The sequence below is a fragment of the Mesoplodon bidens genome (genome assembly GCF_964165515.1).
Source record: "Mesoplodon bidens genome assembly, chromosome: 18".
Classification (NCBI taxonomy): domain Eukaryota; kingdom Metazoa; phylum Chordata; class Mammalia; order Artiodactyla; family Ziphiidae; genus Mesoplodon; species Mesoplodon bidens.
In genome coordinates, this window is record NC_138175.1 from 45,136,456 (window position 1) to 45,258,351 (window position 121,896).

General features: G+C 52.1%; 12 protein-coding genes and 1 long non-coding RNA gene across 34 annotated transcripts; 9 read left to right on the plus strand and 4 right to left on the minus strand.

Moving 5' to 3' along the window:
- Positions 1-525: 525 nt before the first annotated feature.
- RBM42 (RNA binding motif protein 42) lies at positions 526-8,315 on the plus strand. Of its 5 annotated transcripts, none has more exons than XM_081215601.1 (10): positions 526-769; positions 1,005-1,149; positions 2,456-2,540; positions 2,636-2,710; positions 4,209-4,274; positions 4,373-4,527; positions 5,022-5,357; positions 5,676-5,793; positions 7,780-7,974; positions 8,066-8,315. In XM_081215601.1, exons 1-10 carry the CDS (start codon positions 642-644, stop codon positions 8,176-8,178), a joined length of 1,416 nt encoding a protein of 471 aa, XP_081071727.1. In that variant the 5' UTR covers positions 526-641; the 3' UTR covers positions 8,179-8,315. The 5 variants fall into 5 exon arrangements, with proteins under 5 accessions (XP_081071727.1, XP_081071728.1, XP_081071726.1 ...); XM_081215602.1 differs by having other exon boundaries at positions 4,376-4,527; XM_081215600.1 differs by having other exon boundaries at positions 527-769; positions 4,352-4,527.
- Positions 8,316-11,959: 3,644 nt separating this feature from the next.
- ETV2 (ETS variant transcription factor 2) lies at positions 11,960-14,291 on the plus strand (the record flags this gene model as incomplete). Of its 2 annotated transcripts, XM_081215627.1 has the most annotated exons (6): positions 11,960-12,029; positions 12,121-12,234; positions 12,506-12,565; positions 12,825-13,283; positions 13,728-13,840; positions 14,087-14,291. In XM_081215627.1, the coding sequence occupies 6 exons, from the start codon at positions 11,960-11,962 to the stop codon at positions 14,285-14,287; spliced, it is 1,017 nt and encodes a 338-aa protein (XP_081071753.1). In that variant the 3' UTR covers positions 14,288-14,291. The 2 variants fall into 2 exon arrangements, with proteins under 2 accessions (XP_081071753.1, XP_081071754.1); XM_081215628.1 differs by lacking the exons at positions 12,506-12,565; positions 12,825-13,283 and having other exon boundaries at positions 12,121-12,198.
- A 2,004-nt stretch (positions 14,292-16,295) lies between these two features.
- COX6B1 (cytochrome c oxidase subunit 6B1) lies at positions 16,296-24,677 on the plus strand. The gene is made up of 4 exons (XM_081215645.1): positions 16,296-16,418; positions 18,193-18,309; positions 19,472-19,572; positions 24,486-24,677. The coding sequence occupies exons 2-4, from the start codon at positions 18,204-18,206 to the stop codon at positions 24,537-24,539; spliced, it is 261 nt and encodes an 86-aa protein (XP_081071771.1). The 5' UTR covers positions 16,296-16,418; positions 18,193-18,203; the 3' UTR covers positions 24,540-24,677.
- An 11,366-nt stretch (positions 24,678-36,043) lies between these two features.
- Positions 36,044-46,210, plus strand: UPK1A (uroplakin 1A). The gene is made up of 9 exons (XM_081215630.1): positions 36,044-36,107; positions 36,193-36,293; positions 36,699-36,790; positions 38,304-38,504; positions 41,820-41,894; positions 42,028-42,135; positions 43,805-43,984; positions 45,292-45,375; positions 45,455-46,210. The coding sequence occupies exons 1-9, from the start codon at positions 36,073-36,075 to the stop codon at positions 45,497-45,499; spliced, it is 921 nt and encodes a 306-aa protein (XP_081071756.1). The 5' UTR covers positions 36,044-36,072; the 3' UTR covers positions 45,500-46,210.
- Positions 46,211-59,246: 13,036 nt separating this feature from the next.
- LOC308605532 lies at positions 59,247-73,285 on the minus strand. Its single transcript, XR_014013704.1, has 3 exons — positions 73,095-73,285; positions 61,531-61,680; positions 59,247-61,443 (listed from the first exon to the last, which is right to left on the minus strand). It is a non-coding gene; the product is annotated as an uncharacterized lncRNA (long non-coding RNA).
- Positions 70,208-72,942, plus strand: ZBTB32 (zinc finger and BTB domain containing 32). 2 transcript variants are annotated; one of them, XM_081215648.1, is made up of 5 exons: positions 70,208-71,109; positions 71,304-71,440; positions 71,558-71,626; positions 71,750-71,914; positions 72,101-72,942. In XM_081215648.1, exons 1-5 carry the CDS (start codon positions 70,223-70,225, stop codon positions 72,379-72,381), a joined length of 1,539 nt encoding a protein of 512 aa, XP_081071774.1. In that variant the 5' UTR covers positions 70,208-70,222; the 3' UTR covers positions 72,382-72,942. The 2 variants fall into 2 exon arrangements, with proteins under 2 accessions (XP_081071774.1, XP_081071773.1); XM_081215647.1 differs by having other exon boundaries at positions 71,367-71,440.
- A 327-nt stretch (positions 73,286-73,612) lies between the features above and the next one.
- KMT2B (lysine methyltransferase 2B) lies at positions 73,613-94,242 on the plus strand. 2 transcript variants are annotated; one of them, XM_081215589.1, is made up of 37 exons: positions 73,613-73,996; positions 75,526-75,598; positions 75,838-77,858; positions 78,092-78,205; positions 78,300-78,450; positions 78,735-79,014; positions 79,176-79,231; positions 79,462-79,740; positions 80,041-80,135; positions 80,414-80,512; positions 80,657-80,770; positions 80,892-81,038; positions 81,138-81,233; positions 81,712-81,829; positions 82,326-82,439; positions 82,612-82,796; positions 82,871-82,960; positions 83,046-83,150; positions 83,284-83,357; positions 83,961-84,076; positions 84,172-84,263; positions 84,344-84,481; positions 85,213-85,371; positions 85,617-85,737; positions 85,815-85,893; positions 85,995-86,155; positions 87,233-87,460; positions 87,544-88,840; positions 88,927-89,016; positions 89,096-89,205; positions 92,154-92,291; positions 92,376-92,450; positions 92,555-92,732; positions 93,037-93,144; positions 93,262-93,345; positions 93,465-93,594; positions 93,685-94,242. In XM_081215589.1, the coding sequence occupies exons 1-37, from the start codon at positions 73,628-73,630 to the stop codon at positions 93,958-93,960; spliced, it is 8,160 nt and encodes a 2,719-aa protein (XP_081071715.1). In that variant the 5' UTR covers positions 73,613-73,627; the 3' UTR covers positions 93,961-94,242. The 2 variants fall into 2 exon arrangements, with proteins under 2 accessions (XP_081071715.1, XP_081071716.1); XM_081215590.1 differs by lacking the exon at positions 73,613-73,996 and having other exon boundaries at positions 75,350-75,598; positions 75,838-76,032; positions 76,177-77,858.
- A 394-nt stretch (positions 94,243-94,636) lies between these two features.
- IGFLR1 (IGF like family receptor 1) lies at positions 94,637-96,605 on the minus strand. The gene is given in 7 exon segments (XM_081215606.1): positions 94,637-94,739; positions 94,742-94,903; positions 94,906-95,010; positions 95,096-95,327; positions 95,330-95,476; positions 95,778-95,960; positions 96,441-96,605. Coding segments are annotated over 7 exon segments (1,038 nt in total). The 5' UTR covers positions 96,597-96,605; the 3' UTR covers positions 94,637-94,686.
- A 138-nt stretch (positions 96,606-96,743) lies between these two features.
- On the minus strand, positions 96,744-99,710 carry U2AF1L4 (U2 small nuclear RNA auxiliary factor 1 like 4; the record flags this gene model as incomplete). Of its 11 annotated transcripts, XR_014013702.1 has the most annotated exons (10): positions 99,524-99,700; positions 99,292-99,379; positions 99,103-99,153; positions 98,830-98,896; positions 98,697-98,746; positions 98,524-98,622; positions 98,217-98,350; positions 98,011-98,106; positions 97,803-97,901; positions 97,543-97,663 (listed from the first exon to the last, which is right to left on the minus strand). XR_014013702.1 is itself a non-coding variant. In XM_081215635.1 (9 exons), exons 1-9 carry the CDS (start codon positions 99,565-99,567, stop codon positions 97,503-97,505), a joined length of 717 nt encoding a protein of 238 aa, XP_081071761.1. In that variant the 5' UTR covers positions 99,568-99,702. The 11 variants fall into 11 exon arrangements, 8 of the variants coding, with proteins under 8 accessions (XP_081071759.1, XP_081071760.1, XP_081071761.1 ...); XR_014013701.1 differs by lacking the exon at positions 97,543-97,663 and adding an exon at positions 96,762-96,886 and having other exon boundaries at positions 97,803-98,106; positions 99,524-99,699; XM_081215635.1 differs by lacking the exon at positions 97,803-97,901 and having other exon boundaries at positions 97,394-97,663; positions 98,597-98,622; positions 99,524-99,702.
- A 52-nt stretch (positions 99,711-99,762) lies between these two features.
- PSENEN (presenilin enhancer, gamma-secretase subunit) lies at positions 99,763-101,138 on the plus strand. 3 transcript variants are annotated; one of them, XM_081215643.1, is made up of 4 exons: positions 99,763-99,863; positions 100,035-100,152; positions 100,579-100,683; positions 100,941-101,138. In XM_081215643.1, the coding sequence occupies exons 2-4, from the start codon at positions 100,092-100,094 to the stop codon at positions 101,027-101,029; spliced, it is 255 nt and encodes an 84-aa protein (XP_081071769.1). In that variant the 5' UTR covers positions 99,763-99,863; positions 100,035-100,091; the 3' UTR covers positions 101,030-101,138. The 3 variants fall into 3 exon arrangements, with proteins under 3 accessions (XP_081071769.1, XP_081071768.1, XP_081071770.1); XM_081215642.1 differs by having other exon boundaries at positions 99,764-99,863; positions 100,870-101,138; XM_081215644.1 differs by having other exon boundaries at positions 99,780-99,863; positions 99,997-100,152; positions 100,870-101,138.
- A 1,475-nt stretch (positions 101,139-102,613) lies between these two features.
- LIN37 (lin-37 DREAM MuvB core complex component) lies at positions 102,614-107,576 on the plus strand. 2 transcript variants are annotated; one of them, XM_081215813.1, is made up of 9 exons: positions 102,614-102,847; positions 105,411-105,486; positions 105,648-105,698; positions 106,016-106,045; positions 106,127-106,212; positions 106,298-106,464; positions 107,065-107,205; positions 107,294-107,367; positions 107,454-107,576. In XM_081215813.1, exons 1-9 carry the CDS (start codon positions 102,814-102,816, stop codon positions 107,533-107,535), a joined length of 741 nt encoding a protein of 246 aa, XP_081071939.1. In that variant the 5' UTR covers positions 102,614-102,813; the 3' UTR covers positions 107,536-107,576. The 2 variants fall into 2 exon arrangements, with proteins under 2 accessions (XP_081071939.1, XP_081071940.1); XM_081215814.1 differs by lacking the exons at positions 105,648-105,698; positions 106,016-106,045.
- Positions 107,577-107,632: 56 nt separating this feature from the next.
- On the minus strand, positions 107,633-110,353 carry HSPB6 (heat shock protein family B (small) member 6). 2 transcript variants are annotated; one of them, XM_081215816.1, is made up of 3 exons: positions 109,983-110,353; positions 108,831-108,986; positions 107,633-108,752 (listed from the first exon to the last, which is right to left on the minus strand). In XM_081215816.1, the coding sequence occupies exons 1-3, from the start codon at positions 110,178-110,180 to the stop codon at positions 108,561-108,563; spliced, it is 546 nt and encodes a 181-aa protein (XP_081071942.1). In that variant the 5' UTR covers positions 110,181-110,353; the 3' UTR covers positions 107,633-108,560. The 2 variants fall into 2 exon arrangements, with proteins under 2 accessions (XP_081071942.1, XP_081071943.1); XM_081215817.1 differs by having other exon boundaries at positions 108,864-108,986; positions 109,983-110,338.
- An 877-nt stretch (positions 110,354-111,230) lies between these two features.
- On the plus strand, positions 111,231-121,264 carry PROSER3 (proline and serine rich 3). Its single transcript, XM_081217282.1, is given in 13 exon segments — positions 111,231-111,413; positions 111,810-111,912; positions 112,282-112,451; positions 112,674-112,876; positions 113,904-114,031; positions 114,138-114,238; positions 114,900-114,982; positions 115,083-115,225; positions 119,475-119,650; positions 119,766-120,741; positions 120,841-120,922; positions 121,078-121,157; positions 121,160-121,264. Coding segments are annotated over 11 exon segments (2,022 nt in total). The 5' UTR covers positions 111,231-111,413; positions 111,810-111,912; positions 112,282-112,445; the 3' UTR covers positions 121,204-121,264.
- The last annotated feature ends 632 nt before the right edge of the window (positions 121,265-121,896 follow it).

A 121,896-nucleotide genomic window follows, 5' to 3' on the forward strand; every position in this document is an offset into this window, starting at 1 on the left:
GCAGAAGTTTTCAGACGTCACCTCCTCCAGGAAGCCTGAGTCAGGCACCTCATCTGAGCTTCCCACATCATGTCCCTGGTTTTTCCGGGACTCACTGTCTGGTAGCGTGTCCGTCTACCCCAGAGTGGGCGACCACGGCCCCCAGCTATATCCAGCCTCGTCCTGCCCTGGGATGATTCGGATTTCAGTGTGTTTTAAAACTTCCGGAACGGGCCTCGCGGTAGCAAGGGCGGGACCTCCGAACTTTCCTGAGTTCTTAAAGATCAAGTTTCCACTTCAGGAACGGGGACAACTGACTTTACAGCACTTTCATTTGCCCGTGTTCCTCCAGGAAGGGGTGGCGGTCTCGCTCGGCTGCACTCTCACAGACTCAGATTCTTCCGTAAAACTCGTTCTCCGGCACTCTGATTGGCCCATATTCCTCCTTGGGGCGGGCCCTTCGGGTGTAGCCGGGTTCTCATTGGCCCTCGATCCCCGTTGGCGAGCCCCGTTGGCGCATGCTGTCATGTACCGGCGCCCGTCACTTTCTCTGAGACGTCATCCGCTGGCGCCCACCCTGACGAAGCCAGGGAGTACACAGCGGAACCGGCGGAGGCGACTGAGTTGAGGCGGTAGTAGCGGCGATAGCGACGGCAGCAGCGATGGCCGGGGCGGGGCCAGCCCCGGGACTCCCGGGTGCAGGAGGACCTGTGGTCCCGGGCCCTGGTGCTGGCATCCCGGGCAAGAGCGGCGAGGAACGCTTGAAGGAGATGGAGGCGGAGATGGCCCTGTAAGGCCCGCGACAGGGCGCGATAAGAGCCGCCCCACAGCCAGAGCCCTGGACCTTCCAGGCCACGATAGGCCCGACATATGGCTCTATCTTGGGGAAATGGGACTTTCGGGATTGTGGGGGCGGGAGTAAGAAGGAGAGCTTGGCAGGGGTGAAGGCGCTGTCGCGATATACCCAGCGTTCCAGAATTGGTGCAAGGTCCTGAGCTGTGGTGTCTGTCCTGCCCCCACCCCAGGTTTGAGCAGGAGGTTCTGGGGGCTCCGGTTACAGGAATCCCAACTGCTGTGCCTGCGGTGCCCACCGTCCCCACGGTAGAAGCAATGCAAGTCCCAGCAGCTCCTGTGATCCGCCCAATTATCGCCACCAACACATACCAGCAGGTATGGCTGAACTAACGCATATAATAGAGCACGTTGCCTCTGAACACAGTGCCTGTATACAGAGAGCTATTAACATGTTGGCTTGTTGATTAATTAGTGTGACAGATATTTCAGGTGCTGGGCACTGAAGACACAGTAGTGACTAAGACAAACAGTATTTCTGCCCTTTGGGAGCTTTTATTCTAGATGATGTTGGCCAGTAGGACTTTCTACAATGATGGAAATGTTCTGTATTTATTTAAAATTCATATTAAAGTTAAATAGTTCCTCAGTATCATTAGTCACATTCAAGAGCTCCATAGCTAAGTATATATGAGTAGTGAAGAGAGAGACTACTAAAAAGAGAGCAAGTAAATGAAACTTGTCCATTCTCTCGACAGATAATTTTCCAGTGCCTTTTCTGCACTAGGCACTATTCTAGACACTAGGCATATAGCAGAGAACAAAACAGAAAAACAATCACTACCTTTTTGGAGTTTACATTTTACTACTGAGAGACAGGTGAAAGTAGAGTAAGAAGGGCAGAGGTTTATCAGCGCAATCAGGGAAGGCCTTTCTGAGGAGGTGACATTTACGCAAAGATATCAAGGGCATGACTGAGGGAACCAGGCAGATATCTGGGGGAAGAGTATTCCCAGCAGAGAAAACTGCCAATGCAAAGGCCATGAGGTAGGTGCATAACTGACATGTTCAAGGACCAGCAGGGAGAATAGTGTGGCTGGAATGCAGTGAGCAAGGAAGAGGGTGGGAGGAGATCAGCACAGAGAGGTGATAGAGACAGATCTAGTAGGACCTTGTTGGTCATCATAAGGACCTTGGTTTTTACTGAGATGGGAAGCAGTTGGAGGGTTTTGAGCAGTGGGGTGGTGTGATCCAACTTAGATGTCTGTCACCAGGGTCGCTCTGCCTGTGTTTGGAGGACAGACTGTAAGGGGCCAGGGCAGAATCAAGGAGTCTGAGGAAGAGGCCACCATAATACTCTAGGCAAGAGATAATGGTGGCTTGGAACAGGGTGGTGGCACGGGAGAGAAGGAGGACACGCTAGACATAATTTCAGGTAGTGCTAAGTGCTTTGGGGAAGATGAAGCAGGATGATGAGAGAAGTTGCAACTGGGAGGGGCTAAGGACACCTTCGGCTAGTGTGATCCCAAAAGCCTCTCTGAAAAGTGATGTTTTAGCTGAGACCTAAAGTTGGATAGATAGCCACAGAGTGCAAAGAACGAAACCCTTGGCCTCCCAGGTGAGCCTGCCAGGGCAACTTGGGGGCACTGAATCAGGCCCCTCACCCCAGCCTCCTCTCCAACAGGTCCAACAGACTCTGGAAGCCCGAGCAGCCGCTGCAGCCACAGTGGTTCCTCCCATGGTGGGTGGCCCACCTTTTGTGGGCCCAGGTAAGTAAGGAGTGGTGGAGTGAGGGAGGCAGGGTGGTGAAAAGGGGATGCCTGGGACTTTCCTCCAACCATCCTCATCTCTCCCCTCCCAACAGTTGGCTTTGGTCCTGGTGATCGGAGTCACCTGGACAGTCCAGAGGCTCGAGAAGCCATGTTCCTGCGGCGAGCAGGTAGGTCTGGGGCCAGGAAATCCCACATTTCACCAAGCACTCTTGTTTCAACTACTTCGCCCTCTCCATTTCATCCCCATGATGTCATCGTCTTTCTAAAGCATAAACCTGATCGTGTACTTTGTCCGTTTGGCATTAGTAAGGCTTCACTTGATCACTGCAAACCACCCCCCTTACTGTCACTCCTAATCCTTACCCTTTGCTATGTTTCTTCATAGCACTTCATGCTTTAGAACAGTTGTACAATTTATTTATTACGGTTATCATCTTTTGCTTTCTTTAAAATATAAGGTCCATGCCAGCTAGTAAGTATACATGCTCTCTGTTGATGGGATGAACAAACCATCAAATAAGCACCTGTGCTCCTCACGTGGCAGTCAAGACCCTACATCACCCAGCCCCTTGCAGAGAGAGATCCACATTTCCTCCTCAGGAGCCCCAAACATTGCTGGCTCTTGTTGAGGTCCCTTCTCTCCCCTGCTCATTGTCACCCAACTTGAATCTTCCAAAACCTATCAACTAAACCCAAATCAAGCTAACCAAAATCAACTAAAATCTATCCTCTCCACAGGTCACTCACTCCTACTTTGTGTTGTTGATGACCTTTATACACACAATTTTTGTGACATTAGTATTTCCTTACGTGTATGAAAAGGATATGTGTTCTGTAAAGTTCTGGTGTGATCTCTATTAGATTGTACTTGTTAATTGTGCTACTTAAATCCTGTTACACTTTTTTATCTGATATCTGAGAAGGTTTAACACCTCCTACACTTTAGTATGGTTTTGATCAAAGTGCATATCTGACATAGTCCCCTGCCCAGCTTCCAACCCTGCTGTGGCTCCCCAGTGCCCTCCAGAGGACATACACAGTTCAGCCAACAAGACTGCTTGGATGCCTACTGACCTCTTGACCATTCTCCTATGATGCTCTCCAACTCTAACTTCCTCTATTACGATTACACTAAACTGAAAAGGGAAAAATTTTTGTTTAAAAATGTTCTCCTTGCCAGTAATATTTCCAAACTCACCCTTTGCCTGACCAACTCTTCATTATCCTTTGGGTCTCAGCTCACAGGTCCCTTTCTCCAGGAAGCCTTCTCTAGTCCCCCCGGCATAGGTCTTCTGAGCTCCCACTGCTTCCTGGGCTCCCCACTCCCAGCCTCCATCACCCTGCCTGGGCTTTCCCCCATCCCAGCCCTGATCTCTCTGGCTGTCACTCTGATGATAGGTCCGCTCTCTCCTACTCTGGACCAGGAGCTCCCTTAGAGCCCTTGGTCTTTGGTGTGTCCCTAGCATTGCACAGGACAGGGCCAGGCCCAGAGGAAATCATCAGTGGTAAGTTTTTGCTGAATGAACAAATGAAAAGAGCCCTGTATCTCCCAGAAGGCTCCCCAGGCTCTTCTCCAGATTTCTTGGTTCTGAGAGTACCCACAAGCACACACCTTGCCCCAAGTGCCCCAGTCCCCCTTGACACACACCCCCATCTCTCCCACAGCTGCGGCCCCCCAGAGGGCCCCTATTCTGCATCCAGCCTTCATCCCTCACGTGCTACAGAGAGCAGGTGAGGGGGCCAGGGTCATCATCCTGCCACGTAACTCCTCCCCAAGCCCTCCGATTTCCCCACTAACACCCTGACAGATTCTGCTCCTTCTTCCGCAGCAGGTGGCCCCCGCCCTATGGCTCTGCGGCCCCCTCACCAGGCCCTCGTGGGCCCCCCTCTGCCTGGCCCCCCTGGACCACCTATGATGCTACCACCGATGGCTCGGGCCCCGGGGCCCCCTCTGGGCTCCATGGCTGCTCTGAGGCCTCCTCTGGTGAGTGTGGACAGGGAACTGAGGGTCAGAGGTGCAGTGGGCAGGGAGACCCTCATCCTGGCCCGGTGGGCTGTGTCTACCAAGTCTGCCTTTCCCGTGGCTTCTCATGTCTCTGCCTTCTCACTCTCTCTGACTTTGTCTGTCTCTCCCCCTTTCCTTCTGTGGCCATATCTTTCTGTGTTTTTCTTTTTGTAAGGAAAGTACAGAGAGCAAACACAAGGTACAGGTGTACTTCTCTCTCTGTATCTCTGTTTTTCCTTTGATTGTCTCTGTTTTTCTGTCTTCATGTCTTTTTTTGTCCCTGTGTCTGTCTGTCTCTCTGCCTGTGTTTCTCTGTCCCTGTGTTTGTCTCTAACTAGAGACTCCTTTCCCTGTCTAGGTGTCTCTTGCCTCCTCTCTGGTGCCCAGGCCCTTGCTCTGTTGTACAGGATGGAGGTGGGAGTGAGGTCTGAGCCTGTGACCTGGCCCCCCTCACGCCCTCCTTTTGCCTACAGGAAGAGCCGGCAGCACCCCGAGAGCTGGGCCTCGGCCTGGGGTTGGGCCTGAAAGAGAAGGAGGAAGCCGTGGCGGCGGCAGCAGCGGCCGGGCTGGAGGAGGCTGGCGCCGCGGTGGCTGTGGGGGCAGGGGGCACCCCAGCTGGCCCTGCAGTCATTGGGCCCAGCCTGCCACTGGCCCTGGCCATGCCTCTGCCCGAGCCTGAGCCCCTGCCCCTGCCGCTGGAAGTTGTGCGAGGCCTACTGCCCCCGCTGCGCATTCCTGAGCTCCTGTCCCTGCGTCCAAGACCCCGGCCCCCTCGGCCTGAGCCACCCCCTGGCCTCATGGCTCTTGAGGTAGGCAGGGAACAGAGCAGTGGGGGCACAGAAAGGGTTGATGGGGCGGACAGGAGCCCCGGGGCTTCTTCACGCAGAAATACATGCCATCTTCTATCTGTGGAGGTAGGAGGGACCCAGGAAATCGGAGGGGTTGGGAGGACATGGGGAAGAGGGAGGCAGACACACACACCTGACACCCAGCAGCACATCCAGTGCCCCAGCTATGGAGGCGGGAGGACCGGGCGGGCAGAGGAAAGTGGGAGAACATGAAGAGGGCCTACGGGTCCAGCAGACTCCAGCATCAAGCCCTTTGCACCCCATCCCTTTTCTCTGCAGGTCCCAGAGCCTCTAGGTGAGGACAAGAAGAAAGGAAAGCCAGAGAAATCGAAACGCTGCATTCGCACAGCAGCTGGGAGCAGCTGGGAGGACCCCAGCCTGCTGGAGTGGGATGCAGGTAAGTGGGCTCGAGTGCAGGGTCTGTGCTCCTCCACCAAGGGAAGGCGACCCAGGCAACTGCACACCTTTCTGCAGGGCAGCACTGTTGTTAGCCCACCCCGGGGAGAGCCAGACTAGGACACCGGGGGGCAGGCCCCCGCCCGGCCACTGAACAGAACTTGGTGGAGGGGATTGGCGCCTAGGACCTTCTGGCCTCTGTTTCATTCTTGAGGGGCCTGGCTTGCTAAAAGTGAAAGAGCATTCTTTTGTCTCCTCACTTTTTTTTTTTTTTTTTTTTTGCGGTACGCGGGCCTCTCACTGTTGTGGCCTCTCCCGTTGCGGAGCACAGGCTCTGGACGCGCAGGCCCAGCGGCTATGGCTCACGGGCCCAGCCGCTCCGCGGCATGTGGGATCTTCCCAGACTGGGGCACGAACCCGTGTCCCCTGCATCGGCAGGCGGACTCTCAACCACCGCGCCACCAGGGAAGCCCTGTCTCCTAACTTTTTATGAAAAATTTTAAATACTGAACTGCACAGTTAACAACTATATATCTACCACCTAGATTCAGCGATTAACACTTTTCTGTATTCACTTTAACTCTCCATGTGTTTGTATCTTTTTTGGTTTTTGCTCAGTCATTTGAAATAAATTATAAATGAAGTTATCACTTCACTACTAAATACCTCAGTATTCATCTCCTAAGAAAAGTGGTATTTTCTTTCATATCATTACATGATTAACACATCTAAGAAAATTAACAGTAATTCTGTGGCATCTCATATTCTGTTTATATTCATATTTTTCCAATTGTCCCCAAACTATATTAGAGCTGTTTTTCCCCCGAACGAAGATGCATGCAGTTTTGTGTCACTAGATTATTTTTTAGTGAGAATTGTCTCCCTCCCACTGCTTTGTCTTATGTATAATAGTTTTTTGAAGTGTTCAGACTGGTTGGTTTGTAGAAGGTCCCACCCGCTAAGTTTGTCAGATTATTTCTGCCTGGGGTAAACTAACTTGTTCTCAGAGAGTGTCCTCAGCCACCACCAGAGCTATGGGGCAGCCACAGCGGTAGCCAAGGGGAGGGGCCTGCCTCCCATCCTAGTCCTTGACTTCTGCCTCTTTCCCTGGAACCGTCTACCCACCCCAGGCCAGAGCCATGGCAGCGCCGGCCCAGATGTGGCCAGTGCAGGCTGTAGGCCCTAGTTCTGTGACCTTGGGCAAGTCACTTAGCCCTTCAAGCTTCATTTTCCTCATCTCCAACAAGGGGATGGTAATAGTATATGCTCATGGGGGAAGGGATTCTTTGGGCTTGAGCACATTTGGTCGAGGCTCAGGCCCAGCCCAGGGGATGTGTCCAGGAATGGGAGCTGAAGTTGCCCTTGGAGAAGAATCAGGCAGTATGTTCAGGTTTCAGGGACTCAAGGGGGATTAGAGTGGGCTTTGCAGAGGAAGCAGAGCTGAGGAACAATGAAGTCCGTGGTACCGGGGTGCCATTATGGGAGCCAGTGGGTGTCAGGGGCCCAGGGAATGTCCATGGGGAGGTGTTCAGGAGACCAAAGGATACTGTGGGCTTGGAGGACAGGCCAGGGCTGGGATGACGAAGGTAGGGGCTTCATCGTGGGAATGGCTGAGCTGGCCCTGGGGTGGGGCACGGCAGGGCAGTTAGTTAAAAGTGAGGACTCTGGAGCCAGATGCCTGAGTTCTTGTCCCGGCTCTGCCGCTTCCTGATTAACTTGGGGCAGGTGACTTGACCTCTCTGTGCCTTGGTGTAAAGGGTTGTGGAGAGTGCCAGATGTGTTAAAACCTCATGGGTGCTTAGCAGAGAGCCTAGCACAGGGTAAATACTATACAGGCATTGGCTGTTATGTCCAAGAGGGCCGCAGGCAGAGACTGCTGGGCATACAGAGGAAGAGGGCTTGGTGATGTTTCCAGAGAAGGTGGGGTCATTTAAATAAGATTGAGCCAGACATCTGTATCCTCTGACCTCCTTTCTCCCAACCCCAGATGACTTCCGAATCTTCTGTGGGGATCTGGGCAATGAGGTGAATGATGACATCTTGGCACGAGCCTTCAGCCGCTTCCCATCCTTCCTTAAGGCTAAGGTGATCCGCGACAAGCGCACGGGCAAAACCAAGGGCTATGGCTTCGTCAGCTTTAAGGACCCCAGCGACTATGTGCGCGCCATGCGTGAGATGAATGGTGGGTGCAGCCTTCCCTAGGGTCAGTGGGCATGGCAGGCATCTGGCTTGAGCCTGACCCCAAGCCTGACCATGAACCCTCCCTCCCACAGGGAAGTATGTGGGCTCACGCCCCATCAAGCTGCGCAAGAGCATGTGGAAGGACCGGAACCTGGACGTGGTGCGCAAGAAGCAAAAGGAGAAGAAGAAATTGGGCCTGAGATAGGGTCTGTGGCTGGGCACCCGCTCCCACCCGGCCGGGCGCTGGCTCCTCCCCACCGTTCTTTGGAAAATCCTCAACTATCCACCCACCCACCCTCCCCAAAACCAGTTTCAATAAATTTACGTTCATTTCCATCCTTGGCTAGGCTTGGAAGCACTCTTTGGGGGGCAGGGCTTAACATCCCCCACTCTGGGAATAGTGGGGAGCCTTGAAAGTTTACTCAGACAAACATGCAGATGGGCATTTTTCGGTCCCTGCTGCATGTACCTTACATCTTCTTGAAACCTCTTAAGTGCACGTCCAGTGCAGCCTATTCCACAGAGGAGGAAGTAGAGGCTTAGGGCAAGGCCGAAGCCAAGCAGAGGCTCAAACCTGTGGTCTTCTGACTCCACCCTGTGTTCTCAGCACCAAGATAAGGGGGTCTTCTGGGTCCTGCCCTTCTGGAGCTCACAGCCTTCCAGGTTTTCATCCATTCAGCAGACTCTCATCAAGGGCCTGGACAGTGCTGGGGACACAATGGTGACTTAAACAGCCACAGGCCCTGTTCCCTCCAAGTTCATGGTCCAGTGGCAGAAGATAGGGCTGTAGCCAGACAGTCACAGCCCAGAGTGATCAGGGTTGGGATGGGAGCTATCCTGGGAGTCAGGGAGGGGCTTCCTCAAGGCACTGGCCACTTCTGAGACTGTCTCATTCTCTTCCCGTCGTTCTCCTAGTCTCTGCAGTTGTCACCCTCTAGGTCTCTGAGACTGTTTTCTAGTTTCTTCACTCTGCCAGAATCCAGCCAACTTCTGCTCTATCTCTTTGAGTGTTTCTCTGTGCCTCCTTCTCTGTTTCTTGTCTCTAAGTGTCTGTATCTCTCTGAGTCTCTCCTCTCTCTCTGCATCTGTAAGTCTCTCCCCAACTCCTGTTTCCCAGCTCCACGCCTGTCTCTGCCTGTCTGAAGAAGTGTCCATGCAGGAACTTGAATGCCACACTGGGAGCTTAGACTTTACCCTGAAAGCAGCCAGCCTTGAGAAGCTGAGACAAAGTTCAAGCAGGGGACTAGCATCACAGATTTGCACTTTAGAAAAATCTGGGGTTCTGGAAGGAGGCTGGAGCAGTGACCAGGCAAAGGAGGGAGATGGCATGGGGAGGGGATGAGGGCCTCCCTGGGACATAGCCATCAGAACCCCTAATTGGGAGAGGGCTTGGGAGGGAGGGGAGAAACAATGCCAAGGCTTCTCAGGGAAGCCAGTTACCCAGGAAAGGTGTCAAATTTCCTCAGTTCCTGTCTTCCTCCCTTACTGCCCCCTCTGACGTCACATTTTCCAGTCTGGTTAGAGGGGTGAGGGCCTCCCATCAATAGCAGGAAGTACCCTTCAGCCCCCTGCCACCTGGGCTGGACCACCCAGCTCCAGGACCCTCAAACCCCATCCCCACATCACTAGCCCTCCCTACCCCTGACCCTCTTCTATTCACTGCAGGCAAAGGAGGAGATGGAAAGAAGAATGATTCCAGAAAGGCGGGTTTTAAATGTGTGCGTTTAAGTCCTGAGGGGAGAGAGAAAAAGATCAATGGGGTTGAGAGACAGAGGGACCGAAATGGAAGGGATGTAGTGAGCGGAGACAGAGAGGTGGGGAGGGAGACAGGAAGAGATGAGAACTGGGGGTCTGAGGCAGTACAATGGGAAGGCAGTTGGGGAAAAAACCCAGGGAGGGAAAGAGATGGAAACAGATAAGGAGATAGGGAGAGAGATAGGAACACTTAAAGACAGGTGGGGAGGGACTGAGACATCAGAAGAGACTTGGGGGAATTCCCCGGGGTCCAGTGGCTAGGACTCCTTGCTTTCACCTCTGAGGGCGCAGGTTCAACCCCTGGTCAGAGAACTAAGATCCCACAAGCTGTGAGGTGTGGAAAAAAAAGAAAAGAAAGAGAAAAAAAAGTTACTGCGGTCAGGCCTGGTACAACAGAGACCCAGGGCCAGGGACGTCAACCCAGGGCAGAGATACAGGGAGAGACAGATACATACAGACAGGAGGGAGGCCAGCTTCAAGGAGAGGAGGCTCCAGGCCTGGTGGGGCACAGCAGGTGGAGACTCCTTTCAGACCCCTGGGTTAGATGGATGGAGGGACTGGTGATGCCCGAGGGCTCACCAGCGCTGGGTCCAATCCCAGGAGCCCCATGACCACCCACTGTGTGACCTAGTAAGTCGCTCTTCCTGTTGAGGCCCAGTTTCCCTCCTGTAACAAAGATGGGCAGTGCCCACACCCCCCGCTCCTCCCACCCCCAGACTGGCAAGTGGTTAGTGATTGAGCTGGGTGAATATTGGAAATGGCCCATATTAAAGAGGTTATTTTTAATGGTAAATAGTTACTTATCAATATTGCAGGATGGGTACAAGCACAGGCTCTGAAGCCAAGCTACCAGGGTTTAGGGTTGCCAGATTTAGGAAATAAAAATACAGGGCACCTAGTTAAATTTGAACTTAAGACAAACAACAAATAATTTTTTAGTATAAGTGTGTCCCAAATATTGCACGTGTGCATGTACATGTCGCAAGTATACATGGTTTGTTTTTTTGCTGAATCATTAGAAATAAGTTACAGACACAACACTTCACCCCTAAATATCTCAGTATTCCTTATAGAGATAGCTTTCATATCATAATACCATTATCACATCTAAGAAAATGACTAATTCTATATCTCCTATTCAGTTCATATTCAAATTTCCCCATTTGTCCTGAACTGTTATAGCAGGGAAGGGCATGGATTCTGGAGATGTAGAAAAGTGGGAGGAGTTCCTCCTCAATTTCCCCTTTCATAAAATCGGGATAAGACTAGTACCTACCTGGTAGGCGGATTAAACAAAGGCCCAGGGCACAGCCGGTGGCATGTAATGAGCCCCCAATAAATGTTACCTATTATTATCACTGTTGTTATTGTTCATACTGTTGTTGTTACTGTCCTGGGAAGCAGCCCCAGGACTTCCCCTCAAAGCCCTCAGAAGGGGAGAAGTGGGCCTGGTGGGGGATCCCAGGTCAACCTACCCCCACAGGCCCCCTGTGGATTGTGACGTCTGCCCGCTGGGGGTCTGGCCGGAAATCCCCCTTCCTGTTGCAGATAAGCCTGGCGCAGCCCAGCTGACCCCAGGCTCTCCTCCCCCACCACCTCCCATGTCACAGGATCAAGTCCCCAAGCCCCCCGCCCCGCCCCAGTCACCCCGGAAACACCCCTCCTCACCCCGGTCTCGCCCAGCCCGCTGTTTCCCAAGCTCCTGTTCAAGTCCAAGCCACCCCTGCGGCAGGACAGCCAAAGCTACCGTGGAGGCGGACGGCCATCTCTGGGGGCAGAGGGGAGTGGGGCGGGGGTGACACAGTTCGGCCCCGCCTCAGCCCCTGCAACTCGACCCCCGCTGCGACCCCCAGCTCTGACGTCTTGGAAAATTCTCCCCTGCCCAGGCCCCCGGGGGGAGGGGGTGCATGGTATGAAATGGGGCTGAGACCCCTGGCTGAGGGCAGAGGGACCTGCCAGAGGTGAGCTGTGAACTGGGGACTGCAAGTCTGGGTGTCTGGGGGCCTGGATTCCTGGGTCTGGGTGTCTGGGGGCCCTTAACTCCTGGTCTGAGAGAAAAGGACACTGGAGGCCAACAATCCAGGGTCCTGGGGAAGGAGGGAGCAGAGGCCTGGACTCCTCTGTCTGAGTGAAGCAAGGGATGGGGCTCAGACTCCAGGGTCCCTAAGTGTCACCAGCTCACCCTGGGCCCTTTTTTTTTTTCTGACCCAGAACATTCACAGCGAGCAGCCATGGATTTGTGGAACTGGGATGAAGCATCACCACAGGAAGTGCCCCTGGGGAACAGGCTGTCAGGGCTGGGTAGGCTGCTGGGGCTGAGACAATGTGTGTGGGGAGGGTGCTCAGGTGGGCGCTTCCACTGACCCTGACGGGGCTCTAACCTTGCGTGCAGGAGGAGCTGAACTCGACTTCTATTTCCCTGAACTGGCACTCCAAGGGGACACGCTGACAGCGGAGACATGTTGGAAAAGTGTCTGTGGGCTGGGACCCCTGAGCGCTGGGGAAGGTGAGAGGCTGGGCTTCTAAGTCTAAGGGAGGAAGGGGGCGTGCCTGGACTCCTGAGGTTGAGCGGGGAGAGGGGTGTGGGCTTGAACTCCAGAGGTTGAAGGAGGAGGGGCCCAGACAGCCTCCAGAGTCCCAGGTCTGAGTGAGTAGGGGCCGGGGGTAATAACTCTCAGTCCCTGACAAATAAAGACCACTGGGTTGAGTGGCTGAGGGGAGTCTCTAGTCATTGTGCACACCATTCCCTAAACTCTGCTACGTCCTATCCCTCGCAGGGCTCCCACAGCCGGACTGGGGCTCCGCATTACCGTACCCAGAAGCTCCATGGGGGGCGGGTGAGTGTGTGCGGAGAGGCGGGGGGAGGAGGGGACTGGGGTCCTCCACTGTGACTAGAGGTTTAGACTCCCCGATCTTTGAGGGGGAACGGGGATAGGACGGGGGACGCCTGTGTCCTTAAGGTGGCATGACCGAGATCATCCTGGAGCGTGGAGCCCCAGGCGCCAGGGCTGAGAGCTTCGACCCCTAGAACCCCCGAGGGGGCCAGGGATCGGCACACCTGGGCTCCTCTCACTTGGGGTCCGTTCGTCCTCACAGAATCCGCCCCTCAGGCTCTTCCGTGGTCGGGAGACTGGACAGACCTGCCGTGCACCGGCTCGGTCCCTTGGAGCCGCGTCTCCCAGGCCCTGGGTCCCGCCCTCTGGGCTGGCTCTGAAGGGGCAGCCGCCCAGAACTGCGCCACCTCCGCGGGAAGTGCCAACTCGTGGTCGGGCGCCCAGGTCGCTGCCAGCTCCACCAGCTGGGACTATTCTGTTGGCCCGGACGGCGCCACCTATTGGGGCAAGAGCCTCGGCGGGGAGCCGCCCGCCGACTCTACCATTTCGTGGGGCGGGCCTGCGGGATCGGACTATACAATCTCCTGGGACTCGGGGCTGCATACGGACTGCACCACCTCTTCGAAGGAGTACCAGACTTCAGATCTCACCACTTCCTCCGAACCGAGCCCGCAGTCGGACCGCGCAACCTTGGCTTGTTACCCCAAAGCTAACCACCGAGGTGAGGTCCGAGACACTTTGTTCCAAGGGAGAGAAGCCGGAGTCTAGTGAGGCGGGGCCTAGGCGCCAAAGGGGGCGAGACCGGGAAACTGGCGGGGCTCGAGAGAGGAGGGGGCGGTGGCCCTCCTCTTGGGTCCCCAGGGAGGAGAGGACTAAGACACGGGTAGTCTTCCCGGGAGCAAGGGAGGAGGACCTAGGCTCCTGCATTAGGCAAGAGGAAAGAGATGAGGATATGGATTCCTGGGTCTCCAAGATGGGGCAGCCACTCCTAAATCTCCCAGATGGGGGCCCCGATGCCTGGGTCCCCAAGGCCAACTCTTAGGTCTCTTAGACGGAGGAATCCGAACTCGGTCCCCGAGGAGGAGGGGATCCGGATTCCTGGGTCATCGAAGCGACATGATCTGGGGCCAGGAAACCTGAGTATTCACTTGCCTCCACCCCGCAGGTCCCATTCAGCTGTGGCAGTTCCTCCTGGAGCTACTCCACGACGGGGCGCGTAGCAGCTGCATCCGCTGGACGGGCAATAGCCGCGAGTTCCAACTCTGCGACCCCAAAGAGGTGGGGCAGCCTCCCAGACCCGCTTAGTCCCGCCCGGGTCTCCCTGTGTTCAGTTTGGCCCCACCAGCACTTCGCCTAGTGCTAGGCCACGCCCCCAGCCTCGCCCTCAACTCCGCCCCGTTCCGCCGGGCCTAACCCCCATGCTGACCGACCAGAACCCCGACCCCGCCCCACCCATCCCTTGTCAAGTCCCTCCCACTCTCCACCTCTCCCGCCCCCTCAGACTAAGTCCGGCCTCCGCCTTAGGTGGCGCGGCTGTGGGGCGAGCGCAAGAGGAAGCCCGGCATGAATTACGAGAAGCTGAGCCGAGGTCTGCGCTACTACTACCGCCGCGACATCGTGCGCAAGAGCGGGGGGCGCAAGTACACGTACCGCTTCGGGGGCCGCGTGCCTGGCCTAGTCTATCCCGACTGCGTGGCGAGCGGACAGGGAGGAACGACTCAATAAAAATACACGGTCAAGCATCGTTGTGCGTGCTGTTTGCACCCTTCCCACTGATACTAACTACGTCTGCTAGGGGGCCTGTATGCACCAGAACACCCACATCGCCTCCACAGCCCCGTGTGATCCTAAAACACACCGGGGGACCTACCGTGTGCTCACTGTCGTGGGACACGCAGAGGAATCAGACAGTCCCCACTGGGCCTGCCTACCATGTGCCTGCCCTGTACTGGGATTTGCACAAGAATCAGACCCAATCACTAACTTTCGAGTTTATTTACTGTCCCCACCTTGAAGAGAGGACTCAGACTCCAAAAAGGGCTTACTGTGTGACCTCCCAGTGCTAGGAACCATCAAGGAATTAGAGCTAGTGCTTACGCCCCAAAACCACCTACTCTGTTTCCCCACTCCAAGCTGGGGGCCATAGAACTCAGACCCTAAGGAGAGCCTACCCTGTTCTAGGAACTACTGAGCCTCTAAAGAGAGCCTACTGAGTGGTCCCCTTATGGGCCATGCTGGGAACTCAGCAGTGACCAAGACAACGCTGGACCTTGCCCATAGGAAGCTCACAGTCCCGTGGGGAGACAGACCCATCACCAGCCAGGGACAGCCCAGAGTGGTCAGGGCTGGGATGGGGAAACTCTAGGGGGTAGAGGGGGACCAAAAAGAGGGATCTGCCCTAGCCTGAGTTGGGGGAAGGGGGGTGGTCAGGGAAAATTTCCTGGAGAAGAGAATAGCTGATTTGAAAAGTCGGGTAGGCAAAGAATGTCCCAGTCAGAAGAAATAGAGTAATCGAAGGCCTGGAGGTAGATCTCACAGCACTGTTCAATGAACTAAAATATCAGCGTGGCTGGAGAGGGGACTATGGCTCAGTTCACAAAGCTCCAGTTGGAACTGCCTATGTGGGCCATGGTAAGGGGCCTGGACTTTGTCCTGAGGGCACAGGGGAGCCAGGGAGGGAGTTAAACAGGGGAGGGATTTGGGCTTTGGGAAGATCTCACTGAAGGGGGTGAATGCAGGCATGTAAACAGGCAGTTCCACAAATAATTACAACGCTGATGAACACAGAATGCATAAGAGGCCTCCAACCCAGTTAGGCCTGGACACTGCACCCAGCACAGTATGTGAGAAGCTTTGGAGGCCAGGCTGAGGGGAGGGGCAAAAACAGGTCTCTTTCATAGCTTCCTCTTCCAGTCCCCAGAAGCCCCCTTTATTCACACAAGAAATTCACTCATTCCACAAATATTTATAGAGTACCTATACTATGTGCCAGAAACTGTTTTAAGTGCTAGAGAAACAATGGTGAATGAGACAAAACTTGCTCCTTTATGATGCTTCTATTATATTTTGAGGGAGACAAAAAAAGATAAACAATAAAAGGAAGGATACAGTATGTCAGAAGATAAGTGCTTTGGAGAAATAAAGTAGGGAAGAAACTGACAAGATAGCAATTTTAAATATTTGGACTGAGGACTCATTGATAAGGTGACATTTTAACAAAGACCTGCAGGACATGATGGAGGGAGCCAACTGCAAGAAGAGCATTCCAGGCCAAGGGGACAGCAAGTGCAAAGGCCCTTACGGGGAAGCCAGCCTGCACGTTTAAGGAACTGCTAAGGAGGCCAGTGTGCCTGGAACCGCGGCAGTTAAGAGAAGGAGATAAGAGTATAAAAGGGGGCCAAACCGTGTAGGTCATTTGCAAGGATTTTGTCAGGGTAAGCATTCAATAAATAATTCTTGCACGAATAAGAGCATTTCCGCTAGGATATTTTTCCCATGACCACTCTCCAGCCAGTCCCAAGACCCAGACTCCTTTCTCCTGGTAAAGACAGAGAGGTGACCACGCTGCGCCCACAGCTTGGCACAGCCATAGCTCCGTGCGGTTCCAAGTGCCACGCAAGCTTACGATTGGGCGGGGATTGAGGATGAACAGGCATTCAGCCCAATAGGAAGGTCGGAGTTCGCTCGCATGGGCGTGGCCTGAACCGCTCCAGCACGGCGCTCTAGCCGTGCGGAAGACTCCCCAGTGCGCTGCCTCGTCCCGCTTCCGGCCGGTCTTCGTTCCGCTTCCGGTCCGACGCTGGCGTCATTGCTGAGGGTCACATTGAGCTTCCAGGGACTTCAGGAGCATCTTTAGGTGAGTGTGGGGGCCTCGGGGGCCCTGGAACCCCAGCCTGGGGAACTGTGGAGCCCGACCCTTGCTTCCCGGAGAACGAGATAAGGTTTCCGGTCGGCGGCGGCTGACCTCCAGGAGCCCTGGGGTCCTGTTCAGTTAGTAATCGTAACTGACGATTATTTAGTTCTTCGATGCCAGGAACATTCCAAGCGATTTATATTGCTTCATGTAATCCTCCCTCCAACCCTATGAGATAGGGCCTGCGATTATTCCTTTTTGACTGGCAGGCAACTGAGGATCAAATATTATGCAGTTTAGCCAGCGACCAGGACTGCAGTGCTCTTAGTCACCAGGCCGCAGGCGCCCCTCCCCCCACGACCCCCGACCTCCCCCCCCCCCCGGCTTGCCTAGACCGCAGCCTGGCTTCCTGGTGTCTGGCCCCTCCTGTCCCTTGGACGTTGGAGGGGCTGCAGCGTCATCCGCAGTCCACCCTCACTCCTGAAAGCGGGTGGAGATCGCTTCCAAAACAACTCTTCCGACCGCGTCTGTGTCCCAGCGGCTGGTGTTCACATCACCCCGCTCCCGGAAAGGCTCTCCTCCGGTGCCCCAGATCCTTACCGCTACCCTGGGTCGCTTGAATTTATTACTGGTCTGCTTACTTCTGTGTAACCCCACGACTCTTCGAATAATCTGATAGAGGCAGTTTCTCTCGGATTCCCTGAAGAAAACAGTGTGTCACCTCATAAGAGAGATTATAGCACAGGTTTTTAACCTTGGGTACACAGAATCTGTAGAATTCAAGGGGTGTTAGTACTTGAACGGGGGGAAATTTACATCTGTACTTCTGCTAGTTTCTAATTAAAATGTAGCATTTCCTTCAGTTAAGAATGGAGGCAATAGCCCTAGTAGTATTGGCATCATCTGTGACTTTGTCAGCAATCAAAATCATAGGTCATCTTACAGACCATTATGGTTGCAGATTTCACAGCATATCATTTCCAGGCATGATTATTTTGAAATTGTGGTAGTTAATAAATCCTCAGCTACAAGTAACTGGTTTTCTTTGTGATCCTATGCAATTTTTAAATGCATTCTTAAATTTTTATTTATTTATTTTCTTTTTGGCTGCGTCGGGTCTTAGTTGCGGCACGCGGGATCTTCGTTGAGGCGCGCAGGCTTCTCTTTAGTTGTGGCGTGCTGGCTTAGTTGCCCCCGGGGCGGGTGAGATCTTAGTTCCCCGACCAGGGATCGAACCCCCGTCCCCTGCATTGGAAGGCGGATTCTTAACCACTGGACCATCAGGGAAGTCCCCTTTAAATGCATTTAAACATATTCTGAGAAGGGGTTCATTAGACCCCTGAGGAGTTCATGGCACCAGTAGACATTAAGAACGTCTGCAGTGTAGGTTGTTAGTGATAGAGTGCAGCTCCACCACCTGTGTGCTGAATGACCTTGGGAAGTCGCTTAAACACCCTGTCTCTTGTCTGTGAAGCAGTGATAGTAATAGTTTCTGCCTTTTAGAGTGACTGTAGGAATAAAGCTTCCGTGCTTATAGTAAGCGCTCAGTGAATGTCAGCTGGTGTTATGTTGGGACAAATAAAGCCTGATTATACCAAGGAGTTGACTCCCTCAGACACCCTACTGTGACTTCCACCCTTAATGTGTTCTTGCCCTGCCTTCACCTCTGTGTGTACTGAGAGGGAGGGGCGTTGGCTTGTTGCTCACCGGGCCTGGGTGGACTGACAGCCCCTTGCCAGCTCCAGAACCCCTGCCAGCACCCATTCTCTGCCTCCAGGAGTCAGCACTATGGCAGAGGACATCAAGACCAAAATCAAGAACTACCAGACTGCTCCTTTTGACAGCCGCTTCCCCAACCAGAACCAGACGAGGAACTGCTGGCAGAACTACCTGGGTGAGCAGGACATGGTGGGGCCGGGGGCGCAGTGTTGACCTTCCCCTGGTCGCACACCTCAAGTCGCTTGCCTCTTGGCTCCTCGCAGGGGACCTATGCATCCCAGGCCTCTTCTCTTGTATTCTGATCATCTGACCTCGCAGGGCCTGTGCCCCTCATCACCACCTGTGCTTAAGATCTGGCCCAGGGTCACAAACTTTGGTTCCCACAGTGATTTTTTTCCCCCAAGACGTGTGTGTGTGTACTTATGGAATGTGACATACATACAGGAAGTACATAATAAAACATAATGTACAGCTAAATGAATAATTCTAAAGTGCATCCCCCATGAAACTATAATCTGGATAGAAAACTAGATTCTGCCAGCCCTCTGGGCTCCCATGCCTACTGCATGCCCTGTCTTGAAAACAACACTCTACTCTCCCCAAGAGAGATGTAACCCCACAGACTCAGGGCAGTCACACTTTGGTTTTATCACTGCTGTGAGGTTTGTCTCTTTGTGATCTTTATAAACACTGTATGTGTTGTCTTATGTTTGGATGTCTTCATTCAACAGTTTTGAAGATTCATCCATGCTGTGGCATGTGTTTTGCTCATATTTATTGCTGTACAGTTTTCCACATTTTATTCATGGACACTTGCATGGTTTCCAGTTTGGGGCTCTTATGAATGGTGCTGCTATAAACATGCTTATAAATGTACTTTGATGTCCATGTGAATGCTTTTCTCTCTAGGGAGTGTGCCCAGGAGTGTAATACTTGGAGTAATTTTTGAATTAATTTCCTATTATAAACCAGATTATCCCCCTCCTGTCTTCCTCTCCAGGATGCCAGCATCTTAGCATCGAGACCACCGTCCCCTTCCCCTGCCCTGGTTCTGGACTTCCATAATCCCCACACACACCTCTCAGGTTGCCTTATCATTCCTGACCCCAGAATTTTCAAGTAGAACGGTCGTTCTTTAGGGGTTGCAAAATCAGCTTAGTGACGTGTGTCTAGCCCTTTTGAGTACTACACTTGTAAGGGTATGCTTTCTTTGTGAAACTTGGGGGTAGGGGGGATTTGTGTAACTGGTTGTGAAGTAAAAACGATTTCTGTGAATTTTGATCAAAAATGTGTTCCAGCCCTTGGTCTGGGCTGACCCTGATCCCCGTTCTTCACAGACTTCCACCGCTGTGAGAAGGCAATGACTGCTAAAGGGGGTGACGTCTCCGTGTGTGAATGGTACCGGCGTGTGTACAAGTCCCTCTGCCCCATATCCTGGGTATGTGCCTCCTCCTGGGGCCCTTGGGGTGCTGGGGTGGGGGTGGGGTCCTAGCAGAGGGGCGTGTGGTGACTTCATGGGAGCTCATCTGTGAGAGGCAAAGGGAGGACAAGGCATCACACTGGCCGTGGATGTGGCCTTTTCTTCTTCCTAGAATCACCTCCCTTTCCTCCTTTCGCCGGTACTCTCAACCAGCCAGGCTCTCAGCCAAGGCAACCAGATCTGTCTCACCCAGACACTCTACAAGTAAATGCCCTGTCCCTATGGAGCTCACCATCTTTTGGAATCCTGTCCTTTTTTCATATGAGCATTTCCAAATATACATAAAAGTAGAGAGAATAATTCAGTGACCCCCCCAAATATACCCATCACCCAAACTGAATAGTTTCAGGATTTCTCCACATTTCTTCCATTTCCTTTTCTTTTTCCTCTTTCCTTTGCTGAAGTATTTTGAAGCAAATCCCAGACATGTCATTTCACCCCTACCTACTTCAGCATGCATTTCTAAAAAACAGGGATGCGATAAGGCAGTCCTTCTAGGCCTGATCTGACCAGACCCGTTGTTACTATTTAATATTCTGCCACACCCTCTTTTTTTAAATAAAATATTACTTTATTTCATCAAGTCAAAGACCCCATCGACTACAAGAAACACTGAGAGATGTTTAAATCTTTTTTTTAATGCCAGAAATGGATGTAACAAGCATGCTATTTTCAGAGATGTTAAAATGAAAAAAATCATGTCTTAAAATCAAAATATGATATTATTACAAAACTAATAGTACTCATTTAAAAAAATAAAACAGTACAGTACACTACTGAGCAGTACAATAAAATGAAAAGTAGATGTCCACTCTCGCTCCCCAGTCCCCCTCCCCTGAGGTAACTACTGTTAACCGATTCATCTTTCTCTATATACATTTATCATACATAAGCCTGTGGAACTTGCTGTGTATGCATGGGTCATACTATATAGTCTGTTCTGTGACTTGCTTTGACTTATCAATGTGTCTTGAGCCTTTTTTATGACAGTGCATATAGATCTACCTCATTCGTTTTTGTTTTTTTCTTTTCTTTTTTAAAATTTTTTGGCTGTGCTGCACAGCATGTGAGATCTTAGTTCCCCAACCAGGGATCGAACCTGCGCTCCCTGCAGTGGAAGTGCGGAGTCTCAACCAGTGGACCGCCAGGGAAGTCCTTACCTTACAAATGCTTTTATTTAACTGGCCCCCTTTGATGGAGATTGTGTTATAATTTTGATGTACATCTTTGGGGCTTGTTTCTTGAGAACAGGTTGCCTTAATGCACTCTTCCTCAGCTTGTTTGGTTTGCCTCCCACCTCTGTGGCCACACTCTGTCAAGTGTCTGAGTACGCTCTCCCCTCCCAGGATTTCTCCTTGTCCCTGCGTGATCTTGGGTATCATGACATCGTGATCCCATAATATCCATCCTCCAGCCTCAGGGCCTGCATTAGGTGAGTGCTGGACAGGGTGCTAGGAAACATGCTTCCAGTCCTGGTGCTGCCCCACACCCCAGCCTTTGGGACCTGGGCCTGCCCTTACCTGGGGAGCGTTAGATTCTGTGGTTCCTCCCCTCGGGTGCCTGCTGTCTCTGCCTTCTGAGGGCTGGATGTGAACACACGCTTTATACCCAGCAGCCCTGGCTTCTTTTCTTTCTTTCTTTCTTTTTTTTCTTTTTTTTTTTTTTTGCGGTACGTGGGCCTCTCACTGTTGTGGCCTCTCCCGTTGCGGAGCACAGGCTCCAGATGTGCAGGCTCAGTGGCCATGGCTCACGGGCCCAGCCTCTCCGCGGCACGTGGGATCTTCCCGGACCGGGGCACGAACCCGTGTCCCCTGTATCGGCAGGCGGACTCTCAACCACTGTGCCACCAGGGAAGCCCAGCCCTGGCTTCTTTATTCCAGAAATTTGGTGAAGTAAAAATAAGTGTTTTGTTATCGCTATTGTTCGTTTTTGTTTTTTGTATAAGCAATATAACCACTTCTCAGAAACTTAAGAAATAGAGGAAGGGGCAAAAAATTGTTTCTCATCCTCCTGACCTGGCTGATAATACTGTAACATCTTCCAGGTGTTTCCTGTGTATTTTTAAAACTTAGTCTCTAATCCCAGTATGTGTATTTGGGGAGGAGTAGGGCTGTGAGTCCAGCGCTTATCCTATATGAGCATTTAAAACATTTTTTCCAATCATCTTTTCTTTTCTTTTTCTTTCTTTTTTTTTTTCCCCACATCGCAAGGCTTTCAGGATCTCAGTTCCCTGACCAGGGATTGAACCTGGGCCACAGCAGTTAAAGCCCTGAATCCTAACCCCTAGGCCACCAAGGAACTCCCTTTTATTTTCCCATTTTAAAAAATCTTTAGTTTCTTCATAAAAAACACAGTAAACCTTCAAAGTGAGAGACTTTTATAATGTAAAAAGTGAAAAACTCCTCTAAGTCACCCCCTTCTGAGTCCAAAGTTAACTTCCCTTAGAAATTTGGTATAAATCTTCCACTTCCTTTTCTGTGTGCTAATGTGTGAGTAGGTGTTGGTGTATGTTTATATACTTTTTTCTTTTTAATTTATTCTATTTATTTATCTTTGGCTGTGTTGGGTCTTCGTTGCTGCACATGGGCTTTCTCTAGTTGCAGCGAGCGGGGGCTACTCTTCGTTGTGATGCACGGGCTTCTCATTGCGGTGGCTTCCCTTGTTGCGGAGCATGGGTTCTAGGCACGCAGGCTCAGTAGTTGTGGCTCACGGGCTCTAGAGCGCAGGCTCAGTAGCTGTGGCGCATGGGCTTAGTTGCCGCGCAGCATGTGAGATCTTCCCGGACCAGGGATCAAACCCGTGTGCCCTGCACTGGCAGGCGGATTCTTAACCACTGCGCCACCAGGGAAGTCCCTATATACTTTTTAGATATAGATACGGATCATACTGTAGATACTGTTTATCCTTGGCTTTTTTACTTGCATTGTTAACCTATTTTCATGTCAGTACAACCTGCTCGGTTATTGGGTAGCCATTGTCTTTAATAGTTAAAAAATAGTCCCTTCCCCTTTAGCTGGACTCGGTCTTTTTTCACTATTTTAAATGATACTGCAGTGTACAATTCCATTGAGAAAATGTTTTGCCTTCTCTTTGAATGGTTTCCTTAATTTCCTTTCCATGAAGTGGGACTATTGGAAAAAGACTAATTTGCCAAAGGATCAGACCAGCCTGACCCTTTAATTTAAAAGGGATGGGGAGTGGAAGATAGTACTAAGTATTCGTGGTTCTATAGATTGGTCCAATCACTTTTTTTTTTAATTAATTAATTTATTTATTTATTATTTATTTTTGGTTGCATTGGGTCTTTGTTGCTGTGCGCGGGCTTTCTCTAGTTGCGGCAAGCGGGGGCTACTCTTCGTTGCAGTGCATGGGCTTCTCACTGCGGTGGCTTCTCTTATTGTGGAGCACGGGCTCTAGGTGGGCGGGCTTCGGTAGCTGTGGCATGCAGGCTCAGTAGTTGTGGCTGGCGCACTCCATAGCGCAGGCTCAGTAGTTGTGGCGCACAGGCTTTGCTGCTCCGCAGCATGTGGGATCTTCCTGGACCAGGGCTCGAACCTGTATTCCCTGCATTGGCAGGCGGGTTCTTAACCACTGCGCCACCAGGGAAGCCCAGGTCCAATCACTGTTAAGGTCAATCCTGAGACAGGATCTTTCAAAATGAAAAAAATCATACTCTAGATGTGGCAGTTTCACATCTACACATCCTATAAAAATGTTTGTGTACAAGGACAGCCATTGCAGAGTTGTTTGTAATGGGGAACATTCAGAAACAAGTTATATATGATGGTATATTCATCTTAATCTATGTGACAGAATACAGAAAGAGCTCTAAGACTCATGGAAAAAGCAAGTTGCAAGACAATCTGTATAGTATGGGGGGGAAAATCTGTATAGTATGGCCCAATTTAAGTAAGGAGTATTTGTGATATCTGGTGTATGTGTGTAAATAAAACAGGCACTTGCTATGGGCAGGCTACTTTGTAAGTGCCTTATATCATATAAGGGCAAACATGCTTTAAAAAAAAAGAAAGATAGGTACTATTATCAGTATCCTCATTTTACAAAATTGGAAACTGAGGCCCTGAAAGGTTGAGTAATTTGCATGAGGAAATTACAGCTAGGAAGCGATGGAGCAGGGATGCAGATTGTCTTCCTTGTCCATGCATTTATCCATTGCCTCTAATGTATAGCATGTAAATGTGAATGTGTGTGTGTATATAAAAATAAATGTGCTCTGACTGCCTGTAGGAGGGTCCACAAGTTGCAGAGTGTTATCTCGGGGGAGTGTTAACAGTTCGATATGGGCCTGTCCATCATTTTGTATATGTATGCATACATCTGTGAGCAATAGTAGGATCACACTCTGTAGCCGGTTTGGACCTTTTTGCACTTGATTGTGCATTTGATCGTTAGAGATGCATTCCTGCTGGAGCATAGATAGCCCCATTTTTTTTTTCACAGCTGCGCAGTATTCCTTCTTTCTTCTGTTCTGACAGACATCGTTGAGGGTTGACTCTGGGGTTCCTGAAGCAGGGCCTGGTCACACTTTTGAAGGTCTTTACACACATCTCCCCACAGACAGCTCTGCAGTGAGTCTGCCTGCTATTATTCCTCCACCACCACCCCACCCCCCGCCCCACCCCTTGTCCCCTCAGTGGGTCAGTTCGTGTCAGCTCATTCAGGACAGTGATTCTTGTCCTTCTGGGTCACTACTGGTTCCCTGGCTCCTGGAACAGTTGCCAGTACTGGCACATAGCAGGTCCTGGGGTTACTTGTTGACTGAACAGGTAGGCAAAGTGGGGAACACAAAGAAGTTCACCCATCTGGTTTCCCTGTGGAGGAAGGGAGTAACACTCTCTGTCTTTCCACAGGTGTCAGCCTGGGACGACCGCCGGGCAGAAGGCACGTTTCCTGGGAAGATCTGAACTGGCTCCACCCCACCTTCTCTGTCCTCCGTCCTTCTCCCCAGGGTAGTGAAGGGAAACCTGGGTACATAGTGATCCCCACCCTGGGGTCCTGAATCATGGCTTAACTAATAATAAATACTCGTTGGAAGAGTGTAAGGCTGTGTATGTGTAAAAGAGCTGGATGATGGGGCCAGAAGCTGGGGCGGAATTAGTACCTTGACCAGTAAGAGAGACTGAATTCAGGTGTTTTTTTTTTTCTTTTATTAAATTTTTCTTTTAATAAACTTTGACCACCTCTTCTTTTTTTTTTTAATTTTTTTGGCGATATGCGGGCCTCTCACTGTTGTGGCCTTTCCCGTTGCGGAGCACAGGCTCCGGACGCGCAGGCTCAGCGGCCATGGCTCACGGGCCCAGCCGCTCCGCAGCATGTGGGATCTTCCCGGACCGGGGCACGAACCCATGTCCCCTGCATCGGCAGGCGGACGCCCAACCACTGCGCCACCAGGGAAGCCCGACCATCTCTTCTTTACCAGACAATAGAGTGAGTGATTATACAAAATAACCTCAAGTTCCTGTATGTGCTAAAATTTATCTGTATGTTCTCCTTTATTATCTGTATAATTTTTAAAAAAACTTATGTTTTGAACCACATGAAAATAGTATAATAAAAATTCCTATGTACCCATCACCTAGCTTCAACAATTATCAGCAAGTGAACACCCCGCTCCCTCTAGGTTATTTTATTTTTACTTATTTATTTATTTGGCCACGCCATGTGGCTTGTGGGATCTTAGTTCCCCAACCAGGGATTGAACCCGAGCCCTCAGCAGTGAAAGTGCTGAGTCCTAACCACTGGACCACCAAGGAATTACCCCTCTAGGTAATTTTTTTTTTTTTTTTTTTTTTTTGCGGTACGTGGGCCTCTCACTGTTGTGGCCTCTCCCGTTGCGGAGCACAGGCTCCGGATGCGCAGGCTCAGCGGCTATGGCTCACGGGCCCAGCTGCTCCGCGGCATATGGGATCCTCCCGGACCGGGGCACGAACCCGTATCCCCTGCATCGGCAGGCGGACTCTCAACCACTGCGCCACCAGGGAGGCCCCCCTCTAGGTAATTTTAAGGCAAATACTGGAGATCATATTTTATCCAGAAATAAGTAAGTATATGTATCTCTTCAAGATACAGGTTTATTTTAAACATAATCATATAATTACATCTAAAAGTTAATACATTCTTAATATCATCTAATAAGCAGTCTTCTGTGCAATGTGTAATTTCTCCCTATTTTCTAGGCCTCTTAATCATGTTGATCATGGTGACAATTGGAAGTCATTTAAGTAGGCCAAGTTAAGAAATGTTCTTTCTTGATGTCCCCAAAGGAATTGCCACACAATAACAGTACAAAATATCATCCACCGCAAACTTGTCAACAGGGAACTCCTTACACAGCGTGACCAGCTAGAGTACCATGTTGTGGCCAAATTGGCGTTTCCTCAAGACCACTCAGATGGTTGTGTAACAAACTTATCTGAAGTATGTTCAAAAGAACAGAGATGATTCTTGTATTGAGGGAAAATGGCCCTAGAGAGGGCTCTTCTGAAATGGCCCCCCATGAGGAGGGGCGCTGTAAACAGGAGCCTAGTGCATGCTTAGGGGCTTTGAGGGACTGTTGAAGCTTCTGGCATGTGTCAGGAATAGGAAAGAAACATGGTGAAAATTTCAAATGAAACAGGAAGTCCAGTGAAAAGATATAGGACTTCCTTTGACCCCAGTCACCCAGTCCTGCCCAGAGGCTGCCACCATTAGCAGTTACAGAGATAGCCTGTACATCTAGAAGCATTTATCTTGTCTATTTGATTTGATAAGGATTTGATATGGTTCTCCCATTTCCTCTTTGCTCTCCCACTGCTCTTTGCTCATGCAGTTCCTCCCACAGACCTCTTCAGTGTGACAAGAACCCTGTGAGGTAATGAGAAGGTCAACGCACCAGGCTTACTCCAGCTTCAAGGCCTGTGCAACTGCTGCTTGCTCTGTGCAGGCTTAGCCACACAGCTCACTCCCTCCTGCGTTCAGCTCTTCCCCAAATACAACTTAGTGTGCCCTTCCCTGGCTGCTCGACCTACCAATTTGACTCCACACACACACTTTGCAGCCCTCACCCCTTTGGTTTCTTAAGTATTTACACTAATATTCCTGTATTTTATTTATTCATCCTTGATAATTGTCCCCCCACCACTAGAATGTAATTTCTGTGAGGACAGGGATTTTAAACATATATATATTTTTTCCCTCTTTCATCATTATGAAAATTTTCAAGCATACAGAAAAAGTGGACAAATAGTACAATAATTGCCCTTATACCAACCACCTAGTTTTTAACAGTTGTTCTATTATGTCATATCTACTTTGTATATGTGTACATGTAATTTTTTCCTGAATCATTTAAAAGTGCTTTCCAAACATGCTGACAACTTCACTGATAAGTACTTAAGCATGTATCTTTCAAAAATGCCATGTTTCTTCAATACAGTTGTCACTCCTAAGAAAAACAAACACGAATTCCCTAACATCTCAGATTCATATTTCCCAAATCATACCCCAAAATCTTTTTACTGTTTTTTTTTTTTTTTTTTTTTTTTGCGGTTCGAGGGCCTCTCACTGTTGCGGCCTCTCCCGTTGCGGAGCACAGGCTCCGGATGCCCAGGCTCAGCGGCCACGGCTCACGGGCCCAGCCGCTCCGCGGCATGTGGGATCTGCCCGGACCAGGGCACGAACCTGTGTCCCCTGCATCGGCAGGCGGACTCTCAACCACTGCGCCACCAGGGAAGCCCCTGTTGTTGTTTTTTTGTTTATTTTTTATTTATTTTTGGCTGTGTTGGGTCTTCGTTGCTGTGCACGGGCTTTCTCTAGTTACGGTGAGCGGGGGCTACTCTTCATTGTGGTGCACGGGCTTCTCGTGGTGGCTTCCCTTGTTGTGGGCTCTAGGCGCGTGGGCTTCAGTAGTTGTGGGTCACGGGCCCTAGAGTGCAGGCTCAGTAGTTGTGGTGCACGGGCTTAGTTGCTCTGTGGCATGTGGGATCTTCCCAGACCAGGGATCAAACCCTTGTCCCCTGCGCTGGCAGGCGGATTCTTAACCACTGCGTCACCAGGGAAGTCCTGTTGTTTATTTTTTATACCAGGATCCAATCAAGGTTCACCTGCATTTGATCTTTAGGTCTAGTAGTTTTTCAATTCTAGAATAGCCCCACCCCCGCCCCACCCACTCTTGTAAGAGTGGAATTTTTTAAGAGGCCAGGCCAGCTGTCTTGTAAAATGTTCCCCATTCTGGATCTGTCTGATTGTTTCCTCATGGTGTCATTTAGCTTCTTCCACCATCTGTAGTTCTTATAAACTGGAAGTTAGCTCTAAAGGCTTGATTAGATGCAGATTAAGTATTTTTTGCAAGAATCCTTCCTGTGTGTATCTTCCTTATTGCTTCCCATCAGGAGGTACCTGATGCCAGGTTGCCCCATTAGTGGGGGCCACTAGCCGTCTTCCTCTGGAAATATCTGGCAGATGACCTGTGGGATGATACTATGGGGAATGGTTCCACCACGACAACCTTGCACATCTCCACATGAGCCACGTAAGCAGTACTTAGTTGTGGTCTGACCCGAACCACAGCAGAACTGGTGATTCCTCCTGAAACAAAAGGAGATAAGCAGTCTTGCAAAGAGCTGCCATGAGGCATTTTCTCACCCGCCTCCTCTTGCAGAGACTGCTTCAACACCATTTCTCACCCAGCTCCCTTGTTTCAGTTGAGTACAGGACTTTCCACCTCACTCCTCCTTAGGGTAGAGCTGCAGGCTGTAAAACTACTCTGAAGCTACCCCACTGGACACCTTACCTGCCTTATCGCAGATCTTCCAGCAACTCAATAAGCCATGTATGATTATGACCCCTATTTTGCAAGTGAGGAAACTGGGGCTTCTATTCCCCTGCCAGTCCATGTGGCTGTGGGTTTCCCTTTAGTGTATCTGTATAGGAGAGGGTTCAGTGCAGAAAACAGAAACCTTTCAAGGCATATTAAGTAGAAAGGGATTTAATAGGGGAAATTTGTTGCAATAAATCCATGTGATGATATGAATTTGGATATAGTATACCCTCATCGTGTTCAACTCGGCATAACCCCACATAGAAAGAACATACCTCAACATAATAAAGGCCATATATGGCAAGACCATAGTTAACGTCATACTGAACGATGAAAAGTTGAAAGCTTTTCCTCTAAGATCAGAAACAAGACAAGGGTGCTCACTCACCACTCCTATTAACATAGTACTGAAAGTCCCAGCCAAAGCAATTATGCAAGAAAAAGAAGAGTCATTCAAATCAGAAAGGAAGAAGTAAAGTGGTCTCTGTTTGAACGTGATACGATCTTATATGTAGAAAGTCCTAAAGACTCCACCAAAAAAGTGTTAGAACTGATCAACAAATTCAGTAAAGTTGCTAACTTCAAATCACTTACAAATACTATCCTTGTACACCCCCATTTTATATTTCTGATGTCACAATTAACATCTCTTTATATTGTGTGTCCATTAACAAATTATTTTATCTATTGTTAATTTTGATACTTTTGTCCTTTAATCTTCATATTAGAGTTAAGTGATTAACACACCACTGTATTATAGTATTAGAGTGTTTGAATTGGACTATATACTTACCTTTACCAGTGTGTTTTATATTTTCATCTTTTTATGTTACTAGTTAGCATCCTTTCATTTCAGCTTGTAGAACTCCTTTCAGCATTTCTTGTAAGGCAGTTCTGATGATGATAAATTCCCTCACCTTTTGTTTGTTTGAGAAGTCTTTATCTCCTTCATTTCTAAAAGACAACTTTTACAGGTAAGTATTCTTGGTTGGCAGTTTCCTCTTTCAGCACTTTGAATATATTATCTTACTCTCCCCTGGCCTATAAGGTTTCTGCTGAGAAATCCACTGATAGCCTTATGAGAGTTTCTTTGTAGGTAAGGATATTTTTTCTTGCTGCTTTTAACATCGTGCCTTTGTTTTTCATTTTAGACAGTTTTATTGTATCTTGGAGACGTTTGTGTGTGTGTGTGTGTGTGTGTGTGTGCGTGTTTTAGTTGAAATTTTGGGGGAGGGACGTCCCTGGTGGCGCAGTGATTAAGAATCTGCCTGCCGATGCAGGGGACACGGGTTCGATCCCTGGTCCTGGAAAATCCCACATGCCGCGGAGCAGCTAAGCCCGTGCACCACGACTACTGAAGCCCGCGTGCCTAGAGCCTGTGCTCTGCAACAAGAGAAGCCACCGCAATGAGAAGCCCACGCACCGCAACGAAGAGTAGCCCCCACTCACCGCAACTAGAGAAAGCCGAGCACAGCAACGAAGACCCAATGCAGCCAAAAAGATTTTAAAAATAAGCTATACTGGAATAAAATATTTTTAAAAAATTGTGGGGAAGCTTATGAGATTAGTGAATTTGAATGTCCAAATTGCTCTTCAGATTTGCGAAGTTCTCAGCCATTTTTTCTTTTAATAAGCTTTCTCCCCCTTTCTCCGTCCCTTCTCCTTCTGGGAATCCAATAATGCATAATTTATTTCTCTTAATGGTATCCGATAGTTCACACAGGCTTTCTTCACTCGTTTTCATTCATTTTTCTTTGTTCTCTTCTGTCTGGAAATTTCAATTGAACTGTCTTCTACTTCACAGATTCTTTCTTCTACTTAATCAAAGCTATGTTGATGCTTTCTACTCCATTTTTCAGTTTATTCATTGTATTCTTCAGCTCCAGAACTTCTGTTTGGTTCTCTTTTATAATTTCTATGTCTCTGTTAAACTTCTCATTTTCTGTATTGTTTTCTTGATTTCATTGAATTGTCTTTTCGTGTTTTCTTGTAGCTCAAGAAAAGCTTCCCTAAAACAATTATTTAAAATTCCATATCAGGAAAACCACAGATCTCCATTTCACTGGGGTTGGTTACTGGAAAATTATTGTGTTCCTTTGGTGGTGTCATGTTTCCTTGATTTTTCACGTTTCGTGAAGTCTTGCATTGCTTCCTTTGCTTTTGAAGAATTGGTCACCTCCTTCAGTCTTACTGACTGGCTTCAGATGAGCAATACCTTCCATCAGCCCTGGTAGGGATTCTGAGGCTTTCTCAGGACTTTTCTATGGATACATCTGCTCCATCATTTCTTGTTCCCTCTTGAGGGGGAATTCTTAAGACTGTATGCCTTCTGTCAATCCTGCAAAGCCAGACTGAATGCTGACAGCCTCCTGTTTGCTTTCCCTGGGACTGTGCTGAACGCCGAAGTTCATATGCTTTCTCCTAATCCCCCAGAGTTGGCTGACTTTCTGCATGCGCTCAGTAGCCATCTGCAGAGGCTCCCTCTCACAGCCCTCAAGGGTGTGCACAGGGAGCTGGTCATGAGGTGGGAATGTGTGTGGATGAGGCACGCAGAGCACTGGAGGTGCTGTGGGCCAGCTGTGGGGGAACCACAGGCGAGGCACGGCCAGTGGCTCATGCGCAGTCTTCCTACTGTGTGTGATGTGGTTACTAGGATCCGAGTCCCTTTGATTCTTTCTGATAGCCCTGGCTGCTATTCTCCCTGCTCCACCCACCCACCCCCAGTTATGCAAAACTCAGTATTCCTCTTCAGTGCATCGAATCTTGGATTTTTTTTCCCCCAGCAATGTGCTGGAACTTCTCTGCTGGATACCCAGACTTCTCATCTGTGAGTGATTTTCAAAATCACTTTTGGGGGACGACGGTAGAAAAAGTCCTATTTCACCATTTTGATAACATCACTCTCTCAACTTTTACAGAGGTACAAAAATATGCAGGAAAAAGCAGTCATTTCCCCACCTCCTCTAGCCACAACGAGGGGACCGCCATCGCTAGTTTCTTGTGTGTCCTTCCAAAGCTAGTTCATACATTTGCAAGCAGATCCTCCCTCTTACTTGCCTACCCACCATAGTAGCCTGCTGTTCCTGGCATTCTGAACCTTGCTTTTCTCCATTAATAATAGTATCTGGAAATCATTCCTTGTCAATCTGATATTCTTGAACTTTTTCAAATTGTGCAAGTAATGCATGAATATGTTTTCTTCTTTTTTCTTTTCTTTTTTTTTTTTTTGACCACACCATGTGGCTTGTGGGATCTTAGTTCCCCAACCAGGGACTGAACCCAGGCCCTTGGCAGTGAAAGCAAGGAGTCCTAACCACTGGACTGCCAGGGAATTCCCTGAATACGTTTTCTTGGCTTAAAAAAAAGGAAAATATTCCAGCAGAGTCAGTATCACCCAGAGAGGCTGTATGGTGTAGTGTAGTAGTTAAGGGGGTAGGCACTAGAGCCAGGCTGTCTCAGTTCAAATGCAGGCTCTACCACTTACTAACTCTGAGGCCTTGGGCAAATTACTTGACCTCTCTGTGTCATGGTTTCCTCATCTGTAAAATGAAGTTAATGACACTTTCCTCGTTGGGCTGTTGTGCAGATTAAATGGGATGCTATGTGTAAAGTGCCTAGAACAGTGCCTGATACTATATGTGAAGTGCTTAGAGCAGTGCCCTGTGTGTTGAAAATGCTCTCTAGATATGATTTGCTCCTGATACATTGGTCTCCTTTCTGGGCTGTGGACACATAAAGGAACTTTTCCTTCTCACTGTGTGTGTGTGTGTGTGTGTGTGTGTGTGTGTGTGTGTGTGTGTAGGACACTTAACATGAGATCTACTCTCTTAACAGTTTTTTTTTTTTTTTTTTTAGCTGTGCCACACGGCTTACGGGATCTTAGTGCCCCAACCAGGGACTGAACCCAGGACCTCCGCAGTGAAAGCGCGGAGTCCTAACCACTGGACTGCCAGGGAATTCCCTTAACAGATTATTTATTTCTTTTTTTTTTTAATAAATACATTTTATTTATTTCTTTATTTATTTTGGCCGCATTAGGTCTTTGTTGCTGCTCATAGGCTTTCTCTAGTTGCGGCGAGCGGGGCCTACTCTTTGTTGCAGTGTGCAGGCTTCTCATTGCGGTGGCTTCTCTTGTTGTGGAGCACGGGCTCTAGGCACACGAGCTTCAGTAGTTGTGGCATGCGAGCTCAGTAGTTGTGGCTCGCAGGCTCTAGAGCGCAGGCTCAGTCATTGTGGCTCACGGGCTTAGCTGCTCCACAGCATGTGGGATCTTCCTGGACCAGGACTTGAACCCGTGTCCCCTGCATTGGCAGGTGGATCCTTAACTGCTGTGCCACCAGGGAAGCCCCCCCTTAACAGATTTTTAAGTGTACAGTATAGTATGGTTAACTGTAAGCACAATGTTGTACAGCAGACCTTTAGAATTTATTGATCTTACATAAGTGAAACTCTATACCCATTGATTAGTAATTCCCCCATTTTCCTCCCCTCCCAGCCCCTGGCAATCACCATTCTACTCTCTGCTTTAATGAGTTTGACTATTTTTGTTACCTCTTATAACTGGGGCTACTCTTTGTTGCGGTACGCAGCCTTCTCGTTGCGGTGGCTTCTCGTTGCGGAGCACAGGCTCTAGGCGCGTGGGCTTCAGTAGTTGTGGCACACGGGCTTAGTTGCTCCGTGGCATGTGGGATCTTCCCAGACCAGGGATCAAACCGATGTCCCCTGCATTGGCAGGAGGATTCTTAACCACTGCTCCACCAGGGAAGTCCGAGTCCCAAATTTAGTAGTGAAGTTGTCTCTGGGGCGGGATCAGGTAGCTTCAAATGCCATCTGCAATGTATGCACCTTAAGAAAACAATCTGCAGTGAATACAGAAAATACTTAGATTTGACAAAGCTGGGATGTAAGGATGTAGGTGTAGGTTACATTATCCCTACGTTTTCTTGTATAGTTGAAATATTTTATAATAAAAAAGTTTGAGAAAACTTTCCTTTCACCACTGCCCATGGAAAACAAAACATCTCAAAAATAAATACAATGAAAATATGTTACTATTAAATTCTAGTGAGACACTGAGGCCTGTTGAAACCTGCTCTAAGCAAGAAAGGAGAGGTGTTTAGGACACAGTAGCATCAAATCACTGAGCCTCTCTCCATGGCACCGTCTGAAGGACTGGTTAGAAATGGCTCATCTTCTCGTCATATGAATTTTGTATCATTTCATGCCATTTCATCTGATGTCCATGGAATGCCTAAAATTATCTCATGTGCCCTCTTTCGAAAACACCACTTTTAACACATCGAATATGTTTCTTCTGAAAGGATCTACCCTCTTTAGAATAAGGCATTGGAATTAAAAAAAATACAGAAAAGTGCACTTATCGTGAGGGTACCGCGTGATGAATGTTCACAATCAATACCCCTGTGTAACCAGCACCCAAATCAAGAAAGAGAAGCCCCCTTCGTGTCCCCCTGCCCAGTCACATGCTCCCAAGGGTAACCACTCCCTGACTTTTATCATTCTAGATTGGTTTTGCCTGTTGTAGAACTTCCTATCTAGAATCATACAGTGGTAGTCTTTTGAGTGGCTTTTTTCATTTAGTGTAATGCTTTTGAGATTCATCCCAGTGGTTGCGTGTCATAGTTCGTTCCCTTTTCTTGCTGAATAGTATCCATTATATGCATGTACCATCATGGACTTATCCATCCTCCTGTTAAGGGACACTTGGGTGGTTTCCAATGTGGGGCTGCTATGAATACACTCACAGCCTTTGGTAGACGGAAGTGGGGGAATTTCCAGGGACAAATGGCTGGATCATAGCATAGGCGTACGTCATCTTTAGGAGATCTTGGCGTTGTGATTTTTATCATCAGCCTTCTGAGCATCTGAGTAATTAGCACTTCAAATTTTATTGTTTTGAAGACTAGCTTATATAACAGTAAGAAAGAATAGTGAAAATTCAAGTTTGACATCAAAACACACTGGGTTCTTGTTTCAGAACAAAATGAATCCCTTTTACGACAGGTGACATGCCTCCATTGATGAAAATTTTTTGCTTTTACCAGACATTTTATATAACTTCCAATTGCTTATAGTTATCAACTATTTGAAAATAAAAATATTTCATATTATTAGCATGGTCCTATTATTTTGCAAGTTACTTTAGCTAAAACTTATAAAATGTGTTTGACAGGTTATATACGTTATTATTTCAGTGTTCTCATTAGTCCTTAATATAGATGTAAATCAACAGAGAAAAACTATTTTAAATGTATAGTGGATTGACTAAAAATCAAATTATCCATTTTAATCGGAAAACATCTCATGAGTCTTATTACCAAGCCAGTATCTTGACGACTGAATTTTAAGTTCCATTTGTTTGCCCATTTCTCACTGGGGAAAGCCAAAGCACAGAGAGAAAACCAAGCAAATGCCCTAGCTCTCCGGGTTGAAAAGTTCTCGGGAAGGACGGGCCCAAGTCACCCTTTTCGCCTGCAGAATCAGCCTTTTGCCACTAGGGGGCGCCACCGGAGAGACCGTGGGCCGCTCCGGAGCGCTGCTGGCGAGGCGCGGCTGCCCACTATCCCCGCCCAGAGTTCCCACCGCCGCCCAGGAAAGTGGTCTGATGGTACCCATTCTGCAGATGGGCAAATGCACACGCCAGGTCGCGCGGCACGGAGTAGGCGGAACTGGGATCTGGACCAAGGTCTCTTCGATTGCGCAAACTGAAGACATTTCCACCCACGGCTCCACCTCGCCGTGACCCTGCTTTGTCCGCGCGTGCGTGTGTGGTGATGGTGGGGGGGGGCCTCCCACCAAGCCCATTCAGGGTGCCCCTCCCTTTTGCTTGCACACTCCTCTCCCCGCTTGCTTGTTGAACACTCATCTCAGAATCCCGTCACACACCCATCCCCTTCCATCCTCCCCCTCAGCGCAGAGACTGAGCACCAGCATCCCGAGCATCCCTCCCACTTGCCTCATCTCCTCCCACCTCCCTGCCTCATCCAGCTGCCCTCGCCTGCTGGGGTCCCTGCCTAGACCTCCCCTTGGGCTCCCAGGCTTGGAGAGGTGGAGCCACCAGTAGAGAATGCAGTTCTGAGATTGCGGACACGCGTGTGGGTTTTTTGTTTGTCGGGGTTTTTTTAAATTATTTATTTATTTATTTATGGCTGTTTTGGGTCTTCATTCCTGCTCCCGGGCTTCCTTTCTTCTAGTTCTGGCGAGTGGGGGGTGGGGTGGGGGGGCTACTCTTCCGTGCGGTGCGCGGGCTTCTCATTGCGGTGGTTTCTCTTGTTGCGGAGCACGGGCTCTAGGCGCATGGGCTTCAGTAGTTGTGGCTTGAGGGCTCTAGAGCACGGGCTCAGTAGTTGTGGCGCACAGGCTTAGTTGCTCCACGGCATGTGGGATCTTCCTGGACCAGGGCTCGAAACCGTGTGCCCTGCCTTGGCAGGTGGATTCTTAACCACTGTGCCACCAGGAAAGTCCCCTCACTTGTGGGTTTGACTTGGATCTCTCCCTCCTCCCGTTAAGGCCCTAGTCCTGAGGAGAGACAGCAAGTGGAGCACTCACCCTCTCCACCCCGCCCCCCTCCACCACCATGACAGACTGGGAACCAGAGGCCACTGCAGGTCACCCTGCTCATGTGGCCAGATATTAGCACAATCTGGAATTTCAGGTCTGTAAATCACTTGGCGGAGGGGTCTCATAAAAGTGTCCTCCCATACTGATCTGCCAGCTTGACCTCTTGTCCCCTCCTCCAGACACCCTCCCCCCTTCCAGGAAACTGGCCCAAGGAGGGGCCTGGGCATATATAGGGAGCCACTGTGGGAGGGCCTGGCCAGAGAGGCTTCAGGCAGAGAAGGTGAGGACGGGGCTCTAGGGGTCTGGATGGGCAGGGGGAGCTGGGGAGGTCTGAGGCTAGGGGTGAGGGGCAGCCCTGAGCTCTGGCCAGTGACTGCCCCACCCAAGGCTTCGTTTCTTCTTTTTTATTTGGCCAAGCCACTCAGCTTGTGGGATCTTGGTTCCCCAACCGGGGATTGAACCCATGTCCAGTGGGAGCGTGGCGTCCTAACCACTGGACCACCAGGGAACTCCCTCCTCCTCTGTAAAATGGCCCACTGCTGGGGTTGTGGGAGGCTGGGCACACTTGGTACTGGCTTGGGCCCATCAGAGAGCTGTCAGCAGCCCCTGGCAGCTGGGGTGTGGAATGGGGCAGGGGGTCCTCCCCCGGCCCCTGCCTGGCCTCATCCTGGCTCGTGTGTCCCAGGCAAGACTATGGCTTCTGCGGCAGCAGCAACAACAGAGAAGGGGTCTCCAGTTGTGGTGGGTCTGCTGGTCGTGGGAAACATCATTATTCTGGTGAGACATTCCCTGGGGCTGGGAGCCCAGTGGGCGGGTGAAGAGGAAGGGGGCGGTCCTGAGCCTGGGAGTGGGACAGCTGAGGGCTCAGCACTCACCTAATGGCCAGTGTCGCCTGGCTCTCAAGTCAAACAGCCCCGGTTCGAATCCCAGCTCTGCCTCTCCCCAGCTGTGTGACCTCGAGTAAGCGACTGTACTTCTCTGTGCCTGTTTCCCCATCTATAAGTTATGTCCTCACTGTGGGCATTGTTGTGTGGATTAATCCATGTATGGCCCTCAGCTTAAAAAAAGTGCTTGGCCAGTGCCAGCTATCATCATTAATATGATTATGGACATAAGGTGCCTGATTGATGCACAGGAGACCAATAGTAATGTATAATAACAATGCCTTTTAATTACGTGATACCTGTACATGGCTCTGGAGCCAGACACCCTGGGTTCAAATCCCAGCTCTGTCACTTTCTATTGTGGGACTTGGGGCCAGTGATGTAACCTCTCCGGGCCTCAGTGTTCTCATCTGTAAGATGGAGATAAAATAGGAATGCTGAGAGGATAAAATGAGTTATTGGATTTGTGCTTAGGCCAGAATTTGGCACACGTGGTTTCTATCTGTGTTGGCCATAACAGCAGTAGTGCAGGAGAGCTGGTAACAATGATGATTATCACACAGAAAGCAGTTTCAAGGACCAACGCACACAGTAAACACTCTATGAGAGTTAGTTTGACTGTTGGCAAAGGTATCCACTGAGCAGTCTTCCTCTCTCCTTGTTCCCCATCCCAACAGGTAACCAGATTTTTATTTTCTCCAATATTTCTTTAAGCAAATACAAGCAAATAAGAACCTATATACCTATTTTCTCCCCTTTCTTGCCCCAAACGTAGCTCATTCCACACCCTGCTCTGTGCCTCCCATTTCCTCCTGTGCACATTCTCTGTCCACATGAGTCCTCAGACAGCCTCCCTGCCCTTTTCCACAACTGCCCAGCCCTCCATTGTGTGGCATCCTGGCTCCTTTACCCACGGTGCTGTGGGGAATAACCTTGTGGGTGTGTGATTTTCCTGCCTGGGCAGGTGTATCTGGAGGATTGATTCCTGCAAGTGGAATTGCTGGATCAAAGGGTTGATGCTTCTGTAATAGTTCTGGCCACGGCCAAACTCCCCTCCTCAGGGAATAGCAACGCTCTTCAGGGGAGGCGGACTAACCTAGCATCTCCTCGGTGCCAGTCATGAGTGCCAGGCTTTGCATGTAGCGTCTCTTTGTATCCTTGAAGCCACTGGCAGCTGGGGTGTGGGTGGGGGAGGAGATCTGGCTGGGTCCTCCCTTCCCTCATGGCCTCCTGCCCACCTTCATCCCTGCTCATGGAAGGTGACATCTTTGCCACTCTTACTATGTGCCCACTTTACCAAGAGGGCAGTAGAGGCTCAGAATGGGGAAGGCCCTTCTCACGGAGAACCATGGAGCCGGGGCTGCTGCCCCTGTGCGCAGGCCTTGCTAACTGGCTGCCCTGTCCAGCTGTCAGGCCTGGCCCTGTTTGCTGAAACGGTATGGGTGACCGCCGACCAGTACCGCGTGTACCCACTGATGGGCGTCTCGGGCAAGGATGACGTCTTCGCCGGTGCCTGGATCGCCATCTTCTGCGGCTTCTCCTTCTTCGTGGTGGCCAGCTTTGGTGTGGGCGCAGTGCTGTGCCGCCACCGGTCCATGATGCTCACGGTGAGGCCCCAGGAGGAAGGGATGGGGTTGGCTGGGCACAAAAGTCATCCTCACAGAGTCGTAATAACAACCACACCGCAGCTACTAGTGTGTGTTCCACGTGGCACCACACTTGGGCCTCGTGGCAGTCAGGTCATTTAATCTGCCCATAACCTAATAACCTAGGCTCAGCTGTTACCCCCATTTTGCAAAGAAAACCGGGGCACAGGGGAGGCAGGGAAGGAAGCTCTGCCTGGGAGGATGGCTCTTAAGTAGCAGGACTGGGATTTGAACCTCAGCTGGTTGGTCTCCAGGGTCTGTGCTCGGGAGCTCTGTTGATAACAGTGACAATAATAATAGCACAGCAACCATTTAATGAGCGCTCACTACATTCTACGTGCTTTACATAGATTAGCTCATGTGTTCCTCTCAACCCACTGTGAGGTACCATCGTCATCTTCATCATCATCATCATCTTCATGGCCCATTTGACAGAGTTGAAGCTGAGGCCCAGAGAAGTGAATCCACTTATCCAGGGTGGCACAGCAAGTGAGTGACAGAGCCAGGATTTAAACCTGAGCACTTCAGTGCTTGAGCCTAGGCTCCTAATCTCTGCCCACAGCAATAACCCACACTCCCCAAGTACCTCTCATGTTCTGACACTAGGCTGAGCAGTTTAGAAAATGAGCTCCTTCAATCCTTCCAGAATCCATCTGAAGTTAGTGCTTCTCTGCCCATTTACCAGATGAGGAAACTGAGGTTCAAAGAGACCCACAGGGAGACCAGGGATTCCAATCCTGGCCCCACTGACACAGAGCCAACACTGGGTTTTCCCCAGCTGAGGGCTTTTTGGATTCCCAGGAGCAGCTACTTATCCAATCCACAAATGTTTATACAGCAAGAACCATGTGCCAAACCCTGCACTAGGCACTAGGCTATTTTGTGAGCAAACCATAAAAGCCCTTGCCGTGGGGGAGGATACTCTCATGAGGGAGACAGTGACCAGGCAAGGGAGAGCTGGAGCTGGGGATGGGAAAGGGAAGATCTTGCAGGCAGAGAAAGTGAAGACGGGGTTGTGGTGGGGGCCGGGGGGGCGGGGCGGGGGATTGGTAAGGGAGTGAGCCCCATGAGTATCTGCAGAAAGAGCATTCCAGGTGGAGGGAACTGCAAGAGCAAAGGCTCTGAAGCCAGAGGGGACAGGAGTTCAGTGTGGCTGGAGCCAAGTGGGGGTGAGTGAGTGAGTGAGAGGAACTGAGGACAGACAGGGGAGGAGAACAGCAGTGGGGGGAGGTTTGCTGGCCTTGAGGGGAGAGAGGGGAGAGAGCGGAGGTGGGCCTATCAGGTGGACCTGCAGGCCTTGGTAAGGACTTCGGCTTCTCTATGAGTCACGTGGAGCCATGGAAAGGCTCTTTTCCTTTCCTTTTCTTCTTTTTTTTTTTTTTTTCTTTCTTTCCTGCATTTAGTTCTCTGGCAGAACAATTTAACCAAGGTCCTAAAAGTTCACCCAACTAGTAAAAGAAAAAAGGTCTGTGTCTGTCTCTCCTGTTAGTTTGTCATTAACTAAGACAGATTTTTTTTTTAATTGTTATGGGAAATTTCAAACAGCCTAGAGTGAACGGCACGATGCACCCTGTGTACCTATCACCTGGTTTCCACAATATCACCCACACATCGTCCCCTCTACCCCCACCCTCTGCCTGCCCACATTTTCCTTTCCTGGGGTATTTTGAAGCACATTCCAGACACCAAGTCACTTCCCTGTAAATACTTGTGTGCACATTTCTCTGAGTGATAAGGACGTGGTTTTAAAGCAGCCAGGCATGCGTGGCCACATCATCGCGTCTGGGCAGAGGAGCTGGCACAACCACACCCCATGCCCTGTTGCTTTAAGGGTGAGGGGAGGGGACAGCTGAGGATCAGAAAAATAATTTTCATTAAACACCAATTAAAGAGCTTTTTCAGGTTTGGGTGGGGTTGTTTTTTGATTTTTTTGTTTATTTTTTTTTTTTTATTTATTTTTTTTTTTGCGGTACGCGGGCCTCTCACTGTTGTGGCCTCTCCCGTTGCGGAGCACAGGCTCCGGACGCACAGGCTCGGCGACCATAGCTCACGGGCCCAGCCGCTCCACGGCATGTGGGATCTTCCCGGACTGGGGCACGAACTCATGTCCCCTGCATCGGCAGGCGGACTCCCAACCACTGCGCCACCAGGGAAGCCCTTCTGTTTTGTTTTGTTTTCCCCAATCACCGTACTGCGGGCACATCGTGCAAAATTCACCCCAGTCCCTTCCTATTTATCTTCCAATACCCAATCTGTGTTCAGATGTCCCTGGTTGTCTCAGGAATGTCTTTATTTTTTTCTTTTCTCCAGTAGGCATTCATTTTACTGCATCCAAGCCAACAGTTAACAGTTCAGGGAATACCTTACATATTTTTGGTGATTGCATTGTCCTGTAACATTTTATTTTTAAAAATTTCAAACATACAGAAAAGGTAAAGACTTGCACGGTGAACACCTGTATATCCCCCACGTAGATGTTTCCATTCACATCATCCTATACTTTTTTTTTAACATCTTTATTGGAGTATAATTGCTTTACAATGGTGTGTTAGTTTCTGCTTTATAACAAAGTGATTCAGCTATACATACACATATATCCCCATATCCCCTCCCTCTTGCGTCTCCCTCCCACCCCCCCTATCCCACCCCTCTAGGTGGTCACAAAGCACCGAGCTGATCTCCCTGTGCTATGCGGCTGCTTCCCACTAGCTATCTATTTTACGTTTGGTAGTGTATATATGTCCATGCCACTCTCTCACTTTGTCCCAGCTTACCCTTCCCCCTCCCCATATCCGCAAGTCCATTCTCTAGTAGGTCTGCATCTTTATTCCCATCTTGCCCCTAGGTTCTTCATGACCTTTTTTTTTTTAGATTCTATATATATGCGTTAGCATACAGTATTTGTTTTTTTCTTTCTGACTTACTTCACTCTGTATGACAGTCTCTAGGTCCATCCACCTCACTACAAATAACTCAGTTTCGTTTCTTTTTATGGCTGAGTAATATTCCATTGTATATATGTGCCACATCTTCTTTATCCATGTCCTATACTTTTTTTAAAAATTGTGTTTCTGGGAATTCCCTGGCGGTCCAGTGGTTAGGACTCGGTGCTTTTGCCACCAGGACCAGGTTCCATCCCTGGTCGGGGCATGGCCAAAAAAAAAAAAAAAAAAAAAAATTGCATTTCTATCATGGATCCATCCCTTGAGGGGTGTGACTTCACAGGCTTTGCCCTGACAGGGCTGTCCCTGTGACCCTCCCTCTGTCTCTCCACAGTACCTGGTGCTCATGCTCACCGTCTACATCTTTGAGTGCGCCTCCTGCATCACGTCCTACACCCACCGAGACTACGTGAGTCGGGGGGAGGACAGGGGAGGGGCATGACTTCCAGGGGGAGTTTGGTGAGGGTCTCGGGCCGGCAGTGGAGGTCGATCTCTCTCCCCACCCAGCCCCGCTGGACCCTGTTCTTCCCGGCCCACTGCAGATGGTGTCCAGCCCATCCCTGATCACCAAGCAGATGCTGACCTTCTACGGCGCAGACTCGGACCAGGGCCGGGAACTCACCCGCCTCTGGGATCGAATCATGATTGAGGTGGGCAAGTGTAGGCAGGATGGGTGGGGAGGGCTGGAAGAGCTGAGGCTCTGACCCGATCTCCCGTTATGGCCCCCATTAGGGCTCCCATTATGCCCACCGGTAGATGATATCCACTCATGCGGTTCTTATGAGGGAGAGGCTCTGGTCCTTGCCATTTTCGGGATGAAAACAGGCCCAAAAGAGGGAAAATCACTTGCCTAGGGTCATATGGTTGGTAAGGGGCAGAGCTGGGATCCAAACCTAGATCCAGAGCCCCTGCTTTCTCTAGTTGCGGCGAGCAGGGGCTACTCTTCATTGTGGTGCGCAGGCTTCTCATTGCGGTGGCTTCTCTTGTTGAGGAGCATGGGCTCTAGGCACATGGGCTTCAGTAGTTGTGGCACGTGGGCTCAGTAGTTGTAGCTCACAGGCTCTAGAGCGCAGAATCAGTAGTTGTGGCACACGGGCTTAGTTGCTCCGCAGCATGTGGGATCTTCCCGGACCAAGGCTCAAACCCATGTCCCCTTCATGGGCAGGCGGTTTCTTAACCACTGGGCCACCAGGGAAGTCCACACCTGCTGTCTTAATAGTAACAATAGTAATAATAATAACAGATGGTGGTCCAGTGGTTAGGACTCCGTGCTTCCACCACAGGGGACACGGGTTTGATCCCTAGCTGGGAAACTAAGATCTGCATAGCGGCGAGGCAGTGGCCAAAAAAGAATTGTTCAATTAAAAAAACAACAACAACAAACATTAAAGAGCACTATCTTTTGTTTAGCGCCATTCAAAGCACTTTCAAGCTTATTTAATCCTTACAACCAGTCCATAAAGAAGATCAGCTCTTTAGCGGTGAGGAAGCCAAGGCAGGAAGCTGAGGGTTTGCACGAGGTCACGCAGCTGGTAGGTCACAGAACGTAAAGGACTCAAACCCAGGACGCCAGCTTCCAGAAGCCACATTATTAATTAAACTCAACCTGATACGGCAGCACAAGAGGAGAATATTGAGGACCCAAGGGAAATTAAGGTACCCATTTGGTTCGTCATGCAGCTAGCCTGGACTGGGACCCAGGTTTGAAGGAGCCTATGTTTTCATCATTTGAGAGTCACAGATTAAACACCCATGGGGGTCAGGAGAAGCCAGAAATCTGCCTCTTGGTGTCATTTACCTCAGGTTCTTTTGTTTGTTTGTTTGTTTTTTCGGCACGCGGGCCTCTCACTGTTGTGGCCTCTCCCGTTGTGGAGCACAGGCTCCGGACGCGCAGGCTCAGCGGCCATGGCTCACGGGCCCAGCCGCTCCGCGGCACGTGGGATCTTCCCGGACCGGGGCACGAACCCGCGTCCCCTGCATCGGCAGGCGGACACTCAACCACTGCACCACCAGGGAAGCCCCTACCTCAGGTTTTGTTGACAGCTAATTAAAAAAAACCTTTTTTTTTCCAATGAATTTTTTTTTTCAAAAAAATTTTAAAATAAATCATGAGTGTGGGTTTGAGCCAAATCCCCCGTCAGCCTCTGGGACAAGTATCTTCTGCTCCTTTGCTCACACACAGACACTGCTGCCCCTCTTCGAGGAGGCCCAGGATGGGAGGAAGTGCAGGCCAACCTTATCCTTCCTCGCCGTGTGACCTCAGGGGAGCGGCTGCCTTCTCTGAGCCAGAGTCCTCCTGACCCCTGCCTCTCTCTCCAGCAAGAGTGCTGTGGCACGTCAGGTCCCATGGATTGGGTGAACTTCACATCAGCCTTCCGGGCCACCACCCCAGAGGTGGTGTTCCCCTGGCCCCCGCTGTGCTGTCGACGGACTGGCAACTTCATCCCCCTCAGTGAAGAAGGCTGCCGCCTGGGCCACTTGGACTACCTGTTCACCAAGGTGTGTCTCCTCCCCCGTGCTGTGTCTGTCGGTCTCTCTGGCCCTCTCTGGTTCTTCTGTCTCTTTCTCCCTCCCACTGTCTGTCTGTCTGCTCCTCCCTCCCATCTGGCTTTCTCTTTCTCTCCCCTCCCTCTGACTCTCTCAACTCTCCATCTGTCCCTCCCTCCCTCTGCAAGTCAGCGGGATGAACCCCGGTTCCGGTTTGATCTGATCCAGACCTGGCGGCGCCCGAAACTTTTCTCAGGTTGTCTGGGGATAAGAGCAACAATAACAGTGTCAGCAGCACAACACCAATAACAACCGACATTTATTGAGCTTTTACTTTGTACCAGGCCTCCTTGTAGGTGCTTTAAGTTTTTACCTTATTTAATTCTCACCACAGCCTTATGAGGTAAAGGTTATAATTATCTCATTTTACAGATGATGAGCCTCACTAGTGACGGATGGAGTTGGGATGTGATTTCAGGCAGTCAGGCCCCAACCAGGTGCTTTAACTCCTGCAAAGGGAATGCAAAGACAGAGAGAGAAACCAGAGGAGGAGAACCGGTCCCCTTGGCTGCCTGGGGGCCTTCACCATCACGCCTTAGATCAGGTGTCACAGAGAGGGGAGCCTGCATGCCAGAGTCAGACAGCCCTTCCTTGAGCCCCGGCTGTCTGCAGAGTGCTTACATGCATCATCTCACAGAATCACCACAACTGCCTTCGGAGGGCAGTGCTGTCAAAGATCGCCATTTCACAGATAGCAAAACTGAGGCTCAGAGGGTCAGAATCATAGCTAGGCCCCATAGCCAACAAGCGGCAGAGCTGGCCCCCAGCTCCGTCCTGCCTGACTCCAGGGCACACACCCTGAACCTTTGTTCTTGGCAGCTTCCAAGTTGGGCCAAGCAGGGGTCTACATGAAGGCGACAGGTGTGGGGCTCTGGGTCCACTCAGCCTTACCTCCAAATGAGGAGGTGTCAGAACTGGACTGATCCTAAAGGCGTATTTCAAACCCTTGGAACTTGGGGGCAGCATGGAAAGCCAGCCCAAAACAAAATCACCCTCAGACTGTCATAGGCACCATCGGGGCAGCACCTGCTTGTGCAGGGCCTGGGTTAACATCACTTCCCTGGCTCCCTGAAACCACCCTGAGAGGGAGACACTGCCATGATCCCCAGGGTGAGAAACCCACTTCCTCATGGTCCCACAGGTAAGAAAACCAAGGCTCAAGGCAGGAAGTGACTTTCCCAAGGGTGCCCAGTGACTCTTGCTTTCAGCAGCCAGCCTCCCCAGGCATTTTCTCAGACCCCCGTGTTCCCCCTGCCCAGGGCTGCTTCGAACACATTGGCCACGCCATCGACAGCTACACGTGGGGCATCTCATGGTTTGGGTTCGCCATCCTGATGTGGACGGTGAGAGGCGGGAGCCTGTGGGCTGGGTGGGATGCGGCTATGAGGCTGGGGCGCCCCTCACCTGCCTCCTCCCCTCCAGCTTCCTGTGATGCTGATGGCCATGCGTTTCTACAGCACGTTGTGAGGAAGAGAAGGGAAGCCCACGTGCACACTCAGCTCCCCTGCCCCTGCTTCCTCCAGCTGAGACGCCGCCCCGCCTCTCCCTTCCCCACCTCCTCCACCCTTCCCTCCCTCCAATCCAAAGATTTTTTTTTTTTTTTTTTTTTGCGGTACGCGGGCCTCTCACTGCTGCGGCCTCTCCCGTTGCGGAGCACAGGCTCCCGACACGCAGGCTCAGCGGCCATGGCTCACGGGCCCAGCCGCTCCGCGGCATGTGGGATCTTCTGGACCGGGGCACGAACCCGTGTCCCCTGCATCGGCAGGTGGACTCTCAACCACTGCGCCACCAGGGAAGCCCCTCCAAAGATGTTTTACCAGGTTTCTGAGCCCTGCTGGGAGTTGGGGTGCCCTGAAACCCCTGGACATGTGTGCACGGACCCTTAGACCTTAACCCCATCTCACTTGGCTGATTCCTGGCCCATCTTTCAGTGTCAACTTGAAGTCCTGTCCTGGGAGGGGGGGTGGGACCCTTCCCTGATCTTAGCACACACACACCCCCCGCGGACGCCTCTCTTGTAGCTCCCTGAGCTCCTCCTTCATGGTGGATGCCATCATCATCACTGAATAGTTTGTGATTGTCTATTTAAGCTCTGGTAGACTGGGACTGCCATGAGGGGAGGGACAAGTTCTGTTATGGTTACTTTAATATCCCCAGTATTGCGCGGCACAGGACTGAGCATGGATATTCAATAAATACTGCTTGAATGAGTTAATTTGTTTTCTTTGGAGGTCAAGGCGAATGAACCAGAACTCTTCCAATGGAAGTGGCAGAAACCCAACTGGCACTGACTGAAACACAAAGTAGAAAGTATTGGCTCATGTAACTGAGTCAGTAAATCAGGCTTCAGGCATGTCTTGATCCAGGGGTTCAGTCTATGTTTCCAGGAAACCTGCTTCATTCTCAGTCAGGATTTCTCTGGCGACACCAGACTTACATCTTTATAGCTAAGCAACAGAGCAGCGAGAAACGTCCTCTTTCCCAATAACTTTTGCCAAGGTCAGTGATTAAATCTCACTGACTTGGTTTAGGTTCTAGACCCACTCTTTGGTTGGGGAAGGGCAGGCACTATGGATTAACATTCCTGCTAAGGATGCATCCAGGGGTGGTGTTAGAAAAGGGGGTTGTTTACCAAAGGAAAATCAGAGTGCAGGGATGCTGGGCCAGTACAGGTGACAGACATCCTCCTACTAGGGACTAAAGCTTCCAGCAGGTTCTCTAAGGGGTGCATGAGAGCAAACAGTTTAAGAATCTCATCACTGCTCTTTTGTCCTCTCTGAAGCAGGCTCATGCTCTGGCCATTTTACAGCAATTAGGCCCTGTGAGGAGAGTTTGTCTTCCTTCCCCATCAAATGAGGTTTCTCAGGGTCCTCATTTACTCTAGTGGTCTGCAGATGGTCTGCAAATGCTGAATTCAGATATCAGCTTTTGAAAATATACTTTTAAAAAAAATCTGTATTGGTCAAATCTATTAGGGTGAAAAATTAGAAACAACCTAACCTCCATCAGCAGGGGATGGGATGTACAACTCGTGTTATATCCTTGGACTGGAATTCTCTGTGGCCGTTAAAAAGAAGATAGATCTATGTGAACTGATATAAAAAGATGTTATAATGGTATAAATAATTAGAAAGCAGATGTAAGGATGTTCATTACAGTAACCTAAATGAACATAAGTAGGGGACTGGTTAAATTAGCTATGCTATGTCTATTCTCTAGAATACCACACACAGTACTAAAAAATAATGTTTTAACATGAAAAAAATCTCCAAGAAATGCAAGTAGAAACACTTGCAAACCACATACAGTACTTTTATCCCTGTAGATACATATGAAGGATAGGTCTTGTCTTTTAAAATAAATGGGTCACGGTTTTTAAAATAAATTTTAGAAGAACTAGGGAAAATACTTTTTAAAATCAAAAATCATTTATAACTCTTCCGCTTAAAAGATAATAAAAATTTACAAATGGAAGTGTCCCATGTTCCGCTCCCCAGTAAACTCCCGACCAAATCTGTAGATAACTGCTATTAATACATGATAAATGTCCTTTTTGGCTTTTCAAAAGTTTATATCGACATATCTATATATACTTATATGGGCACACACATACACACACATTTAATAGAACAATGCTTTAATATTGCTTTGCAACTTGTTTCCTTCACTTAACTGTATATTTTGGCCATCTTTCCATGTCAGTATATATGAATTCACCTGTTTTTATTTTTTTTGAATGTTGCAGTGTATTCCAGAGTATAGCTGTGTCATCGATCATCATGCTCTGTTGTAAGTAAATAAGGCAAGGAGCAGAATAAGCACAAGTGATTTCACTTTTATAAAAATTCTATATACATATTTCTCATGAAGGATTCCGTTGAGAAGGGGTATGGGGTGGAGGGCCCAGAGGAAGAATTTTCACACCATATATCTTTATAATGTTTGAAAAAGATGTTCGTAAAGATAATCTATTACTTTCCAGAAACAAAAACTAGTAAAGCGGTTTCTAAGATACTAAACAATGTACAGCTTTGCTTTTCAAGCCAGAATTTTTTTACATGCCGTGTAGTTGTTACACGTACCATATTTTAACACACAAGAGTCCCTCCGGGTTAACTTGCCTAACAGGCTTTTCTGCAGGCCCTGGAATGAAACCTCTCCCCCATCCCTGAGCACATATTTGACCACGTTGTAAACATGTCAAGGAAAGGGGGGATTTCTTCCCAATCTACTTTTAAATTCAGGTGTGCCCTCAGGAGCAAGTTCACAGTGACCCAGCCCATGACTTAGATTCTCTGAGAAAGGCAGAGAGGCAGTACTGGGTTCTCACCACGCCTCCACCACACTCTGAGCCTCCATGTGCCCCTCTATAAAATGGGGTTCTAGCAGTCCCTACCACATAGCTTAGGGTCCAATACATTCTAAGAGCTCTGGAACCCACAGACCCCTTTACTATGAATCAGGAATTTTCTAAATTCTGTGCAATCAGAACCAAATGCAGAAATAAACTGCTGGGTAAGTCTGCTACTGTGTCTGGTGAGCCCCAGTTTCAAAGGTTTGGGGCTCCACCACCTCGATGTACAGTAGCCAGTTCATCGAAGTGACTCACGTATCTATGCTTTCAGAAGTCAAATCATACTTGAAAATACTTGGTGCTTTCGCTGAGAGATGTTCAACCCATGGGCTCAGCATATGTTAGCGTTAATATAACGCTTTTTGCCTGAGGGTCCTTCAAGAACGTTTGTGGAGATTGATATGCCTAAAATCAAATTTTTCCTTAAACGTCACACTGCAAAAGAATATTTAATGTCGTGGGAGAATACCTGAAAAGTTGTTAAGTGAAAAAAGAAGATTACAAAAAGGCATGCCAAGTATGATTGCTTTTCTGATAAAAATTCAAGTATGTGTGTGTTTGTGTTAAAGTTGTAAAACACAGTCTCCCAAAGGTTAGCCTTGGTTATCAGGGAAGAAGAGACACTTGAGGGGGATTTTTATTTCATTCCTTGGGCATTTTGGTATTTTCCAAATATTCTATGATAACTCTTGCTTTTGTCCTCCAATAAAAATAAATATTAAGAGAGCTCCTTTCTACTTATTAGACAGAACGCTGTCTAATTCATGACTTGTTGAATAAAACCAATTAGATCTTCAGATTAGTCAGTTGATTTTCTTAACACTCCTACACAGAGCTAGTTCTGATCATCCAACCACAGCCTCCTGAAGACAGATACTCCTCTCTAGCCATCAATCTCACATTGGCTATTGCAATTTAACAATGGAGCTCAAATTTGCCTGTTTGAATGGGATGTGATCCAATTTCCAATAGACAGTTCCTGAAGCAGAAGAAGTGGGTGTCCCTCTGTAGGCCTTTCTGTTTCAAGTAAGATCCAGATAAGTGACTGGCAAAGGAAACTTAAAGGCAGCTCACCACTGAGCAACTTCAGAGAGACCAGAGCTGGGAAAACCAGACACCTGCCCCACCCCATCTCCAGCGCCCACTGCAGACAACTACAAACAAGCTGCTCTTGTTTTTTCACTTCTGGTAGTAACTGCATAAATAAAATAGATGAATGATAGAGAGATGGGTGGATGAACGAGTAATGATTGATAATCTTTTTAAAGAAGAACAAAAATAAATATTAATAAAAACGTCACTGGAGGACATGAGATGTGTACTGAGAAAAGAATTACCTTGCTAAACATTTTCAGACTTTACCTGAGCCGTTAAAACAGGTCAGGCCTGGGCTTCCCTGGTGACGCAGTGATTGGGAGTCCACCTGCTGATGCAGGGGACGCAGGTTCGTGCCCCAGTCTGGGAGGATCCCACATGCCGTGGAGCGGCTGGGCCCGTAAGCTATGGCCGCTGAGCCTGCGCGTCCGGAGCCTGTGCTCCGCAACGGGAGAGGCCACAACAGTGAGAGGCCCACGTACCGCAAAAAAAAAAAAAAACCCACAGTTCAGGCCTTGTCAGATGCTGGGGTCTTGGAGTCAAGCTGGCCTCTGGGCAGCAGGTAGGGGGCCTCCGCCTCTGTCCCACATCTGCCACTCCCTTCTCTGGCTTCATCTGGCCACATATTTGCTCAGCTGGAATGGCAGCAGTGTGGCCCGGCCAAGGCAGGCCTCAGCTGGCAGGACGGGTTTGTCTGCCCTGGCCTTTTCACCCAGAGGCCCACTCCTGTGGGTGAGAGAGGAACAAAGAGATGAGGGCCAGGTGAGTGAGGCTCCCAGGACCACCCAAGAAGGAGGGAGCCATTCGATGGCTGTTCCTACTACACCTCTACAGGACCATGTCTGTCCAGAGCTGGATCCGGCCTCTAACCCTCCGTGGCTCCCCAGTGCCCTAGCACAAAGTCCAGCTGCTCGGCCTGGCACTGAGGGGTCCTGTGGCTTGTCTCCTTGCTACTTCCCCAAGCCTATCTCTCCCTCCTGTCCCCCCTTTTATTTTTTAAAATTTTGGCCACGCCCCACAGCTTGCGGGATCTTAGTTCCCCGACCAGGGATCAAACCTGTGCCCCCTGCAGTGGAAGCATATAGTCCTAACTGCTGGACCACCAGGGAATTCCCCCCTCCTGTCCCAGTGAACCAACCTCTCTTTCACCACTGGAGATCATAGAATGGAAAGAATAAACAAATGTATATTATAGCAATCAAGCAGGCACACACCTCTGACTACATACACTGTTGCTTACACTCCTTCCATGAGAGCAAGTTGACTTTTTCACTGAAGTGTAAAACCCACACCCCTTTGACCCACCCGATTCCACCTCTGGGAATCTATCCTGCATATACACTCCCGAGAGTGTGCAAAGACCCATGTACAAGGGTAACAGAAAAGCAATAACTGAGAAACAGCCTGAATCACATCAGAAGAGAACTAGTTATACAATTCATTTTCTCACACCATAGAATACTCTGCAGCTAAGTTTCAAGGGAGCTACATTTATATTTGCTGATCTGAAATCATCTCCAAGATAGATTGTTCACTGAGAAAAATTCAACATGCAAAACTGAATGTATGCTAGGGTGAAGTAAGTCAGAAAGAGAAAAACAAATATCGTATATTAACGCATATACGTGGAACCTAGAAAAATGGTACAGCTGAACCGGTTTGCAGGGAAGAAATAGAGACACAGATGTAGAAAACAAACGTATGGACACCAAGGGGGAAAGTGGGGGGGGGGATGGTGGGATGAACTGGGAGATTGGGATTGACATATATACACTAATATGTACAAAATAGATAACTAATAAGAACCTGCTGTATAGGGCTTCCCTGGTGGTGCAGTGGTTGAGAGTCTGCCTGCCGATGCAGGGGACACGGGTTCGTGCCCCGGTCCAGGAAGATCCCACATGCTGCGGAGTGGCTGGGCCCGTGAGCCATGGCCGCTGAGCCTGCGCGTCCGGAGCTTGTGCTCCGCAACGGGAGAGGCCACAGCAGTGAGAGGCCCACGTACCGCAAAAAAAATAAATAAATAAAAATAAAAATAAATAAATAAATAAAATTTAAAAATTAAACAAAGAAAAAACTGAATATATGACAAATGCAATGTGATATCCTATATTGGATCCTGAAAAGACAAGACATTAGTGGAAAAACTAGTGCAATCCAAATAAAGTCTGGAGTTTAGTTGATAGTCCTGTACTAGTGTGAATTTCTTGGTTTCGAAAAACATATCATGGCTATGCCTCTAAATTCCATGTAGCATTTAGCACAAGGTTAGGCCTTGTGAGTAGAGGGCGCTGCAGGGACACGGCAGAAGTTAGGGGTTCTCTCTGGATTCCAGTTCTTCCTTGTTGTTCCAACGAAGCTGTGACCAGCAGGTGGCTGGGGTTCTTCTCCACACTTTCCTAAGCCACCTTCATTAACCCAGCTAGGGACGCACCACTTAACCCAAGTAAGAAACCTACTGAAAACAGGAAATAGAATCATGATTTCTCACTGTCTTTCCAGATGGTCTTCAACTGGAAATAGAAAGATGAAAAACGGAGCAAATGGTCTTTTTGAAGAACCACTTCTAGGGCTGCTGGAAAAAATGATCAAAAGATCCTGGCATTTGATCCCTGGCATTAAAATTCATCTCATAAAAATGTATTCAGAAAATTGAGGGAACAGGTCTAGAAACTGAAGGGATTTTTCAGCTTTCAAGTTGTATACCCAGAGCCAAAGCAAGTATATTTGTTGCCTAGAAACCACTCTAGCCCAGGGTATACTGGTTAATTTTGTTAACACACCAAAACACAGTGACTTAAAATAATGATTAATTTTTAGCTCCTGATTCTGTGGGACCATTTGGGCTGAGCTCAGTCAGCCAGGCAGCTCTTCGATTTTTCTCACCTGGGCGTACCCATGCAGCTGTAGTCAGCTATGGGGTGGCTGGGGGCTTGTTGGTCTAGGGTGGCCTCCCTCACATGTGTGGCTGGCTGGAAGTTGGTGTAGGTAGCTGGGGTGAGGGCTCTGACTGGACCATGTGTCTAAAGAAGGCCAGCCCAAGCACATTCACATGGTGGTGCTTGCAGGGTTCCCAAGAGCAGCAAGAAAAGACAAGTCCCAAGGTGCGTAAGCAATTTTCAATGTTCTGTTTTACCACATGTGCTATTGTCCCATTGGGTGAAGCAAGTCAATGGTTAAGGCCAGACTGAGTATGGGAGGTGTGCAGAAGGGAGGAGAATTATGGAGGCTATTTTAACAATCTAACCAGGATGATAAAAAGGTGCCAGCAGTCCCCAGCAGAAGTATCAAATGCCTTTATTTGAGAGAATTCCACAGTTGTGATCTCCTCAAACAGCTTACAGTTCCCAGAAGGAAACTAGATAGGAAACAGTTAATGCCAACAGTAGCCTGGACCTTGAGCCGTTCCTCCAGTAATCAAAGAGTTGTCCTGTGAATAAGTACTTTTTTCCAAATTTCAGATATCACAGAAGTTTGAGACAATGTTTTGACTTAATTCATGTTTCAAAACCCAAGCAGGAGATCTATTAAAGACATCAAGTTTCCCTTAGATATCTCTCAGATGGCCGCCTCAGATGCCATGGGCACTGGAATGGAAATAAATAAAATATAAAAGGTAAAAAGCTGTGAATTCCCTGGCGGTCAAGTGGTTAGGACTCTGCACTCTCACTGCCAAGGGCCTGGGTTCAATCCCTGGTTGGGGGACTAAGATCCCACAAACCATGCAGTGTGGCCAAAAAAAAAAAAAAGGTAAAAAGCTAAGAAAGTGGTCTTTCTGGAGTTCCACTTAGGTACTGTTGGACACATAATTAAAAGAAGGTCCCTAGGGACTTCCTGGTGGCACAGTGGTTGAGAATCTGCCTGCCAATGCAGGGGACACAGGTTTGATCCCTGGTCCAGGAAGATCCCACGTGCCATGGAACAACTAAGCCAGTGTGCCACAACTACTGAGCCTGTGCTCTAGAGCCCATAAGCCACAATTACAGAGCCCACATGCCACCACTACTGAAGCCCGAGCATCTAGAGCCTGCACTCAGCAACAAGAGAAGCCACTGCAATGAGAAGCTGGCACACCGCAATGAAGAGTAGCCCCTGCTCGCCGCAACTAGAGAGAAGCCCACACGCAGCAATGAAGACCCAACATAGCCATAGATAAATAAATAAATAAATAAGATTAAAAAGAAGAAGAAGAAGAAGGTCCCTAGTAGTCAAGTTCCTCTTGCTGTACCTAAGATCAAATTGCCAAGGATGTCTCATCTCACCACTCCTTTTCAACATCATACTGGAAGTCCTAGCTAATGGAATAAAACAAGAAAAAGAAATAAAGTGTATACAGTTTGAGAAGGAAGAAATAAAACTGTCTTTGTTTGCAGATGACATAATTGTCTATGTAAAAAATCTAAAAGAACTGACAAAAAACCTCCTGGAACTAATAAGCAATTATAGCAAAGTTGCAGGATACAAAGTTAATATACAAAAGATCAACTTGCTAGTGCAAGCATTACATCTATTGATCACATCCCTGCCTGATGGCAACTGAGACATCCCCAGGACTTACAGAGGATTGGTCTAGAAGTAACAGGTGCAATCACTGACATTTTTTGGAGATTTGCAATCATGAGCACAAGTGCTGTTCCTTATTAGACTTTCCTGAACTTCCTCAAGAAAGAGATTATCAATCAAATCAAAATAGATGAGTTTATTGTACATTTCCATGCCAAAGTACCAAATCTTTTATTCAGCAAAGGCAAATTTTCTGATCAGGAAGGAATGAGGTTAACAGACACCGTGAGCCCCATCATATGCTTTTTACTTAACGATCAAGATATTTCATGGGTAAAAGCCCTATTTTGATCGCAGATACTTGTATTTCGAATGTTTACCATACTAACCCTCAAGCCGAGTATGTGATAAAACCCCAGTCAATTTTAATCTTCTAAAAACATTCTCTTAAAATGCAGGCATGTCTCAGAGATATTGCAGGTTCAGTTCCAGACCACCACAGGATATTGCAATAAAGCATGTCACCAGAATTTTTTGGTTTCCCAGTGTATATAAAAGTTATATTTACACTATACTGTCCTCTATTAAGCATACAATAGCATTATGTATAAAAATACAGTATATATACCTTAATTTAAAAATACATTATTGCTAAAAAACGCTAACCATCACTTGAGCCTTCCGCAAGTTGTAATCTTTTTGCTGATGGGAGGGTGTTGCCTTGATGTTGATGGCTGCTGACTGATCAAAGTGGTAGTTGCTGAAGGTTGGAGTGACTGTGGCAATTTATTAAAATAAGACAATGAAATTTGCTGCATCAATTGACTCTTCCTTTCATGAAGAATTTCTCTGTGGCAGGCAATGATGTTTAATAGCATTTTACCCACAGTAAAACTTCTTTCAAAATTGGAGTCAATCCTCTCAAACCTTGCTGCTGCTTTATCAACTAAGTTTATGTAATATTCTTTTTTTTTTTTTTTTTGTGATACGCGGGCCTCTCACTGTTGTGGCCTCTCCCGTTGCGGAGCACAGGCTCTGGACACGCAGGCTCAGCGGCCATGGCTCACGGGCCCAGCCGCTCCGCGGCATGTGGGATCTTCCCAGACCGGGGCACGAACCCATGTCCCCTGCATCGGCAGGCGGACTCTCAACCACTGCGCCACCAGGGAAGCCCTATGTAATATTCTAAATCTTTGTCATTTCAGCTATCTTCAGAGCATCTTCACCAGGAGCAGATTCCATCTCAAGAAACACTTTATTTGCTCATCCATAAGAAGCAACTCCTCATCCGTGAAAAGGTTATCATGAGGTTGCTGCAGTTCAGTGACATTTTCAGGCTGCACTTCTAATTCTAGATCTCTTGCTATTTCCACCACATCTTCAGTTACTTCCTCCAGTGAAGTCTTGAAACCCTCACAGTCATCCATAAGGGTTGGAATCAACTTCTTCCAAACTCCTGTTAATGTTGATATTTTGACCTCGTCCCATGAATCACAATGTTCTTAATGGCATCTAGAACAGCAAATCCTTTCCAGAAGGTTTTCAATTTACTTTGCCCAGATCTATCAGAAGAATCACTACCTATGGAAGCATAGCCTTACAAAATGTATTTCTTAAATAATAAGACTTGAAAATCGAAATGTTACTTGGTCAATGGGCTGCAGAATGGATGTTGTGTTAACAGGCATAAGAACAACATTAATCTCACTGTTCATCTCTATCAGAGCTCTTGGATGACCAGGTGCATTGTCAAAGAGCAGTAATATTTTGAAAAGAATGGTTTTTTCTGAAACAGTAGGTATCAACAGTGGGCTTAAAATATTCAGTAAACCATGTAAACAGATGTGCTGTCATCCAGCACATCTGTTTACAGCATCCATTTATAGAGCACAGGCTGAGTAGATTTAACAAAATTGTTAAGGGACCTAGTATTTTCAGAATGGTGAATGAGCACTGACTTCAACTTAAAGTCACCAGCTGCATTTGCCCCTAACAAGAGAGTCAGCCTGTCCTCTGAAGCTTTGAAGCCGGACATTGACTTCTTCTCTCTAGCTATGAAAGTCCTAGGTGGCATCTTCTTCTAATAGAAGGCTGTTTCAACTGCATTGAAAATCTGTTGTTTAGTGTAGCCACCTTCATTAATTATCTTAGCTAGATCTTCTGGATAACTTGCTGCAGCTTCTACATCAGCACTTGCTGCTTCACCTTGCACTTTTATATTATGGAGACGGCTTCTTTCCTTAAACTTCACAAACCAATCTCTGCTAGCTTTAAACATTTTTGCTGCAGCTTCCTCACCTCTCTCAGCCTTCACAGAATTGAAGAGAGTTAGGGATTTGCTCTGGATTAGGCTTTGGCTGAAGGGAATGTTGTGGCTAGTTTGATCTTCTGTCCAGACCACTAAAACTTTCTCCATATCAACAGTAAGCCTGTTTCACTTTCTCATCATTCATGTGTTCACTGGAGTAGCCATTTTAATTTCCTTCAAGAACTTTTCCTTTGCAGTGACAACAGGGCTATTTGGCACAAGAGGCCTAGCCTTTCTCACTAAGCTTAATGATTTCCAGCTTTTGATTTAAAATGACAGTCATGTAATTCTTTCTTTTTTTGGCCACGCAGCATGGCCTGTGGGATCTTAGTTCCCCCACCAGGGATTGAACCCGGGACCTCGGCAGTGAGAGTGCAGAATCCTAACCACTGGACCACCAGGGAATTCCCATGTGATTTTTTTCACTTGAACATGTAGAGGCCATTGTAGATTTATTAATTGGCCTAATTTCAATATTGTTGTGTTTCAAGAAATAGGGAGGCCCTAGGAAAGGGAGAGAGAAGGGGGAATGGCTGATTAGTGGAGAAATCACACCAGTAATCCCACAACATTTATTGATTAAGTTTGCTGTCTTATACGGGTGGGGTTTTTGGTGCCCCAAAACAATTACAATAGTAACATCAAATATCACTGATCACAAATCACCATAAAATATAACAATGAAAAAGTTTGAAATATTGCAAGAATTACCAAAATATGCCACAGAAATATGAAGTGAACAAATGCTGTTGGAAAGATGGCACTGATAGACTTGCTCAAAGTAGGGTTGCCACAAACCTTTGATTTGTAAAAAAAAGCAGTATCTGCGAAGCACAATAAAGCAAAGCACAATAAAATGAGATATTCCTGTACTGTTAAGGCTACTGATTGGTGCTAAAAAAAAATTTTAAGGCATTTACAAAGCATTTCACAAAATGTGTCATTTAAAAAGCATGCATTATCACTAGATAAAACCAACTATGTGTGTACCTTTTCTCCCTAATAAAGTGTTTGTATATTTCCCCTTCTCAAGAGATTTTTGTCCCAATTGCTTCCATTGTCAAGCAGAATGTGTTCAAGGAGAAAAATATTTAAAAGAAAAAGACTGAGGGAGTACTGATGAAATAAGAAAGGCAGAATGTTGATAGCTCTTGCATCTGGGTGATAAGTATTGTACATAGAAGTTCATCAAACCAGTCTCTGTTAAAAAAAAATAGACACTTCCTTCTGTGATTCTGCATGGTTCTTAGGAGAAAGCCAGCACTCCTGGCAAGGCCAGGCCTTGCCAACTACACCAGGTCTCCCTCTCCCCTGCTTCCCCTGTACCTCCTTGCTCTGCTCTGAGACATTGGATTCTGGGCCATGTTTCCTCTCACCCCAGAGCTCTGGCACCTACTTTCCTACTGCCTGGAAGCCTCTCCTCGCTCCCTAGTCTGATTAGTGAGTTACTCATTTTTCAGACCTGAGTACAAGCATCACTTCCTCCAGGAAGTCTTTCTTGAAAACACTGGCCAGATGAGAGTTTTACTTTCTTAATCTATCTTGTGGTTTTCCTTCAGAGCATTTAGCACAATTTTAATTTTACTTGTAATTAATAACAATAGCCAACATTTAATGAGCACTTACTCAGTGCCAGGGGCTGTCCTAAGGACTTCAAGGGTATCTGCTCATTTGATTCTCTCAAGGCACAAAAAGTGGAAGAAACTCGCTCAAGGTCACATAGTTGGTAAATGACAGAGGCAGGACCCACACCGTCAGTCTGATTCCAGAGCTGACACCTTAACCATTCTGTTCTGCTCTCTCCACATGTTGTTAATAATATGCATCTCCCCTACCAGGCTGTTTAATCCCTCAGTGGTAGATATTTAGTGTTATAGACTGAATTGTCAATAAGTCCAAATTCCCCAGATTCATGTGTTGAAGATTTACCCTCAATGTAACTGTATTTGAAAACAGGGCCTTTAAGGAGGGAATTAAGTTAAATAAGGTCCTAAGAGCACGAACCTAATCCAATCGGACTGATAAATAAGTTTGTATTGTTTAAGGACTGATGTCCTTCTGTCTTAGTCTGTTTGGGCTGCTGTAACAGAATACCAAAGACTGGGTAGATTATAAACAACAGAAATTTATTGCTCACAGTTCTGGAAGCTGGGAAGTCCGAGATCAAGGCACTGGCAGATTTGGTATCTGGTGAGGGCCCTCTTTCTGGTTTATAGATGGCTGTCTTCTCACTGTAAAATCACATGGTGGAAGGGGTGAGGGGGCTCTCTCTGAAGCCTTTTATTAATCCCATTCATAAGTGTTCCACCCTTAAGACCTAATTACCTCCCAAAGGCCCTATCTCCAAATATCCTCACATTGAGGATGAGATTTCAACCTATGAATCTGGTGTGGCTGGGGGTGTGGAAGGGGGCGGCACAAACATTCGGTTTACCTTATCAGAAAAGGAAGAGACACCAGTAGTGTGCATGCACAGAAGAAAGGCCATATGAGGACACAGCGAGAAGGCAGCTACCTGCAAGCCAAGGAAAGAGGTCTCAGGAGAAACGAACCCAGCTGGCACCTTGATTTTGAACTTCCAGCCTCCAGAACTGTGAGAAAGAAGTTTGTGCTGTTTAAGCCACCCACCCTTTGGTATTTTGTTACAGCAGCCCTAGCAGACTAATACATCCGGTCTCTTCTTGTTTGCCATTATATGTTTTGGACTAAGCACCATGCCTAGCACATAGTAGGTCCTCCAAAAATATACACTTAGGGGTCACCACCTTCTCTGAAAAGTCTTCCCTCACCCTTCTCCCTCCCCCAGCCCTGGCTTAAGTGCCCCTTCTGGGCTTTAGTTGCTACACTTTCCACTTGGTTTTGGAAGGATATGTTTTAAGGTCTAATTCCTTTCTATAAGGTTAAATCTTTTAATTTAAAGATTTTGAAGGAGCTAAGTCTTCCCTGGGCTTGGCACAGATGGCATATGCTCTCAGAGTTTAATAAATATTTGAGTGAATGCAAGTCTTCTGACCCCTACACATGAGCCCTGGTTCAAGACGACCTGACTTCTAAGCAACATCTCTAAATCCCTGTGCTTGGACGCTGAGCCTCAAAAGTAATCATGGTGGACTTCCCTTGTGGTGCAGTGGTTAAGAATCCACCTGCCAGTGCAGGGGACACGGGTTTGAGCCCTGGCCTGGGAAGATCCCACATGCCATGGAGCAACTAAGCCCGTGCGCCACAACTACTGAGCCTGAGCTCTACAGTCCGTGAGCCACACTATGAGCCCTTGTGCCACAACTACTGAAGCTCTCATGCCTAGAGCCCATGCTCCACAATAAGAGAAGCCACCGCAATGAGAAGCCCGAGCACTGCAACGAAGAGTAGCCCCCGCTCGCCACAACTAGAGAAAGCCCGCGTGCAGCAACGAAGACACAATGTATCCAAATAGAAATTAATTAATTAATTAATTAATTAATTAATTTAAAAATAAAGTAATCATGGCTTTGGGTTTCTCCAGAAATCAAAGCTTGGGTAAAGTCCATTATGCTCTGAAAAGTACAGGGTCGTTTTGATGCCTGTTATGAGCACATGTGCAGTTGGGCTGAGCTCCTGAGTCTTAGTCATCTGCCTGGCTCCAGCTGGACTTCTTGCTGTACCTCAGACATACTAAGTTCACTCCTGTCTCAAGGCCTTTGCTCTTGGTACCTCTTCTGGGAACACACTTCCCCCAGACTTTCCCAGTGCAAATATCCAGCCTTAATTTTAAGTATCTACAGCAGAGTCAAGGCAAGTGATGTTGATTGCAAGGAAACAACTCAGTTTCAGAACACTGGAGAAGAGAAGAGATGCCACTGTTCTATTAGTTCATTTAAAATCCTCTTGACAGTCCTGAGAGGTATTTATTATCATTATCCCCACATTACAGATGAGGAAATTGAGGCCAAGAGAGGTTAAGTAACTGGCCAAAGGTCTCACAACTAGCAAGTAGCAAGGCCAGGACATGAATCCAGGCCGACTGGATCCAGTGTCCAGCTTCTTAACCACAAGGCTTCTCAACATATATTAAAGTGTAGTTAACATAGGGCCTGGCATGGGGTAGTTGTTCCCTAAGCCATAGTTATTTCTCTACTCCTCTCAGACAGCTTACTCTTCAAATCTTACAGTCCAACCTCCAGAATGAAACCAACAACCGTTCTGACTCCATCCTGCCAGAACCCAGGGTCCCTCACTCCATCTTCTCATGCTTGTACACACTGGGTAGTAGCTGGAATTGAGGGCTCTCGAGTAAGGCTCTCTGAGTTCCAATCCAGGCTCCCGCATTCACTAGCTCTGTAAACATAGAAATGTTACATCCCGCCCTAGGTCTCAGTTTCCTCACCTGTAAATTGGGGACAATAACAACTCCTATATCCTAGAATTATTATAAGGACTCAGTGAGATGATACATGCAGGATGTTTTCCACCTAGCTTGGCTCATAAAAAGTATACAATAAATTGTAGCAATTATGATTAAGGCTTCTCAATGAGAAGCCCCCAAAGGCTCTGAGGCTGTGAAATACTCTCTCAACCACCTTTAGGGCCAAAATTGGGACCAGATGACCTCATTGCTTGCAGACAAGGCTGGCTGGGTATGAGGACTTCTCACCTGACCCAACACAGGATCTATCAGACATGTACTTCCTGGAGGTAATGTGGTTCAGGGAGTGATCTCTTGGGTCTGATAGACCTGGGTCTGAATTCCAGCTTGGATTTCTCCTCAGCGCCTCAGTTTCTTCGTTTGTCAAATGGGAAGGGAGCAGTGTGAGGAGTGATTAAGAATGTGGGGTGTGGATTCAGCATATTAGGTATCATTCATTCTACTCCTTGCTCAGCCATGGACCAGCTATGTGAGCTGAGTGTCTTCACCTCCATGAGCCTCTGTTGTCTGTTCTAATGGGTGTTGTCATCATTTCTCTTCCTAGAGTGGCTAGGAGGATTCCCCAGGACCATGTGTGCCCACACTCTGGACACTGTAGCTGTTAGGATGACAGGCGTTGTATATCAGTGGTTAGGACCTTTTCTCTGACGTCAAACTGCAACAGGCCTAATTCAAATTCCAGCTCTGACAATTACTCCTGGTGAGATCTTAGGGAAATCAAGTTCTTCTGTCAGCCTCAATATACTTATCTGTGAAGTGAGAAAAATAACAGTAAACATCTGATACAGCTTATGAGGATTCAGTCAGAGGATACATGTAAAACACTTAAAACTGGCCTGGTTTGGTGTCAGTGGCCAAAAAGTGGCAAAGATATTATGATGCTGATTTTTAAAATACCCTTTTCTAGAATGCAAATGTATTTGTCCCAGAGTTGGAGGAGTTGAAAATACATGCTGAGTGCTGAGCCTTCAGGATGGGATTCAAGTCTAAAAAAAGAAAAGCAAAAAAACTTGTTTATATGATGAAGTAAACCAAGGTCATGTGACCACATCAGCCCCCATTCCACATCTTTATAAGATCAATCCTACTTAGTTGTAGTGTAGCTCGGATGTTGGACTCTCACCAGAACAATGTCGGAGTCCTAGCAATGCCCATACTCACTGTGGAACCTGAGACCATTGACTTCACCTCTGACCCTCAGCGTTTAACCCGGCTAGTAATAGACTCCCTCACAGAGCTATTTAGAAGGATTCAGTGAGATGATGCACAAAGCGTAGTACATGGAAAGTGCTGTTGTTACTACTACTACAGCGCCCGTCTTTCCCCTGCTATTTGAAGGGTTATCTCCCGCGTGCCAGGCACTCGCCTTAGGTGGTCTCGATTCCCACTGTCCTAAGCTCCTCTGAGTCGAGTCACGCCCTCCTCAGCAGGGCCCCTTCCAGCTCCTCCCCCCACCCCACTCTCCATCCTCATCTCCCCACTAGCCGTGGGGAAGGAGACGCCAGACAACAGTCGCCAGAACCCCGAAGCTGAACAGAAGCAAAGGGACAGAATTCTAACCGCCGCCCGAAACCGTTGGGCTAGGCTCCCTCCTCGAGGTCCTCTGATCAATCAAAGGCGAAGAAGCAAGCCTCTGGACCAATCAGAAGTGGAAGCGGTGGAGCAGTGCCCGCCTCCTTAAAGCGCCTTCGCGCCTGATTGGATGTGTCCAGGCCAAGCCACTTAGGAGTGGGGCCAGCTGATCGACGGTGCAATGGCAGCGGGGCCGGGGGAAGAAGGGAGGCAGTCGGCCAGCCACAGATTGGTACGGTGTGTCAGCAACAAAGCCCTGCCTAGTCAGAAAGCCCGCTGGCCGGGTTCTAACCCCGGGCCAGTTAATGATGGGGCAGCGTAATGGATCATTCTCTTTACGGTGTGGTGGGGGCTGGTACATGAAGTACGCAGTTAATCCTGACTCAGCAGACAGTTGAGGCGTCATCGTGTACTTGCAGCGCGAGCATCTAGGCCAATGAGGGGGGTCAAGGCACTGCCCTCTCCTGTGTCTCCCCTGTCCCCGCATACTTCTGGGTGAGGCAGGGTGCGTTCTGCAGCCAATTAATGGTGGTGCAAGGCAAGAGGTGGGAAAGGGGAGCTGCCCACAGGCACCCAAAGCCTGATGGCCTCCTATCCAATCCCAGTCACTTCTCCACAGATTGTAAGGGGTTGAGAGAAAGGTGAAAGTGTTTGCAACGAGGACTACACAGGATGGAAAGATAGAAGCAAGAAAGCAGTGGTATCCCTGAGCAGTTGCAGAGGGAGCCTCCAAAGTTATGCAGGTGAAGGCGGTTCAGGCCCCAGTCTCTTCATAAAGAGGGTGGGACAGAGCAATCTCCGCAGCCAGAAAGCATTGAGGACCGGCTGGTGAATGAGATCTCAGCTTTAGAGACCTGAAGCCTAAGTCCGCGGACCAATCAGATTTAAGGCCCTGTCCCTCCACAGCGCCAGCCAGGTGGGCGCGAGCTCGGCTCCGCAGCCAATCAGCGGAGGTCGCGAGGCGGAGTTGGGGACCCGGGGGCGGGGAGGGGGAGGGGCGGGGGTAGTGAGGAGTGGAGCTGTCCTAGGTGCCTCCCAGGCTGTTGAGATCCCTCAGCCGGCGGGAGCCAAGAAAGAGGGTGTGGCCAGCACTGCGGCCAATCAGCGTCTGCCTCGGGATCCAGGGCGACCAGCGAGCTGTGCACGCGGCCCGGCCTCGAGCTGCGAGCCTCGCGCCGCTCCACTTTCTAACAGCCACTCGGGTTTGTGCCGCCCTGAGTGTATGTGAGGCGGAATGAGGAGAGGAACAGGACCTGAGTCGGTGAGTGCCATGGATTTTCTTTCTTTTGTTCGGGCTTGGGCCTGGCCCAGGCAAAGCTGAGGTATGGGGGCTTGAGTGGTCGCCCTGAGGATGAGGATCGGGAAGTGGGGGTGAGGGCGTTAGGCTTTGGGGACTCCCTCTGCCCTGGAGAGGCTGGAAATGGGGCCTCCTGGGCACCGTTGGGCCCGGCTGGGCAGAGACCAGGCCGGCATGTCCCTGGTCCCTGAGACAGCCTGATTTGGAAGTGTGTTGTGGGGCAGGTGGAGGCACTTGGAGCTCTGTGTGGGGTCATTGGCCATGAGGTATGGCCGCTGAACTATGCGAGGTTGTCCGGGGTCTCTGGACTGAGACTGGATCTGGTGACTGGAGAGGTCTGTGACTCCCCAGAGGTTCTTGGGAGTCTTTGGCCAAGAAATGAAACTAGTGAGAACTTGAGAGGTTTTCTGGAGTCTTTGGATCCAGCCTGGGCTGAGAGTGAGTGTTGATGAAGTCGAAAGCCCAATGGGAAGTTGTCAAGAGTCATTGCATCCTGGCTGTGATGGGAACATGTGGCTGCAAGACTTTAGGGGGAATCTGGCTTCCGGGTTGGGGTGCTCGTGTAAGATTTTCCAGGACTGGGTCCAGGTTGGGCAACGTGGCCAGGAGGTTAGGGCCGTGGTCTTCTGGAGGTTCCAGGGTGGGGAGTGTGTCTCTGAATCCCAGCAGGTTGTTTGCCCTCCATGAAGTATTATTGTTTTGTGTTGGCTCTAGATAGAACCAGGATTGAGTCGTGTCTGGGGACTTTTAGTCCCTGTTCCCATTCTTCTGCAAACTGTTCCTGGTCATTCCCAGAAGACATCAGGCTCTAAGCATGGGGCAGCTGCTTGGGGAAGATGGACGTTGTACTGGAGCATAGGAGGTGTGTGAGATATCCTGCTCTTTAGGAAATCACCCAGGTTGTCTTTTCTGAAGATCTTTTTATACTTATGAGGCAGGATGTTGATATCTAATTTCACTCCGCTGTTCAAGGTCTACCTGGTACTAAAGCTTTCAGGGTACTTTCATGTACACCCAGAGTTCTTAAACCAAGGGTGGAGGTGCAAGGGGGGGGAGTCTATGAGTGGATTACAGGGTCTATGAGCTCCTGGAAATAATCCAAAAAACTGTATGTGTGTTGGCGGGGGGGTGATAAAAGCAGCCACAAGGATGAGGAGTGAAGCCTGTCCAAGGGTGAGTTTCAGAGCAGTCTGTGACTCTTGTCATTCATATGCAAAATGGTATGAGAATCTACAATTTTCTGGTGTAAAGAGTTGATTCCACGACTTACAATTTTAAAAAGCATAGTGACCCCCTGAGAGGTTAAGAACCACTAAAATAAAGCAGGCTCCCATATTATTTATGGGGCTTAGGCAAGACTAGAAATGGAGATTTCCCCTCTTATCCCCACATCTGGTGTTGGCACATACTTCAAGGTGTCTCACATACTAGCCTGCATGTCCAAGTTCAGTCTACGTGCCCCTGCCACCCAATCAGGGCCACACAATTACATCAATCACGTAGCCCACTCGGAAGAGTATAGACCTGGGGCTGAGGCCAATGTAAACCCAGGAAGTGGGCGATTTGGGCCAGGAGGTCCAGAGTTCTGAGTTCCCAGAGCATGGTCTAGAATTGGGGGGCACAGTTTCCAGGGGGGTACTTCCTAGATACCCTTGGACTCCTCAGCCCATGGAGAGGGACACAACTAGAGGTCAGAGTGGGGCCCTCTGTCTGGATTTGAGGCAATATGGATATTCAATACTGGTCTTGATGATAGTCCCTATGAGGAAGTTGAGGGTCTCAGAAGAGTTAACCCCATGTTAGTGCTGAAGAAAAAGGCAGTCCACTGTGAGGATGCAGTGGAACCTAAGTTGTTTTTACTTCTCATCTGGTTCTTTTGCCACTTAATCCACAAAAGGTGTGCTATGATAGGGTCTCTATGACCTAGATTCAGCTCACCTGCCTATTACTATATCCAGATCTTGGGCTATGTAGAACATAGATTTAAGGGAAGAAAGAAACTCATTCATTCTGTGGTGTCTCTCCTCTGGTATGTGTTGGATGTACTTAATTAAAAAGTGAACAGGGCTTCCATGGTGGCGCAGTGGTTGAGAGTCCGCCTGTCGATGCAGGGGACGCGGGTTCGTGCCCCGGTCCGGGAAGATCCCACATGCCGCGGAGCGGCTGGGCCCGTGAGCCATGGCCGCTGAGCCTGCGTGTCGGGAGCCTGTGCTCTGCAGCGGAAGAGGCCGCAACAGTGAGAGGCCCGCGTACTGCAAAAAAAAAAAAAAAAGAGTGAACATTTGAAGATTTATGTAAGGCTTGGATAATTGGTTTTAATCTATATAAAACGCTGCGGGGAGTTTAACCACCTTAATTTGCCGAAAGCGATGTGTTCCTGGGAAGGGTGGAAAGTTCATAGAACTTTTCTGAATTGAATCTTGTTTAACCTGGCTTTTGGAGGTACTCAATACCTCAATACATGAGACCAAGGGAGAATATTTTCATAAAACAAATAATCATCCCTCTAATTGGCATATTCTGATGGTTTAGTTTTAATTATATTTGAAGAGACTCTATACTTGTATTGCTGTGTTGACATTTTTACAGCAAGCTGGGTTGTGCCTGAAGGGGCTTATGGTCAAGTCTATCAGTAAGAATAAAAGATATCAGATTTCAAACTTTATTTAGTAATATGAGTATTAGAAAGGACTGAGAGGCAAAAATCATACCTCCTTTCCCCACATTCTTTTCTTCCAATTATATCCTACCTAACCTCTCCCACCTACGGTACCCTCTCCCAAGATGCAGGCTTGTGTCCTCATGACCTGTGGTTTCCTGGCTCCACCCCAGAGAGACAACTGCAGGAGATTCCTACTGAGTCAGCCTGGGAAGTGGAAGGTGGGCAAGGTTTCTGAGGCTGGGGAGGAGAGTCCTTTCAAGAAGAGAAACACAGACTTCCCCGGTGGTCCAGTGGTTAGGACTCCGGGCTTCCAATGCAGGGGCACGGGTTCGATCCCTGGTCAGGGAAGTTTTGCATGCCGTGCAGCCAAAAAGACAGAGAGAGAGAGAGAGAGAGAGAGAGAGAGAGAGAGAGAGTCAGCAGTGTCCCTACCCTTCCAAGTCAAAGTGCTATTTGCTTCTGCTTCTGCTATCACTGCTTAGTGCAAGGTGGTTTGGACTGTGCAGTCAAGAATGTCAAGAATGTAGGAAGGGGGCTTCCCTGGTGGCGCAGTGGTTGAGAGTCCGCCTGCCGATGCAGGGGACGCGGGTTCGTGCCCCGGTCCGGGAGGATCCCACATGCCGCGGAGCGGCTGGGCAGGTGAGCCATGGCCAATGAGCCTGCGCGTCCGGAGCCCGTGCTCCGCAATGGGAGGGGCCGCGGCGGTGGGAGGCCCGTGTACCGTAAAAAAAAAAAAAAAAAAAAAAAAAAAAAGAATGTAGGAAGGAAGAAGGGCTGAGGTGTAGAGGGCCCTAGAGATACCTCTAAGGAGGTCGTCTCTAAAGGGATATCCTTAGATGGGGGTAGACACCAAGTGGGAGGAAGGATGGGGTTTCCCAATCTTGGGGGCTTTTGTTCACTGAAGGGGGAGTCCCCTTGCCCCTTGCCCTCACTTTTAGGTTTCCTGAAAGCCCGTTGGCACTCCCTGTCAACTGCATAAGAGGATGCTGCCCTTTGAGCACAGCCTCCAACTCTTTTGAACATCAGTGGGCAACCACCAGTGGGGGAGCCGAGTCATGGGCACATGATGTAGGCCTGGGAGGTGAGGGGACCCTACTCCACTGGGTGATGATGTAATCTTCCAGACCCCTATACCTACTCTTGGGGTTTCTCCTTCATGGCTTTCCCTACTTATTCCGTATCCTCAGGGAGTATTTCTGTATTGGAGGAAGGATGTTTCCCTCTGCATACCTACATGTCAGGGATTGGCGCATTTCTGTGTCCAAGTCAAGTGTCTTTTATATGGGTATCTAATGAGTCCCTGGGTGTGGTGGTGTGAGGAGTTAGAAAGCTCAGAAATGGAAAATATTTAACGACCAGAGTAGCAAATGAATACAGCTTGCCCATTTGCATTTTCCCTTTCACTCTGACTCATCTTCCCCTCTCCCCACACTATTATTGCCCCTCCACTAGCCCCACCCATTGGCACACCCTGTCTAATCTAGGAGGGATTAACATCCGTTTGCACCCAAGCTAGAATGAGAGATAGAGGGAAGGCATGTTAGGTCTGGAGAGAGAGTAGAAGGATGGTCTGAACATTTGGGGGTCCTGGAGCCAAAAGGTGAAACAGGAGTTTTAGAGACATAATATTTGAGTCTAGGAGGGGACCAGAATCTAAGAGAGAAGCCCAGGGGGAACCAGACTGTGTCTTGTCACCAGAGCAGCCTACCAGTGCCTGACTCGTTAACCTTCCAGTTATTTATTAGGCACATATCATAAGCGATTTAGCAGCACTTGTTCTGTGAATGAAAATTCTGCCAAAGGACAAGGAATAATGAAATAATAAGAAACAGAGAAAGAAATTTGAGTCTCTCAGACCTCATCTTTTCCCCAGGTTAAGGAGTGCTAAAGTGTGAAAAGAGGGGAAATATCTGAGGACCTTCACCCCCTGGGCAGGAAGTCAAAGAAACCTCGGAGTCCTGATTTCAGAGAAATGTCATTTGTCATCAACCCAAGAAAAGGAGTTTTTCTCTTCGAAGACCACCACAGGCCCTTCCTGGGGTTGCCCCCATCAAAGCCTGATGGGAGGATCTGAGTCACTCACACACCCAGTCCCCAGTGATGGCCCAGATGACAGGGGTCATTCCCACAGAGCAGTAGAGGCTTCCTAGTACCAAGTCAGAGAGAGGGAGGAGGAAGCATGCTTTTGGCCCTCCTTCACTCTCTCCTTAGAATGCAGATGTTTCAGTCCTTTTTACTTTTGAGGTAGTAGAGCGAGCTTCCAGCTGCTAGAGATCTACTGACACCTCCAAGAAACAGAACTAATACTATTTGAATGATGCTATGTACCGAGAAACCACTTTCACATACATCATGTCATTTCACCTTCACCCCACCTCCAAATGAGGTAAGCAGAGGTTATCCCTATTTCATGGATGAGTTAACTGAGGCTCAGAGAGGTGACTTGCCCAAGGTGACTCAACTAGTAAATGTCAGAGATGAGACTCAAACGCAGGTCTGATTATCCCAAAGTTCTTATTGCTTTAGATACACTTCTTTGACTCTAGGAGTTCACAAACGAAATAAGACGACAGGAGGTTAGGAGGCAGAATGCCAGGGCTCTGGAGGGGAGAAGTGGTCTCTCCTGGAGGAGTGAAGCACAGCCAGGGGTATAAAACCACACCCCTTGGGGGACTGTGGCAGACTGATACTTGGGACACCCAATGGACGACTGTGAGGTCAGGGGCGGGGCTAGCTCCAGGGTGGGGGTGCCCAGGAGCCCCAAGAGCAGTTCAGAGCATGCGGTGTCCAGGAGGAAGCTACAACCGGTGAGTGGCTGCTTCTCCCCAGCTGAGACTTTCCTCCCACTACACCCCTCTTTCTGTCCACTTCCTGCCAGCCCGTAGCCCTCTCCGTGAAGTGTCCAACTAGTAATCCTCCCTCCTATGGGGTCCATACTCATGGTGAGCCCACACCTAGGAATATGCCTGCTGGGCACTGCGACACTTAGGTGCGTCTCTTCCCAGTTTTCTTAAAAGCCAATGTGGTGGTTTTGATGTGTGATAAATTTCTGCCTTGTTCGGTTCTGTCTTTCTGTTCTTCACTTTTGGCTTATGAAAAACAAAATTGAACCGTCTCCTTATCCTAATCTTGAGAGGAAATAGCCTCTCCCTCTATAGTTCCCATTTCCCTTTCTCTGGCTTCCTCAAGGGTCAAAGCCTTCTCCAGAGTCTCTCCATCTTCAGATGAGGAGCCTTCTCTCCTGTGGCTTCTGACCTGCTCTCTTATCTCACTGCATGGGAGTCTTTGGTCTCTTCTAGTTCCTTCTCTGAGGATGGGTTCTAGAAGTTTCGTCCTCAGGGAGATGACTGATTGATGCCTTAGAGCCTGCCCTCCTGCAGTTACGACCCCTCTCTTGCTGCCCTTTCTTCCTCTCGGGACCCTCAGCTCCACATGATGGGCTTGCAGGGGGAGGACACACTAGCTTTCTAAATTCACCCATGAAGCTGTGTCTTGCTCCATCCCTAACTTCCAGGGCTGACTGGGTTTTGTGGTGATCTTCTTGTCTGGAATGAGGAGAGCCTGACCTACTCACAGGTCTTTCCCTGCAGAGGAGCTTGGAGAAGCAGAAGTATCAGTGTTTGCTATCCTTTAAGTCAGACGTTGCCAACTGGCAGGACCCATCTATACTTGTCTTAAATCCACTGCTTGAGATAATTCTTAACTGGCTGGTCCTTGCTCTTTAAGTCCTGAATTTGGTCTAATTTCCATTCTCCCACCACCCCGCCCCCACCCCTGGCCCCTGCTATGATTCTGGATAAGCTCAGGTCCTCTCTCGGGTCAGTTTATCTGCTCCATTCAGGACAGAGAGCTCTGATTCAGAACCAGCAACTCACTCTTTCTCCCCTCACCTCCACAGGCTTGAGAATATGCTGCTCCTGCCTCCCCTTTTCACCATGGACCCCACACTGTGGCCCTTCTCTCAGAACCTCTGAGATTGGTACCCAGGCAAGGCACAATGCCCATGTCCCCAACAAGACTGCCTAGTCCCTATGGCTCTGATCGGCTGGTACGGCTAGCAGCCAGGCTCCGGCCAGCACTATGTGATACCCTGATCACAGTGGGGAGCCAGGAGTTCCCTGCCCACAGCCTGGTGCTGGCAGGTGTGAGCCAGCAACTGGGTCGCAGGGGTCGCTGGGCTCTGGTGAAAGGCATCAGCCCTTCCACCTTTGCCCAACTTCTGCACTTTGTTTATGGGGAGAGCCTAGAGCTGCAACCTGGGGAACTGGGGCCCCTTGAGGAGGCAGCCAGAGCGTTAGGGGTGCAGTCCCTGGAAGAGGCATGCATGAGGGCTCGAAGAGATACGCCCAGAGAAGAGCTGGGTCCAGGGCTGAAGGAACAACAGGAGGAGCCAGAGAAACCCACAAGGGATTCTATGAGAGGAGTGGGGGGCTTTGGAGAGAAGCAGAGACCACAGAAGTTTGTTAGAGCTGGTGGGAAAGAACAGGAGATGTTGCACAGGCACAGGCCACCAAGAGAGAGCCCTGAGGTGGCAGAGGCAACTCTGGAGGAGCAAGGCGAGCAGATGAGACCAGAGGAGAAACTCAACCAATCGCCTGTTGGCCGCGGAGGGGTGGATGGGGAGCCAGAAGTGATCGTGTGGGTGAGGGACAGTCCAGGGGGCTCTGAGCAAAGTCTGCGGGAGTTCCCTGGCCCCCTTCCCCCACCAGGTTCCCTGCAAACCAGCATCACCCCTAGGCCCTGGTGGGCTGAGGCCCCTTGGTTGGGGGAGGGCCAGCCTGCCCTGTGGAGCATCGTGCTGTTGCCGCCCAGATACGGCACCCCCTTCTCCCATAGCACCCCCATGACTGCAGCCCGGCAGGAGGTCTGGCCTTGGGACCAGAGGTGAGTGGAAGGGCCTATGGAAGACCTCCGGCTGGGAGGGAGTGGCTCAGGAGAGGCAGCAGTGAAGGGCGGAAGGGCACCACATTTCTCATCTCGACTATACATTTCCTGAGCTGGGGAAAAGGACAAGAAGCTCCCACCACAGGGAAGGCCAAAGCCCAGCACCTGAGGACTCATGACACCTCCCTCTCCAGAAAGGAACTGGCCAGGATCCCAGGTGTAGCCAAAGCTGTAACTCTTCCCCATCCCACTCCCAGGATCCCACTGTCCCTGAACCTGCACAAAGGCCTCCGGAGCCAGAACCAGTTGGCCTCCTGCAGCCCCACCCCAGGTAAGCCCCTCACTTGCCCTGCATGCACCCTGTAACGTGTTCTCTCAGCTGGGGCTGAGGCTGGGGCTCCAGGAGTCCAGCCTGAGCAGAGCCCCTACTTCACTCTGCTCCCTTCAGGTTCCCCCCCCCAGGGCCCCACACAGCTCAGCCCTGGGGAGATGGAAGAGTCTGATCAGAGGCACACAGGTGAGTAGGGTGAGGGCACTTTTGCCTCAGCCCCACTGTAGCCCCTGATGTCTTCCCTGAGTGTTCCAGTGATCCGGCTCTGGGATTCCCAGCCCTGCCCTCCTTTGCCTTTTGTCCCCACAGGTGAACTTGCAACCTGTGTGGGTCATGTGGGCACAGCAAGCCACCCCTCTCACCAACACCCTCCCCCACCCCCTCCTGCTCGGTCTCGGCCCTATTCTTGTTCTGTCTGTGGAAAGAGGTTTTCACTCAAACATCAGATGGAGACGCACTACCGTGTCCACACAGGTATGGGCGCCCTGCCCTGTGTGAACTGTCTACCTCCTTCCAAACTCCAGTGGGCCCGCTCCTAAGTCCCTCTCTGAGTGTCTGGCTCCCCCGCAACGACCTTGCCCAGTTGCCCCAATCTACCCCTAGGCCAGCCTTCGCTCCTTTCTTCTTTCCTTCATGGGTCTTCCCCTCCACTTGCCCTAGGAGAGAAGCCCTTCTCCTGTAGCCTCTGTCCCCAGCGCTCCCGGGACTTCTCAGCCATGACCAAGCACCTGCGGACGCACGGGGCCGCACCCTACCGCTGCCCTCTGTGCCAGGCCGGCTGCCCCAGCCTGGCCTCCATGCAGACGCACATGCGCGGCCACTCGCCCAGCCAGCTCCCGCCGGGGTGGACCATTCGCTCCACCTTCCTCTACTCCTCCTCCTCCTCGAGGCCATCTCGGGCATCGACCTCTCCCTGTAGGCCCCCTTCCTCAACCACCTGACAGGGTGTCAGTAGCTTCTTTGGCTTCAGCCAAGCGTACAGAACGAAAGATGGGCCGGCGGGCCTGCTAGGCTCCTGACCTCGCACCGCGGCTACGGCAGCCTAACAAACTCTGCTCCAAGAAGCGTCGCAGGAAGGGCGCCAAGAGCCACAGAAGCCTGGGCCAGCGAGCCCGTGTGGGGTGAGGGCAGTGAAGTGTGCACGAGTGAAGGTTAACTGTGCGGGACTGGCGGTTCATCACCAAAATAAAGAGTTTCCTGTGCCCTCCTCTCGGGACCAGAAAGCCGAGTCCGGACTTTAGCCTGCGAGCGGGGGACAGCCTTGCCCCTAGTCCTGTAGCGGCCCCTGGTGGTTCAGCGCGGCGGCCACCTCCTCCGTCTCCCGGGGCTCCCTCTCCTCCCCCGGAGGCAGCGGGCCGCGAGGACTCGGCGTCCAGGCCGACTTAGCAGCAAGCCCTGTGGGGGGAGGCTGTCAGAACCCAAGTTACCCGTCCCTTCCACAGCAAGCAACTGCGCGCGGAGTCTTGAGTCTGGGCCTCCAGCCGGGGGCTCGAGACGAACGCGTGCTCCGCCCTGCTTTCGGCCACCCTCCTTCTTTCCTAGAGCACAAGAGCCGAAAGGCCGCAGCCTCTCCGGCATCTTCCCTCCAGGCTGTACGAAACGGCTGCCGGGTTGAGCTTCGAACTGAGACTAATCTTTTGCCGCCGCCCCTTACCCAGCCCACGCCTTCTGCAGTAGCGAACTTCATTTTCCAGTGTCTCAGGTGTTCCCAGGGTCCGAGGCCCACCGCACTCTGGGAGTGGTAGTTCACACGGGCCGCTGGCCTCGAGAAGAACAATGGGAGGAGTCTGGGGCAAGAACCACATCTCCCGGCGGCTCCGGAGATCGCTTTCTGGGTCGGGTCAGGACCCCATAATCCCAGCTCTCGCGGCCCTAGCTCGCCGCGAAGGAGCGAGGCGCTCGAACTACATTTCCCAGAGGCCCCTGCGCCTCATCCTCTCCCGCCGCGACGCGGGGGTCTACGCTCTTCAGATGCGGTCTAAGGGTGACGGCCGGCAGGCCTCGGACTCCCGCTCCCGTGGTGCCCCGCGCGCGGCCGGCCCAGCCCCCGGCTCCCGCCGACCCCACGGCGGCGCTGGTTGTTGTCGTGAGCCGCCGCCCCGCCTCTCCTCTGCTCCCCTCCCCCCCCGGCCCTGCTTACGGGCCGCCCCTCCCCCCCCCCTCCCCGGCCCCTCTCACGGTGCCAAGATGGCGGCGGCGGCGGGCGGCGGCAGTTGCCCCGGGCCTGGCTCCGCGCGGGGCCGCTTCCCGGGCCGGCCTCGGGGCTCTGGCGGGGGCGGAGGCCGCGGCGGACGGGGCAGCGGGGCCGAAAGAGTGCGGGTAGCTCTGCGGCGCGGCGGCGGCGCGGCGGGGCCGGGCGGAGCCGAGCCCGGGGAGGACACGGCCCTGCTCCGTTTGCTGGGGCTCCACCGGGGCCTGCGCCGGCTCCGCCGCCTGTGGGCCGGCCCGCGCATTCAGCGGGGTCGGGGCCGGGGCCGGGGCCGGGGCTGGGGCTGGGGCCCGAGCCGGGACTGCCTGCTGGAGGAAGAGAGCAGTGACGGGGAGTCCGACGATGAGGTGAGGCAGTCGGAGGCGTCCCCAGCGCCGGGCGGGGCGGAGGCGGGGGGCTTCCAGGGGTCTGGGTGGCCCCGAGGGGTGGCGTGGGGAAGCGTGGTCCTCAGGCCTCCTGAGGAGGGAAAGGGCCCTGGACGTAGGCATGGGAGGAGGTAGGCTGCACGGAGCTGTCGGAGGAAGAGGCCTCTGAAAGTGGATAGAGAAGCCCGGGCTGCAGCTGGGCACTTGGGCCCGAGGCAGGTCCTGCTGAAGTGTCTTGGGCTGATCCTTCTTGGTAGTTGGCAAATCCAGGGCAGGAGAGGTTTGGGCTAGGAGGTTGTGGGGACTGCACTCCCAACCGGTGGTTGACAGCAGCAGCGTGGCTCGAGTGTCGACCCAGGCTAGGGCTCTCTGGGCTCTTACCTGCAGGCTGCCCCGCCCGGCTCCGGCACATCCCTGATTTCACCAGCGCCCCAATTCTTTTTCTGACTTAAAGTGGAGAGAGGGTAAAATGGTGGAGGTTTTCCTCTTGGGGGCACAGGTTGAAGAGAAATGGAATGCAGGATGAGACTGGGCACTCTAGCAGGTCTGAGTTCAATTCAGGATTTATCACCAGTCTCAGAAAAGGCAGGAAGGTGTGCTTTTTATTACTTAGGACAGTTTGTAGCCACCTGAGGACTCAGGGCAGATTATAATATGATAAACCGCTTGATACACACACACACAGGGCAGATTATAATATGATAAACCGCTTGATACACACACACAGACACACACACAGACACACACAGACACACACACACACACACACACACACACACACACTCACACACTCCCTCCCTCCGTTTGGGTGCCCCAATTCCCATTTTCATTGAGGAAGAAACTGCAGCCCGAGAGGGTATAAGCAGAGGTTCCACTTACTGCCTGATCTTTCTTTCTTTTTTTTTTTTTTTTTTGATGTTGGGGGTAGGAGTTTATTAATTAATTTATTTATTTATGGCTGTGTTGGGTCTTCGTTTCTGTGCGAGGGCTTTCTCTAGTTGTGGCAAGCGGGGGCCACTCTTCATCGCGGTGCGCGGGCCTCTCACTGTTGCGGCCTCTCTTGTGGTGGAGCACAGGCTCCGGACGCGCAGGCTCAGTAGTTGTGGCTCACGGGCCCAGTTGCTCTGCGGCATGTGGGCTCCTCCCAGACCAGGGCTCGAACCCGTGTCCCCTGCACTAGCAGGCAGATTCTCAACCACTGCGCCACCAGGGAAGCCCTACTGCCTGATCTGAGGAGACCCTCTTCTGTTCCCTTTGGACCAGTGAACCACTGATGGCTGTGCTGGTGTGGTCTGGAACGGGGTGCAGGTTCAAAATAGCCTCTGCCTCCATCCCTAGGAGGAGACCGTCTTTTCTTTTCCCCTCACTTTCCAGTCTTTTTAGTTCTTTTGTAAATAGGGATATGTTAAGGGGGAAGCTGGGGATATTCCTCGGAACCTGAGTCTCACATGAAACGAGGGCTTTGGCACTGACTGCTGTTTCTCCCCTCCACCCCTGGTCCCCTAAATCAGGAGTTTCAGGGTTTTCATTCAGATGAAGATGTGGCCCCCAGTTCCCTGCGCTCTGCGCTCCGATCCCAGCGAGGTGAGTGATGGGGAAACTCTACCTCTATAGCTTTAGAGGAATGTTATTCTTGCTTTTCGTGTCAGCTCTTCCCTGCTCAGCTAGAGTCTTCATCAGTTACCAAGTGTGTTCTGTGTTCAAAGCTCAAGCTAGGCTGGGCTGTCGGGGAAACAGACAAGACTTAGTCCCTGCCCTCCTGGAGTCTTCCTCAGTCTTCAGGGCTACCTTGACCCATCTCCCCACACCTATTCTCCTTTTAGGTCGAGCCCCCCGAGGTCGGGGCCGCAAGCATAAGACGACCCCCCTTCCGCCTCCTCGCCTAGCAGATGTGGCTCCTACCCCCCCAAAGACTCCTGCCCGGAAACGGGGTGAGGAGGGCACAGAACGGATGGTGCAGGCACTGACTGAACTTCTCCGGCGGGCCCAGGCACCCCCAGCCCCCCGGAGCCGGGCATGTGAGTCCTCCACCCCCCGTCGGTCTCGGGGGCGGCCCCCAGGACGGTCAGCAGGCCCCTGCAGGAAGAAGCAACAAGCAGTAGTGGTGGCAGAAGCAGCTGTGACAATCCCCAAACCTGAGCCCCCACCTCCTGTTGTTCCAGTAAAACACCGAACTGGCAGCTGGAAGTGCAAGGAGGGGCCCGGCCCAGGACCTGGGACCCCCAAGCGTGGAGGACAGTCTGGGCGAGGAGGCCGTGGAGGCAGGGGCCGAGGCCGAGGCGGGCTCCCCCTCGTGATCAAGTTTGTTTCAAAGGCCAAAAAAGTGAAGATGGGACAGTTGTCCTTGGGACTTGAATCAGGTCAGGGTCAAGATCAACATGAGGAAAGCTGGCAGGATGCCCCTCAAGGAAGAGTTGGATCTGGACAGGGAGAGGGCCCCTGCTGGAGGAAGGAGCAGAAGCTGGAGGAGGACGGAGAGGAGGAGAAAGAAGAGAAAGACAAGGAGGAGGAGGAAGAGAACGAAGAGCGAGCTGTAGCCGAGGAAGAGATGGTGCCAGCTGAAGAAAAGGAAGAGGCGAAGCTGCTGCCAGCACCCCGGACTCCTCCAGCCCCTCCACCTCCTCCTTCCCTCCCACCCTGCTCAACATCTCCTCCATCCCCACTTTGCCCTCCACCACCCCCAGTGTCTCCTCCGCCCCCACCATCCCCTCCACCACCTCCTGCCCCAGAGGAGCAGGCAGAATCCCCTCCTCCCGTGGTCCCAGCTACATGCTCCAGGAAGAGGGGCCGGCCTCCCCTGACTCCCAGCCAGCGGGCAGAGCGGGAAGCTGCTCGGGCAGGGCCAGAGGGCACCTCTCCTCCCACTCCAGTCCCCAGCACCACCACAGGAGGCCCTCTGGAAGACAGCCCCACTGTGGCCCCCAAAAGTACCACCTTTCTGAAGAACATCCGGCAGTTTATTATGCCTGTGGTGAGTGCCCGCTCTTCCCGTGTCATCAAGACGCCCCGGCGATTTATGGATGAAGACCCGCCCAAACCCTCAAAGGTGGAGGTCTCACCTACTCTACGGCCTCCTGTTGCCACCTCCCCACTCGCACCCCAGGAACCAGCGCCAGCCCCGTCTCCACCGCGTGCCCCAACTCCTCCACCTACCCCAGCCCCACTCCCTGAGAAGAGACGGTCCATCCTAAGGGAACCCACATTTCGCTGGACCTCACTGACCCGGGAACTGCCCCCTCCTCCCCCTGCTCCTCCACCGGCCCCACCCCCGCTTCCTGCACCCGTCACTCCGTCCCGGAGGCCCCTGCTCCTTCGGGCCCCTCAGTTTACCCCAAGCGAAGCCCACCTGAAGATCTACGAATCGGTGCTTACTACTCCTCCTCTTGGGGCCCCTGAAGCCCCTGAGCCAGAGCCGCCTCCTGCCGATGACTCTCCAGCTGAGCCTGAGCCACGGGCAGTGGGCCGCACGAACCACCTCAGCTTGCCTCGATTTGCCCCTGTGGTTGCCACTCCTGCTAAGGCGGAGGTGCCGCCTCCTGGGGCTCCAGCTCCAAGCAGTGGGCAGCAGCCTCAGGCTCAGCTGCAGCAGGCCGTACAGGCCTTGCACACCCAGCTGCTGCCTCCAGCGCTCCCACCACAGCAGTCACAACTACAGCTGCAGTTACAGCTGCAGCCGCCGCCACCGCAGCAGCCGCCACCACTGGAAAAGGCCCGGACTGCAGGCCTGGCTTCCTTACCACTGTCTGGTGTGGAGGAGAAAATGTTCAGCCTCCTCAAGAGAGCCAAGGTGCAGCTAATCAAGATCGACCAGCAGCAGCAGCAGAAGGTGGCATCTTTGATGCCGGTGAGCGTGGTTCTTGGGCCAGGCCCCTGCACCCAGCCTCAATCCTCTGTGACCCTGAACCTCGTTCCCTCCCTAGACACGCTCCAGCATTGCAGGGAACCTTCAGAGCCAGTCCTTCCCCTGTCCCCCAGCTTCCTGTGTTCCTTCCCTGGCCCCATCCCTCCCCACTGCTAGTCTCCTGGCCCCATTTTTTCTCGCTCTCTAGCCTCTGACCCTGTTTATTCCCCCACCAGTCAAGCCCTGGAGGGCAGATGGAGGAGGTCGTGGGGGCTGTCAAGCAGATCCCAGACAGAGGTTCTGTCAGGTCTGAAGATGAATCGATGGAAACTAAGAGAGAGAGACCATCGGTATGGAGTGGGAAGAAGGCGCTCTGAAGAAGGCTGGTTTCGGGGCCACAAGGGGCAGCGCTCCACATACGTTCCTGCTTTCTCCTCCCCCCAGGGCCCCGAGTCCCCTGTGCAAGGCCCCCGCATCAAACATGTCTGCCGTCATGCTGCTGTGGCCCTGGGTCAGGCCCGGGCCATGGTGCCCGAAGACGTCCCCCGCCTCAGCGCTCTCCCTCTCCGGGATCGGCAGGACCTCGCCACGGAGGGTAGGGGCGGGCGTGTTGGGATATTTGACAGCTGTGTCAAGTTTGGCGGCAAGTGAAAGCATCAAGAACCTGGAAGAATGGCAGCTGAGTCGGGTGCTTGGGGCCAGGTGGCAAGTGGGTTGGAGTGCTAGGTCTTAGAGCGGATTTGGGAGCACCTGAAATGGGAGTACTGTGGGAAAGTGGGGACCAGAAGGCCAGTTGAATGGGATCTAGGGGAGGTTAGGGAAATGAGGTAGAACTCCTGGTGGCTTTGTGGCTCCATCCCGGCCTCTCTGCTGCACTAGATACATCGTCAGCATCTGAGACTGAGAGCGTCCCATCTCGGTCCCGCCGGGGAAAGGTGGAGCCAGCAGGGCCTGGGGGAGACTCAGAGCCTGCAGGGTCTGGAGGGACCCTGGCACATGCACCCCGGCGCTCACTGCCCTCCCATCATGGCAAGAAGATGCGGATGGCACGGTGTGGACACTGTCGGGGCTGCCTGCGTGTGCAGGACTGTGGGTCCTGTGTCAACTGCCTGGACAAGCCCAAGTTTGGGGGCCCCAACACCAAGAAGCAGTGCTGTGTGTGAGTAGCTGAGGTGCAGCCTCCATTCCCACCCGTGGTTGTCAGTTACCCAGGCCTCCTGCCCCAGCAGAGCAGTGGGATTGGCATCCTTGTGGAGAGCTTCCTCTCTTCCCCCAGACCACCAGTCCCCTACCCTGGTGACGTGCTGCTCCCCTCCCCAGATACCGGAAGTGTGACAAGATAGAGGCTCGGAAGATGGAACGGCTGGCCAAAAAAGGTAACGAGGTTTGAGGAGCATTTCTTTACACAATCTTACTGAGATTCGTGGTACGGAGGAAACCGTGCCTTCTTCGCTCTCCTCCCCATACCTTTGCAGTCCACCACCTTTCTTTGCTTCTCCATCATGTACTTGTTCGCTTCTGCCCCACTTTTTTCTGGCTTTTCTCCATCCCAGTGTCCCATGTCCCTGGCTGAGCTCAGATCCTACTACGTCCCCTGTTCCCACAGGCCGGACGATAGTGAAGACGCTGTTGCCCTGGGATTCCGATGAATCTCCTGAGGCCTCCCCTGGTCCTCCAGGCCCACGCCGGGGGGCGGGAGCTGGGGGGCCCCGGGAGGAGGTGGTGGCCCCCCCGGGGCCCGAGGAGCAGGACTCCCTCCTACTGCAGCGCAAGTCAGCCCGGCGCTGCGTCAAACAGCGACCCTCCTATGATATCTTCGAGGACTCGGATGACTCAGAGCCTGGGGGTCCCCCTGCTCCTCGGCGTCGGACCCCCCGAGAGAATGGTGCGAATTGTTTGTTGCTTCCTCTGTCGGTCAGTCCTGTGTCTTTTGTGTGGAAGGGTCAGGACTCCCAGACCCAGGGCTTTGTCGGTCTCAGTGTAGAGAAGGGGGGTGGTTTTAGTGGACAGGGAGGACGGGTGCAGGAGGTTTTCAGTAGCCTGCTGAACAAGGCCCAAGTCATCTTAGTGGACCTTGTCTAGTTAAAGAAGGCCCTGGGGATCCAGGTAGCAATTGGGGGTTGTAGAGGAGGGGGAATGGGGCAGAGAAGAGGAGGAGACCTCACCGCTCATGTGTCCTGCCTAGAGCTGCCAGTACCAGAACCAGAAGAGCAGAGTCGGCCCCGCAAACCCACGCTGCAGCCCGTGTTGCAGCTCAAGGCCCGAAGGCGCCTGGACAAGGTCAGCATAGCCCCACACCAAGAACCCCGAGTCCGGTGGAAGGCATGGCTCCACCCCAAGGAGCTTCCTGGCAAGTCAGGGTAACAGGCTCACCTGAGTGCCGTGGTGTGTCCACGCCAGAGGACAGGTCCTGAGGGGTTGAAGCAGGCCTATCCTTCTGAGGCCAAGTAGGATTTGGGCAAAAGGCAGGGTTGGGTAGGCTGGAGGAGAGGGCGGTGAGGAGAAAAGTTGGTAAAGGGTGGGGCTGGCAGCACTCTGAGCACCACCATCCTCCCTAGGATGCTTTGGCCCCTGGCCCTTTTGTCTCTTTTCCCAATGGCTGGACTGGAAAACAAAAGTCCCCTGATGGCGTGCACCGGGTTCGTGTGGATTTTAAGGTACGGCATGGAGCAGGGGAGGGTGGTGGGGACTACTATGGTGGGAAGAAACTTGTTGATTATGAGTGAGAAACCAAGGCTTTAAAGCTGGATCTGGCTTGTGTTCCTGGCTGCTCTCTGACCTCTTGTCTTCTCTTCCCTCAGGAGGATTGTGATCTGGAGAACGTGTGGCTGATGGGCGGCCTGAGCGTACTCACCTCCGTGCCAGGGGGACCACCGATGGTGTGTTTGCTGTGTGCCAGCAAAGGCCTGCATGAGGTTGGACCTCTGCCTTTTTTCACAGCCCCCCAAGTCTGGTTTCTTGGGCCCTCTCCACAGGGTCACATTCCCTGGCCTCCTGGCCTCACACTCTGCCCGTCGTTTCGTCTCCCCACCCCAGCTGGTGTTCTGCCAAGTCTGCTGTGACCCTTTCCACCCATTCTGCCTGGAGGAGGCCGAGCGGCCCCTGCCCCAACATCATGACGCTTGGTGCTGCCGCCGCTGCAAGTTCTGCCATGTCTGTGGGCGCAAAGGCCGGGGATCCAAGGTTTGGGCACGAGGGCCATGGCAGTGGAGGCATGAAAGAGAAGGGGTGTCCCTGTGCCAGTAGGTTCTGCCATTGCTGTCTTTCTCCAACATCTAACAGCACCTCCTGGAGTGCGAGCGCTGCCGCCATGCTTACCACCCAGCCTGCCTGGGGCCCAGCTACCCAACCCGGGCCACACGCAAACGGCGCCACTGGGTGAGAGATGAGGCCCCCACCCCTTACTTTGGAGTTCTGATTAATGCTGCACACCACCCCCAGACTTGCTCTAGGCCAGGGCTTTCAGGAGGAGGGGAAGGGTGGAGGTCCTTCTGAGAGTTTGATAAACATCACACGTCCTCTTCAAGAATTTCACGTAGACAAGATTTATGTGCAGAATTTGTATGTAATGGTTTTACGGGCTCATGCATTCCACGGCCCCCAGCTCACAGCCCCCTCCTGCTCTAGCCTAAACTCTTCCGCCTCACTCTACCGATCTCCCCACTTCATTTCTCTCCTGCCCTGCTGCTTTCCTTCTCCCTTCCTCCTCCTCTTCACCTCTCCTGCACACCTTTTCTCCTCTTATCCATCCTTCCTCCTCTGTCTCCTGTCTCCTGCCTCCTCTTTGCCCATCCCCCCTTCGCACTGCTCCAGCCCGGTGTCTGGCTTTCCCCCTAATGTCGCCCTGCCCTCCCAGATCTGCTCAGCCTGCGTGCGCTGTAAGAGCTGTGGGGCGACTCCAGGCAAGAACTGGGACGTCGAGTGGTCGGGAGATTACAGCCTCTGCCCCAGGTGCACCCAGCTCTATGAGAAAGGTGGGGACCTGGCAGGGGACCGGGGCCCCGGGGGCCACCGGGGAGTGGGCCAGGTTCCTAGACAAGCAGTTGGAACAGATCCTCTTCTCTAGGGGCTTTCTACTCTCTTCTAACTATGGAGCCTTTCCTTCCACTCAGAGTACTCTCCCACTGAGGGCAGTGGGAGTAGAGGGCGTGGAGCCCACCCTTGTGGTGGTCCCTGAGATATCTCCTGGAACCTCAAGTCTCCACTGAACTCTTTGAAGACCTGGGCTTCCTCATTTACTCAGGCAGCATGTTTAGCAAAGCTTTTTCCTTTGTGAGGCCTTGAGGCTGCAGAGTTAGAAAAGCAGCCTTATCCTCAGCCAGCTTTTGGGGAATGGTAGGGACCCAAGTGGGGCATGATAGAGGCAGCTCCTGCAGCAGTCAAGGGATGGCTGGCCTCTGGACAGGGGCTCTGAGGGGCAGCTAGTGGCACCAGCCCCTCTGACTTGTCTCTCCTTCCCTCTCGCTCCAGGAAACTACTGCCCGATCTGCACACGCTGCTATGAAGACAACGACTACGAGAGCAAGATGATGCAGTGCGCCCAGTGTGACCACTGGGTGCACGCGAAGTGTGAGGGGCTCTCAGGTGAGTGGGTGGATTACCTGGGGGATGGCCTCAGTCCTTTGGGGACCCCTGTTCTACCCTCCACCACAAGCCCTCAGGGGACAGGGCTGAATGTTCTTGGTGATCTGGGGGCTGCCGATAGCCCTCACACCTCCCTAAACCATTTTTTCCTTTCCTGCCCTGGCTGTTCTAGATGAAGACTATGAGATCCTGTCGGGGCTGCCAGACTCGGTGCTGTACACCTGTGGGCCATGTGCTGGGGCCACGCACCCCCGCTGGCGAGAGGCCCTGAGTGGGGCCCTGCAGGGGGGCCTGCGCCAGGTGCTCCAGGGCCTGCTGAGCTCCAAGGTGGCAGGCCCACTGCTGCTGTGCACCCAGGTCCGGGGGCCCAGGTGGCAGGACGGGGTGGGCCTAGGTCCAGCACGAGCCCTGCTGACTTCCCCTCTTTACAGTGTGGGCAGGATGGAAAGCAGCTGCACCCAGGGCCCTGTGATCTGCACGCTGTGAGCCAGCGCTTTGAGGAAGGCCACTACAAGTCCGTGGTGAGTGGGACATTGAGAGGAACAGGTGGGTTCCAGGAGGAGAGGGTTGGGGTCGAGGCTCGAGTCCTGACAAACCCCCTTACAGCACAGCTTCATGGAGGATGTGGTGGGCATCCTGATGAGGCACTCGGAAGAAGGAGAGACGCCGGAGCGCCGGGCTGGAGGCCAGACGAAGGGGCTCCTACTGAAGGTGAGCTCTTTGGGGGATGCCTGGGGGGTAGCTAGTGTGGTAGTGGGGAGGAGAGAGTGGGTCCTTCAGACCCTGCCCCCGCCAGCTCTCCTGAGGAAGCCAATTCTTCTCACCCTGTTAACCTGCTCCCCAGCTGCTAGAGTCAGCGTTCGGCTGGTTCGACGCCCACGACCCCAAGTACTGGCGACGGAGTACCCGGCTGCCCAAGTGAGCGAGGCTGGGTAGCAGGAGGGGAACCAGGGAGTGAGGGCAAAGGCAAGGGCACCTAGGAATCCAGGGTCAAGCTGGACTGAGAATAGACGAGGAGCAGGGTTAGGGTCTGGAGGGTGGTGGAACCAGCATGAGAGTCCCCAGTGGTTCTAGACGAGCAGAGACTCAGATTGTGTAGTTAAATCGTACTTCGGTTCTACTTTATGCAAGGCAGTGTTGGGGACAGCAGTGGGCGAGCCATGTTTGGGAGGTTGGGCAGGCACTGATGACCCAGACAGTCAGGGCGCTGATGGGGAGACCCAGGGGCTGTGGGAGCCCAGAGGAGGCGCCTGCCTAGGAGCCTAGGGCCTGAGGCTTCCCGGAGAGATGACATCCAAGCTGAGAAGTGGAGGAAAAGTATTCCAGGCATGAGGAACAGTGTTTCGTGGGCCAAAGGTGGTATGAGAGGGCCTGGCTTGTTTGGGAGACTGAGAGAAATTCCACGTAGAAAGGGGACAGAGGGTGTCATGGCATATTCAGGCTGATACTGTGGGTGGGCCCCGGTGCAGCCCCCACCCCCCGTTAAGAGACTTGTCAGAGGCTGACCCTGCCTGTCCACAGCGGAGTCCTCCCCAATGCCGTGTTGCCCCCTTCCCTGGACCACGTCTACGCTCAGTGGAGACAGCAGGAACCAGAGACCCCAGAGTCAGGGCAGCCTCCAGGGGACCCCTCAACAGGTACTGGGAAAACGGGGCTGGAAGCCAGATCCCCTGGTTGGTGCGCCAGGCTCCAGGTCCTCATTCTTGGACCTTCCTTCCCACACCCCTTCCAGCTTTCCAGGGCAAGGATTCAGCTGCTTTCTCACACCTGGAGGACCCCCGTCAGTGTGCGCTGTGCCTCAAATATGGGGATGCAGACTCTAAGGTGAGGGCTACTGCATGAAGCCCAGGCTGTGGGGTCTGGTCTCTGGGGCTTCCCCTCCTGCCACCCTCCTCTGTCCCCAGGAGGCAGGGCGGCTTCTGTACATCGGGCAGAATGAGTGGACACACGTCAACTGTGCCATCTGGTCAGCCGAAGTGTTCGAAGAAAATGACGGCTCCCTCAAGAACGTGCACGCTGCTGTGGCTCGAGGGAGGCAGATGGTGAGGGCACGGGCCTGGAGAGGTGGGCAGTCCTCGGGGCCCTCCTCCACTCGGAGACGCTCTTGTTCAGTCTCTGCCACAGCTTGTCCTTCCCCTGCTGGTCCTAGGTACCTTTCTTGGTTGTCCCAGCACTGTGGTGCTGCAGTGACGGCAACTCTTTTCCTATTTGTGCTCTCTGGCCATAATACGGGCCTGAAGCCTGGGAGACTAAAAGTTAGTCTGTTGAATTTGTTGATTAAACCTATGCTGGATGCTTTCCGTACAGTGTGGCGTTTAGCTCTTATTATATCCCTATGAGGTGAGGTGTAGCCTGAGTTAGAAATCCCCCTTACCAGTTTCGAACCTGAGTCAGGTACTGTAGAACGTCCAGCTCACCCTCAGAAAGAAGGATGATAGACGTACCACGGGGCAGGTGTGAAGATGAAATGAAATAATACAGGTTCCATGCTAGAACAGCATGAGGAAGATGGTAAGGTAAATGCCACTCTCAGCCTTAGCTCTTGTTATTTTTCTTCCTGCTGCAATTCTGTTTCAAACAGTCTGAAATGGTTTTGATGTGTACCTGGCCTTGGATGCAGCTAGGGGAGAGGTAATGTTTGGTGAGTGCCTTTGCTTGGTGAGGTGCTGGGCTAGGCAGGGGCCCAAGCAGAGTCTCAGGGACAACGATGCTGAGTGTCAGACCCTGGCTCAGGTCACTGGCTTCCCCCTTTAGCAGCCCCTTCCCCCCACAGCGCTGTGAGCTCTGCCTGAAGCCTGGAGCCACGGTGGGCTGCTGCCTTTCCTCCTGCCTCAGCAACTTCCACTTCATGTGTGCCCGGGCCAGCTACTGCATCTTCCAAGATGACAAGAAAGTTTTCTGCCAGAAACACACAGACCTGCTGGATGGCAAGGTGGGCCCGCACCCTTGAGGAGACAGCTCCCCACTGCACTCTCTTCCTCTTCCACTCAGGGAGCTCCGTAGCCCCTCAGGCCTGGCCCCAGCTGTCTCTCAGTGTCTCTTCCTTGCTCCCTTACCCCCCCGCCCCCAGTCCTTTAGTCAAGCCCCTGACTGACCAGTCTCTGCCTCCAGAGCCTTCCTTCACATCCCCCTCACCCACCACCAATCCAGCAACCCCATTTGCCACCCCCCTCCCAGGAGATCGTGACCCCTGACGGTTTTGATGTTCTCCGCCGAGTCTATGTGGACTTTGAGGGTATCAACTTCAAGCGAAAGTTCTTGACGGGGCTTGAACCTGATGCCATCAATGTGCTCATTGGTAAGCAGCTTGCTCTCTACCCTGGTCTTCCTGACCCTGCCTGGGCCCACCCTCCTGACCTCTCCTCTGCACCACAGGCTCCATCCGAATCGACTCCTTGGGCACTCTGTCTGACCTCTCAGACTGCGAGGGACGGCTCTTCCCCATTGGCTACCAGTGAGCAGCCCAAGGGACATTGGTGGGGCTGGGGGTCTCCAGGACTGGATCTTGTTTCCTAAGTTGTCCCGACCCTCTTGTCCCACACGCCCACCCGTCAGGTGCTCCCGTCTATACTGGAGCACAGTAGATGCTCGGCGGCGCTGCTGGTATCGGTGTCGAATTCTGGAGTATCGGCCATGGGGGCCGAGGGAAGAGCCAGTTCACCTGGAGGCGGCAGAGGAGAACCAGACCATTGTGCACAGCCCCGCCCCTTCCTCAGGTACAGCCTTGGAACTCCTTCATTTTCTTCCCTGAGTGCTGCCCTCCCCAAACAGTTACCCACCAATCCTTATTCTCCTTGCGCCCTAAGGAAACCCCAGGATGCTTGCCATTGTGCCACTTGTTGTAATGGCAGTAGCTTGAGATGACTTAATGGCTGCGCATAGTGTGCGTGGACTGTGCTCAGCATCTCCCAGGACGCTGAGGGGAGAGCGCCATGCTACCTGCTTGTGCACAAATGTAGGGAGCATTTATGGCCACCTGACTTGGGGCTGCGTGCTCATGTAGTGCTCCCCACAGCCCTTTGAGAAAAGTATAAGCTCCTCTGCACAACTCAAAGAGGGCAGTAGCTCTCCACAGTGACCTAGTGGTGGAGCCAGGATTCAAACCTAAATCTGCTCATTTCCCAAACTGGCACCTTCCCATCTGTGCTAGCACTGAGGGATGTAGCTGAGCGCTGGATGGCACAAAGCAAAGAATGGGCTTGGAGATAGGTAGGGGGAGAGGTCCTTGTGGGCCGAATGGGAGGAGGAGGAGATTTGGATTGCGCTTGTGGGTGAGGTGTTTGTTCTGGGTTGGAGCATGACACAGGGTAGAGAGGGGAGGAGGGTACAGCCATCCTGGCTGGAAACAAGAAAGTGTTGGGAGGAGGCAGCAGAGATCAGCTTGCACAGATTGGGTGGAGCCAGGTAATGGGGAGCCGCAAGCGCCAGGACGGGGTGGATGCATTTGTTGTGGCAGGGATGTGCAGAGCAGGTAGGACTGGCCGTGCTGGAGAGAGGGCAGTGCCCTGTGTGGGGCCTGAATCAGAGAGCAGTAGGCAGCCAGGAAGTGGGGAGATGGCAAAGGATGGGTGAGGAGGGGTCACAAAGGAACTCTGACCCAGGTGTGTGTGGAGGTTGCAGAAGCCACAGAGGGGTTTGGGACCTGGGTGATGACTGGGAACCCATGCGCCTTGTCCCCAGCTCAGGGGCCAGGCAGAGAAAGTGCGGTTGGTTCAAAAGAACAAAGGGTATGTGAGGGGAGGCTTTCACAAAGAGCCCCTGCCACCCATGATGCCATTCTTTTGCCTCTTTAGAGCCCCCAGATCATGTGGACCCCCCACCAGATACAGGTGCCCTTATCCCCAGAGCTCCTGAGCACCACTCACCCGTTGAGAACCAGGACCCCCCACTTCGGCCGGATCCAAGCAGCGCCCCTCCTCCAGCCCCCCGCTCCTTCTCGGGGGCTCGAATCAAAGTGCCCAACTACTCACCATCCCGGAGGCCCCTGGGGGGTGTCTCCTTTGGACCCCTGCCCTCCCCTGGTGAGTACCTGGGAGTGTCTGGGAGAGGGGTGGGGCAGGGTGAGGCAGGAGCTCCTGGCTGACCCTGACCCTTCCCCCTACAGGAAGTCCATCTTCTCTGACCCACCACATCCCTACGGTGGGAGACCCGGACTTCCCAGCTCCCCCAAGACGCTCCCGTCGTCCCAGCCCCCTGGCTTCCAGGCTGCCACCATCACGGCGGGCCTCTCCCCCTCTCAGAACCTCTCCTCAGCTCAGGGTGCCCCCTCCTACCTCAGTCGTTAGAGCCCTCACACCTACCTCAGGGGAGCTGGCTCCCCCTGGCCGGGCCCCATCTCCTCCACCACCCCCTGAAGACCTGGGCCCAGACTTTGAGGACATGGAGGTGGTGTCAGGACTGAGTGCTGCTGACCTGGACTTTGCGGCCAGCCTGCTGGGGACTGAGCCCTTCCAGGAAGAGATTGTGGCTGCAGGGGCAGTAGGGAGCAGCCACGGGGGCCCAGGGGACAGTTCGGAGGAGGAGGCCAGCCCCACCCCCCGCTACGTCCACTTCCCTGTGACTGTGGTGTCTGGCCCTGCCCTGGCCCCTGGAGCCCTCCCTGGAGCCCCCCGCATTGAACAGCTGGACGGAGTGGATGATGGCACCGACAGCGAGGCCGAGGCAGTCCAGCAGCCTCGGGGCCAGGGGACTCCACCTTCAGGGCCAGGAGCAGGCCGGGCTGGGGTCATCGGGGCTGCAGGGGACAGGGCTCGACCTCCCGAGGACTTGCCGTCAGAAATTGTGGATTTTGTGTTGAAGAACCTAGGGGGGCCTGGGGAGGGGGGCGCTGGGCCTAGAGAGGAGCCACTCCCCCCAGCACCTCCCTTGGCCAATGGCAGCCAGCCCCCTCAGGGCCTGCCCCCTAGCCCAGCTGACCCCACCCGGACGTTTGCCTGGCTCCCTGGGGCCCCAGGGGTCCGGGTATTGAGCCTGGGCCCTGCCCCCGAGCCCCCCAAACCTGCCACATCCAAGATCATCCTGGTCAACAAGCTGGGGCAAGTGTTCGTAAAGATGGCAGGGGAGGGTGAACCTGTCTCACCCCCAGTGAAGCAACCACCTCTGCCCCCTCCCATCCCCCCCACGGCCCCTGCTTCCTGGACTCTGCCCCCCGGACCCCTGCTGGGTGTGTTGCCAGTAGTAGGGGTGGTCCGCCCTGCCCCTCCCCCACCCCCCCCTCCACTGACGCTGGTGTTGAGCAGTGGGCCCCCCAGCCCGCCCCGCCAGGCCATCCGCGTCAAAAGGGTGTCCACCTTCTCTGGCCGTTCCCCACCAGCACCTCCCCCAAGCAAAACTCCCCGGCTGGAGGAAGATGGAGAGTCCTCGGAGGACCCCCCGCAGGGTCCAGGGCTTTGTGGCAGCGGGTGAGTGAGCGTGCCCAGGCTGCGGAGTGGGAGAAAGGTGGGCAGGAGAAGGCAGCTCAGCCTTCTCATAGTCCACTCCGCACCAGGTTTAGCCGAGTGAGGATGAAAACGCCCACTGTGCGTGGAGTTCTCGACCTGGATGATCCTGGGGAGCCCACTCGGGGGGAAAGCCCGAGGTGAGTGGCCACAGCCTCCTTTCCCTGGAGGCTCTGGAACCTGTGTCACTTCCTCCTCCTGACAGGTCTCTCCTCACAGGCCCCTCCAGGACCGGTCCCCTCTGCTGCCACTTCCAGAAGGTGGTCCTCCCCGGGCCCCCGATGGTCCCCCTGACCTGCTGCTTGAGTCCCAGTGGCACCACTACTCAGGTAGGGGCCAGCCTTTCCCTCTCACTGTGTCCTTCCCGGTGCTTGCCTCAGCTGAGTAACTCACAGATAGAGAATTGGTCCGCTTAAAAAAAAAACAAACAGCTCACTGGGTGTTGCACAGTGCACACCTACCTGGGTACGAGCCTGAGGCTGGGTGTTAGAGTTACAGAGACACCCTTGGGAGCTTATGGCCTGTGTCGGAAACAGACACATGCCTGTTCAGTGTGGGCTTCAGGGGCTAGTGCACCAGGGTCAGAGGTTAGGTACCTAGTAAAGCCAGAGATGAAGTTCTGGGGATCATCCACAGGATGGAGCCCACCTAGGACCCAGAGGAAGGACAAGAACAGTGGGAAGGAGATCAGAGGAGGGTGGTGTCCCAGAGGCTCAGGGAAGGGAGTGGTCAGCAGTCCCAACTGCCACAGAGAACACCAGGCATGTGGGGTCTAGGATGGGTGTACTGTTTGGGCAGGTAGCACAGGGTAGGGAGGATGTTGTGTCAGAGTCCAGAACTGAAGACAGTGTGTGACGAGGAAGCCAGAACAGCAGCCAGGCACTTTGCCAAAAAGCTCAGTTAAGAGTCTGGGGTGGGGGTTGGGGGTTGGGGGGAGCAGCTCAGAGGGGTTTGGTGTGAGGGCTGTGACAGCAAAAGCAAGGATGAGGGTGACGGGGACTCGCGGATGGAAAAGGAGGTGGGAGGAGACGTAGCGGCCAGGTTTGCATAAGAGACCCCTGAGATGGAGGGAAGGACATGAGGAAGGTGTACAGGCATACCTCGTTTTATTGCCCTTTGCTTTGTCACGTTTTTTACAAATTGAAGGTTTTTGGAAACCCTGCATGGAGCAAGTCTGTCAGCGTCATGTTTCCAACAGTATTTGCTCACTTTGTGTCTCTGTGTCACACTTTGGTAATTTTCTTAATACTTCAAACTGTTTCATTATTTGTTACGGTGATCTGTGATCAGTGATCTTTGCTGTTACTCTCGCAAAAAGATTACAACTCCCTGAAGGCTCACATGATGTTTAGCATTTTTTTAGCAATAAAGTATTTTCTAATTAAGGTACGTACATTGTTTTTTTAGACATAATGCTGTTGCACACTTACTAGACTACAGTATAGTATAAACGTAACTTGTATATGCACTGGGAAACTAAAAGATTTGTGTGACTCGCTTTATTGCAATATTCGCTCTGTTGCCGTGGTCTGGAATTGAACCCGCAGTATCTCCGAGTTATGCCTGTACTTGCAGAGGTACGAGACATCAGTATGCGGGATGGGGGCACGTGGAGCAGTTCTGGCTGATGGACTCAGTGAAGCTGGAAGGGCAGTGCTCTGTTGGTCATGGAGGGCAGTGGGAGAGGGAGTAGGCTACAGCCAAGTAAGCTGATAATTGAGCAGCCTGAGGCTCGGAATTCCTTGTGGCCCCAAGTCCTGTCCAGATGTATGGATTTTCTCATTATGTAGAGCTAAGCTGCTGAATATGGAAGTGGAATGAAGTAGACTGAGACTGTTTAACTGAAAGGCTACTTACAGGGGTCGGAGATGGCATGAGGATATGGCAGTGACCATGACAGACAGGTCCCTGCCCATAGGAACCAGACCACATTTTGCTAGAGGAAACAGATGTGTAATTAACAAGCGCATTCTAGCTTAGGATGAGCACCATGAGAAAGAAGAAAGTGAGAGTGTGCCCAGGCGAGGCCTCTGTGGTTGTGCTCAGGGAACAGAATGGAAGTGAGGATGGGGAAAGGTGGCAGAAGTCAGAGGTGGACCCTAGGGCATTGCGAGGCCCAAGGATGATGTGGGACACACAGCAAGAGTTAGGTTTAGAGTCTTGCTTAGGGCTGGAAGGGCATATAGGCAGGTTGGCCCAGAGCAGTTCTGTGGGGAGAAAGGATGGCCATGTGGCTCCTGCCCCTCCTAAAGTATGCTCCACTCAAACGTATGCCCCCCACCCCCCTCAACCCAGGTACAATGGTCAGGCCTCAGTCCACATCCTGCTTGAGCCAGTAGCAGCATTTGGTGCTCTGATCCCCACCCCCTCCTTGAAGCACTTCCTTTCCTGGCTTCCAGCACCCCAGCCCTCTCCTCACCTCTGGCTGTGCCTCCTCACTGCCCCAGCCTGTCAGCTTTGGTGTGTCCCAGGGCCCTGGCCTTGACTTCTCTAATCTCCACTCACTCCCGAGTGCTGTCGTCTAGCTTCCTGGCTCTAAACCCCATCTCTAATTCTGATAGCCCCCAGGTCACGAGCCAGGCTCTTATATCCTGCTGCCTGTTCGCCATCTCCACAAGCAAGTTGAAAGGCAAGGTTTTCTAAGAGGAATCTCAGCCTCAACATGTTCCAAACTGAGTTCTCAACATTCACCCCAAACTCGTTTCTCCCTCACCTTCACCATCTCAGTGACCATTTTATCCTTCCAGTTGTTCAGGCTCCACACCTCAAGAATTGTCCTTGACCCCCCTTTTCTCTCACATCCACCTCACCTGTGTCAGCTAGTCCTATCTGTTCTAGCTTTAAAATTTTTAGCCCCTGAGAAATCCCTCATAGTGTACATATACTTGATTCTGTGAGTATGGGCCTTTATAATAATATATTGGTAATCTTTACGGAAATGTGGTACACATAAGAAAAATACATGTGCAAAATACAGTAGTTCTCCGGTATTATAAATTTTGTGTGAGGTGCAGAAAAATGAGGAGTAGATCGGCGTTTACGGTAGGCTGAGTTTGAGTGAGCCATAAGCATGTCCTGCAGTAAAGGGACTGTAGGCCCTTTAGAAAAAATAATGTCCATTCTATAGGGTTCACTGGGCAAATATTGCAGGAGGAAGGCCCTCAGACCCAGCAGCTGTGCTTAGACGCCGGGAGGAAGGAAGGGCAGAGGGGAGCCAGGGGCTTCTGAGTCCAGGAGGGGTGACCCTCCCCAACTCTGATCTGCTCCTTGGGACCAGGTGAGGCTTCAAGCTCTGAGGAAGAGCCTCCATCCCCAGAGGACAAAGAGAACCAGGCCCCTAAACGGGCGGGCCCACACCTGCGTTTCGAGATCAGCAGTGAGGATGGGTTCAGCGTGGAGGCCGAGAGCTTGGAGGGTGAGTTTGGGAGTAGCATCGACAGGGAGGGAAGGTGTCCCGTAGAACACCATCCTGACAGCTCTGGCCCTGCCCTCTCCCCAGGGGCATGGAGAATTCTGATTGAGAAGGTGCAAGAGGCCCGAGGGCATGCCCGGCTCAGACATCTCTCCTTTAGTGGTAACTGAGGGGTTTCACAGGGATGCTGGGGGCCGGGATGACTCCCTGTTGGCAGGATGGGCCTCCGACATGACTTATGTGTCCTCACTTTTGACTCTCCCCAGGAATGAGTGGGGCAAGGCTCCTGGGCATCCACCACGATGCAGTCATCTTCCTGGCAGAGCAACTGCCTGGAGCTCAGCGCTGTCAGCACTATAAATTCCGCTACCACCAGCAGGGAGAGGGCCAGGAGGAGCCACCCCTGAATCCCCATGGGGCAGCCCGCGCTGAGGTCTATCTCCGGTGAGAGGTCTGGGGTGTGGTGCCTGAGTCGGGGTAGCCCTGTAGGAGTTCTCAAGGGTGGGAATTAAGTCTTTACAGTTTAAAAACTGAGGTCTGAGGAGAAGATACTAGGCCACTCCAGAAGTTATTCCTAGAGTTCACATCAGAAGAAGGAACCTCATCTGTTTCCCTTTTGCTGTGTCTTCAGTAGTAGCAGTATTGCTCCTACCCTACCAGCAGCAGGCCCAGGCCAAAGAATAGATGGGTCGCATCTTCTTGAAAGAATGGCTGTGAACCTCCTTCCTTTGCTCCCTCCCACCTGCAGGAAGTGCACCTTTGACATGTTCAACTTCCTGGCCTCCCAGCACCGGGTGCTCCCTGAGGGAGCCACCTGTGACGAGGAAGAGGATGAGGTGCAGCTCAGGTCAACCAGGTATGGAGGGCAGGCCAGGGTACTGGTGATGGTCTGGAAAGGTCCAAAAGAGGGTGATCAGGGCAAGAGAGGTCATTCCTGGGTACCAACCTGTGTGACGCTGCCGTCCCCCACCAGACGCGCCACCAGTCTGGAGCTGCCCATGGCCATGCGCTTTCGCCACCTCAAGAAGACATCCAAAGAGGCTGTGGGTGTCTACAGGTCAGTGGGGTTGGGGGGGAGGATGCCCCTTGGGTGGATGGACAGGTGCCCTAGTGTGGGACTACCTTGGTTCTGTCCCCCTGCCCCCTGACCTCCCCCTTGCCCATGCAACCCTGCAGATCTGCCATCCACGGGCGGGGCCTGTTCTGTAAACGCAACATCGATGCTGGCGAGATGGTCATTGAGTACTCTGGTATTGTCATTCGCTCTGTGCTGACTGACAAGCGGGAGAAGTTCTATGATGGGAAGGTAGGCTCTGCCAGGCCATGGGAATGAGACGGGTGAAACAGTGTGGTCCATGGGAACAGAGCCCCTGACTGCCCCACCCTATCCCTGTAGGGCATTGGGTGCTACATGTTCCGCATGGATGACTTTGACGTGGTGGATGCCACCATGCATGGCAATGCCGCCCGCTTCATCAACCACTCGTGTGAGCCCAATTGCTTCTCTCGAGTCATCCACGTGGAGGGCCAGAAGCACATCGTCATCTTCGCCCTGCGCCGCATCCTGCGTGGCGAGGAGCTCACCTATGACTACAAGTTCCCCATTGAGGATGCCAGCAACAAGCTGCCCTGCAACTGTGGCGCCAAGCGCTGCCGTCGGTTCCTTAACTGAAGCTGTGGCTGCCTGCCACGCCCCCCGCTGCCGTCTTGCCCCTCGTCCCTCCCAGAGCATCTCACCCCACCCTCATGTTCAGGGTGGATGTGGGCATGCAGGTGGCAAGGGCCCTGCCTCCACCCCTCCAGCCCACCCAGCAATCACCCCCTTCTTTCCCTGGGGGCCCAGGATGTAGATATTGTACAAAAGTTTCTAAATCCCTTCTTTTCTATGCACTTTTTTATTTAAGAGGGTGGGATCCCAGGTGGGAACCCCCCACAATAAAGTCTGTCAATGTTTGGAGAGGTGGTCTTCCATTTGTATGGTGCTGGGGGCAGGTGGGAGCTTCCGTTCCTCTGCGCCCCACACGCATCCTGAGCCAGGGAAGGCGAGAGGGCATCGTTCAGAATTAGAAGTAAACTGGGGGGGTCTCTTAAGGCTCAGAGCATAAATGGAACACCTATTCCAAGTTAGAACGCAGATGGGTCCCTATAGATGAACCGTCCCAAGGGTAGCAGGGCCATTTCTCAGAGGGGACCCTGGTTGCCCAGAGGTAACCCACATCTGGTCTTTGTGTGGTGGGATTGGCCCATTCCCTGAATGGGGAGGGGAGTGAGAGGATGTCTGTCGGGTTTTGGCCCAATTAAGACTATTTTAAGAGGACCCGTGATGCCCAGAGACAGCAGGCACCTACTTCAATGGAAACTTTATTTTTATCGGGTACTGGGCCGGGCAGGCCCCAGCTCAGCCAAGCTTGGACAGCACCCGCAGTGCATCTGGCTGCCCTCTCTCGGCAGGTGTGCGCCAATCTGGCCCAGAGAGGCAGAGGGCTCCCTTGCCACCACCATCTCCATCAGGGCCCGCCGAGGCCAGCGACTGGGCCGCAGGGAGTAGGCAGAAGTGGACCAGGCAGCAGGCAGTCCATATTTCGCAGCCAGGTGTCGAGTGCTGCCACAGGCTCTCCCCCAACGTGGCCAGGCTCAGGGTCCAGCGGCACCATCAGCTCCTCCAGCACTTCCAGCTCATCCAGGAGGCGAGACAGTGGCTGTGATTCCAGACTTGGCAGCTCTAGGAGACAAAGGGGAGGGGTGAAGGGGAGTTAGCGCAAGCTTCCAGCCCACCTCCCCCCCGCCTTGGTGTATCCTCAACTAACCCCTGCCTAGGAGTAGAGGCAGAGGGACCTCCTTCCCTGAGTCCCCTGCCTCTGAAGCCTCCAGGGAGCCTGGAGGGGACAAGTGCAAGGAGAACAGGGTGTGGGTGTTGAGGTCGTTGCAAACCAAGCCAGGATAGGGGTGTTGGACCGCTTTCCCCTGGTGGTGGCGACGGCGGTGCCTCTGCAGGGCGAGCAGGAGGATTTCTGCTGAGGTCACGAGCAGAACCAGCACCAACTCCAACTCGGCCAGGCCTGCTGAGGGACTTTGTGCTCAAATGTCCACAGGAGACTGGAAATCGCCGGTGCGCTGGGCTCCTGGGAACTAAGGACGCTCAGCTTTTCACGTGTCAGGGGGCAGGGCTCCTTGTTAGGGACCGGCTTCTGGAAATAAAGTGGGAAGCATGCCCTCCCTACTCCTGCCTCCTCAGCACAAACTTCCCATCCTTAAATCCCTCAATGGGGCCACATCTCCGCCTGATCCAGTCCTCCCACCCCCCCACCCCGACTCCTTTAAACCCTGATACTATTAACACTGTGCCCCACCCCTGTCCTCTTCAGTTAGGTTACACCCTCCCTTCCCTTGATACAGACCCCGCCCACCCGACCCAAGCCACGCCCCACGCCCCACGCCCCCCTCCGGCGGGCTGCACCTTGCCCAGGCTCTCCGGAGCCCAACCAGCACCTGTCTGCCGCGCCTGCGGGTCCCGCCGCGGCTCCGCAAGGAAGTGCGGGCCGTTGCTCCGCCGCCACAAGGGCTACATAGCTCCTCGCTCTTGGGGTTGCACTGCCCCGGAGGGCACTCTTTGAAGGGGTGCGTTACGTGATTGCCCGCATCATCGGGCCCGCAGTTTTCCGAAAATTCAGTCTGGTGGGACACAGCGTCTCACGTGCAACCGCCAAACCTGCCTCCTCTGCGCTAGCTACGTGCTTTCCCCTTTGTCCTATCCCAGCAGTCCCCGCCCCTTGCACTGTACTCACCCAACCTATCAGCTGACGTGCCCATCTCTCTATCCCCCCTCACCCCCCCACTCACACTAGCCCTGCCAGTCTCCCAACCTTCTCTACACAGACCCCGCCCCTTTGATTCCCCCGCCCGCCTCTTCCTCACCTCCCGGTTCCCGCCTGTCTAACCGGCCACACCCCTTTACCATGACCCTCTTAACTCACACTGTCCCTTTCTTCGCAGGCTCAGCCCCCCATCCCCACTTTGTCTACGTACGGCCCACCGCCCCCACCCCGAAGCAAGCCTCACGGGCCATACCCCACAGACCTCGCCCCTTCCCCCTTCCCTATCACCCCTTAACTCCGCCTGAACATATGCAAACGCCCAGTCCCCGCTCCTTACCCGAGCAGGGGGCGGCCCGAAGCTCTGCAGGCAGCTGCCACAGCACAGGTCATCAGGGTTCCAGTACTCGAGGCGGCTGCAGTGCTGAGAGGCCTTCCTCGGCGCCGCCTGGGCCAGGAGCAGCACGGCAGTCAGGAGGAGGCATAGGGGCCCCATCGTGGCCGAGCCTGCCTTCTAGGGGGCCATGACCACAGGACTTCCTGCCACAGCACCTCTGCCGCACTTGCCAGGAAACCGGGGCAGAAGAAGGAAGCAGTGGATGTGGGGGAATAGGATCCCCAGTCCCCTTTGGAAGCCAGGAATCTACTCTCCAGCCCCCAGACCAGCTCCTGGCCCGTTATCAGAGAGGCCACAAGGCCTCAAGATGGCTACAGCGAGGACTCTGGAGCCGGACTGCGTGGATTTATATCCCATCTCTGCCATCTTCTTGCCCTCTCTTTTCCCATCTGTAAAATGGTATAATAATAGTACCTGTCTTAGAAGGTTATTGTGGAGAAGTAAAACCATTACTGGAAGTAAAGCATTTAGAACACCTGGCACCTGGCATAGACTAAGCTTAACTATTAGGTACTATCTATTCCCGTCTCAGGGCAGTGGGCATGGAGGACCCAGCCATCACCCACTGGAGACTCCCACCCAACTCCCAGCAATCTTACCTTAGCTCCTAATCCCAATCTCCTCCAGACTGGGAATCCTCCAACCTGCCACAACCAAGCATCTCCCCCTTGAGAATCCTCTGATGGACGTGCTGAAGTTTCAGCACAAATGCAGCCCCACCCAACCAGTCCCACTTGGGGGTTTCTAGGACCCTGGGCATGCTGCTTTCCCACCTGTTGTTGGAAGTTTCTTGGCTGAGGTTGTGGCCAGAGCCCAGCCCTACTTCCCCTTTTCATCAGCAGATGTGGGGGTGGAAGGAAACCAGCCCACAGCCAGGCTCAAGCTAACAACGAAGCTCTAAACCCTCAATATAGAACTTTATTAGGGGCGGGGCGATAGAAGTTCCCTGTGTTGAAGGTATTACATCATGGAGACCCGGAGCCTGGAAAAGATGGCACTAGGGAGTTAAGGGGGCTTTGAGGAGGGGTCCTGGCCAGGAACATAGTGCCTGCCAGGGGTGGAGGGCAAGAAGGTCAGCATCTCAGAAACGGCTATGCCGGTGGTCTGGGGACCAGCGTCGATTTCTTTCTTGGGGACGGTGGCCAGTATGGAACCTTGGGGGTGACCTGGGGTCAGGAGAGAGGAGGGTTAGAGCCATGGGAATCGTGTGCAGTTCTGCCTCTCTGCTCTGGGATAAGGCATGGCCGTTGATGAAGTAAGTAGAGTTCCTGGGGGTAGCCTCAGGATAGGTGCACAGGGGCTGACCTCAGGATTGGAGATCCAGGATGGACTTGGGTTTGGGGTTCAGGCTGGTTTGGGGGTCGGGACTTAGGTGCTGGTCTTCAGATGGGGCTCAGGGCTAGCCTTAGGGCACAAAAGGCTTGAGACACTTATTGGGGCACAGGATCAGATTCATCTCAGGATACAGGGGCCTTGGGATACGAGAAGTCTTGGCACGCTGGTCCTGAGGTACCTGCGCCTGGGTCCCCGCCCATAGAGCTGCCGCCGGAGGTTGTGGGAGATAGGTCGCAGGTGCATGAAGTTGCAGAAACCACCCCGGGTACATTCCCTGGGTAAAGCATGGATGGACGGATGAGGCCATTGTCACTGACAGCCCCCTCAACTCATACACACAAGTCTGGGACTCCAGGTGCCCATCCCACCCCTGCACTACCATACCCCATCTCATACTGCCGACAGCACGACTCCCGGAAGTCAGTGACGGGAGACAGCTCGGCATGCACAGCCTGCCCGTTGAACCAGCGGTTATTGAGTTCAGCCACTGCCCGCTCTGCATCCTCCTCGCGCCGAAACTGAGGGAAAGTCGGTCAGGGTCAGCAATCAAACTCAGAAATCAGGGGATTAGCTAGCAGCTCAGGGTCTGGAGTGGATCTAGTGATGGACCTCAAGCTGTGAGGCTTCAGCGGTGGCCGTTAGGCATTGAACTGCCTCCACCTCTAGGCTCTAATGGGGAGACAGCAGGCACCTTGACATAAACATTGCCCACGAGGTGATCCCCCAGGTTGTCGCACACATTCATCTCTTCAATCTCCCCGTACTTCTCCTGCAGTTCCGTGAACACTTCCTGTGGAAGACCAGGAGAAACTCAGTCGAGCTGCTGGCCCACAGGAAACTGAACCCACCCCTGGCAACCCTCACCTCGAAGAAGTTATCATAGTGATCTTGCACCTCCACGTCGCTCACGTGACCTGGTGGAGGGGGGCAGGGTGGAATCAGGGCGTGGCCTGCCGGGAGCTGTCCGCCCTGCCCCCAAGACAGGTCCCTCACTCACAGTGCGATCCGTCTGCGGTTTGGGCGGTGTTCTGTGGATTCCGGTACAGGTTGAGCAGCACTATGGTCTGAACAGAATTTAAAGGGGGCGGGGCCTGAGCTCAGAGGGCGGGGCTATATGCAAAGAGGTTGGGTATGAAGGTTGGGGGTGAGACCTTGCACCAGAGAAAAAGCATAAGCAGCCTGAGTGCATCAGCAACGCCTGTCCCTCAGAAAACCAGAAGAGGGGGTACCTAGCAGTGAGGGACAGCCCAGAGGTGTGGTCTTTACGTACGGGGGAGCGGCCAAGTTCCTGGGAGAAGGGCCTGAAGGCTGGGAGAGGAACCTGCAGAGTTCCGACAAGAAAAAAGCCGGGCGGTAGGGTGGGCCCTAGAAATCCGGAAAAGGCGGGACCTCGTGATGGTGGACAACAGAAGGGGAATGGACAGGAGGTTAACCCCCCAGGCTCCGTGCCGGGTCTCACCTGGCTGAAAGTCGGTTTGTTGTGAAGCCGGGAGCACCGGTCCCCGTGCCGGCAGGCCCCGATCTTAAAGTAAAAAGAGCAGTTAACCCTGGAAGAGGTGCAGAGACAGAGGTGAACCGAGGGCCGGGGAGCCGGACACCCCAGAAACACCGCCCCACGCCGCCCAGCCACCAGGGAACCAAGTGCCTCGTCCTCGGGCTCCCGAGAGGCCACTCCCTGCGCCCGTTCTCACTTGTCCTTCTCAGTCCCGAATATCGAAGCTAAATATTCGGCCATTTTTACCCGAACCCTCCAACTATGTCTGCTATTACGCCATTTCCGTTGCTTAAGGGCATTGGGAAATGTAGTTCTTCGCTGACTCCGGACACTCAGAAACTCCCTAGTGCGCTTGCGTGATGGAGGCTCGCACCCTCCCCATGGACTCACCCACTGGAGTTTCCTGAAAGCGCATGCGTGCAGCGTTGCCTGACCAAAAAGACTACAAGGTCCAGAGACACTTGCGGCATCTCGCGCAAAAGTCCGTAGTTGAAAGTGGCAAAGGGGTCCAAACCGGAGGAAGTAAGACTCCACTGGTGAGTTAGGGGTCGTCTCCGTACCCCAATAAACATAAAGAGCGTCTCAACCCAGTCAGCTTGCTGGTGGGGGCGGGGGTACCCTTCTTTCAGAAAACCCACCCTTCAATTTCTCTCCCTTTTGTCGTAATAGGGGCGTGGTTGTTTGTGATCCTTGCATCTGTCACTTAGGGTCAGGGCTTGGGTCTTGCCCTGAAGACCCTCGGAAGACCCGGCCCCAGCGCAACTATGAACTTGGAGCGGGTGTCCAACGAGGAGAAGTTGAACCTGTGCCGGAAGTACTACCTGGGTAAGGGCTGATATCTTAGGGTCCCCGGAGAAGAGAGGGGACGGGACGAGGGCGCCTGGGGGAAGAGGGTCTGGGGGCCTGGATTCTTGGGTCTAGAGGATGAAGTGGCTGGGGACGCCGACTCCTGGGTCCCAAGAGAGGAAGGGCCTGGGTCCTGCGGAAGGAGGAGACTGGGGCCTCAATTTCTGGGTCCCAAGAGAGGAGGGGAGTTGGGGGCCTGGGGGCCTGGACTCCTGGTCCTGCCAAAAAGATGGTTGAGGACTCAGATTCCTGGATCCCGGGGAGGAGTCAGGATTCTTGAATCCCTGATAGCAGAGATCTCCATGTGAATTTGGGTATGGGAGAGGACCTTCCAAATTGGTCATCTACGTGGGTGTTGGGAGGATCCTCATTGCCTTAAGTCCCAGTTTATTTTTTTCTCTTTAGGTGGGTTTGCTTTCCTGCCTTTTCTCTGGTTGGTCAACATCTTCTGGTTCTTCCGAGAGGCCTTCCTTGTCCCGGCATACACGGAACAGAGCCAAATCAAAGGCTGTGAGTCCAGGGCACAGGTGAAGGGAGGCCATCGGGTGTGGGGAGGGGGACTGTGGGAGCCTTGGTGGAAAGGGACAATGGAGGTTCCAGAATTCTGGGACTCTGTGGAAGAGAAGAGAGGGCCGGTCTCGGGGAGACCAGAGAGCAGGTGGTGGCCAACCTTTCCCCTCCTGTTCCCTCTTACAGATGTCTGGCGCTCAGCTGTGGGCTTCCTCTTCTGGGTGATTGTACTCACCACTTGGATCACTATCTTCCAGATCTACCGGCCACGTTGGGGCGCCCTTGGGGACTACCTCTCCTTCACCATACCCCTGGGTACCCCCTGACAACTTCTGCACAGGCCTGAGGACCAGGATGGGCCCCTCTCCTCCAAGCCCACTCTCAAGCCCCTAAGACTTGTTCCTGTCTCCTGTGTTCTCTGCTGACATCCCCTAATAAAGGACCCTAATTCCCAATATTGATTTCCTGGGATCTTTTGGAGGTTGAAACATAAAATGATTATTAATATTCCGAAACATTTATTGATTGCTTACTTTGTGCTAGGCTTAGTGCTTCATACATTATGTGCATTAGTTCACTGTATACTACTCATAACCCATCAAGAATAGGAACTTTCTTGCTTGGGAACCCTATTGTACAGATCTGGAACCAAAGAAGGAATAATACTTCCATTACTAGGGACTGTTATCCTGTACAGGTAGTATGTGAATTTGAAAACATTACTTCCCCGCTCGACCTCATTATTCTTATCAGAAGTGTGGATCACAATGCTACCCCCTAGAATTTATCTATGCCAAGGCACATGTGGTAAATGGAAGTTCCTCATTTTCTGAAGGAGATCGTCTGCAGCAATAGACATGTGTTCAAGAGATTCATTAGAGAAGGTTTCCTTGACTCTCCTATTTAAAATTTCAATCCCCGCCTTGGCACCCCCTGTGGAGCCCTACATCAAGGACACGGGACAAAAACTCTGGAATTAACCAAGCCCCCATAGCAACTGTTGCCATGGGCTCTCCAAATCTAAACCGGACAGCCCCTCCGACTCCATATTAGGTAAAATATTCACCATGTAGTAACCTTGTAGCTTCCTGACCAATCACCTAATGCCATCCTGCCCACAGGATTTTTGTCTTGAGGCTATAAAAGTTGGCTGCTAGCCCACAAAGGGGGTTGACTTTCCCTGGCTACCAGGAAGTTGGCCTGCTGTTGTTGCAGCGACGCTTCTCTTTAATAAACTCTTTCTTACATTCTGCCTTGTGTCTGGAAATTCTTTTCCAACCCGCGCTCGGGCCACCACACTCCCTGTGTCTCTTTCAGGCTATATCCTTTCTCCTCTTACATTTCATTTTAAATGCTCTACTTGTTTATTGTTCGTCTTCCATCCTCTAAAATATAAGCTCATTAGGGCAAGGATTTTTGTCCATTTTGTTCACTGCGGTGTCTCCAGTACCTAGAAGAGTACGTGGCTCAGGGTACTTAATATTTGCTAAGTGAATGAGGCTGCACCTGAAAAGAGTTTAACAGGTAGCTAGCGCCTAGTGAATGCTTAGTTAAGAGGGAACCCAGCCTAACCCCAGAATTGTTTTCCTCTTAGGGACCAAGAGAGACTCCCACGGTTAAATAACCCCTGTTCAATAGCGAAATTAGTGTTACTCAAAGCTTCTAACACTGTAAGTGCCAAGCAACCTCGCGACGCTCTGATCCTTGGTCTCCCAACGTGCCTCGCGCGGCGCAGGCGCCCTTACTTCGGCTGAGTCTCGGGAGCTAGAACTACACCGCCCAGGAAGCGCCCTGGGATATCATTGGTTTGTTTCCGGAAACCTGGACCCAGAAAGGTGGGACTTAGAGCTGGGAACAGACAGCGGCAGCTGTGAATTGGCCAGGGTACGAGATTGCCGGTTGCATTGACTAATGGAAACAAGGGACTGCCGAAGGGCCCGCCCACAGAAGGAACTGGAGGAGGCGGCGGCGGCCTCCGCGGCCGTCGCGGCCGGACACTGCTCAGGGCGGAGGACTGCCCACACACGAAGCTTACCTTTGACTTCTCCCCGTCTGCCTCCGGCCTTGACTTGTGACCGTAGGCTCTTTTGGGCTTCTCTGACCCAGCTAGCCAGACCCCAGACCCCAACCATGTTCCCGGTGAAGGTGAAAGTGGAGAAATCAGGTGAGGACCCCGAGGTCGGGGGCCTGTAGGGGAGCACCGGACTGATCAGGGTGTGGGAGTCCCTATAGACAGCATTATCGCGATAAGGCGGACTACGCGACTTCTCCCCGCAGCCCATCTGACTATCGCTGCCAGGCATCGAGCGATTCCTGCCACCTTGATACCCTCCCGGTGTGTGTTCAGGATAGCTTTGAGGTTGAATGGTGGTGGCTCAGGCAGTGGTGTGGTGCGGTAAGACATGGGGATCCCGAGCCGTGTGACTCAAAGAAGGACTCTTTTGTCCGTTTCTCCATTTCTCGCAGTGGTCATGAGTCCAGCATTTGCTGAGCACCTGAAGTACAGGAAAGCTTTTAATCCTCGTAGTCACTGTATCCCAATAATCCTAGGACGTGGGAAATGTGGTAGATGGGGAAACTGAATCTGAGAGAGAGGAAGTCATTTTGGGTTGGGGCCAAGCTTGATGGGAACCCAGGAGTGGCACGTTAAGGGTGGTGGGAGAGGCATGGGATCCAGACAACAAAATAATAGTAAAATGACGTGAGATGTTAAATGCTATAAGTGGTAATAAAACGAAACAGGAGAAGGTAGGGAGATCAGGAGTGAGGCAAGGTGAGGGAGAGAGTGATGAGGATAAGTGAGAGAACAGAAAATCTGACAAAGGAAATAGCTTTGAAACAGCGGAGAGGTGAAAGCCTTGTCCGGAGTGTTCAAGGGCCAGCACGGAGACCAGTGTGGCTGGAGCAGAGTGAGTGCCGTAGAAAGTGTGAGGAGATGAGAGCAAAGGGTGGGGGGGGCAGGTCTTTGGCTTTTGCTCTGAGGGAAATGGGGAGCCAAGGGAGGGTTTTGAACCAAGGAGGGAGTTTTACAAGACGGCCCCCCAGATGCCAAAAAAATGCCCCAAAAATCGTGGGTGGAAAAGTGAAGGGGGCCTGACCACAACAAAATGATGGTGGTGAGGAAGGAGTAGTCAGGGTCATGGAGGCCTGTGAACACCAGGCTGAAACACTCAGACTCTGCCCCAGGGGGGCACTGCAGAGTCATGGAGGGTTCTAAGCAGGGAAGGATCAGGGTCAGGTTTGGGTTTAGGAAGGTTCCCCTGGCCACCTTGTGGAGGGTTCATTAGAAGGGGAGACTGAGGCTGGGAGCCCAGGGGGAGGGAGGGAAAGGACCCGGGTGGGCAGACTAGGGAGGGGGGAGGGGGGAGAGACACTCAGGGACCAAGTGGACAGGCCGTGGGGTGGGCGGGGGAGGGAGAGAAGGGACCTTGTTGAGGCCCAGGGAGGGATGGGGTGACAGTGTGGATACCCCTGAGAAGGGGGTCCAGGAAAAGGGATAAGTTTAGAGAGACACTGAGGCCAGTGTGGGACCCCGTAGGTGGCAGGAGCCTGGGGGATGTCAAGGGGAAAGTGTCCAGGAGTCCGTAGGATCCCAAGATCTGAGGTTCAGGAGAGAAGCAAGGAGTAGGGAAGGAGAGGTGGGCATGATCCATACCTTGGCTCCTAACCAAGGCTCTTTGCTAGAATCTCAGCTGCCCCCAGCCCTGCATCCCCACCCTGTCTCTCCTCTGAGTCATGTCTCCTGGTCTCTTCAGGAAGTCTCAGGGCTGGCAAAGCATGTCCCCAAGTGTCCTTCCAGGCTCTGAGCGCTGGGTCAGAGCTCCTACTAGTTGGAAGAGAAGAGCGAACACCCTACAAGAGTAAGAGGAGAATATTTATAACATCATCACCTACTTATGTTCCGTGATGAAGAGAGGCAAACACACAGTCTGACAGGGCCAGGCAGGGGCTGTGGCATGCAGGACGGTGGGCCCAGATCTCATTTCCTAGGGGGAAAAAAGCCAAAACTGGGTATTTGAGAGGAAATCTCCCAATTATTAAATTTAGTCATCTTATTCAGATTTAACTCAGATTTAAAATAACACAACTACCTCAGCCAAACAAAGCACATCTGGCGGCTGGATTCTGCACCCAGTTTGAGTCCGTGCCTTATAACTTCAGCTGTGGAGCCAGATGACCTGGGTGCAAATCCTCAGCCTTGCAATTTCCTAGCTGTGTGACTTTGGGCAAGTAGCCTAACATCTCTGTGCCTCAGTTTCATCATCTGTAAAATGGGGATAAACATCATATTTACCTGCCAGGGTTATTGTGAAAACTCAATGGGTTAATATGTGTGATGTGCTTGGAACAGTGCTTGGCACATAATAAGCACTCTATATATGTTACTTATTATTATTGCATCCTACTAAGAGATTCATATACAACATAGGTTTGTTTAAACCTCAAAACAGTCCTAGCAGGTAGGTATCATTCAGAGACCCATTTTCGAGATGAGGAAACAGGCTCAATGAGGTAAGGTGACCCATCTTAGGTCACACGTGAGCATGTGCGTCAGCCCTGGAAGCCAGAGCTCTTGCTCATCATTTCAGTAGTCTCTGCCCGCTGTACCCTCCCAGCATGCCTGGGCCCGACCGAAGGATTGGATACACATGCCCTTCCCTGGCCCAGTGGCTGCCCACCTGCGGTGGGCCTGGGAAGTGACTCCTGCTTGGTACCCTCTTCCCCAGAGTTGGAGATGGCCAAGGCCCGGAACCAACTGGATGCTGTTCTGCAGTGTCTGCTGGAGAAGAGTCACATGGACAGGTTGGGACCTGGCCCAGCATGGGGTCATAGGGATTCGGGGGCCCTGGGTGGGACCCCAGAGGCTGGCTTAGGGAGGAAGGGGCCCAATGGATGAGGCCACTGGGTGCCTTCCCACCCTGGGCCCTTGGAACCCTGAGCCTACAGTTCTCCTCTGCTACCAGGGAGCGTCTGGATGAGGAAGCTGGGAAGACCCCCTCAGACACCCACAACAAGTAAGTTTTATTGATGGGATCTGTGTTTGAGGGTTTGTGGTGGATAACTTCTTTCCTCATCCAAGCCCTGACCACCCTGCCCCATGCTTTCTCCACCACACTCCTAACCACTCTCCATGTACAAAGGTCCTGGGGCAGCAGAAGCTTAGATCCCCTGATGATGCCACCTCGAGCCCCGGTGTGGGGGGAACACAAGGCCTGAGGAGTTGGTGGCATCTATATGAGCTTGATCACAGTACCCCCAGGGTGCCCTTTGGGGGTTTTGAGCAGGCATTTGTTCAAGGGTAAGCCTGCTGACGCCCTGCCTCTCCCCACAGGGATTGCTCCATCACGGCCAGCGGCAAACGGTAAGGTGGCAGGGGCCCCAGCCAGCTGATGAGAGGTCCTCAGTCCCCACCCCGGTCCTGAAATTCTCCCTCCCCACACAGGCCATCTGCCCGATTCCCCCATCAGCGGAGGAAGAAGAGGAGGGAGATGGATGAGGGGCTGGCCGAGGGAGGGCCACAGCGATCCAGTGAGTAGTCGGTGGCCCTGGAGGGCAGGCAGTGATGGCGGTCTACGTGACGATATTCATACCCCTCCCACTCTCACCACCCTAGACTCATACGTGATCAAGCTGTTTGACCGGAGCGTGGACTTGGCTCAGTTCAGTGAGAACACACCACTGTACCCGATCTGCCGAGCCTGGATGCGCAACAGCCCCACAGTGCGCGAGCGTGAACGCTCGCCCAGTTCACCGCTGCCCCCACTGCCTGAGGATGAGGAGGTGGGATGGGTGGTGGGCCCCTGCCCAGCAGCCAGGGAGGGCAGTGGGTAGACAGTCACAAGGTACCTTCCCCCCAGGCTAATGGGATAGACAAGCACAGGTCTCTGTGTCTCCCAGGTAACTCCTGGATCCGGTGAGGCACACAGATAGGAACCCTTAGGCCAGGGGAGCGGTTGGAGTGCCCCAGAGCAGACAGACGTGGCTATCTGGTCTGGGAGGGAGAGGGGACAGGGTTCCTCTGGGCAAATAGATGTGACCTCCAAGATCAGGAGTTCCCAAGAGCTGGGGGACTGGGCAGGGGTTCTTAGTGCAAACAGGTGTAGCCACCTGGCCTAGGGGAGCAGATGGGGACCCCTTGGGCTGGGAATGGAAGTCTCCATAGATGGAGGTCTGTGTGCTGGGCAGGAGTAATTGAGGGGATCCCTGGGTTGGATAGGAGAAAACAGGGATCCTTGGAGCAGACAGACATGACTCCTAAGTACAGGTCCCTGGTGAGTCCCTCATGTCTTTTGTCACTGGGAAAGGAAGGAGGTGTGAAATGTGTGCCCCTGGCCCTCTTCTCTGACTCTCTTGGGCTTGGGTGGGGTCCTGTATCCTCAGGGTTCAGAGGTCAGCAACAGCAAGAGTCGTGATGTGTATAAGCTGCCTCCACCCACAGCTCCCGGACCACCCGGAGATTCCTGTAGATCCCGAATTCCATCCCCATTGCAGCCTGAGACCCAGGGTACCCCTGATGATGAGGTGGGTGTGCAAGGCCGGCCTGGGGCAATGGGGCAGGAGTTGTGGGGCTCGGGCGTGGCCACCCAGCCTGGCCTCTCTGTCCATGCAGCCCTCTGAGCCTGAGCCCTCACCCTCCACACTCATCTACCGAAATATGCAGCGCTGGAAACGCATCCGCCAGAGGTGAGCATCCCCCAACTGCTTGTTCCCTGTGGCCTGTGTTCCAACTGTTGAGTCCTCCCTCTGCCTTCCCCCCACCCCAACTGCAGGTGGAAGGAGGCATCCCATCGGAACCAGCTTCGTTACTCAGAAAGCATGAAGATCCTACGGGAGATGTACGAGCGACAGTGATGTTCCCCTGTCCCCACCCCAATAAACATTCCCCTCCTCCACACTGGCCTCTGCTTTCTCCAGCCCATCCTTCCCGGATCAGACATAAAGCAGTTGGCACAGCTCTAGCACATTTATTGGAGGAGTGAGGAGATGGGGCATCAGGGAATTTGAGGCAAGAGAAAGATTGTGGGGAATCAAAGAAAATGGCTGCTTGGTTGGGTCTTGGAGAATAAGGGGAGGGGTGTGGAAGGTGGTTATGTGGTTGGAGACTTGGGGGTCAAGACAGTGACTGGGGTGTTCTGGTTAGAGCTGGGCATAGGGGCCTAGGACATCCGTGCAGAGTCTGAGGAGATGGGGTGGGTATCTGTACAGTGTGAGGTTGAGGGTCCTGGTTGGCCTAGAATAGGTGTACAAGGGTGGGGGTCAGAAAAGGGGTTCAAGAGTCTGGGGGTGGCTGGCTGAGGTTTCAAGTTAGAAGATGGGTTGGGGGGAGAGAGTGAGGAGAAGTGGAGTATCTGGTTGGAATGAGGGGAAGGACCCAGAGTCTTGGGGACCAGGCCAGGAAGGTCCAGGGTGGGAGGTCTGTGCAGAGTCTGGGACATTTGAGGGGAAGCGGGGGCTTATGCTTGATTGGCCTAGGCCTAGGGTGGGGGCAGGTCTGTCTACACCATAATCTTGGGTGGGGGGGATTGAAACGGGGTGTGGAGACGTTTTCCTAGAGAAGTCAGAAGGAAATAGGGACTTTGGAGTGGGGTTCTATGCCAAGCGGGGTCAGTGGGGATGGGAGACTGTAGGCTGAGAGATTGTGCTTGTAGGGTCTGGAAGCCAGAGGGGTGTCGGGAGGTTTGAAAACAGGAGAGTGTGTGAGAGAGGGAGTGTCAGTGGAAAGGTCTAGGTTATCAAGGCTGAGTCTAGGTTGGAAGGTTCAAGGCAGATCCCAGATTGGGTGGGCGGGTAGTCTTGGCGCGCTCGGGATATCTGGCTGGGCGGAGTCAGGTCGGCTTTAAAAGTGCGGTGGAGGGGCCTCAGGCGGCTTCCAGGGTTCAAGCGTGCCCTGGCTCCTGCTTGGCGGCAGCCGCCGGCGGCGACGGCAGTGGAGCCTGGGCCGGAGCAGGTGCGGCCTGGATGGAAAGGACGCCCTCAGGGGACAGCGCGGACGTCACGGCCGCAGGGTCCACGCCAGGCGGCAAGCGGTAGCGGCGGTGAAACTCGCGCGCGATGTATCCGTGCTCATCCTGGAGGGAAAGAGGCTTGAGGGGCTCGGCCCATTCCCTGTAGATGCCCCGCCCCTCCGGCCTGCGGATCCCGCGTACTTGTTCTGGCCCCGCCCCCGCCAGCGGGCTCACCGGGCGCTCCTCGTGGCGCGCGTGCACCTCCACGTGGTCGCCAACCACCTTGACGGCGATTTCCTCCGGTGAGAAGTGCTTCACATCCAGCAGCACCGAGAAATGGCCGGGGTCGGTCGATACCTGCGCACAGCCCGATAGTCATCGGGCGGGGCGAGGCTCCGGGGACCCAGAAAGGCCCCTCCCCTTGGTTCTCCGTTGGTTCCGGTGCTGCAGCTGTTCCTGGCCTCTGGAACTGGGGCGTCCCCTTTCCTACACGTAGCCACCGAGGACCTCTTCTCCCGGAATAACTGGGGTCATCCCTCCCCTTGTAGCCACTAGGATTCCCCTCTCATCCAGAGTGATGAGGCCCCCTTACCCTGCAAGGTCAGGGACCTCCGTCCTCACGGGGTAAGGCCTGCCCTCTCCCCCAGTGTCAGCAATGCCGTAGTCAGCGTGTCCTTCTGAACACTGACTGCTCAGCCCCCTTCCCCTCAGAGCCCCAGGGGCCCTTACTGCACCACCCACGCCAGAAATCGCCAAGATGCCTCCTCCCCCAGTCTCCAGAGTCCACTTTCTACCCTCCCACTCGAGTCACGGGATTGCTTGAGCCCTCAGTAGTTACCAGTACTCCTCCCCCACTTCTGAGTGGCCAGACCCCCCTTTCTCAAGTCACAGGACCCTCCCTCCCCTCTACCTCTCCAGGAGACATACTGTCACCACAGTCTCCAAACTCTCTTCCTCAAGAATAACAAAATATTCCCTCCCCTCGGGAGGCACTGGGAGCCCCACGCCCTTCAGAATGACTGGGCTCCCCGTTTTCCCCAGATTCCCTGGGTCCCCAGCCTCCTTCAGAATCACCAAGACTTCCCTCAGAGTGACCGCCCCCACCCAATTAGTGACCCAGCCCTTACACTCCTCTCGGAGCTGAGACCCTCCTCAGACTGACGGGGACCTCCCACCCCTTTCAGTAATCTGACCTCCGAGAATCCATACTCAGGGAACTCCGGAAGCCCCTCTGAGGGGCCGGACTCTCTGGCCCGCTCAAAGTCAAGGGACATTCCTTCACCCCCCTCAGGGTGACCGGGGACCCCAGCCTTGGAAGTAGACGGATTACCGCCCCTCCCCCAGGCCTGGCACCTGGGCGGTAGGCAGCGCCACGCTGGGTGCGCGCAAGTAGTAGGGGGCCAGCGCGGCGGGGCAGAGCGCAGCCAGCTCGGCCTCCAGCAGCCCCTCGCCGAAGCGCTGGTCGAAGAGGCGCCCGGGTGCCGAAAGCCCGGGTAACGGGGCCGAGGCGCGGCGCAGCCAAGACGGCTGCACAGGCACCGGGATCTCCATCGTGCTCCGCCGCCGCCCTAGGCTCCGCAGTGCCCCAGCGGGTGCCGCCGCTGCTTTATAGTACGCTCTGTGTCCGCCCCTCGGCGGGCCGCCCGGGGACGTTGGGACTGCGGCCAGAGCCGGCCATTAATAGAGCCTTATTTAGACAGCCCAACAATGACTTGGCCATTTATTAAGCGCCTGCTGAATGCCAGGGAGGTATCATTCCCCAATTTTCCGAAAGGAAAACTAAAGCTGAGGAGGCGGAGCCTTGCCAGAGTGGGGTGCAAGCGTGGCGTTTGGGACCCACGGCCTGAGAAACCCACCAAAGAATTCCCAGTCCCTTTAATCCACCCCCGCCCCGAAGGCGCTCTGAGGATGACGCAGATGGCGGTCTTAGGAGCAGATTCCTGGGTACAGGGAATGCGGTAGCTGGGCCAGGCTGTCAGGAGGACACAGAACAGACCCTATTTCCATCTCAGCAGGGCCCTGGTCCCAGCCCCCCGGCAAGCCGGGCCTAATTCTGTGCGTCTGACTCAGCCTCGGGTGCACAGGGCAGCAGGGTCTGCCAGGTGAGCAGCGGCCAGGGGGTGCGGGCAAGAACAGTCCAGGCTGGCCCCCCTGGGGCAGCGCGCCGGGGCCCAAAATAGCTCATTTTGATCCAGCCACCTCGGCCAGGAGCCCAGGCCTGGCATTTGGCGCAACCAGCTGCTCCTGGAGCAAGACGGAAGTGGTTAGATGACCGGGTGGGACTGGTAGGCTGCTGGACTGATGGAGCGACGGCGGTTAGAAAGGGCATAGGCGCCCTTATTGCCCCTGCAACGGGAAAAACCGTAGTTCGACTGAAATCTGGATGAGATATACGCAGCCAGAGGGGGCGTGGCCAGCATACACGAGTACAGGAAAGCGAGAGTACATTGGAACCCCTCCTAACCGCGAGCCCAGCCTCATCTCCTTTCCATTGGTCCACGGACTTGCCAATTACAGCAGCTCGCTACGGTTCTCCAATTAAACATGCTCTCTTATTCACGTTACAGCCAACCAATTGTGAGACATCTCCCTTTGGCCACCGTCCAATTACTTTTATTTTCCTATCATTCGTCGCCTTGGAGGCCGCTCTCTTCCCGCGCCTGCAGTCCCAGAGAGGGGCGGGGCTGATAGGACATTGCTAAGCGACAAAGATGCGCTCCGAGTGAGTCCGGTGACTGAGAAGAGCAGGCGGAATCGGCGAGGTAGCTGCGGGATGGACTGCAGGTGAGACCGATCCCTCTTCCGGGGATCACAAGAGGGCTGGGGAGGACCAAGGGTGAGAGCAACGCAGCCTAGGATCAGGTTTTCTAGGGTGCGGAGTCTCTCGTTCTCAACCGCACTGGAACTACAACTCCCAAGATGCTCCACAGCCTTAAGCGGCTCCCGCCTTGGACTTCACCATCCCGGGGTTTCCATAGCGTCTTACGTTCTGCTAAGTGGCCCCGAGGGCTTTTTTTTTTTTCTCCTCTAACCTCGCAATTCTCAGGGGCATCTTGGGAATTAAGATTCTTAATTTTGAATTTGTCCCCAGACTCCCATGGGTGTTATTTTTGACCTTTCTTGCTTAGGCGGAGCCCAGTGACTATAGGGATTGTAATCCATCTACCCCTTTCTCCTCAGATAGTGTCCCAAGGACTTATGGGAAATGTACAGTGATAAGGTTTAGCCTTGGCCCTTAACGTGAGCTCCACTTCAGAATCACCTGGGACACTGCGAAGAAGATGTATGTAGATGCCCAGCCCCCTTCCTGATATTCTGATTCTTTTGGCCTGGGGTGAGGATCACGCATCTGTAGTTTTAAAAGACTCCTCCTAGACCGGATCCACGGTTAAGAACCACCAACCAACAGTTCCTGGGTTCTTCTCTTTTGAGACTGCTCCAAGGGCTGGTGGGAATCGTGCCTCCGGTATCATTATCTTGAGTGTGCAGTGGTGCTTCATGGGAATTATAGTCCATCTCTTCCAGGAATCCATGGGAATCGTAGTGTGGTTCTGCCCTCTTACCATTCTCCCATTCACTCCACCCACATACAGCCTCCCAGCAGGGCTGCAGTGACCTTGCTCTGCCTGCCAACCCCCCTCTCCCCTTGCAGCTTGCCAGTTTTCTCCACCCAAGACAGTACTTTTGGGGACGGCCCCCTGGGTCGAAGCCACTACTGACCTGGCACCCCAAGGTGAGGACACCCAACAGAGAGTGCTGTGTTCCAGCCCAGTAGCAAGGGAGTGACGACTAGAGGGAAGGAAGACATGATGAGAGATGGGGGTGAGAGATCAAAAGACAGTCCCTCCTCTTTTCCCTATGGCCCTACCCTTATCCTGTCCTCTACCACCTAAATCCTGCATCACAGCCCCAATCACTTTGAGTTGTTGCAATCGTGGGATGTGTTTCCTCCCCTCCGGACTGAGACTTCGTGTGTGTCTTCGTTACCCTACAGGGATAACCCCTCGGCCTCACTTTTTCTTCTCCTCGCTTCCCCTATCTTAGACCCTGAACTCATCCAAGTCCCAGAGATCCAGGCTCCCAGAAGCTCCCAGGGCTCTGGCCACAGGTCCCAAATCCCCTGAGCTGTTTGAGGAGTCCTGGCCATCCAGCTCAGGGACCCCTTCCCCACCCAGCACCACTGAGGGACAGATGGGAGCCTCTCCACCACTCACCGTGACTGACAGCGGGGACTCTGTGGTGGCCAAGTAAGTAACAGTAGCCCTGGGGGAAAAGAAGCGTTTGGATCAGTGGGAGGGGGCAGACATCCCATAATAATCATCACAGCCAGATCCGCACTTTTAGGACCACGCTTCATGCACGTTAGCAAGCGATCTGGAGCGAGGTTCAAATCCAAGCTTTGTCACCAACTCTGTATATGATCCTGGCCTCAGTTTCCTCATCTGTAAATTGGGGATATTAATAGCATGTATACTCTAGGGCTGTTTTAAATTTTCAATGAGTCACTGTCCGTACAGCATCTATAACAATGCCTGTCACATAGTGAGCACTTGGATTTGTAGGATCCAAGTTCAGCTGCTATAACACAGAGTCCCAAATTAATTGTGGCTTAAACAAGAGAGTACTTATTTCTTCCTCACCTAATAGTCCAGACAGAAGCAACCAGGCCTGATATGGCAGCCCCTAATTGAGGTGCCAGAGACATAGTTTCCTTCTCTCTTGTCGCTCTCACTTCCCTAGTCTGTTACCCTTTCCTTCATGGCTTCTCTCTTGTCGCTCTCACTTCCCTAGTCTGTTACCCTTTCCTTCATGGCTCATAATGGCTCCCAGCCACATCCATTTTCCAGAATCACACCTCCTCATACCTGTTGGTCAAGAACAGAGTTACATGGCCATAAAGCTACAAGGGCACCTGGTAAATGTATTTATAGAAGAGTGGCTATGTGCCCCGGATTATATCATCTTATATAATACTGCATTACTGGGGGACTTCCCTGGTGGTCCAGTGGTTAAGACTCCGCACTCCCAATGCAGGGGCCACAGGTTCAATCCCTGGTTGGGGAACTAAGATCCCACATGCCGCACAGAGTGGCAAAAAAAACAAAACAAAACAAAACTGCATTACTCTACAAGAAAGGAGAACTGATGTTGAGGGCCAACTCCCAAGTGCTGCTATGGAGCTAGGTAAAAATTGGCTATTGTGATTATTATGGTTATTATTAAGTATTAGGCTCTCCTCATCCCACCCACCTTGTAATTCTCTGATGCTCACAGGTACGTAAACCGGTTCCGACAGGCTCAGCCCACAAGCCGAGAGGAACGCGAGTCTGCGGGCCCAACGCCAGCTGACTTTTGGTGGCTGTGGCCTGAATCACCAGACCCCAGCAGTCAACTTGCAGCAGGTACCTGCTTCAGTCTCATCTACTCCTGGCCTATAACCTCTCCTGAGCTATACCCCCAGCAGCCACTCCTCCTGGCCCCCCCAAATCAATTGGAGCTTCTCAACAGGAGCCAATGAACCAGAAGGAAGACCCAACACAGCAGTCCCGACTCGTGCCAAGCTGGCCAGTGCATCACAGACTATGGCCCCCCTTCAGGAAATAAAGCAGGTGACATCCCCATCCACTCCTTCCCCTACGTGCCTGAACTGGCAGCACCAGCCCTGGGATAGAATTAGAGTCAACCCCCAATTCAAGGAAGTGTAAACAGGAAAGGAAGGTCTTGCTGGCTAATGCAATCAAGAAATCCAAAGGTAGCTGCTTTCAGGCATAGCTGAATCCAGGTGTTTGAACCATATTGGGAGGAACTTGACTCTCATGGCTCCCTGTTCCTCTCTGTTTGGCTCAATCTCAGGTAGGCTTTCCCCTCAAAATAGCTAAGATGGCCCCGTTTACTCTAGGCTTCTAATGTACTTGATCACTCCAGTGGAAAGAGAAGCCTTTTCCAATAGCTCCATCCTAAACCCCAGGGCTTACTCTCATTCGCTCATCTTTGAGCCAATCACTGTGAATCAGAGGACAGAACATTATGACTAGCCAGGCCTGATCAGGAAGGCAGGGTCAACCCTTCTATAACAATGACTGCACTGGAGGGATATGGATCCACAGAGGAAAACCTGGTCTCTCTTTCCTGAGGAAGAAGAGCAGATTCTAAGCCAGCATGTGAGGGCGCCAGGTGGAATGTAGACCTGCATCCAGGCCCTCTGTCCCGAGCCCCTTTCCCAGTAGCCTTTGGGATGGGGACTGGCCTCTGACCCCTCTCACCTCACAGAGCCTCAACACGTGGAACTCATCCCTGCTGGACTTGGAGACACTGAGCCTGCAAAGCAGAGCTGCCAAGCTGCTCAAACGCAGGTGCCTCCCCCGCCCCCATCACCCTCCCCACTCCTTCCCCTCCAGGCTCGGGCCACTGCCTCTGAGACCCCCGTTGCCTCACTTCTGCCTCTCCCTACAGCAAGGCCTCCATCTCTTCCTCCTCCTCCCTCAGCCCCAGCGATGCCGGCATCTCCTCATTCCCCGTCAGCTCTGATGGCCTCTCTCCCTTCTCCATGACCTTCACTTCTGACTCCAGCAAGGGCTCTGACCCCAAGGCACAAGGTAGGTTCTGAGAGGCAAGGATGAGGGCAGTCTGGTTGCAAATCCCAGCCTTTCGATTTACCAGCTCTGTGACCTTGGGCCTCTCTGGGCCTTGTTTCCCCAGCTGTAAAACAGGGGAAGTAATTGTACTCCTCTGCTATGGGTGTTGTGAGGATTAAATGAGTGGGTGAATACATGGAACACCTAGCACGACTCTGTTAACAGTAGCTATCAGGACTATGCATGTTCTCTCTCTGCATCCTGTCTGCAGTTCTGAACACGAAGCCCCAAAATCAGAAGGCTTTTTGCAAATTTGGCACCACAGCTGATTTGCCAGCAAAAGTTGATGTAAACAATACGAAGAATATTCATATATCTATCTTATTTTATGGAGGTATAGTTGATTTACAATATTATATTAGTTTCAGGTGTACGACATAGTAATTCAAAATTTTTAGAGATTATACTCCATTTAAAGTTATTATAAAATATTGGCTATATTCCCTGTGCTCCACAATATTTCTTTGTAGCTTATTTATTTTACACATAGTAGTTTGTACCTCTTAGCCCCTGTCCCTATCCTGCCCCTCCTCTGCTTCCCTCTCCCCACTGGTAACCACTAGTTTGTTCCCTATATCTGTGAGTCAGTTTCTGTTTTGTTATATTCATTCATTTATTTTATTCTTTCAATTCTACATATAAGTGATAACATATGGTATTCACCTTTCACTGTCTGACTTATTTAACTAAGCATAATACCTTCCAGGTCCATCCATGTTGTTGCAAATGGTAGAATTTCATTCTTTTTAATGGATGAGGAGGATTCCATTGTATATATACGCCACATCTTATTTATCCATTTGTCTGTTGATGGACACACTTAGGTTGCTTCCATATGTTGGCTATTGTAAATAATGCTGCTATGAACATTGGGGTGCATGTATCTTTTTGAATTACTGTTTTCATTTTCTTCAGCTATAGACCCAGGAGTAGAATTGCTGGATCATATGGTAGTTCTATTTTTAGTTTTTTGAGGAACCATCGTATTGTTTTCCACAGTGGCTGCACCAGTTTACATTCCCATAAACAGTGTACAGGGGTTCCCTTTTCTCTACGTCTTCACCAACATTTGTTATTTGTGGTCTTTTCGATGATAGCCATTCTGACAGGTATGAGGTGATATCTCACTGTGATTTTGATTTCCATTTCTCTGATGAGTAGCAATGTTGAGCATCTTTGAATGTGCCTGTTGGCCTTCTGTATGTCTTCTTTGGAAAAATATCTATTCAGGTCTTCTGCCCATCTTTTTTAATCAGGTTGTTTGTTTTTTGATGTTGAGTTGTATAAGCTGTTAATATATTTTGGTCATTAATCCCTTATCAGTCGTACTGTTTGCAAATATTTTCTCCCATTCAGTAGGTTGTCTTTTTGTTTTGTTGATGGTTTCCTTTGCTGTACAAAACCTTTTAAGTTTAATTAGGTCCCATTCATTTATTTTTGCTTTTGTTTCCTTTGCGTTAGGAGACAGATCTACAAAAATTTTGCTATGATTTGTGTCAAAGAGTGTTCCATGCCTGTGTTTTCTTGTAGGGGTTTTATAGCTTCAGGTCTTACGTTTAGGTCTTTAATCCATTTTGAGTTTCTTTTTGTATGTAGTGGGAGAATATATTCTAATCTCATTCTTTTACATGTAGCTGTCCAGTTTTCCCAGCACCACTTATTGAAGAAACTGTCTTTTCCCCATTGTATATTCTTGCTTCCTTTGTTGTAGATTAATTGACCATAAGTATGTGGGTTTACCTCTGGGCTCTCTGTTCTATTCCATTGACCTACTTGTCTGTTTTTGTGCCAGTACTGTTCTGTTTTGATTACTGTAGCTTTGTAGTATAGTCTGAAGTCAGGGAGTAAATATTCGTTCTTCTTTCTATGGATATATAACATTGAACTATATGAAACTTTTGTCTGTAAGTGAAAAATGGTTGAATAATGGCAATTTCATATTGTTCAACTAAATACCAATGTGTTTGAGTCTGGTGACTGACCCAGACCCCTGTCAACACTGTACATACCATGTAACTTTGCTAAAACATGCACACAGTTGAACTCTCAAATTTCTGCCCCCAAGATTTCAGAGATTGGATTAAGGACCTGGGTTACTGTTACGGTCATCGTTGTTACCGTTACTCTGTGTCCAGGTCCTGGGATGCAGTGGTGCACAGGACAGATGCTCTCCATGTCTCACAGGACTCCCGTGAGTGGGGACAGGCAAGCAGAGAGAACAGAGTGGTGTTTGTGCATGTTGTGTGATCCTGCCCAAGCACTCCCGTCTGATTCTTTGCTCCTTCTCTTTTTATTCACTTCTCCTCCTTGAGCCTCAGTTTCCTCATCTGTAAAATGGGGATAAAACTACTACCTACTTCATGAGTTGTTTTTGCAGATTAAATGTATTCATTATTTCACATAACAAACATTGAATATCTGTTGTGTATGAAGCCTGTGAGCAGGATTGGGGATTCCTTAGTGAACGAACCATACATGGTCCCACCTTCATGGTCCTCACAGGATAGTGAGTGTGGGGCAGAGGATAGCTACATAACTCCACAAACAAATGTGAAATATAAGCAGAAATGAGGGCCATTCAGGAGAGAATTGCGATGCTGGGATGTCAGAGAAGGCCTTCCTGGAAGAGGTGCTATCTAAGTGGAGACCTGAATGATGCAGGTGGGGACAATAGCCCTCTAGCCTGCACAAAGGACCTGAGGTCGGAGGGAACACGGTGCAGACAATGAACTAGGAAAGGCAAGAGCCAGGAGTAAGAGTAGTGTGGGATAAGGTGGAAGAGATTGGCGGGGGTCGGATTCCATGGGCTATGTAGGCATGTGAGGCATTTGGTCATAATCTACCGGGGAGCCACGGGAGAGTTCTGAGCAAGGAGGGCATGGGATCTTTATTGGCTCCCTATGGCTGCTATCAACATCTGGTGAGAGACAGACTCTGGTAGTTTGGGTTGGGCCAGAGCCTGAGGAGCAGAGTAGAGGGAAGTGGCCAGGTCTGGAAGTAGAATCACAGTATATAGAAGGGAGAGAAGAAGAGGTCCCACATGATGCACCCCGCCCCCCCTCTCTGTGCAGCATTAGTAGGTGGGGCTTCTGAGAGATAATGGTAGCCATACTAATCGTAACTGACAAAATGATGCTCTGGGTGATAGGGAATGGTGTCTCTTTGCCCCACAGGACCGAGGACAGCCAGTGGCCCTGCCTTTAGTCACTGCTGTATTCCCAGCACAGGGCTGGGCACTGGGATGGAACACAGTAAACAGTTCATTTTGCATTTATGCCACAAATACTGACACTAGGTCCTGTTCTTGACACTGAGGATATGATAATGGCCAGATAGACAAAAATTGCTGTCCTTGTGTAGCTGGCATTGTGGAGGGAGAGATGAACAATAAATAAGCAGAGAAGTATGATATTTAGTAGTTAGAAAGCCCTTGTGTAGTTGGCATTGTGGAGGGAGAGATGAACAATAAGTAAGCAAAGAAGTATGATCTTTAGTTAGAAGGTGATAAGTGATAAGGAGAAAAATGGAACAGGAAAGAGGATGGAGAGTGGTAGGGCTGGGGTTGTTGCAGTTTTGAATAGGGTAGCCAGGGAAGGCTTCACTAAGAAGGTGATACCTGGGCAAATATTGGAAAGACTTAGAGTGAACCCTGTGGTTACATGAACGAAGAGCCTTCCAGGCAGAGGAAACCATAAATGCAAAGACTTTTGCTTTTTACCAGGAGAGAGGTGCCTCCCGGGGAAGATTCTAACCCAGGAGGACCCTGATCTGACTCAGGTGTTCACAGGCTCCCTCTGGCTGCGGGTGGGGACAGTTTGGGAGGATAGGAAGAAGGGAAACCAGGGAGGAAGTTGCTTTGAGGTTGGCAGGTGAGGGAAGTAAAGTGGGGAGAAGTGGGCAGATTCTGGAGGATCCGCCTTGGTCACTGCTGTAACCACCACGTCCAGAACAGTGCCTGGCAAATAGTAAGAGCTCAATAAATATTTGTTGATGAATGAAGAATTGAATGATGACAAGTTGAGAAGCCCATGAGGGCTCTCTTCTCTGATTCTGCCCCTTTCCCCACTTCCCAATCTGCAGGGGACTTGGGACATTATCTGGAGAGCCTGTCTGAATAACCTTCTGGTACAGTCGAAGGGTGTGTGCTAGGCTGTCCTTGCTCATCCCCCCAGGCCCTGCCTTACCCCTCTTCCCTCTACTTACTCCACAGGAACCCCAGCACCTGCCCCCATCCCTACTCCATCCCCAGTCTCCTCCCGGGCACCCCTGCAGCCAGAGGATGACATTCTGTACCAGTGGCGGCAGCGGCGGAAGCTTGAACAGGCTCGAGGAAGCCAGGGTGATGGAACCTGGGTGCTGCCCCAGACCCCTGCCCTCACCCCTACGGTGAGATGGGGGAGGGAGGAGACTGAGGGGGCTGGAGCGGGGATCCTAAGGGAAATTGGAGGAAGAGGGAGGCTGAGGAGGACTGAGGACCCTCTACCCTTTCTCTCCCTCTCAGGTCCCTATCCCCATCTGTCTACAGACCTCTCCTGCCCCTGCGGAGACCCTTGGTTCCCTGGGAACCCAGCCTAACTGCATCCCACTTTGGGGCAGTGTGGCTCCACCTGGTCCCCGGGAAGCCTTCCGCTTGGAGAAGCCTCCTATTCCCCCAGGGTTCTCTCCACATATCTTTTGGGGCCCCAGTCCCCATGGATTCTTCTGGGCCCCGCAGCCCGGTCCCTGGGTATCTCTTGGGGCCATCCCTCCCACGGCCGCCGCCTCCCCCCCAGCGCCCCCAGCCTCCACTCCTGCGCCTCCAGCCTCAACCACTGCGCCCTCTGCCTCCACTCCCGCGCCCCCTGCCGCCCCCCAGGGCCCGCCCACCCCTGCACCATGCAGCCCAGCCGAGCTCGAGAGGCAGAGCTCCAAGCCTCGAAGAAGTAGAGCCCAACGCCAGGAGTCTGCTGGGCGAATCACGGCAGCGGACGAGGGCCCTGGCCCGCAGCTCAGAGGCGCGCTAGGCCAAGTAGTGGCGGCTCGGCTGTTTCCCGACAGCCTGGAGGACACGCCCCCTCGCCAAGAGGGCCCGCCTCCACCCGAGGCTGAATCTCAGAAAGTCAAGGCCACACGCCCTCAAACCGAGACTCTGTCCTCTCGTTCAGAGATCACGGCCCCTTCATCTGAATCACGGTGTCCCCAGGCAGAGACCCCGCAGGGTCGGTCTAAAGCCGAGTCCCGGAACGCCAAGGCCATGCTCCCCCTAGTGGGATCGGTGCCTAGGAAGGACAAAGACACTTTCTTGGCTGAAGTCGGGGGTAAGCCGCCCAAGGTCCGGCCCCCTCCAGCTGAGGAGGCGGCCACTTGTGTTAAGGCCCTGACCCGTCCGTTCAAGGAGGGGGCTCTTGAAGCTGTGGTCACGCCCTCATCCGCTGATGGCCACGCCCCCTCAGAGGACGTCCTCTCCCAGGCTGCCAGACTTCTGCAGGCTGCGGAAGGTGAGCTGATGTGCACCGATGCTCGTGGCTGCCCGGATCTGAATGGCAGTCCAGCACGCTACGAGTCCGGCCTCCTGAATCTCGCTCTTTTTCCCCCAGACTCCGACGGCAGCGAGTTCCAGGATGACCCTATACTGCAGGTGCTAAGGGTTCAAAGGGCGGAGCTGCGGCGGCAGAAAAGGTGACCATGCGAGGAGTTAAGACACCCGGCCCCTGAATCCTCTGAGACCGCCGTTTGGTACCCACTTCTCCTGAGACCCTTTCCCAGAACATACACAGCCCCAGACCCCAATCCTGAGCAAAACCTCAGCCTCTGCTCACCTGTCCTTTTTCCAGGAATGTGGATGCCCAGATATCCCGTCTGCTGGGCCGCACTGAAGACCCAGGGTCTTGGTCTCCTCCAGCCAGGTCGCCTCCCGGGTCCCCAGGGATGCGGCTGAGGAGGGAAGGAGCCTCTCTTGAGGCCAGACGACTTTGAATTGTACAGATTCTATTTTTCCTAATAAATTTTTTTTTCAGGTTACTGGTTGTCTCTGAGAAGTTGTTTTGGAAAGGCCAAGGGTCATGCTAATTTAGGGAAATAGCTCCCATGCCCCGCCTCCCCCCACCCCACCCCACACACCCTAGCTCTGCCCTGCCCCACCTCACCCTAGTTTCTGACCACTGAAGCAAAGCCTCTTCTGGTTTCATCCTCTATGAGGGCAGGAGAGGGGTTCCGGGCAAGACTGGGACTCACCTTATCTGACCTTCAACTCAGGAGTGGATCCTCCTGTCTCAGATGAGACCAAAGGAACTGTCCTCTGGGTATGAAGCTTGTAGAGTCATCAGAGTGTTGGACAATGGTCAGGCCTCAGTCCACATCCTGCTTGAGCCAGCTGCAGCATTTGGTGCTCTGATCCCCACCCCCTCCTTGAAGCACTTCTTTTCCTGGCTTCCAGCACCCCAGCGCTCTCCTCACCTCTGGCTGTGCTTTCTCATTGTGCCTCACCCCTGTCACTTTAGTGCGCCCCAGGGCCCTGGCCTTGACTCTTCCATCTACAGTCAATCCCAGGTGCTCTCATCTGGCGTCATGGGCTCTAAACCCCATCTCTTTTCTGATAGTCCACAAGTTTCTATCTTCAGCCTAAAACCTCAGGTTCTTGTACCTGAGCTACT

Bases quoted from the DNA above. Each gene is read 5' to 3' on its own strand.
- HSPB6 (XM_081215816.1), bottom strand. From the start codon at position 110,180: ATGGAGATCCCGGTGCCTGTGCAGCCGTCTTGGCTGCGCCGCGCCTCG. The intron at 108,987-109,982 runs GTGCCAGGCCTG...GGCTGTGCGCAG, and splicing joins TGGCGCTGCCTACCGCCCAG to GTATCGACCGACCCCGGCCA. The intron at 108,753-108,830 runs GTACGCGGGATC...CTTTCCCTCCAG, and splicing joins CGGGGGCGGGGCCAGAACAA to GATGAGCACGGATACATCGC.
- PSENEN (XM_081215642.1), top strand. From the start codon at position 100,092: ATGAACTTGGAGCGGGTGTCCAACGAGGAGAAGTTGAACCTGTGCCGG. The intron at 100,153-100,578 runs GTAAGGGCTGAT...TTTTCTCTTTAG, and splicing joins GTGCCGGAAGTACTACCTGG to GTGGGTTTGCTTTCCTGCCT. The intron at 100,684-100,869 runs GTGAGTCCAGGG...TCCCTCTTACAG, and splicing joins ACAGAGCCAAATCAAAGGCT to ATGTCTGGCGCTCAGCTGTG.
- LIN37 (XM_081215813.1), top strand. From the start codon at position 102,814: ATGTTCCCGGTGAAGGTGAAAGTGGAGAAATCAG. The intron at 102,848-105,410 runs GTGAGGACCCCG...CCTCTTCCCCAG, and splicing joins GGTGAAAGTGGAGAAATCAG to AGTTGGAGATGGCCAAGGCC. The intron at 106,046-106,126 runs GTAAGGTGGCAG...CTCCCCACACAG, and splicing joins ATCACGGCCAGCGGCAAACG to GCCATCTGCCCGATTCCCCC.
- RBM42 (XM_081215600.1), top strand. From the start codon at position 642: ATGGCCGGGGCGGGGCCAGCCCCGGGACTCCCGGGTGCAGGAGGACCT. The intron at 5,358-5,675 runs GTAGGCAGGGAA...TTTTCTCTGCAG, and splicing joins CTGGCCTCATGGCTCTTGAG to GTCCCAGAGCCTCTAGGTGA. The intron at 5,794-7,779 runs GTAAGTGGGCTC...TCCCAACCCCAG, and splicing joins CCTGCTGGAGTGGGATGCAG to ATGACTTCCGAATCTTCTGT.
- COX6B1 (XM_081215645.1), top strand. From the start codon at position 18,204: ATGGCAGAGGACATCAAGACCAAAATCAAGAACTACCAGACTGCTCCT. The intron at 18,310-19,471 runs GTGAGCAGGACA...CGTTCTTCACAG, and splicing joins CTGCTGGCAGAACTACCTGG to ACTTCCACCGCTGTGAGAAG. The intron at 19,573-24,485 runs GTATGTGCCTCC...GTCTTTCCACAG, and splicing joins CCCTCTGCCCCATATCCTGG to GTGTCAGCCTGGGACGACCG.
- UPK1A (XM_081215630.1), top strand. From the start codon at position 36,073: ATGTGGCCAGATATTAGCACAATCTGGAATTTCAG. The intron at 36,294-36,698 runs GTGAGGACGGGG...CGTGTGTCCCAG, and splicing joins AGAGGCTTCAGGCAGAGAAG to GCAAGACTATGGCTTCTGCG. The intron at 41,895-42,027 runs GTGAGTCGGGGG...GGCCCACTGCAG, and splicing joins CCTACACCCACCGAGACTAC to ATGGTGTCCAGCCCATCCCT.
- KMT2B (XM_081215589.1), top strand. From the start codon at position 73,628: ATGGCGGCGGCGGCGGGCGGCGGCAGTTGCCCCGGGCCTGGCTCCGCG. The intron at 85,738-85,814 runs GTAAGCAGCTTG...TCTGCACCACAG, and splicing joins TGCCATCAATGTGCTCATTG to GCTCCATCCGAATCGACTCC. The intron at 92,733-93,036 runs GTGAGAGGTCTG...TCCCACCTGCAG, and splicing joins CGCGCTGAGGTCTATCTCCG to GAAGTGCACCTTTGACATGT.
- ZBTB32 (XM_081215648.1), top strand. From the start codon at position 70,223: ATGCCCATGTCCCCAACAAGACTGCCTAGTCCCTATGGCTCTGATCGG. The intron at 71,110-71,303 runs GTGAGTGGAAGG...CTCCCTCTCCAG, and splicing joins GTCTGGCCTTGGGACCAGAG to AAAGGAACTGGCCAGGATCC. The intron at 71,915-72,100 runs GTATGGGCGCCC...CACTTGCCCTAG, and splicing joins GCACTACCGTGTCCACACAG to GAGAGAAGCCCTTCTCCTGT.